The sequence below is a fragment of the Pinus tabuliformis genome, chromosome J (genome assembly GCF_031772625.1).
Source record: "Pinus tabuliformis cultivar Carrire ecotype Pingquan chromosome J, CPIR1, whole genome shotgun sequence".
NCBI classification, from domain to species: domain Eukaryota; kingdom Viridiplantae; phylum Streptophyta; class Pinopsida; order Pinales; family Pinaceae; genus Pinus; species Pinus tabuliformis.
In genome coordinates this window covers 944,726,790-944,870,968 of record NC_142295.1, presented here as the reverse complement: position 1 = coordinate 944,870,968, position 144,179 = coordinate 944,726,790, and the positions used below count along the sequence as shown (strand labels likewise).

At 40.0% G+C, this 144,179-nt stretch overlaps 1 protein-coding gene across 1 annotated transcript; it reads right to left on the bottom strand.

Annotated features, from left to right (window-relative positions):
- Positions 1 to 885: 885 nt before the first annotated feature.
- LOC149229905 (ran-binding protein 1 homolog b-like) lies at positions 886 to 8,546 on the bottom strand. The gene is made up of 4 exons (XM_089378781.1): positions 8,157 to 8,546; positions 6,883 to 7,034; positions 6,594 to 6,719; positions 886 to 1,563 (listed from the first exon to the last, which is right to left on the bottom strand). Exons 1-4 carry the CDS (start codon positions 8,330 to 8,332, stop codon positions 1,325 to 1,327), a joined length of 693 nt encoding a protein of 230 aa, XP_089234907.1. The 5' UTR covers positions 8,333 to 8,546; the 3' UTR covers positions 886 to 1,324.
- Positions 8,547 to 144,179: the final 135,633 nt, after the last annotated feature.

Here is a 144,179-nt window from a genome sequence, read left to right as displayed (position 1 = left end):
TTCAACTACAGGATAGTTTCAGGCCCTCCAACAAAACTTAATGAGGAAGATGAAAGCCTAAACAAGATGTAAGCCTCTAACTAAAGGAGGAAGGTTATCCAACAAAACCAAGGGAGGAAGATGAAAGCCTAAAAAAGCAAGAAAAATTGAGGTTCGAACTCCTCTAGGGAAGATGAAAGGTAGTTATACAATCTCGGACTCTATGCAGATGGTATGGCACTACATAGTAAGCTAGATTGTTTACTCTGAAGCTGTTAAAACCATGTATTCCATTTTTAAACATAAACAAGCAAGTATTACTTGATGATTCAGCTACTACAAATTCTTTAAAGTTATACTTGAAGATTCAGCTACTACACCATTCTTATTAAAACACTAAACTCCTGGAAATTTTCCATCCAATTAATCATAGAACAATCTTCACTACATAAAATTTATTTGACTGGACCACAACTAGGTGACCAACCACTACACATTTTCCAATAGTAAAAATATTCTTGGAATTGAAGATAAGATGCTCATACTACACAGATTTTTCCTCCATCCAAAATAGGAAATCAACGTTTTTTGCCTAAATGAGGCAAATGTCATGTACTCAATATTTGCATAACCACAGATCCATTCAGTAACACTATTCAATGGAACAATTTGCATTTAGAACTGTTTTAGGTCTAATAAAATGAAAGTTCCGATGAACCTCAGATCCATTCATTAACTATTCATTGCAACACGCTGCATTTAGTTGTGTTAGGTGTAGTAAAATCAAAGTACAATTAAAATTCCAATGAACTAGCAAAACATGCCAACATCAATACACCATCATTACAAATTCAATGGAAACAAGCTCAGAAGTTCAAAGTAACAAAAATGGTTGGGGACAAGAAGTAAACAGAATGCTCACATTTACAGTAAATATCTTAGTGTAGATATCTAGATCACATGCATACCAATGTCATTGGAAACACACCATTCTGACATGGCCAAATTTTTTTGCAAAAAATGTAGTAACCGAACAACTGCCTGTTAAGGAATAATCAAGAAGTTCTGGATAGTAATACTGAAACAACAAATAATTGGACTTACCAAAACCCCTGACACCTGACTCATAAACAATGACTATCTAACAAAACATATCCAATTCGTGTGCCAAATACACAAGGGCAAACAAACAATAAACTCAGGGGAAATGCCCTAAAAAAGCTACATAAGCCACACTATAGTTTCCGGACTATAGGTCATACACGGATGCATCTACAACAGCACATTCTTATTGGAAAAATATCTCTAAAATGAAATCTTTAGAAAATTTCAAATAGAATCACAATCAAGCTTCCGTTTTAGCTTCAGTTGAAATTGACCCTGTAGGCTTCTCTTCCTTGACTTCTGTCTTGTCGCCTTCCTTTTCCTCCACTTTGCTAACTTCCTTTGGTTCCTCTTTCTTATCACCAACCTTTAAACTTTTGATAAGTTCAGCAGCCGATTCTGCAGCTTCCTCACTCTCTTCTGTATTCTTACCTTCAGACCCAGCAATTTCTTCGAAAAGATCTCTAAACTTCTTAGCATCTGCATTCAGAAAGTACATAGATAACATCAAGTAAATCCTCTATTTAGATTTATACTGTATGATAAAGCAGCAAAAAATAAATCAGAAGAAATACCATCCACTCAATTAATAATTGTGATAAGTTCAAGTTAACCATCCCCTTATCTTTGCAAGGCATCCAAACTGTATTGTATTGAGAAAAGGTAAATTACTAACGCAGAGCATTAGATACATGCAATTTGGGCTCTGTAATATATCATCAACCCCAAACCAACGAAAACTAATAATATGGCCCTTAATGCAGTGTTTTATGATAAACATTGTGTTTAATATATAAAGCAATCCTATCATTTTGCTATCATCACAGATAAATCAAAGCCAGCCTAAGCTCAAGATTTTACTATGCTGCCCAGGGAAAAACTAATCTTGAGTCCTTACATAATATTGCAGTATTTGATGAAAACTACTTTGCTTGATATATACACAATGTGACAGCCCCTGGTTACTTTTCCAATTATTGTAAAGATTGTAAATTATTTTGATTAAAAATGGGGTGAGTCTAGGGACACTGATTTCCAGAACCAAGATGGGGAAAATTGCTAGGAATGTTTGATCTGTTTGATGGCAACCATGGAGTCTGACAGGTGCACACAAGGGACAGGTTGCATAAATATCCACTGGAAATGAGGACAAGAGCATGCTCCCTTGTAACTGCATTCAAGCAAACAAGGACAGCAGGATCAATGAAAATATGGCCATGCAGTAAGGAACCAATTTGTGACTAAGAGCATGTGGAGACTGCTGACCACCTGTGGATGATTACAAAAAGATGCTGATGATGCCAGAGATGCTAACAAGGTTGATGAGGATTTGTCGTAACCTGGCATCATAAAAGGGTTCATGTTGCATTAATGACTTTACCGACCTACTCAGAAGATGTAACATACAGCACTGACATCATAGAGGGGTTCTGGTTGCATTAATGACTTTACCAACCTACTCAGAAGATGTAACATACAGCACTGGCATCATAAAGAGAAGGCGGAGAGAAAGGTCGAGAAAGGAGTAGATAAGTGGAGAAGAATTTGGTGTCAAGAGAGGGAGGAGAGGAAAGCAGCAGAAAAAGCGAGGAGGGAGCTACGCTGTGGGGGATTTGTGCTTTGCTGGAACAATCCGTGACAAGGAAGAGTTCAAAGAATACTTTATCTATGTGTAACAGCTTTGATGCAACCATAAGAATAAGACAGTGATCACAGAGAAATCCTTGTGGAGGATACAAAGAAAACCTGACTGGAAAATCATGAAACCAAATCACACAGTAAGCCTGCATTTGTCCCAGCATCTGAAGGGAGTTTGAAGCAACAGCATAAGAGGAGCTGGGCTCAATAACTCGGAGGAAGCAGTGAGCAAGTTTTGCCTTGTTACCCCAGTGACAGAGGGTCACTGACTTCAGTGGGTAGCTGGAGGTGGAGATGACAGACCTTTGAAAGTCCCTGTGCACAAGCTGACTGTTATAAGATGGTTGGGAATCTCGAGTCCCTGTTCCAGCTAGTAATATCGGTTTCATCACTTAAGCAATCCTCCTTATGCTCTGGAATCTGGATCAGGTGTGATTGGCTACGAGAAAGACTACTGCTCAGCCCAATCTATGGTTGGGTGGTGATTCGTAGTCCCAGATTCAGTTACCTGGCCTATAATCTAAGATAAGTATATATTGTATTTGCTATGTGCCATGAATTGCATGTTTATGTCTATTAAACCAATAAACTGTTAACTGAATGCATGGTACATGATTTCTTAAATGACTGTGTTGATATTCAGCTGATAGATCTCACAGATCATTGGTGAAAGTATAAGCGGTTCAAGTTGCATTAATGACTTTGCTGACCTGCTCAGAAGATGTGATGTACAACACTCCATGTGGTTTATTATGGTTATGGTTGGTTCAATCTAAAGCAGGGTCATAGTAGCTGTTTAGAAACATAACATTTACATTGTTGATTTCGGTACAATAGCAGGGATGAATATAAGCTTATGAGCTCAAAATCCTGATACATGTGTATGTATCCATGGGTATGCCTGTGTACGTAATCTGCATATTATGCCATTTATTATATGGAATAGGCAATGAACCTACGGCATTTAAATTAGGAACCATGCATCATACTAACAATAAGGTTGTATAGTTTAAAAGGAGGACTCTCCTGACTGCATTTGGTTGGTTTATAGAAAAGATTGCTGGAATGTGTAATGTGAATGCTCTGCTAACTGTTTTTTAAGCATTTGGAAGTATTAAAACCCCCTAGGATAATTAATGTAAGACCTGTTAATTAATGTGTAAAGATGGCTATTGTCCTTGGGCTACCTTAGCTGTTCGTGTTTAGTGATCTGTGGTATTATGACTCCTCAAGTCACTATTAAACCATGAGAACCATGCCCAGGCAGACTAGTGTGACATTGTGGATGAGAACCAAAACTAGACTCCTATAACCTCCTTTTTCATCCTTTAAATTGCAGAATTAACTGACTGTTCTAGTAATCGTTCTTGAGCACCTGAAGATGTGCACCCTAAATAATAAGAATAATACCCTGTGACATATGAATAGTCCATCCTGTGCATGTAGGATATGCACATGAGGTCCAATAAAATCACTAACCAGAATACCAGGTGTTATTAAAGCCTCTACAGGTTGATATATATGAATGTTACAGTGTGCAGGAGTATGATTCAATTCCATACGAAAATATAAAACATCTGATAGGATTTCCTTATACCTCATAGGCAAACAACCATTGTCCCTTCTATAGATGAGCAGAATAAGTGCTTGGTTCTCTACACTAAATAAAGACAAAGTATAGTACTTATTGTTGACAAAATAGGATTTAAATCACTGTTCAATTGCTTGACATTCAGCTGGTCACAGAATTGTACAGTGCATAATCATAAGTGATGTTGCGAGCCTCATTGCTCAAAGTCTAAGGGTCTTGCGAGCCATAATCACAGCCATGCATGGCATATCTTGTGATTATGGCATTTTATGAGGTCAATTCTTGTGAAGACATTTCAGTTTATAATAAATTTTGAACCTCAACAGAGTTTTGGCAAGACCTGGCTGAGCTAGGACATCAACAACACAGCTGATATGAATAACATAATCTAGCCTCAAGAGGGAGCCTCTTTTGTTTCATCACTATAACAATCTATGAAGTGGTGGAAAGCATAACAACTTCCCCTTGAATATGACACCTAAACTGAGTACAAATCCTAAATGATGCAGCCCTTGGTGCATGTCTCTCAAAGTATCGATATTTCAAATGTTGAAAGCTCTTGTGCCCATTTGATATGCATTCAATTGCAGTTTCCCTGAAGAAAGAATCTTATAAAGGTGAGGCCATGGCCAATATGTTAGCCATATCCATTGGAGTTGCCATTGCTTGACAACTTTAGTGTGATCAGTCCCACCATGATTCACATGGGCTTCTACTCAACACTGGCTGTTGCTATTGTAAGAGTCTTCAAGCTCGTTGAACCCATAGTATTGACAAGTGTATTCTTTGGGTCTCTGGTTTTCAAATTCTGCCTATGTTTTCCTCTCAGTATCATTATTTCAAATGCTGAAAGCTCTAATGCCCATTGCTGTGTATTGATTGTGGTTTCCCTGAAGAAAGAAGCTTATAAAGGTGAGCCCGAGGCCAATATGTTGGCCATATCCATTGGAGTTACTATTGCAGCTTATGGGGAGGCCAAGATGAATGCATGGGAGGTGATTCTCCAGTTAAGTGCAGTTGCAAGTGAGACTACCCAATTGGTTCTCATACAAATTCCACGAACATCAAAAGGGATTAAGTTGAATCCCATCACATCTTTGTTGCTCCTTGTTGCCTTGTTTTTCTCAGCACCCCCTGGGCCTTAGTAGAATACCCATTTCTGATAATCAGGGTCTCTTCCTTTGATTTGGATTACATGACATTTCTGCTTGTGCCTTGGCTCTTAATCTTGCAGTGTTTCTTCTGATAAGAAAGACTTCAGCCTTGACTATGAATGTTGCTGGTGTTGTCAAGGACTGGCTGCTCATAACATAATCTTTGTCTGTAATAAATGAAAAGGTTACAGTCATAAACTTGAGTGGGTGTGGACTGGCTTTTCTGGCTGTCTGTTACTATGATCATTTGAAACTTCAAGCTCTCAAGTCCAATGACAACCAACCAAAGTACCTCAGCAGTGCAGCTGATGCCAATGATGAAGGAGAAGGTTTGATAATGACGAGTGGGAGATTGTCAATCAGAGATTCAGAACCAGTAGAGAAAAATCAAACTCAAGCTTCAGGATTAGGTATTTAGATCATTAATATTGTCTTGTGCTAGAGATTACTGTTCTTGTATTGGCTCCTCTATGCCCAGATCTATTTGCAGGGAACAGGCCAGTCATTCACAGTGAAGAAGATAATGACAAGATTAGTGTATAATGATGGACAGGATGGTGCCATGGTGCCAACCTAAATCTCAAGTAAGGAGACATCTGTTCATCAATTTGTCAAGAAGCATGGCCTACAATTCAACTGCTCTAAGCCTATCACTTCTTCCACCTGTCAAATAAATTGTTTCTTGTTTGTTTAGTTGACTATGTTTCTAATAAATATACTATTGTTTGATGTAAAAAGACAAAACAAAACAAAAAATATGGAAAGTTGCGACCCCCTTTTCGTCACTACAAATTGAAATCGGATTACCATAGTGACCACCTCTGCTTATTGGAATCAAAAAGGGGGTGGGTTATGCACAATCCTCCGTATCATTTGCTATTACCAGAGATAATTTAAGCCACCCTAAACTCAAGTCTTAACTATGCTGATAGGGTGTTTGGGGAGGGGGATCCCTTACCAACCCACTATAATCTGCACAAAAGCATCCTAAGAACATATGTAAAATCAACCCTTCAATGAAATGATCCAAGAATAGAGGTACTCAAACATTATTTTATCAAAGAAAAATACAAGACAGAAAGAAAAGATCAAAACAAGGATTAGAAGAGTCTAAGAACAGTGCTCACTGTCTACAGAGCCAAGACGAATGCAGAAGAGTTCTTCCTTCAGTTCCCCATCTGAGAAATCAGTTGCATGCCAGACCCAAGTTTTATCACTACCTGCGTGCTCCTGAAGTGACATTGGGGAATGAACTGCAAGGAAAAAAAAAAAGAAACAATATAATCCAGATAATAAGGATCAACACAAATTCTCGGCACAGAAAGCCTCTTAAAACTTGGACGTAAGATAAGCTATTACAATCTCAGGGGGGAAATTACACAAAACAAAAAAAAACAAACAAACAAATTTACATACTTAAATGGTTTGCACATATTTTCAATGTCTTGGATTGCCTCATGACCAACCGAACCTTTGTAGTATCCTTGTGCTTAAGAAACTTTACTGTTCCTACACCACGCTCCTTCCATTGATTCCCATCCTTGTCAAACCTGTACAGCTTGGCCTTCCTGCAGGGTCAAACATATAAAAAAGAATGGGAATATTAATAAACAATGAAACTGCATTAGGATCATTTTAAGAGCCCATGGCATCCATTAGAAATAACGTCCGCAATATCCCACCATATCAAATGCATTCAAAGGTAAATTACCAACGACCTATTAAAGCACAAGAGATATTCCTTAACATTACCGAAAAGGATCCCCCAAAAAAGTTCAATAATAACATCAAACATGTAAGAATACAAATCATCAACTATTTAATAACAAAAGAATGCTCATCCCATACATCCCCATAAAGTACAGAAATGATCAACAGCCTGTTCAAAACATCATAGAAAGTCAACGAAAACAGTTGACAGAAGACCAAAACAGACATATCCCTGAATCATACCACCTCACAACATAAAAAGACAAATCACCCTAATGCCAATAACCAAAAGACAGATTATCAAATAGGCCCAATTCAGTATTCAATGGCTAATCCAAAAACCAAAAAATACGAAACCCCGTATGCTTAACAATAACAAATGACCATCACACCCCCCACCAAACCAGAATAACAGAGAAACCATCATAGATTCTTCAAAGACATTGAAAAAACGATGGCGTATAGTTCAACAAAATATAAAAAGACTCGTCAAAATACAAAACCCCCAATGATAACAAATAAACCATCAAATGCATCCCCGAAAAAATCTTCATCGGCAGCCTATCAACATAGGAAAACAATTATTACAGACCATAATGAGATCAAAAAATGCTGATCAAAATATCAATGGGACATCAAAACAACAAGAAACTCACAAAATACACAGAAAAGCAAAACCCTAATTACCCGATAAAACAAACCATAGCCCGCTAAATGCATCTACCATAGAGTTTCTTCAGCACCCCATTGAAATGACAAATCCGATCATCATCAACAAGCGAACAAAACATCGAGAACCCGATAAAAACAGATCTTACTAAAAAGGAGAAAAATTAGAAGTAAATAACTGCCCAAATGCATCTTCCTTATAGTCAAGGACCCATTTATGTGCACAGGAAAAGGGCCACCGAAGAGGCCATGAAAACAACTTTCAACTGAGAAAACAAAATCATGAAATAGCCATGGATTAAGAAATTTACATGTCAAGAAGGACATCCTCCTCTTCTTCTCCCGTCGTGACTGCAACCTCCTCAAGCTTAACAATGGGTGCAACCTGGGCACCAGTGTCCTCTTCCTTTCCGGCATCATCCTCGTTCTCTCTCGAATCGTCATCTACTGCCCGTGTAAGAACAGGATCCTCCTGAGTTCCAGCCATCCCAATACCAGATAGTGCACAGAGGGAGGGCTCGAATGAATTCGATGGATCCAAAATATGCCAGAAACTCGCCCAATATCAGACACGAATGCGAAACCCCGAGGATTTTGGACAAAGGATTTAACTGTGCAAAAATGCTTCGAAGGCAAAGGGCAAAGAGGTCGATGGAGAGAAAACACTCTATATAAGGGTTTTTGAGGTCGATGGAGAGAAAACACTCTATATAAGGGTTTTGAAGAGGGAAGGCCGGTAGCTGTTAAAGATTGAGAGTAAAAGTAGCATCGTTAAAGATAATATAATAAATTATTACATGGATGGTTGGGGGGTTTCTGTTGGGGGGTTTCAAAGGGAGAGAAGGCTCATGGAATAACCCCTAAATCATCTCCGACATGAGAGACCTACTTCATTCATGTTGTCATGTTGGGACCAGAGGTTGCTGTGCGTTTTTTGTTTTCGCAATTTTGAACTCTTCCCTGGGTGATATATTATTGTGTTTATTGTAATAATAATGGGGATGGGGTTGAGGGGTTTGTAAATGAGATAAATATGGAAAAGTAATTAGAAATATTGGTTTTAAATTATTATAATAAGTATTGTTGTGGTTCATCCATGATAAGTTGTAGGGTAGTTGGTTTGTATGGGGTTTAGTTGTTACAAGGTCTTAAGTTCAAATGTCATGGGGAGGGGTTGAGAATGGAAGTCATCTTGGGGGCATCAAAACTATTCCAAGGGGCATCTTCCACTGAGCTTTACACAATCCTCGATGTTGAGGATGAAAATAATATGAATATGCCAAGCTCACTCTACAACCTAGTATGGTTACAGCCATGTTTGTCCATCATTCCAAGGGGCATCTTCCACTGAGCTTTATACAATCCTCGATGTTGAGGATGAAAATAATATGAATATGCCAAGCTCACTCTACAGCCTAGTATGGTTACAGCCATGTTTGTCCATCATCAAAGTTGAAATTTTGCTAGTGTCGGCCAAAATAAATTTTAAAAAATAAAAAAAAAAAAATACAAAACATTTAAATAATGTTTGCTCATAAAAAATAATTGCCAATGAAGAAATTGGATCCCTCTCCGCTCATATTATATCTATATTTAAGATGGGTCTATGCTAGTGAATAACACAAAAATCACAAAGTGAAGAAGAGTTTAATTTCAAGTCAAAGCAAAACTTTGGGACTAGCGCAATTCATCTAACTTCTATTGAAATGCGGTATTTATACGTGTAATGTGATATATGTATATATATATATAAAGTGTAATTGCTATTATGTTGTTAAATGGTTGTTTAATTAATGTTGGTTATTGGATGGAAAGATGGTTTTGTAACTCTTAATGATGTAATTGTTTATCTTGTTGGTTGTAGTGTGCCATGTTGTTGACATACAAATATTGTAATGGAGCCAAAAAAAAAATGACAGTAAAGCATAGCAGTTTATCCTCCTGAAAAAACAAAATTGTGGAGTTAAAGAACCACTTCTAGGAAATCAATTTCCATCACATGCATATGGAGCTAAATACAACTGCAGATTCTCTCTAAAAAAGAATTATTTGTATGGAGACAGGTTACATATATTATGATGAATTAGTTGGCAACCCAGTTCAAAGTTCTCATCCGATGCCCATATACTAATAAGGATCAGCTTCAAGTCAAATTTTCAATTAGTTATCAACTAGCTTACTGTCAATTTCAAGCGAGTCTACATTCAGCTTTCAGTTAGCCTCAGATACAATGTCTTTCTTTTTCTCTTGGCAAGGGCCTCTTCATGGTTGTATAATACACTTTCGGCAATTTTTGGTTACAAGCTAATGTCATTTCTAGTCATTGTCTTCATTTTTCTCATAGCAGGGCCCTCTTCATGGTTGTATAATACACTTTCTACAATTTTTGGTTGCGTGCTATTGTCATTTCTAGTCAGTCTTATAATTTGCAGAAGAAAAAAAAAATTGTAAAACCCTGGTTCTACAACAACTTCTTTTTCTCTTCTTCTGGATCGTGATGCCTTGTCTTCTGGCAACCCATTGTAATGACAGAAGTTACAATCTTTTTGTCATGGTTGGCATTCCTAAATATAAGCAGATATGGGATAAGCATGCATGCATATTAGAACTTGGTGTGCATGGATGGAATTCAATGTGCCAAATGATGTAGATGTTTCACAAGCATGAGGTGTGACATTTCAACCCTAATTATCAATAGTGATGAGAGGCCACCAAGGGAAATACCCCTTGGACCCTATGATAAGTGTTGCACATTTTGGTGTTAGGAGTGGAAGGGTAAGCTTGGTTGGAGGAGGTTGGTTATGGGATGTTTTTTGGTGCACATGAGGTTGTGCCTCAACTACCATGGCTACACTTGAATTAGTGGGTCTTTACAAAAATAAAGTGGGAGAGTTAAGTTTTGTGAACAAAAGTAGCCTATGGGTGATATTTGCATTGATCACTTGTGTTAGGAACCTTTTTAGGCAAGTTAACTAATACTTGGAAGGTGTGAACCATGTGATTGAAATAATTCAATAGTGTCCTCCTTCCTTCAAATGAAGCAACAAAGCCAAGAACGTGACTATCAAATAAATATTAGCCCCCTACTGAGCCCTTGTTGCACATTTACAAATTGCTCGGACATTGATGTCATGGTGTTTCACACTAAGTATATCTAAGATTACATGTGATAGTATATGCCTCATTTTAGTACTAACAACTTCATTAGTTTTGTTCTTATATATTACATACTTTTTTTATTTGTGGTTGTTATGTATGTGATGTTTATAATAATTACAAAACTTACTATGTGAAAGCATCCATAACATAAATTTTCATTTGGCACTAATAATATTTTCCTTACATCTAAAGCATTTATGAGACCAGGGAATGTTTGGGCATAAGAATCCATGTGATAGTACTCCTATGGTAGTATATCCATGATAAATATTTCAACATCTCGTGATTGTTTTATTTGGTACTTTGAGGTAGTCATACAGTATTTGGACGCAGTTGTTGAACATGTAAGGCAATTGAAATACTATTTATGACCACACATAAGTGGATTGAATCCACCTCATTTCTATAACACTTGCTAAATGATATATTTACTTGATAACTAAGGTGGCTTCGAGACACTTAAGTGGAGAAAAGTTGATTTCAAGTCAAAGCAAAGTTTGGGACTAACAAAGTTCATCTAGCTTCTATTAAATGCAATATTTATATAGTAATATGATAAGAATTTTTTATTGATATTTTCGATAAAGTGTAATTACAAATGTAATCACTATAGTGTTGTCAAATGTTGTTTGATTAAATGTTGGTTTCAGATGGCAATATGGTTTTGTAACTCTTAATAATGTAATTGTCCATCTTATTGGTTGGAGTGTGTCATGTTGTTGGCATATAGATATGGTAATGTCATGTTATGGTTGTCATTCTTAAATGCAAGTGCATAGAGGATAAGTATGCATGTAGATTGGAACTTGCCACACATGGATGGAATTTGGTGTGCTAAATTATGTAGATGTTTCATAAGCATAGAGTGTGACACCTCAACTCCAATTATCAATGGTGATGGGAGGCCACTGAGGGCACGACACCTTGGACACTATGACAAGTGTTTTACATTATGGTGTTAGGAGTGCAAGGGTGAGCATGCTTGGAGGAGGTTAGTGATTGAACATTTTTTTGTGCATATGAGGTTGCACACCGACTACTATGGCTACACTTGAATTAGCAGACATTTACAAAAAATAAAGTGAGGTTTTATCAGTAAAAGTAGTCCGTGGGCGATATTTGCATTGATTACTTGTGTTAGGAACATCTTTAGGCAAGTTAACCAATACTTGGAGGGCGTGAACCATGTGATTGAAACAATTCACTAGTTCCCCCCTTCCTTCAAATGAAGCAACAAAGCTAAGAACATGATTATCAAGTAAATATTAGGCCCTTGCTAAGCCTTTGTTGCAGCATTACAAGTTGCTTGGACACTGATGTCATGGTGTTTCATACCAAGTATATTTAAGATTACATGTGATAGTATATTCCTCATTTTAGTACTAACATCTACATTAGTTTTCTTCTTATGTATTGCAATATTTTTTTTGTGGTTGTTATATATGTGATATTTATAGTAGTTACAAAATTTATTGTACAAAAGCATCCATAACATAAATTTTCATTCAGCAATAATAATATTTTCCTTACATCTAAAGAATTTATGATATTAGGGAATGTTGGGCATAATATTCCATAAGAAAGCACTCACATGGTAGTATATTGAAGATAAATATTTCAAACATCTCATTATTGTTTTATTTGGTACTTTGAGGTAGTCATAACAGTATTTCGAAGTAGTGGTTGAACATGCAAGGGATTTGTAATACTATTTATGTATACATATAAGTGGATTGAAATCCACATCATTTTCTATACCACTTGTTAAATGATATATTTACTTGATATTTAAGGTGGCTATGTGACATTCAGAAATTGTGGTTAGATGTGTGAAGCATGTTTAACTCCACCTAAATACATATATGTAAACCAAAGTTCATCTTCATGTTCTCTTTAAAATCTAATAAGATTTTAATCTAAATAAACAAATACCTTGAGGTATATGGTTAAAGTTCATTATTCTATAATAAAAAAACAAAAACATGCTAAAAAAATAAAACATTAAAAAAATGTGACACACAATAAACAAATACCCATGTTTGTGTATGTAAATGAAACAAATTTGTTTTATCTAACTAAAATGTCTCTCACACACACAAGCATATAGTTGGTGAGTGTGTGTGAGTATGTGTGAATCAAACAAAATTGAATTATCTAATTAAATATAAATGTTAAATCTTTTAACATTAAAATGTTATTTTGATTAAAAGATGTTATGACTTTAGATCACTTACTCTTGATGTTAAACCAGCCTAGATCCATCTTAATCTCAGATCTATCAAGCTCCGAGAGGGATCAAATCTCTCAATGTGCAAACATTTCCTCAAGTTTTGCACTCAAGAAAGACGTTTGCACCTCGAGATATTTTATCCCTCTCGATGCTTGATAGATACGGGGTTAAGATGGATCTTGGTTGGTTATATAATATTATATAATATCTATATTCGCATATATGTGTCTCTTTCTTATTCCCTCTCTCTATCTCAACCCCAAACATACACACTCTCTCTCTCCATATTTATCTCTCTCTACCCCCTCCCCCTCCCCCCCGCTCGCCCGCCCTTATTCCTCTCCCTCTCTCTCTCCACTCTCTTCCCTCCCTCTCTCCTCTCTCCCTCACACTCTCTCCATCTCTCCCTCGTCACCCCCTCTCTCTCTCTCCACCTTTCTCCCTATATGTATTGCTTCTTCCCTCCCTCTCTCTCTCCTGCTTTCTCTCTTCCTTCCTTTCTCTGTCATTCTTTCCCACATCCCTTTGTCTCTCCCCCCATCACTCTCTATCCCTCTCTCTCCTCTAAATTTGTCACTATCTCCCTCCCTCTCTCCTTATCTCTCTCCCCTCCATCTATGTGTCTCTCTCTATCTCTCTTTCCCTTTTCTCCCTATATCTCCTCTCCTCTTCTCTCTCTCTTCCCTCCTCTCCTCTCTCCCTCACTCTCTTCCCATCCCTCCCATTGTCACTCCCTCTCTCTCCACCTCTATCTCTCTATGTCTTTATTCCTTCCTCCCTCTCTCTCCCCCTACAACTACATCTCTCTCTCTCCCTCTCTCCTTCCCTCTCTCCCCTCCTCTCTCTTTCCCTTCCTCTCTCTCCCACCTCTCTCTCTCTCTCTTCACCCTCCAACTTTGTCACTATCTCTCTCCCTCCCTCTCCCCCCCTCCCTCTCTCTCTCTTAAATTTGACCCCATTATATTGTGTTTAAGAAAGTATCTAAAAAAAACTCAATTGGTTGTAAAATATTAAACCTAGATCAATCATGTCGAAGAAAATACAATAATGAAAAACTTAAAACAATCATGCACTATCTTTCCTCTATTATTGTTAGTCAATATGCTTGCTCCCATCGCTTTCATCCTTAGTTAAGATGGATCTATGCTGATTCTTAATAATATTATTTATATTATATAAATTTCACATCTTTATATATATAATTATTCTCATTTTTAATTTGATTAAAACCTTGATTTAATTTATATGGGAATCTTTTTAGTAGGAGGATTTAGATATATCTCAAGAGTAATTATAATGTTTCTCCTTCTAGATTTAATTTAACAAATGTTATAAAATTAAATTAAAATACAATATTTATAAATATTTTGATTATGAAATAAGTTATCTTTTTTTGGCATGTGGTATTGATAAACCATGGTATTGGCGCATGGTATTGTAACAAAACCTATTTACATGTTAATAATATCCACAATAAAGTGGGGGTGAATGTCCATGGTTAAGAATTTGTGTCATATTATAAAATATTCGATTATGAAATAAGATATGGTTTTTGGGCATGTGGTATTGATAAGCCATGGTATTGTAACAAAGCCTATTCACAAGTTAATAACAAAATCAAAGTATAAAAAATTCATTTTAACTTTAACTTTTTATTATTAATCGAATCAACATTTAAATGTTTAGGACTTTATATTAACAAAATCAAAGTATAAAAAATTTAGTTTAACTTTAACTTTAACTTTTTATTATTAATTGAGTCAACTTTTAAATGTTTACGACTTTATATTACTTTTAACTTTTTGTTTATTACTTTTAATGTTTTGTTTTTTTTAATTGATCGAACATATAAATTTTAAATGTTAAATGTTAAACATTTACGCTTGACATCTACCCCATACTAGGCTATAGACCGCCTCTTAGCAATTTTGAGTGGTATTTCTATGTAGTGAAGAGATCTCATACATCAATTTGGTATCCATCTAACCTATAATCTTAAAATTGTTATTAATACTTTTATTATTTAAATGTTTGGAAATTTTCAAATAGTATAAGCTTATCTTAGCCATATTTTTGTCATGTTATGCATCCCACCAAGTATTTTGCCTTTAATTTGTTTCCACTTATTTGTTTCATATTTTTAATTTGTTTCTATTTTTAAGATGGATGTATATGAATCGATTTGATATGTCTTCTATTAATGTACATGTAAATTAAGTGTTTACAAGTCACAGTTCAAAATTTTCACTCTAGAGTACATAAAAGTCATTATTTACATCATGAAGTAGATATTTGTCTTATGTGGTATCATATTCAAATGACTTTCATTTCTCATGCCATTTCCCATGTTTAATTTAGCAATTGTTTTCATGCCATTTCCCATGTTTAATTTAGCAATTATTTTCATGCCATTTCTCATGTTTAATTTAAAAATTGTTTCAACTTAGTACTTGAAAAATTTAATGTTAGATATTACAAGTCAAGCAATGTTATGCCTAGCTTTAACATTAATAGGTCTCTTTTATCTAATAAAGAAAATAATTATTTTTTCGTTTTACAATATGTAAACAAGTTTAAACCATAATTTCAATGTTAGTGTATGTGACATATGTCATGTGCCTCCCTTGAAAAGTATTAATGCTCAACATTCAACATGGAAATTTTGACTATCCATTATTACTCAGTGATAGTCATGTTTCTCTCAAAGCTTCAACACATACATGCAAAAGAAAGAGAGACGATATGAAGATGAGAGTAAAATTGCAAGAACAAGGGAAAAGTAGAGAGGAGCACTAGAATTCTATAAGCAATCTAGGCTTTAGTACTTCACCAAACTATCAATACACATATATGATTGACAGAGCAATTATGCTTCTCTCAAAATCACCATGTATGCTTTCAAAAGAAAGATAAAATAGATGAATATAAGAGTAAAATTGTAAGAATGAGAGAAAAGAAAATATAGTCATTGAAAACCTTTTTGCAATCTGCATTTTCTTTGATTTGATATTACACCTACCACTGATTTGGATGTTGTTAAACTCCATGATATGCTTCAAGTTTTGTTGAGTTACCTCTAATAACATTATCGTTGTGTTCATTCATCATTGCCCTGCTTGTGCTTACATTTTAGATACCTTTATAATCATAATATCTATTAAAATGAAAATAATTTTAAACAACAACAAAGCCTACAACTCTGACATATCATAACTTGTAATTTTGTTGTCAAAGTGCCACAACTCATTGTAATACTTATTTTTAATGGCCTAGATATCTAAGATATTAGTGCAACTTTCATTAGAAGAAGAAAGAAATCCTACATATCATAACTTGAAATTTCATCCTCAAAGTGCCATAACTCATCATAATTATATATGTTTTCAACAAACTAGCTATCTAAGATATTGGTGTAACTTTCATTAGAAGAGGAAAGAACTCTAACACATCATAACCTATAACTTCGTCCTCGAACTGCCATAACTTTTAATTATACTTGTTTTCAACTAATTGGATATATATGATCATTGTGCCTTTCATCAAAAGAGTTTTCCTTCGGGACACAAAGATAGGTGGAACACCAAATTCATCATCAAATGCCTCCAATCAATAGCCCAAGTCGACATCAATATCCAAACTATTAGATTTATTGTTATGACATCAAATGAAGAGTCAACTATTAGCATATCCTCGTGCAAAACCATTATAATCATAATATATTAAAATGAAAATAATTGTATACAACAACGAAACCTACAACTCCAATATATCATAAATTGTAACTTTGTTTTCAATTGTAACACCCTCCTCCCACATCTACCCAAGCAACTAGCCAGCTGAGGTAAACATGCAATGAGAGACCACTATGATATTATTCGACCTCCTAAGTCACATTGAGGAAGTGGAACCAATGGAAACACACCATACAGACATTAATCATCAGCTATAGGACCCTCAGGAACCAATCCAATGCTTTAGACAACTTGCCTTGGGGTCCCACTGAACTTTTTGACAACTTAAGCCTCAATCACTCCCATGTTATAGGCATGAGGGTGACCAAAAACCCAAAGTCACTCTCACAGGCTTACCTGCCAGCGACCAAAGACCAAAATTATCAGTGCTATGCTAGCGACTCCAGGATTTGAGCCACTTTTTCAGGTCCAGAGCCTAGGTCACTGCCTAGAATTGAACCATCTCTTCAAATTAGCAAAATAACATGGAAATGACAATACTAAAGCAAATACATGTTCAAGACCTTGATTGGACCCTTACTAGCCACGATAGACATTTCGTCAAACATATTGCAAATGTGTAATCTACAAGTGTAATTAACAGTTATGAGCATAGGGGTCTCATACTTAGCTGAGAATCGCTAAGAACCATTGATGCCTCAATACATCAACTGCCATTCCATCCATTAGGTCATAGATACATTGATCATTCAATTACAATTAAAAACATGATGAAAGCCAAACATGGCTGCTGTCATAAAACACATACATAACTAGCATAATAGCAACATAAATACCATGAAAGTATAGTCATATAGACCACATATAATTGTTAACCCCTTAATTTTCTCTCTTTTTTTCCATTTTCCCCTTCCTAAATCATAACCATTTGCCGTTGTTTTACCTCTCTTATACACTCTCATCTTGCACCAGTCCAAGCACGGTGACATATTTCGTATAAACTTTATTTTTCATACTTTTAATTTAACTTAGCATCAATTAATCATTTATTACATGATTTCTTACTTTTAATCACTCTTTGTAACTTATCGATATCTCCAATGTTTATTTGGTAGTTAGAGTACTTACTGTGACCACTGATCTTAGTGTAGGATCAGATCTTTCACCGTTGCCAGCACAACAAACCCTTGCAGCAAATCCGAACCTCCTTGATCACCGCCTCGTTTTGGGCAGCTTCAACCACGACATCAAGATCGATCCAAAGGCAGCCGAGATCGAATCGCCTCATTTTGAGCAGCTCCAACCACGACAACAAGATCGATCCAAAGGAAGCCAATATCGAATCTGTGAAGAACAAAAGTTGGAGATCGGCCACGACCAGTTTTGCTAACTGTCTAATTTTAAAGGCTGAAAAGCTAAATTCTGCGTTTGGTTATGTAATCGGTTGAATGATCTATTTTGGCATTTGGCCAAAGATCTATATAATGTAGAATGTAAATAGGACTAGGGAGGAGGAGAAGTTTTTAATAGAACAGAGACACAACCAAAGAGGTGGTAACAGGTTGTTGTATTTTGTTATTGCCCGAATCTAGGCTAGACGATGTATTAATGTATGTACTTGCCTCAGTGAATTAATAAAAGGGAGCTCCGCCTCATGTTTTACAAATTGCATTTTTATATTTGCGCTGATGAATTGATTAAGGCACTGAGTAGTGTTTTTATTTAAAGGGGAAACACGCTAGTTGGCTAGGGCCCAACCAACCCAACACATTTACCCCATTTCCTGTTTTCCTGTAATTTGTGTTTACATTGTCAAGTGTGATTTAATTTTAAAGCACATGCATTCCTGTTTGAGTGAAAGCAGATCTGTTGTGTGAAGTAGATAAATTTCCTTTCCTGCACTTGATTTCATATTGGTTTTCCTATGCCTGGTCCAAGTAGGGGAAATAACCCTGCACCAATGTACGTTTGTGTGATATCTCCTTTTCTGCAATTTTGTTTGATTGGTTTTCCCCACCTGGTCCAAGCATGAGGAATGAACCTGCACCAGTGCACGTTGGTGTGATATCTCCTTTTATGCAATTCTGTTTGATTGGTTTTCCCCATTTGGTCCAAGCAGGAGAAATGAACCCGCACCAGTGCACATTGGTGTGATGCAACAAGCTTTCTTAGTCTACTTCCCACAATCTTCTTTCTTTCATTCAATGCTTATGACAGGATAAATGTATATTGATTGTTTCTTTATTCTTATACTCTGTCAAGATCAGAAACACTCACTTTTTATGTGTGCAATTTGATTTAATAGTATAATAGCACTTGCAATAATTAAGCACTCATTTTAAGAATTAAATGCTAAATGCAGGAAGCTCTGATCCGGTGCAAGAACTAGTTTCTTGCCACGGGATCTGAGTGCTTTGAACCTAGAAAAGTTCAAGCCCTTGCAGGAAGTAAAAAAGCCTTTAATAAAGACACCATTTATACCTTCTGCATAAATCTTTGTTCCTGCACTAGTGCAAGCAGAGTGCAATACTACAGGATAGATTAGTGCAAGAAGGAAATCTCTAAAGGAGCAGGTTTAAGGGCCCATCTGATGAGACTGCTAAGTGTCCATGCTAAAGAAAAACACACACTCAGTAGTTAAACAATAATTAGTTAGAGTGATTGCCCTTTATCTTTACTTCCCTCTTGCAAATGCATTCTTCCTTGTTCTAGTCTTAGATTATTTTGATGGTTCAAGTTGCCTTTTTCTCTTTTTAATTTGATTTTGCAATATTTCCTTTAAAGAAAGTAGGGATTTATATTAGAAAGATTCATACCATCTATGGCATTGCCTGTGCTTCGTCTCTAAGTTTACGGATCCCTTGGGTTGACAAATTAAGTGTGGAGGAGTTTGCTTAAGTGTAATTCCTGCACCCAACATTTTGGCGCCTTTGCCGGGGAGGCGATTTGATTTGGTAAGAATTTTTTGATTATACAATATAGGTAATTTTTCCTTTATTTTTGCAGCATTGTTTGGAAAAACTTCTTTGAAGGAATTTTACTGGTGTTAATTGATTTCTGACAGCATTTTTTATTAGAAGTTGTTTGTTATTTTTCTTTCTTTTTTGAAATGAATGCTTAGAAAAGGTAAGGGTTCGAAGCTCACTAAGGGCCGAAAGAATTCTGAAAACAATTCTCACATTGGGCCTCCTTCTGTAAGCAGGAAGCCCAATCCAATTCAAACCCATCATGCAGGAACAGTCTACCTGGATTCTGGTGACAACAGCTCAAGTGTGGTTCAGCCTATTGAGAGCGGTTCAAGTAAAAGGGAAATAATGGTAGACCATGAAGATCATGTGGAAGAGACTGGTGAAAACCAAGTAAGTGGAGAATAATCCACTTTTGTGTTTCCAATTGTGGACCCTGATACTGTGGCACAAATGAAGAATATTCGACCATCAGCTCTCCCTCATTTTCATGGTAAAGTTCATGAAGATCCCGACTCTTTTCTATTCGAGTTTGATATTCTATGTAGAATTTATGATTATTCAAATGACGCTCAGAAGTTAAGATTATTTCCTGTTACTCTCAAGGACTCAGCTCTACGCTGGTTTATGGGGTTAGGAGGAAACACTATAACCTCTTGGGAACAGATGAAGAGAGTGTTTTTGACTAAATATCAAGAATATTGCAAAACTCGGGATATGCAGGATGAGATTTTCACAATCATACAGGATGATGATGAAACTCTTGAAGATTACCTGGAAAGATTTATGTATATTTTACAAAGGTCGAAACTTAAGCTTGATCCTAGTACTATCAAAACCTTTTTCTTAAGAGGACTTACTGATAATGCTAGAAATATTTTAATTCTGTTAGGACAAGCCGATCTAGTAGAGGAACTCGAAATAGAAATAGAAAAACTGAATCTACTGATGCTATGATTATTGGACTAGAAAATAAAATGGAAAACATGAAAATTGATATAATGAATACTGTTACCAAACAGTTGGACTCTTTAAAATTTCAGCAAAAACTCATGAAGGAACAAGAGTCATTATGTATTTTTTGTTGTAAATATAGAGACAAGCATCCTCCTAAAGAGTGTCCTCTTAATTTGAAAGAAACTAATAAGTGTGCTATTTGTGCAAAAGACCATGTCACAGAAAAATGTCCCTCTATACCAGAACTTAAATCTGTGTTTACAGGGGGAGAGCCTGAAGCTGAATACTTGTATGATAAGGGAGCAAGAAGGAATTGGCCTCAGGTAGGTGCAGGTATGGCTCCTGAATTTTCTCCACACTATTTTGGTTATAATTCACATGCATATTCCTATCCTAACACTAATCAACAGTGGCGGTATGGGAATCAATATCAGCATGGACAACCTTCTCAACCATGGCAACAAGGTTGAATAGGGCCAACTCATTCTCCATATTGCTACGAGCCACCTATGCAGTCATATCCATCTACGCATACACCTTATTAAATGCCTCAACTTCCGAGTCAGTCTACTCCACCATTGCCTTTACCTCCACCTTTTTGACCTCCTCAGTTTCCTGCTCAACTTATGCCCAATCCTAACAATAATAAAGCAGTGCAAATGATCTATGTAGCAAACCCACCTTTACCATTTGAGTACCAGTCTATTCCAATTGGGGTTCATGATATTCAATTAAGATCGGGAAGGACTGTAACATCAGAAAATCATAAGCAACCTATAGTGATTGATGAAGAGAAAGGAGAAGAGGAAACTCTTAACCATTCTCCGAAAGCTGTCACTAAGCAGCCCTTACCCTTTGAATCCTTGCCATCTTCTTCCAACCAGCCTCCCTTCCCAGAGAGGCTAGTAGTGGAAAGAAGTGAGCCTATTTCGGAGACTAGCTTGGCATCAGAGCTTCGAAATCTTTTCATTAAGATAAATTTGCTTCAAGCCATCAAAGAGATCCCCATTTGTACCAAGATTATTAAGGAACTCTGTCTCAAGAAACCCGGGAGGAAGAGATTGGAACCCAAAACCATTCAACTTGTTGGTAGGGCAGCAGAGTTAATGATGGGATGTGTGTCTATGGAAAAATATACTGATCTCGGAAACCCTGTTGTCTTAGTTCAGATTGGTAATGTCCTTGTCTCTAATGTTCTTATAGACCTGGGGGCAGCCATTAATGTCATGACTAAGCAAACCATGGATCAACTTCGGTTATCTCATCTTCGCCCTACTCCCATTGTGCTTGAATTAGTAGATAGATCTAAAATTAAGCCAGAAGGAGTGTTGGATGATGTGATCATCTCATTGGATTCTTGGGAATATCCTACTGATTTCATTGTGCTTTAGCCAAAGAACCCAGTAGGAGGACATCCCTTGATCTTGGGTCGACCATGGCTTGCTACAGTCGATGCATATATTGGATGTTGTTCCGGTGATATGTATATTTCGCATGGAGATTCTAGGAAGAAAGTTACCCTATACCCCCCCTGCCAGATCCATTCAGGACTTTTGAGATACTTTATGGTTGGGTCAAAACAGTGATGAGGAGAATCAACCAATTTCCCTTGTCCATCATTATATTGGGTCCTCACAAGAAGTTGAGATTCAAGATTTTCTGAATAATCTAGACACTATGCCTAATTTTGAGCCATTGAGCCAGATTTTCAGCCTAGATTTTCAAGATAATCATGATTCTCATTCTTCTGTACCACTGCATTTGACCACTCCCTTGAGTACTCCTGAGCCTGATACTACTCTTTTTGAGATTAGCCCCAGTAAATCCTTGCATATTAGTTTAGATTTGGACTCAACTCAGCAGGAGCAGCTTGTGAATTTGTTGCAAAACCATCTTAGTGCCTTTGCCTGGGTCTATGAAGATATGAAGGGTATTCCTCCTGTAACTTGTACACATCATATTTATATTCAGGAAGAAACCCGACCTGTCCGACAACCCCAAAGGCGAATGAATCCAGCTCTAAGAGATATTGTGAAGGAAGAAGTACAGAAACTCTTGGATGTCGGTTTTATCTATCCTATTTCCGACAGGTAGTGGGTCTCTCCATTAGTGCTAGTACCTAAGAAAGATGGAAGATGGCGTATTTGTATTGATTATCGAGAATTAAAAAAAGCCACTCTCAAAGATTATTTCCCTCTCCCTTTCATTGACCAGGTGCCTGATACCCCTGCAGGAAAGAAATATTTTTCCTCTTTGGATGGCTTCAGTGGTTATAACCAAATACAGATTGCACTTGAAGATCAGGATAAAACTACTTTTACATGTCCATGGGGTACATTTGCTTATAAAGTGCTTCCCTTTAGTTTATGTGATACCCCAGCTACCTTTCAAAGGGCGGTCCTGGCCATTTTTGTTGATTTAGAATTTGTACAAATTTATATGGATGACTTTTCTGTGTTTGGTGATTCCTTTTAGGAAGCTCTCAAAAATCTGAAGAAAGTACTCCTTCATTGTCAGGAAGCCCATCTCGCCTTGAGTGACAAGAAATGTAGGTTAATGTGCAAAGCGGGAGTGGTACTTGGCCATTTGATTTCTGGTAAAGGTATCCAGGTTGATCCAACAAAGATTGAAATCATTCTGCATCTTCCTGCACCCAAAACTCAAAGGGAAGTAAGAGGTTTTTTAGGACATGTTGGTTACTATAGGAGATTCATTGAAATTTTTTCTAAGATAGCTGCTCCTCTTTTCCGAATTCTAGCTAAGGATAGTGAATCTTGGATCACAGCTTGCCAACAGTCTTTTGAAACACTAAAGGAAAAGTTAGTACATGCACCAGTTTTGAGAGGTCCTAACTGGTCCTCGCATTTTCACATTTCCTCTGATGCTTCAGATTTGGCTATTGGTGCAGCTTTAGGACAAGAGGAAAATAATCAATCCTATGTTATTTATTATATTAGTAAGAATTTGTCTTCCTCTTAATTAAATTATACAGTTACAGAGAAGGAGTTTTTAGCTGTAATTTTTGCAATTAATAAGTTCAGGCACTATATTACAGGATATGAAGTATTCGTACATACTAATCATTCTGCGACTAAATATTTGATGAACAAACCATTGACTAGTAGTAGAGTGACTAGGTGGTTACTATTGTTGCAGGAATTTAATATTACTATTGTCAGTAGACGAGGAAAATCTAATGTTGTAGCAGATTTTCTTTCTAGATTAGATAATCCCGGTGAAGCAACTCCTGTTAATGATGATTTTCTGGATGAACATCTTTTTGCTATGTCAATAGATTCTCTGTGGTTTGCTGACATTGCTAATTACTTGGTTACTGGAAGAAACCACCCCACTTGTCCGCTCGTGAAAAGCGGAATATTATTCAGAAAAGTGTTGCATACTCCTAGATTCAAGGAGATCTCTTTTACACTGGTCCAGATCTGATTATCCATAGGTGTGTAAGAGAGGAGGAAGTGTTTGACATATTGAAATCTGCTCATGATGAACCTTGTGGAGGCCACTTCGCTGATAAGCAGATTGCATATAAAATATTGCGTGTTGGTTACTTTTGGCCTTCCTTATTTAAGGATGCCAAACAGAATGTTAGGCGATGTGATCGCTGTCAACGAATGGGCCAGCCTAATCAAACCAATGAAATGCCTTTATGCCCCCAAGTTATGATTGAGCCATTTGAAAAATGGGCTATTGATTTTATAGGGCTAATAAATCCAACGACATTAAGTAAAAACATATTTTGGTTTGTACAGATTTTGTTACAAAATGGGTAGAAGCTAAAGTTGTTTCCTTTGCTACAGAAAAAGTTGTTGTTGATTTTCTTTTTACTGAAATCTTTACTAGATTTGGTGTGCCTAGAGAAATTGTTTCTAACAATGGTCCGCAGTTTATTTCTAATCCGGTACAGGGTGTGATGGAGCAGTATGAGATCCGGCACAGGAAATCCACGTCGTATCACCCGCAAGAAAATGGCCAGGTGGAATCCACAAACAAAGTGACTGAGTCCATTCTTACAAAGACAGTAAATATGCATTGGAAAGATTGGGCTGAAAGGTTACCAAAAGCTTTATGGGCATACAGAATCACTTGGAGAAATAGCACGGGACATACACCATATGAGCTGGTATATGGCAAACAGGTTCTATTACCATTTGAATTCCAGATCAAAACTTTCAAAACTGCAGTTCAGTTAGGACTAGATCTCTTTGAGGCACAACAACGTCTTCTCCAATTAAATGAGTTAGATGAATTTTGTAGGGATGTTGTTCAGCAGAACATACTAATTCAGCAGCTAGTGGGCTCCAGTATTGTAGCAATAATGCTACAACTCCTGGAGCTTCCTATCTCTAATTTTATCAACCCGGTAGTTCGTACAAACTTGGAAGCGACGGTGCTGTATGCACAAGTACTAGCTCTTGTCGCAGCTGTCACTTGGTCAGCTGGCACAAGTCCACTAGGGCTCAAGACAACTTCTATATGCTCACAGAAGAAGCTTTATGCATGATGGACGAAAGCTAACTCAAAGGAGACTAGTCTATTTGCAAAAAGAAACTGAAAGCCAACAAAGCATGAAACCCTAGTAAACCCTAATTTGACTAGCTAGACCCTAACTATGCAAAACTGTGAATGAAACTACTACCAAGAATGCCATTACTTGCAGTGAACTGAAATACATGCATCTAAGCTACTTGCATCTGAAAAGACATGTTTTTGTATTTTTTCATTAAGTGGTTGGATTTATTGTGATGATGCTTTTGATTAGGGTTTGGTTGTGCAGGAGCGGTTGGAATGGAAGGAAAGCATGGGCAAGGTCAGGATGGTTAGGGGAGGTTCCAGAGGGTCTCTAGCATCAGTCCATAGAAGTCTACCACTTTCGGATGCTCAGCAACCGAGTTTGCAGGCTTCTACAGGAAGTCTGCAGGGGATCTTACAGGAAACTCAGAGATTTCTACAGGAAGTCTGTGCAATTCTACAGGATGTTGGCCGTGGAAGGTTTTGGGAGATGGTGAATTGTTGGAGTGGAAGGATGGGTGAGATGGAGATGGAGCTGGTGATGGCTCAGGAGCAGAGAAATCAGATGGAGGAAGAGTGCATGCAGTGGGTTGATGGTTGGAAGGATGGGATCAACGAAAGTGCAAGTAAATGGAGCTAAGTGATTAATGGATGAGTTGGAGGGTAGATGAGTTGGACAGAGGCTGAGCAGGTGAATTGAGGAGAGATCAAGAAGAAGAAGAAGGAAGTGGAATGGTGTGGAGCAGCGTAAATGAAACAAATGACTTATGCACCAAAAACGAGAAATTCATTAACCTAGGATAACTGTGCCATGAAACCTATGAACAGCAATGGAAAACCAAGAAATGAAACTCGTGCATGGACGTGAAATGTAGAAGTATGGTTCAATGTCAAAAGTGCATGGATGGATCTTCAACGAAAATGTCTATGTTGCAGCTTGCATGGAAGTGAGAAGAACTGCGTTTCTTTTTGGTGGTTGGTTATGGACTGCACCCCAATCCCTAACAGAGATGGCAGTGAGCCTTAACAACCTTTTGCTGGAGCTCCAATAATTTATAACTATCCTCCTATCGAATCTAAGCAACTGAAAGCAAATCACCACAAACTAGTCCTATCTCAACTCATGAAAAAGACTAAATTAACAGACTGTAAATTCAAATTGCATGTCAAAGTAAAACTCAAAGTGCTGGAACGAAATGCAAATAACATTACAACACCGAGGAGATCTATTGCTCTCAGGTTGGGCCCTAACCTGAGAGCTATAGCTCCCTTAGAAACTCAGAATGAGATCAAAATCTGCCTGCCTTTATTCATAAACGAAAGTCTGATGACATGCCAAAATGGCTTACAAAAGGAACAAACACCGAGCTGTAGCTCGTACTTCCAAATTACAAGAGCAATACAAAAGTTCAAAAAGCCCCTATCCAAGGCTACGGCCTCAGTATTTATGCAAAATGATCATCCAACAGGTGTCCTTGATTTGTGGAGCTCGGCTGTCCAACTGAAGTTTAAACTGCTGATCCTGTAGGACAGTCATAACTGCTGTTCCTGTAGAACAGTTATAACTGTTGTTCCTGTAGAACAGTTGGCTGCTTCTAAGCTCGGTGGGGAGATGGATTGGAGCTCGGAGCTATGGTGGGAATCACGAGGAAGGTCCCCAAGACCGTGGACATCCTCTCCTAAAAACCAGCAGTGCCACCTCATTGTCTCCTTGTCTCCTTTCTCGTGGTCTTTTCTCCCTTTTAATGCCAAAAACCTGAAAGCATCATGCATTAGTCACGTAGATAGAATGCCTACCCTTCTTCCTACAAACAACACGAATAAACCAAGAAATGAATGCATAAGCAATAAAAAATGAATGGTTTGAGCAGAGCGAGTAGGCCAAATGAGCCCAAATTGTACCAAAAATTGGGGCTCATCATCACCCCCCAGCTAAACTATTTGCTCATCCTTGAGCAACTTAGTCCAAATCCTCATCCTTCATTGCTTTCACTGCTTCCCTTGCATCCCAAGGCTCTGTGGTAGTGTCTTCTCTGTGGATATGAAACCCTGCTTTCCTGTTCACCTCTTCCCATTGTTGACTGTCATCTTCCTCTGTATTGCCTTCAGTCAGTCCTAGCAGTAGTGGTGGGCTGAGTTTAAGGCCAATCCAGCTGGCCTGGAGGCTTTGCATGGATTTCTTGTAAAGTTCAACCCTTGCCAAAGCTTCCCTCATCCGAATGGGGGTATGGTACTCTCTGATTTTCAAGCTGTGTGCCATGGTATTCCATCTGCGTGCACATGCTTGGGCAGCACTTTCTCCCAACAACCTTTCCATGTCTTCAAAGTGGGCTATGGCTTGGGCCTGTTGGTCCATAAATCTCAAGGAAGCTGTGGGATCTGTAGCCAACTGTTGGTGGGCTGAGATGAGTGCCACCGGGTCCTCTAGTTCTGGTCGAATGAACAGTGCTTCACTCACTTCTCGGTTCATGACCGATTTTGCTTCAGCTGCTCTCTGATCCTCATGGTTTAACCATGAGGCGAACGCCATCAATTGCATATCACCCAAGGCAACATTGGGATCCCAGGAGACTTCATTAGGCAAAGCCAAATTGTGGAGGTAAAACTCTGCTAATTTGGCTTTGTCCTCAGACGAACTAGTACTGCACAATTCAGAAAATTGTTGTGGGTTTTGGATATGTGAAATACCTCTTTGTGCCAAGGTGTTTATTTGGAACTGCAGCCATTGATCTTTTAAGAACAATCCATAGGATTTTGCAAGTGTTCTGCACTGAATTGCCTCCATGGCCCAACTGGCCATGCAGGCCAATTGTGCTTCCTTTTGTGGCAGCTGTTCTCTTAGGGCTTGCACTTCAATTTTTGTTTGCTGTTCTGCTTCCTGTAGAAGTGTCATTGGTCCTTCAAGGCTGGTGGTCAGCTCCTTTTTGCCTTGTTGTTCATTTGTGATGTCCTTGGAGGATGTTCCTGCCCCTGCCTTTAGTTCCTGTAGCTGCAATCTCAGTTTCTGATTTTCTTCCTGTAGAAGCACACGTTGGCAATTAGCCACATGTTTAGCCATGGTGAATTCACTCCTGACCTCCTTGAGTTGCTCTTGTAAAGGGCCTATGTCCGCCACACCCTTTGATTTGGCGATCTGCATCCATGTGTGGGAACAGACTCTTTCTTTCTCTAGTTCAAAAAATAGAGGCACAGTAAATTTCTGCGGTATGATTTTGCCCGCTTCTAAAAAGGCGTAGTATGAATTCAGATTAGGTGAAGGGCTAGGTTCTGGTATATGTTCTCTTTCTATCTCTTCAGGCGGTTCTACCTCACCCTCCCTTGGTGGTGATGAGGGTCCTTCCCCTTCCTTCTTTTCCGTTTCCTGTAGCCGGGCCAGAGTATCCTGTAGAACATTTTCAGCTTCCTGTAGCCGCGTTTGTTCAGTCAACAAGTCTAACCTTTCTTGCCACGTATTTTTCTTTGGACTCCCCTTCTCGTAGGTGACTGTGATCCTGGAGGGTGACTTTTCTTTGGGAGAAGCAGGTGTATCTTCGATGACGATCGGGCTGCTGGATTGGGCCTGTGGCTTGCCCGTCTTTATCCTAACACTTCTTCGAGCCTTAAAGTATAGAGGGGTCTCCCTCTTCCTCTTCCCTTTTGGCTTAGGTGGCGTGCTGAGGCCAGCTAATACAGCTGCTGCCTCCCGTGCCAGAATATCCACCTTCCTCTCCTTGGGTTTCACCTTTTCGGGGCTTCCTGTAGAAGCCTGTTTCCGCAATTTCGGGCTTCCTGTAGTAGCCCTTGTCTCTGTCTTCGGGCTTCCTGTAGAAGCCTGTTTTTGCAATTTCGGGCTTCCTGTAGAAGCCTTTGTCTCCGTTTTTGGGCTTCCTGTAGAAGCCTGTTTCCCAACGATTTTCGGGCTTCCTGTAGAAGCCTTGGTCTTTGCTTTTAGGCTTCCTGTAGAAGCCTGCTTCTCAACGATCTTCGGGCTTCCTGTAGAAGCCTTTGTTTTTGTTTTCGGGCTTCCTGTAGAAGCCTGTTTCTCACTGATCTTCGGGCTTCCTGTAGAAGCCTGTTTCTGCTTTCCTGTAGACACAGGTGTCTCCACCTCTGCTTGCTTGCCTGCCTGCGTTTTGCTTTTTGCTTTGGTTGCAGGTGCTGTTGAGGTACTTGGGCTGACGTGGACCACCTCAGCTTTGTCCATTCTGCTCTTCATCCTCTTTTCCCTTGCTGACAGGATAGGTGTGCCACCTTTTTCTTTTTCTTCCTTTTCCTCATGCTTCTTCCTTTGTTCTTTCTTCTGTACTGTTGTCGGAGTCTCTTGGCCTTCTTCTCTCTATCCCTCAGCCACTGCTTCTTGTTCCTCACTGCTGGAGGAACCCGTTTCTTTGATCAACATCTTAATGTCCCCATCTTTTGTCAAATTCCGGAAGGATTCCCATGAGAGGGGGACCTTATATGAGTGCAATGCATCTTCCACAAGAAGCTTGATCAACCCATGGTGGGCTATCTGATCTGGTATTCCCTCTTTCAGCTTTGTAGCACACTCCATTAGAGACTGCAGGAGGTAATAAGGGATGCTCAGTTTTTGTTCTACAGGAAGGTCAATTCGGTGCCTCAACTCAGTGAGCAGCCGAAAGTGATATGCATACACGATGCTGAAACGACCTTCACAAGTAATATATTTCATGATTTGCAAACTGACTTCATTCCAAGGTGGCAACAGGCTCGTTCTTCGCACCCCATTTTTGTCCTCCGAGAATTCTTCCTCAGGTGGAAAGAATTCTTTCTTTGCCTGCTGACTCAGCTTTCTCTCCTCTTTATCCCACGGCAGACCCATAGGAAGTTCTGTGATCCGACTGATATGTTCCGGGGTGAGCTTGAGGCTTAGACCTCTGAAGTTCACTGTGGCCAGTGTCTGAGATTTAGGCTTCAGAGCCTGCAAGAATTCTTCGGCCACTTCATCATCGTAGCCCTGCAGCTTATCACAAAAAGGCATCCATTGTGCTCTGGTGAAGAGCTCTACCACTGCCGGGTTTTCCCTTAATTTGGTTGAATCAGTGGGTTCCCGTCTTATAAACCCACCCGGCATGATGAACACGGTCGTTTTAATTAAAGGTGGCAAATGCAAAAGAGATTTGGTCTATTAAGGCAGAGCATGCATATAATCCACAAAATTCAACACAGTCTACCTAAACTGACATCCTGTAGAACGACAGCATAGGCACAGCAAACAACAATTCCACCAATATCTTTATAACCAGACTGTGGACGATGGTCTTGCCACTCTTACTAATCCAGTTGCATGAAGAGTTCAGGGTTACCTCTTTAATTGGCCACCTTTTTTTCGTGAGGCACCCGCGTCCCTATAGAAGACTGCGTTCCTGTAGAACTGCGTTCCTGTAGACTGCGTTCCTGTAGAACTGCGTTCCTGTAGAACTGCGTTCCTGTAGAAGCAGTGCGCAATTCTCGGGGAGGACTGTAGTTGGCCCGCGCTCGAGGTGTGCTTTACCGGCGTTCTGGTAGCCAACAGCTCGGCGTATCAAAGTGCAGAGGAGATCAGAATAGCCACCCGAGTTTGAAGTGTTGGATGATAAATGCATGCGCATGATCTAGCCGATTAGATTTTGAATCGGCGCAATCCGTGGCGCGGGGGATGAGCTGTCCCCGCCGGACCGTTGGGCGACGTCATCCATCATCCGCCTGCGTATTCACTTGCTGCCGCATCCATTCCCACAGATTTGCCGCCGCCTTTTCCTGTTAAACTCATGCTTCTGACGAGAGTGTTCTCACGTGCGTGCCGTTCATTCTCTTTGTCGTGGCCGCCACCCAAACATCCAATTACACTTTAACTAGCCGACGTGGCCAGTCGACGGGCCATACGGCCGCTCAACCATTCAATTTTACGCTATGCAAACAATTTCAAAGTAAAATTCATGCGATTTGATGGAAGGAAGGGTTGAGACACTTACCTGCGTGGCTGCACACGATTTTTCTAGTTCTTGGACGATGGTGAGTGGATCTACCTGCTGCATGCGACTTACACAGACCCGGAGGCTCGTGGTTACAGGCTACCAACGATGGAGTGGATGTTTTGCTTGCATGTGCCCGCGTTTCATTTCAGATGGCGGTGCTGTGAATGGTATCCACTCGAGCAGGTTGAACTGTTACAGGATTCCCGCGAGGTGTCTCGTAACAGTCCTTTCTCCTTGGGTGCATGCTGCACGACGGAGGTTCTGGCCTTTCAATCACGTTCCCGGAGCTCTTTGATGCCTACGGTATGAGATCCCAGCATTTGTTTAACTTTGAAAATGGCTTTCCCGCGAGAACTCATTGATCTTCTTTGTTGGTGCAGGGACTTGGTCGCATGTCGACAAGGATGGTGGAGCAAGGTGACAGCAATGTGCAAGGGTGCCAACAGAGGCTTGCATGCATCCAAACCAATCCATAGTCGCTAAATCTCCTTTTAAGATGAATTCTGGCCGTCCAAAACTCCTATAGGAAGTTTCCTGTAGAACACAGAGCTTCCTGTAGAAATTTCGGCCTTCCTGTAGAAAGTCTGTACTTTCCTGTAGAAAATCCGCGCCTTCCTGTAGAAAGACTGCATCTTCCTGTAGAAAGACAGCATCTTCCTGTAGAAGATTCAAACCATGATAAAATTGCACATACCTTGAAAAAACATGGGTACCCTTGGAGGAGGTGCTGGTGAGGTTCCTTGACAGCATGATAAGGACCCTTGGCTTTGAGTTAGAGGGCTTCCTCTCCTCCATAGAACATCTGCAACCTGCATGCAATTTTACCATATTTTGCTTATTGTTTTTTTTTTTTTTTTAAAGATAACAGGGGCGCCTCAAAGAGGTTTTCACCCGTGCCATCTGCCCTGAGCGCCTCAGAGAGGTTTTCACTCAAGGATCTTTTTCACCTTTTCTCTTTTTTTTTTGAAAGACAATAGGGGCGCCTCAATGAGGTTTTCACCCCTACTACTTGCCTTTGGCGCCTCAGAGAGGTTTTCACCCAAAGATCTTTATTTATTTTTCTTTCTTTTTTTCTCTTTTTTTTTCTTTTTCTCTTTTTATTTTTATTTTTTTTCTTCAGGGTATGCCAGAGGCAGAGGTAGAACCCTTCTCTATGACCAATACAGATTTCTCTATAGTTTTGATGAACTCTTGTCTTGAGAGAGGTCTCCTGTAGATCTTCAATCGATGCCCATTGACAAGCATGGGAATGGCTTCCTCATCAATGGTTCGAATGAGGACAGATCCATTGTCATGGCATTTCTCCACTGCATATGGTCCTAGCCATCTGGTTCTCAACTTCCCCTTGAAATCTTTGTATCTGGAGTCATACAACAAAGCCCAATCTCCCGGCTGAAATTGCTTGTCATGGAGATGTTGGTCATGCCACACCTTTCTCTGAAGTTGAACCACTTCTGAGTGAAGGAGGGCCTGCATTCGGTGCTCATCCAAGCCATTCAGCTGCAGTAGCCTTTCTTGTTGTGCATGGCTGAGATCTAGATCCAGCTGAGCTGCCATCCTCAATGTATTGTACTCAAACTCAATGGACAGCAAAGCTTTCTTCCCATAGACCAGCTCATACGGTGTGAAGCCGGTGGTGGTCTTCCAAGTGGTGTTGTAAGCCCATGTGGCTTCAACCAGGCGATCTGCCCAGTCCTTTCTGCTGCTGCTCACCACCTTAGTCAAGATCCCTTCTAATGCTCTATTGGTGACTTCCACCTGCCCATTTGCTTGAGGGTGATAAGGGGTGGAAGTCCTATGCTTGATCTTGTGATGAGCTAGGAGATCTTCAACCAGGTTGGAGGTGAACTGGCTCCCTTGATCGGTGACCAGCTCTCTTGGATAGCCAAACTTATAGAAGATGTTCTCTCTTAGGAACTCGGCCACCTTTTCTTCTGTTGCTGCTTTGATTGCTTTGGTCTCTGCCCACTTTGTCAAATAGTCAGTACACACAATGATGTAAGTCCTTTGCCTCGAAGAGGGGTTGATTGGGCCCACAAAGTCCATGCCCCACTTCTCAAATGGCTCAAGAGTCACTTGAGGTTGGAGAGGCATCTCATCCCTTTGGGTCGGTTTCCCCATTCTTTGGCATTGGTCACACTGACTGACATATCTTCTGACATCTTGATGAAGTGTGGGCCAATAATAGCCTGCCTGCAGGATTTTGAAGGCAGTTCTCTTTGCTGCAAAATGTCCTCCACAAGGCCCATCATGACAAGTGAGGAGGATATCAAAGACTTCCTCCTCCCTTACACAACGCCTTAAGATCTAATCGGGGCCAAGCTTGAACAGATTGCCCCCGATCCAAGTAAATGAGGCACTTTTTCTGATGATTCTGCTCTTCTCTCTGGAAGATAGGTGTGGAGGGAACTGTGCTGAAACAAGATAGTTTGCTATATCAGCAAACCATGGAGAGAGTACTGAAATAGCAAACAGATGTTCATCGGGCATCTGGTCATCCACGGTTCCATCCTCATCTGCAGACAAATCCAATCTAGATAAAAAGTCAGCAACAACATTTTCTCTACCTGGTTTGTCAACAATGGTCAAATCAAACTGCTGCAATAAAAGTAACCATCTAATAATACGAGCATTCACATCTGGTTTATTCATTAAATATCTAATAGCAGCATGGTCAGTATGTACAAAGGTCTGGTAACCAGTAATATAATGTCGGAACTTGTTCAGTGCATGGACCACAGCCAAGAATTCTTTCTCGGTTACAGTGTAATTCAGCTCAGCTTTGGACAAGTTTTTGCTAACAAAGTAAATGGCATATGGCAGTTTCTGCTCAACTTGTCCTAAAGCTGCACCTATGGCTTTGTTCGAGGCATCAGTGTGGATGTGGAAAGGTAGGACCCAGTTTGGACCTCTCAGGATTGGGGCTGACACCAACTTGTCCTTTAACTCATTTAAAGCCCTCTGACAATCGTCAGTCCAATTAAACTCCACATCTTTTGCCAACAGGCCAAACAATGGCGAGGCTAGCTTGCTGAAATCTTTAATGAATCTCCGGTAGTATCCTGCTAATCCCAAGAAACTTCGGACATCCCTTACCTTTTGAGGAGGTGGAACCCTCTTGATGAGAGCAATTTTGTTAGGATCCACCTGCAATCCTTGGCAAGAAATGGTATGGCCTAGCACGGTCCCTTCAGTCATTAGGAATTCACATTTTTCAGGACTAAGGGACAAGTTCATCTCGGTGCATTTGGTTAGGACTTTTCCCGGGTTGGTCAATGCTTCCTGGAAGTTGGCCCCATAAGGAGTAAAGTCATCCATATAGATTTCTACTGCATCATGGACCAGCTCCGAGAAGATGCTCAAGACAGCTCTCTGAAAGGTAGCAGGAGCATTGCATAGCCCAAAGGGAAGGACTCGATAGGCAAAGGTACCCCAAGGACAAGTGAAGGTGGTCTTATCTTGGTCTTCCGGGCTGATTTGGATTTGGTTGTACCCGCTAAACCCATCCAGGAAAGAGAAGAACTTCTTTCCTGCCAGTCCATCCAACACTTGATCTATGAAAGGTAGAGGGAAATGGTCCTTCTTGGTAGCTTTGTTCAGTTCTCGGTAGTCCACACAGATTCTCCATTTCCCATTTTTCTTGGGAACCAACACTAGAGGGGACACCCATTCACTATCTGAGATGGGGTAGATGAATCCGGCATCCAACAGTTTTTGCAATTCTTCCTTGACAATGTCCTTAAGGGCTGGATTCATTCTCCTCTGAGGTTGCCTAACCGGTTTACAGTCCTCTTTGATGTATATATGATGGGTACAGACCGAAGGATGGACTCCTTTCATTTCCTTATAGCTCCAAGCAAAAGCATCTAAGTGATTGGCCAACAGACTACACAGCTCCTTTTCCTGGGAAGGAGATAGGGAGGAGCTGATCTTCAATGCTTTCTCAGGGCCGAACTCCACATTCTTGACTCTGGGAGTAACAGGGTTGGTTGTACAAAGATCCACTAAGGTGCTAGCTTGGGCATCCTCCACCAATTTCTCTAAGGGTAATGCACTGGAAGGTGGATTCTGGATCAAAGTCTCGATCAAGTCATCCTCGGTTGGGGGGTCTCTTCTAGTGGTATCTAAGGTGCACAGAGGTGCTGAGTACACCTCGTCTTCCTCTCCTTCTTCCAACCAGAGTGGTAAGTCATTCTCTAAGGAGGGTTGGGCAGGAGGGTATAGGACTAGCTGCTTGGACATGGGACCATTCTTGATGGTCATGTTTCCTGCACGACAACTTATGTAAGCATCTGCAGTAGCTAACCAAGGCCTTCCCAAAATGAGAGGATATCCAGTAAGCTTGGCCTTTGGTTGCAGAACCAGGAAGTCTGCAGGGTATTCCCAAGAGTCAATAGAGACCAAGACATCCTCCACAATCCCTTCGGGAGTCACGGTGGAGCGATCTGCTAATTGCAGTACTGTCGAGGTCTTCCTCAAGGAACCTTGAAGATTAAGCTTAAGCATGGTATCCCTGGTCATCACATTAATGGCAGCCCCTAGATCAATCAAGGTGTGAGGTATAATGGTGCCATTGATGTGAACATCTACTACAGGACTTCCAGGATCTAGGTACTTTGGGCAGATGACTTGTCCTAACATAAGGTCAGACAGTTGTCCTATGACATTGATAGTTGAGGCATCTTTCTTCCGTCTGCCTGGGTGTTTGAAACACTTCTCCTTAACCAGCTTGTTGTATATTGGCACATCCTTGATGGCTTGGAGAAGTGGTATTTTTACACACAACTGCTTGAGCTCACCCAGAAGCTCATCCTCCTCTGGGTTGGGTTGTGTGGTGGCTGTTAGTCTCTCAGGAAAGGGTGGAATAGCCTTTGGTTCACTTTCCTGTTTATCTTCCTCATCCTCTGGGGGAGGAGGTTGGCGATCTGGTAGAGTCTTTCCAGATCGAAGATTGATCTCCTGGATCTCCACAGCATAGGTAGGGCATGAGGTTTCCCCAGTGTATACCTGCTGGGCCTGTCTATTGTTGGGGTTCAGGTTCGGTTGAGCAGGCATTTGAGGTTGCCTTGGAGGAGCAGGAGGTAATGGCTGAGGTTGAACTGGTGGTGGAGGCAAGATGGCAGGAGGAGTGTTGTATTGGGGCCTCCACCCCGACTGAGGTGCATTCCATTGAGGCTGTGGCTGGGCATGTGAGTGATATGAATGAGAAGTAGGTTGAGTGGGGTACTGAGGTGGATAAGACCATGGAGGAGGCATGGACCATGAAGGATGAGCAGAGGGACCCCAGGAAGGCATAGGAGTCGATTGGTTGGGGCTGTAATAAGCTTGAGATGCCCCTTGCATCCCCTGCTGATAAGGTCTAGATCCCTGTGGCCTCCTTTGGTTGAGGTAATAGAGAGGCTCTGTGGGAGCTTCTGTCCCTTGGTACATGGCTTTAAACCCAGGTAAGGTTGGACACTGATTTGTGGGATGGTCCTCCTCACAAACGAAACACACTTCAACCGAATGCAATGGGCATTCGTTCTTAGGGTGCCTCCTTGTGCACCTAGGGTAGAAGACAGCCAAGGCTCTCTCAGCCTCTTCTTTCTTTTGCTGAATCCTGAATGTGTCAAGCTGCATGGCAATGGTTTGTCTCACCTCACTCTTAAGATCTTCTAATTGATTTGCAAGCTCATGTTTGGAGAAAGGGACACTAGTTGAGAGGTGGTTTCCTCTACCTCGTTTCCGAGCTGCCCTGGAGTGGTTTCTAAACACAGTCTTGATGTCCTCATAAGGCAGTTGGTAAATGTCCCCCCCAGCTAACATGTGAAGGGTATCTAAGAGGTCTTCAGGGACTCCTCGGAGCAGGACCAACTTGAGGGATTCAGGGTCAAGTGTGCACCTGGCCCGCTTATAGCTTAGTTGGAACCTCTCCTCATAATCCTCTAAGGACTCACCATTTCCCATGGACATCCGAAAGATTTCCCCCTTTGTTTCCTTGGACCTACAGTAATCCGGTACTTGGTGTTGAAAGCTTGCTGCATCTGAGCCCAAGTGGTGATACTATTCCCAGGTAAGCCCATGAACCAGCGTAGTGCTGCATCCTTAAGAGTGGAAGGGAAAAGTTTCAGCTTTTGCTCATCTTCAGTATAGTCATAGGTTCTACAAAGGACAACAAACTCAAACAGGAAGGTATCCGGATCTTCAGTGGTCAGCCCATGGAAGTGAGGTAAGGCGGAGGGGCTAATGTTCTTCATTTTCATCTCTCCATTGGTCTCTCGGATGGGAAAGGCACCTTCTATTCTCTCATCTTCTCTTCTATTGTCAGCCATAGCTTCAGATGGAGTGGTCTCTAACTCTTCTTCTACTATAGGGTCTTTGGATATCTCAGGATGTTCACCTATAGGTTCCTCTGGGTCACTGTCACCAAAGAAGAGAGAAGGGTGACTCAGTGATGTGGTGGGGGTGTTTGGTAGGAATTTGCCTGATCTATCTCGGTTCCTACGAAGCATGAAATGGAAAAGACTTTCTTTTTCTTTTGATTGCTTTTGCTTTGCTTTTTGGTACCTGCAAAACTGAGATAGATTGATCTACAACTAACTATGAAAGATGCAGAATTACACTGAAAGCAGGAAAGAACTAATCTACTTTGCTCAAAGGAAATTGCAAGAATGGAAATGCTAGTCTACGCTTGCAGAAAGGAAATGCTAATCTATGAAAGCAGGAAATGTCTATGCTACTTTTGCAGAATGGAAATGAAGTAAACTACTTAGCAGAAGGCAAGAGTAAGAAAGTAGAAGAAAAGCAACAATTACTAATACTCTGACGCTTCCACGGCAACGGCGCCAAAAAGGATGGTGGGCTACAGTATTGTAGCAATAATGCTACAACTCCTGGAGCTTCCTATCTCTAATTTTATCAACCCGGTAGTTCGTACAAACTTGGAAGCGACGGTGCTGTATGCACAAGTACTAGCTCTTGTCGCAGCTGTCACTTGGTCAGTTGGCACAAGTCCGCTAGGGCTCAAGCCAACTTCTATATGCTCACAGAAGAAGCTTTATGCATGATGGACGAAAGCTAACTCAAAGGAGACTAGTCTATTTGCAAAAAGAAACTGAAAGCCAACAAAGCATGAAACCCTAGTAAACCCTAATTTGACTAGCTAGACCCTAACTATGCAAAACTGTGAATGAAACTACTACCAAGAATGCCATTACTTGCAGTGAACTAAAATACATGCATCTAAGCTACTTGCATCTGAAAAGACATGTTTTTGTATTTTTTCATTAAGTGGTTGGATTTATTGTGATGATGCTTTTGATTAGGGTTTGGTTGTGCAGGAGCGGTTGGAATGGAAGGAAAGCATGGGCAAGGTCAGGATGGCTAGGGGAGGTTCCAGAGGGTCTCTAGCATCAGTCCATAGAAGTCTACCACTTTCGGATGCTCAGCAACCGAGTTTGCAGGCTTCTACAGGAAGTCTGCAGGGGATCCTACAGGAAACTCAGAGATTTCTACAGGGAGTCTGTGCAATTCTACAGGATGTTGGCCGTGGAAGGTTTTGGGAGATGGTGAAGTGTTGGAGTGGAAGGATGGGTGAGATGGAGATGGAGCTGGTGATGGCTCAGGAGCAGAGAAATCAGATGGAGGAAGAGTGCATGCAGTGGGTTGATGGTTGGAAGGATGGGATCAACGAAAGTGCAAGTAAATGGAGCTAAGTGATTAATGGATGAGTTGGAGGGTAGATGAGTTGGACAGAGGCTGAGCAGGTGGATTGAGGAGAGATCAAGAAGAAGAAGAAGGAAGTGGAATGGTGTGGAGCAGCGTAAATGAAACAAATGACTTATGCACCAAAAACGAGAAATTCATTAACCTATGATAACTGTGCCATGAAACCTATGAACAGCAATGGAAAACCAAGAAATGAAACTCGTGCATGGAAGTGAAATGTAGAAGTATGGTTCAATGTCAAAAGTGCATGGATGGATCTTCAACGAAAATGTCTATGTTGCAGCTTGCATGGAAGTGAGAAGAACTGCGTTTCTTTTTGGTGGTTGGTTATGGACTGCACCCCAATCCCTAACAGAGATGGCAGTGAGCCTTAACAACCTTTTGCTGGAGCTCCAATAATTTATAACTATCCTCCTATCGAATCTAAGCAACTGAAAGCAAATCACCACAAACTAGTCCTATCTCAACTCATGAAAAAGACTAAATTAACAACTGTAAATTCAAATTGCATGTCAAAGTAAAACTCAAAGTGCTGGAACGAAATGCAAATAACATTACAACACCGAGAGATCTATTGCTCTCAGGTTGGGCCCTAACCTGAGAGCTATAGCTCCCTTAGAAACTCAGAATGAGATCAAAATCTGCCTGCCTTTATTCATAAACGAAAGTCTGATGACATGCCAAAATGGCTTACAAAAGGAACAAACACCGAGCTGTAGCTCGTACTTCCAAATTACCAGAGCAATACAAAAGTTCAAAAAGCCCCTATCCAAGGCTACGACCTCAGTATTTATGCAAAATGATCATCCAACAGGTGTCCTTGATTTGTGGAGCTCGGCTGTCCAACTGAAGTTTAAACTGCTGATCCTGTAGGACAGTCATAACTGCTGTTCCTGTAGAACAGTTATAACTGCTGTTCCTGTAGAACAGTTGGCTGCTTCTAAGCTCGGTGGGGAGATGGATTGGAGCTCGGAGCTATGGTGGGAATCACGAGGAAGGTCCCCAAGACTGTGGACATCCTCTCCTAAAAACCAGCAGTGCCACCTCATTGTCTCCTTGTCTCCTTTCTCGTGGTCTTTTCTCCCTTTTAATGCCAAAAACCTGAAAGCATCATGCATTAGTCACGTAGATAGAATGCCTACCCTTCTTCCTACAAACAACACGAATAAACCAAGAAATGAATGCATAAGCAATAAAAAATGAATGGTTTGAGCAGAGCGAGTAGGCCAAATGAGCCCAAATTGTACCAAAAATTGGGGCTCATCAGCAGCAACGCAAAAGGTGGCATGACAAGTCTATTCAGAAAAAGCAATTCCAACCAGGTGATTGGGTGCTCCTTTATGATTCTAGATTTAAAATTTTTAAAGGGATATTCCATACACATTGGATGGGACCTTATGAAGTGATCCGAATATTCGAGAATGGAGCAGTAGAAGTTAAAACTATTGATGGACAAAATTTAGTATTCTTGGTAAATGGACACAAATTAAAGAAGTATTTTTAGCCACTTGCCAGGAAAGATTTTACACAGCAAGTCCAACAACAATTCGGGACGATAGTGGTGAATGGTAATACCAACCTTTTGAAAACATGAATTCTTCTTCTTCTTAAAAAAAAATACATTTTTTTTTAAAGTAAAGAAAAAAAACATGTTACTGTAATTATGAAAATCAGTTCGTTGACATGATTGCAGAAGAATCAACCTGAAAACCAACTTGCTAGCAGGAAGATCAAAAATTTCTAATAAAATAAAATGTTGCTTGATCTTTAGATATGCTAGCGACCACCAAATAAAAGCAGGTTCAGCAGAACCAACCTTTATGCAATTGAGGTAATTAGCATGGATATTTTTATTCAAGTAACTCTTAATTTTCGCTGCAGTTATTTTTTCTTACACCAGTGCAGGCTGACTTTCCAGAATTTTTTTTCCTTTCTTCATATTCCACTTTCATAATATTCCATCAGTTTTCTTCTTCAATCCTAGAATGATTAACCTTCCCATATTCTTCTAAATTTACCCTGTCCGTTTCGTAAAAAGACCCACTTCACCCTTGAATTTTTTTCCCTATCCCACTTTTGTTTATCCCCTCTTGTGGTACTATTCCTGGAATCCCTGTAATAGAATTCCTTCCCATTCTGAAATTTCCCTTTTCCCACTTCTTTGTTCCCTCATGAATTCATTGCAGGATCTCACGCACAAAGAGCAAAAGGATATGTTCTGAAGCATCAAGAAAGGGCGAAGCAAATTTCTAGTATAAATTGAGGAAGCCATGTTGGAAGTCCAGCTATATTTTACTTAAATTCTTTGTTCATTCTTTTTTTTCCAGATATTATGCTTGTACTAGTGCAAGCATGTCGTCCTATATAATAATGCAAGTAGAATGGTACTAGAAGAATAGCATAGTTAAGCGGTGCAAGCATGCACCCTGTCAGAAACATAGTACAATTTTTTCTTTCCATAGCATGCGTCATAGGAAAGTGGTCATCATGAAAGTTTATAAGAAGTCCTTTCTCTTAGTCGATGAGTACTTGTGCTATCATATTAACTAGGAGAAAATGATTTAAAGTACAAGGTGTTTTTAAGTTAAGAATCATGATCATTTTGTAATGAATGCTAAGTTTTTTTTTTTTTTGAATTATGAAGGAGTGCGGAAGTGTTTAATCGTTGCTTGGATATAATTGCCCCTTTTTGCCATAATCCTAGATGTCCTTCACTCATAATGATTACCTCACCTAACCGTTAAAATGCCGCCGCAAGTACCAATCCGACATGATCTCAAAGATGTTGCGCATCCACGACTATTTCAGTGGAATGAATGGGTGATAATATGGAAGGGATGGTGGATGGTTGGATCCCTATCTATAAGAACCAATTTTCCCGGTGTTGCATGTAAATTCTCCACTGTACATAATCGTTAAGCAGCGATGTCGCCTGTTTGAAGCGAACCCTCGTCTCTCAGTAGGGTAGAACAGACTGCTGAGTATCACAATAGTCTCGCACTATTGTGAGACTCAGGCTTTCTTCAGTTCTTGCAAAATTTTGACGGGCATAACAGTGAAGTGCCCTTACAGTTTGCTAGAAGTTTAAAAAATGGCCGAGTAAAAATTGGGCCTCTAAAATTTGAGGTTACAGAAGAGTTTGTAGAAGAAGTGACAGGCTTGGAAAATACTAGTGAGCAGTGGTTTAAAAATCAGACACTAGAAAGGAAACGATGGCAGCGTTTTGTCGTCGATAAGAAGATGAAGGTAGATTGGAAGGAAGGAGTTCCGCGCAGTGCCCTGTTGGGACAGTGGCAGGACCTCCTTTTCATCCTATAGAAATTCATAACCTATGAGGGAAGGTACTCCCGCAATTTTGTGTACCATTTTAGGATGTTGCAGCATTTCGAAGCCGCCCGGCACATCTGGTGGAGGATGAATTTCCCCTATTTTTTTCTTAAGAGCTTGGGAAAAATGGCCAAGGGTGAGTAGGACGGAAGGGTAGACCAGGTAGACAAGAAATTATATCACCACGGCCTGATAAAGATTTTGGTCCAGAAACAATTAGAAGTTAAAGGCATGACCTTAGAGGCGTTGTTAAAACAGTTACATAAAAAGCCAGCTACTGGAAAGGAGACAGAGGACCCCGTCAGCGCAAGCAAGGGTCTGAGTAAGAATGTAAAGGGAAGTCCTTCATGCACCAGTGCAAAAAGGAAACGACCTGAAAGAAAAGGCCCCATCTCCAAAGAAGAAGATAGCTAGTGCACTTGTTGAAGAGACTCCTTCTACGCCACTAGTACAGGCACAGACCCCCGAAGAAGACAACCAGTCAATCCTTGTGGACGCAGCAAAATTTGCAGAGGTCGAAGATGACACTCTGTTGGCAGATTTCATTAAAAAGCCCCGGAAAAAGAATAAAGAATCTGGTGCAAGCAAAGAACCATAGTCCCCAACAGGACATTGAATCCCCTTCTGCACCTGTGCAAGAAGAAGAACCAGAAGAAGAAGAATTTCCTAATATAACCATGAGGGATATTGAGGTTCCTGAGGAAGACACAACCCCTGTTGAGACAAAATAAGAAGAAGATTTGGTACCTCCTTCTGCTCGGATAGTTGAACTAGAGCTTCAAGTGCAAAAATTAGAACAACTCATAGCTAAATCACAGGACGATAAAGAACAGAGTAAAGAAGAATTAATTGCGGAGATCTAGAAAAGAAAAGAAAAGTTAGAGTTTGGAAGTACCGACCTGCGCAATGTTTCAAGCGAATTAAAAAGGTGACAAAGAAACTAAAGAACATCAGAAAGAAGAAGTCTGAAACATTGTAGACAGATGTCAGTATGCCAGAGCAGGATTGATCTGGAATGCTCAAAGTTTTGAAGGTTTTTTGCAAAGGTAAAGAGTTGTGTGAGGACACACAACAACTTAGGGATGGGAGGATGTTAGCCCCCTAATTTGCTCTCTTTTTGCCATTTTCCCCTTCCTAAATCATAACCATTTACTGTTGTTTTACCTCTCTTATACACCCTCATCTTGCACCAGTCCAAGCATGGTGACATATTTCGTATATTTATTTTTCATACTTTAATTTAACTTAGCACTAATTAATCATTTATTACATGATTCTTACTTTTAATCGCTCTTTGTAACTTATCAATATCTCCAATATTTATTTGGTAGTTAGAGTACTTACCGTGACCGCTGATCCTAGTGCAGGATCAGATCTTGCACCGTTGCCAACACAACAAATCCTTGCAACAGATCCGAACCTCCTTGATCACCGCCTCATTTTGAGCTGCTTCAACCACGACAGTGAGATCGATCCAAAGGTAGCCGAGATCGAATCGCCTCGTTTTGAGCAGCTTCAACCATGATAGCAAGATCGATCCAAAGGCAGCTGAGATCGAATCTATGAAGAACGAAAACTAGATATTGGCCACGACCAATTTTGCTAACTGTTTAATTTTAAAGGTCAAAAAGCTAAATTCTGCGTTTGGTTATGTAATCGGTTGAATGATCTATTTTGGCCTTTGGCCAAAGATTTATATAATGTAGAATGTAAATAGGATTAGGGAGGAGGAGAAGTTTTTGATAGAACAGAGACACAGCTAGAGAGGCGGTAACAGGTTGCTGTATTTTGTTATCGCTCGAATCTGGGCTAGACGATATATTAACTTATGTACTTGCCTCAGTGAAATAATAAAAGGGAGCTCCACCTCATGTTTTACAAATTGCACTTTTGTATTTGAGTTGATGAATTGATTAAGGTATTGAGAAACATTTTTATTTAAAGGGGAAACGCGCTGGTTGGCTAGGGCCCAGCCAACCCAACACGTTTACCCCATTTCCTGTTTTCCTGTAATTTGTGTTTCCATTGTCAAGTGTGATTTAATTTTAAAGCACATGCATTCTTGTCTGAGTGAAAGCAGATCTGTTGTGTGAAGTAGATAAATTTCCTTTCCTGCACTTGATTTTAGATTGGTTTTCCTCCGCCTGGTCCAAGCAGGAGAAATAATTGTGCACCAGTGCACGTTGGTGTGATATCTCCTTTTCTGCAATTCTGTTTGATTGGTTTTCCCTACCTGTTCCAAGCAGGAGAAATGAACCTGCACCAGTGCATGTTGGTGTGATATCTCCTTTTCTGCAATTCTGTTTGATTGGTTTTCCCCTTCTGGTCCAAGCAGGAGAAATGAACCTGCACTAGTGCACGTTGGTGTGATGCAGCAAGTCTTCTTAGTCTCTTCCCGTAATTTTCTTTCTTTCATTCAATGCTTATGACAAGATAAATGTATATTGATTGTTTCTTTATTCCTGTACTCTGTCAAGATCAGAAACACTCACTTTTTATGTGTGCAATTTGATTTAAGAGTATAATAGCACTTGCAATAATTAAGCACTCATTTTAAGAATTAAATGCTAAATGCAGGAAGCTCTGATCCGGTGCAAGAACTAGTTTCTTGCCACGGGATTTGAGTGCTTTGAACCTGGAAAAGTTCAAGCCCTTGTAGGAAGTAAAAAAGCCTTTAGTAAAGACACCATTTATATCTTCTGCATAAATCTCTGTTCTGCACTAGTGCAAGTAGACTGCGATAGTACAAGACGAATTAGTGCAAGAAGGAAATCTCTAAAGGAGCAGGTTTAAGGGCCCATCTGATGATACTGCTAAGTGTCTCTACTAAAGAAAACACACACTCAGTAGTTAAACAATAATTAGTTAGAGTGATTTCCCTTTATCTTTAATTCCCTCTTTCAAATGCATTCTTCCTTGTTCCGGTCTTAGATTATTTTGATGGTTCAAGTTGCCTTTTTCTCTTTTTAATTTGATTATGCAATCTTTCCTTTAAAGAAAATATGGGTTTATATTAGAAAGATTCATACCATCTATGGCATTACCTGTGCTTCGTCTCTAAGTTTACGGATCCCCCGGGTTGACAAATTAGGTGTTGAGGAGTTTGCTTAAGTGTAATTCCTGCACCCAACAATAATCCATCAAAATGCTCATATAAATACAGGGAGAAATAACCTTTCATTAATGATGAAAAATTCAAACCTGGGATGGGACTTCCATGTTCCACCTGGCTGTAGAATGGTTGAGCCAAATCTCTCTTCAGCCATTCACCCTCGTGCCATATTCCAAGCATGAATGTGGGATCTCATAGAACACATCAATCAAAACTCATCTAGGGCTTCTAGAGGCCATCCACCTCAACCCATCAAATAGTGATTCCACCTCACAGTCGAACATCACAAAACCATCACCAGATTGGTCTCCATCCAAGCCTTCTAGGGCTTCGAGAGCATTTGTTCCAACCTAGGCTTCTAGGACTAGTAACTCAACCCACAACTGTCGTCGTGCTCCCAGAGCGTTTGTCGAACTAGGGATTCTAGAAACTAATAACTCAACCCAAGCTAAGGAAACATAAGAACCAACAAAAAACAAAGCAAGGAAATAAACCCACAATCTCCATGGCTATCTAGGAAATGGCTAGGCTAGGAGATCCACTGTCAATCCAGGAAATCCTCCATGCCAATGACAGATCACAACCAAGAAACCACATGCATGTGCCATGCATGCCAAAACTAGTGAAGGAAACATACATGAAACTTAGTACCTGCAAGAAAATCGATGTAGTTGTTGATCCCGATGCCTTCTTGCGCTTTCTTGCTCTTCCTTTGCCTTCTTTCTCAAAAAATCCAAGTACGCCACACCCACCAAGAGTGCTCCAAGAAAACTCAAGTCTCTAAGAGTATGTGAGAGAGAGAGAGAATAATGAGAGAGCTCCAAAACTGAACTGACAAAAGGTTACCAACTGATCGTTATAAGCCTTTTTATGAATGAGGCCTCTATTTTCTTCATTTTCCATTATTTCCCTTCAATTTCATCCTCACATGCAACCTGTGACCTTTCACCTCCTTTTTCTCCTAATTTCCATTATCTTCATAAATAAATGTGCCAAAAATGTCATTTTGCCTTTCCAAAGACTTAACCATTGCCTTTTCCAATTTCCTTAGCTATAAACAAACACAAGTGATCCCCGTCACTAGCATTTTCCCAACATTCAGTTTGGAATAAGTGTCTCGTCAACCGCAATTATTATTTTTCTTTTATTTACTTTTATTACATGGAATTTTCACCAGGGTTGTTACATCAATGTGCCCCAACTCATCACAATACTTATTTTTAATGGACTAGATATCTAAGATTTTAGTGCAACTTCCATCACAAGAGGAAATAAATCCTACATATCATAACATGAAATTCCATCCTCTAAGTGTCATAATCATCATAATTACACCGAATGTGTTTCCTCTATTGGGTTGGGTTGGGCAAACATTGTTCGTCCTATCCAATCTCAAAACGTTATTTTTGTCTTCCTTCTTCAAATAAAAATTTGACACGTGTATGTATGACAGATTGAACGACATAACCAACCTTTGTTCTCACCTATGATGTACGCATGCATATGCGATTGAACTGCACAACCACCCTTTGTACTCGCTTACAATGTACACTTGCACGTCTTGCGCATTCATGTCCAGATGACTTGTGATCATGAAGTGAAAGAGCAAGGAATCACTTTATTAGGCGCCAAATTCAGATGGTGGCCATGACGACCTCACCTTACTTGTCAATGGGCATGGTAGAACTAGATCGCCATGTGTCCACCCAATTCTACACCTTCAATAGGGAGTGTCACCATCTGATGGTGTAGTGCCTCCTGCAGTCACGTTATTCCAAGCTCGATGAGATCCATGGCATTGTTAGTGTTCGTCTTCTAGCGAGGCATGTGGAAGGACAACAACAAGGATACCACATACCCGATGGGGTGGAAACACATCTAGGACAAGCTCAACAATCACGAAAACAAGATCCTTTGCTTCAAGAGAAACCTCCATCATTGCATCCCCCACATCAACTGGTGACAGGAAATTTTCCTATGAGGATGGGGGGAAGGTAGTCTTTAAGCTCTATGTTTTGCAATTTGGGAATGAACTAGGTTTTCATGAAGGAAGTGCCACGATCATACATAGGTTCGTCGGGCCCATTTGCGGTTACTCAGAGGTTGAGGATTGTTGAAGAGGCATCAAGTTCTGATGAAATGATTGTTGATAAATAGCATTGGGATCAAATTTTTTTGACAGATCTGGGAGGATTGAATGAATGAGGTGATATCCCCACAACAAGAACAAGGAAGCGATTAAGATGATTCAAGAGCACAAAAACACTTCAGTCAACAGTTGATAATATATATCATCAGTTGTAGACCGAATAGGAAACCTACCAAAAAAATAAAATGCCAAGGGATTATAACAATAACAATTCTCATAAATGGCCTATTTCCATCAAAGAGGCTTATGCTCAATTCGATGAGAATTTTTCACTTGTTTATGAAGAAACTAAGCTCTGTAGGACATCACATACTGATATCAGAGATGGTGATGCAATAGTTAATGATGGCCATCTTGTTGTCATGCATGTGGATGGCTATTATCAAGACAATATTGTTGTTGTCTTGCATGTGTATGATTGAATGAACGAGGTGATATCCCCACAGCAAGAACAAGGAAGCGACTACGATGATTTAAGAGGACAACAACACTTTTCAGACAACAATGGATAATATATATCGTCAGTTGCAGACCGACTAGGACACCTACCCAAAAAATAAATTCCAAGGGATTATAACAATAAAAATTCTCATAAATGGCCTCTTTCTGTCAAATACGCTTATGCTCAATTTTATGAGAAAAAATCACTTGTTTGTGAAGACACTAAGATCTATAGGACATCATATACTTATATCAGAGATGGTGATTCAATAGTTAATGATGACCATCTTGTTGTCTTGCATGTGGATGGATATTATCAAGACAATATTAAGTGGTATGAAGGTATGTCATGTGGTTTGGACCCAAGTGTAGATTGTGGTGACAACTTGGCTCAAGCTACTCAGATAGGTTTTAGACATGCCATTGCTTAAAGGTGTGGAATGTGAACATCATTGCTTGAGTTCTTCTTTGTGATTATCCAAAAATTTCAATCATTTATTTAGCAACAATCTATTTATACAAGTGATCCATTTGGTTTACCCCTTGCTTTTGAAAAAAAAAAACACCTACCAATAGAGCATGGAGAATAACCTTAGTTGGTCAATTGCATGTTGCAACAAGCAATTCATATGGTGCAATTGAATCAAAGGATGAGATAAAGGGATATTTCACAATGCAACTTAGTATGAGAATCATATAGAGTCTAAAGCTTTAAATTTTCCTCTTTCCCATGTGGTTTCTTACAATAAGAGATAAGCCCTTGTGACGTACTTTCCATTCAATCCCATTGGAATCCGCATTTTTGGATGGTAGTTGGACCATGGCTTGATGACTACATTATTATTGTGAAGTTATCCCTGATAACTTGGGTTTTGGGAAAAACTATCTACTATTCAGGGATGATATTGAGATGGTTACACACCATTGTGTGTGCTATTTTCATGATAAGTAATTAATAGTCTATTTGAAAAGTATTAACAACATTTTTGTTGTCGAGTACGAGATGTCATTGGGAATCAAATCTTGAAGATAACCACATTATTCATGACGAAATAAAAGTAATCTCAGACATCCTTGGAATTAATGTAATCAAAATCCTTCAAAACAACGTTCAGGTCCTTCATGTCAAGAGCATCTACCTGAATTGACATGGCTTCTGCTGCAACAATCCTTTCATCGAGAAGAGAAGCATTGGACATGGGCAAGCCAGTGAGATAGGTAATCATTTGTTAGAAGCTCAAGAGTGGCTCCAATCTCCCCTGGGAAATCTCTACCTAGTCAATCTTTTGTCTAGCTCTTTGGAGTTGTCCTTTGAATTGCATTGACCCAATTGGTAAAAGCAACAGTGTGAAACCTGATCCATTTTGTCTTCACAATTTGCCCGATCTTCCCAAATATTCTATTCCTTCGGTTTATCTTTGCACCTTTAGGGGCAATTTCTAGTCATATGTGTTTTCAACAAACTAGTTATCTAAGATATTGGTGTAGCTTTCATCAAAAGAGGAAAGAACTCTTAACACATCATAACCTATAACTTAGTCCTCAAAGTGCCATAACTTCTCATCATACTTGTTTTCAAATAATTGGTTATCTATGATTAGTGTGGCATTCATCAAAAGAGTTTTCCTTTGGGACCCAAGATAGGTGGAACACCAGCTTCATCATCAAATGTCTCCAATTAATATCCCAAGTCAACATCAATATCAAAAATATTAGATTCATCGTTATGGCATCAAATGAAGATTCAAATATTAGAAAATCCTTATGCACAACATTCATATTTGTTGTATTATGTATCATAAAATGTCTCCAATTAATAGCCTAAGTCAACATCAATATCCAAACTATTACATTTATTGTTATGGCATCAAATGAAGATTCAAGTATTAGAAAATCCTCATTCTAAACATTCTTATTTGCTTTATTGTGGCTACACAAGTGTTGAATACCAATCCCCTCTAATAGGCTTACAATGACTCCATTAAAAATCTCTTTTGATCCCTCAATATCTTTTTTTCATGTCCCCATCCATGGGTTACACATCATGGACCATAAGTGTAAGTGATTTTTAAATCACAATATAGATTTGAAGCCCTTAATAACCCAACACCATTTGAATGCATGCATTTATGCAACTAAATAATTCAATGGAATAATCAAGCACAACTCACATAACAATGGAAATTGTTGCTCATTTTATTCATAAACAAAGATATACAATTTAAATGAGGGATTTAAAAATAAAGGCATAACACTGAACTTTTAATTAAAGGAAGCACAATAAATTGACTGCGTACAAGAAATTTTCCACTCAACCATAGGAAATATATTTCCTTTCTCTATTCAAAAATACATCAAGAGTATTCTTCCATTCCAATTCTCTTTAATATACACAAGAGGAATCCACTTTATTAAATTCCTTATATGGATAACTTGGTAAATCATTGCCTTTCCTTAGCACTAATACATTTAATTAGTAACAATATACAAGAAAAAGGAAGATCCCCTCCATGTTCCTCTACAATCAACCATCTCTCATTTCAGGTCCACTAATTACTCCTCCCAACCTCATATCTCCATACCTATTCATGGTAGTTATTCCTCACCAACTACCACATGCGTTCAATGTTTGGCTTATAAGCCAAGGGTGGGGGGTTAACTTTAATTAAGGCATATGAAGAACATACAACAGTTCTTAATATGACACTTGGAAATAGAGGATTTATTTCCCTTGGGTGCCCTTTCCTCTTCCCTTCATTTGGATTCATATCTCTTATACTCATCTCTGTTAATTTTTGCAACTAGTGTTAAATTCCACATTGGACAACTCAGATGACCAAGATGATGCCTACATTAAATTCCTCTTCTCGAGAGGACTGAAATCAACCTAAAGATCACCTAATTTTGTTAAACAAAAGTTAAGTTTTGAATTATTTTATTCATGCGTACATTATGGAATGGGTTGGCCCTAACCACATGAGTAACTGCTTGGGTCAATCTTAACCCCAAGTTAACCCTAAGAAAAACCTATAAAAGAAAGCGACCTCAAGTTCATTTCAACACATCATCATCATCTTTCTATTATTCTATTTTGTCTTGGCTCACACAGGTATGTCGGAAGGATTTCAGACAAGATTTGAAATTACAGGCGAAAGGTTCACTCTCGGTTAGAGTTTTATGGATCTTGGCCACTGGCACAGAACATAAGTTTTTTGTCCTCGATTGCAGGCACAGAGTAGACAAGAGAGCGACTCTACCTCTCTGGTCACTCGGAGATAGTTCAACGAGAGAGACTCTGGGTTCAGAGGTAGATCGGAAGGTTCCAGTCCCTAGTCGCTCGCACATCTCGTCAAAGGTGCGACTTTGGGTCTTTACAGTTCAGTGACAGAGTCGCATGCATAAATACCTCTAGGGAGTGACTCTGCAATCACAGTCGCTTGCATATTATATTCGTGAGAGTGACCCAGAAGTTTTAGTCGCTTGTAGACAATGTTCATGAGGGTGACCCAGTTCGGATCTAGGGTTTTGACATCTTGGCTTCAGTCAACTTCAGTGATCTGGTAAATCTGGGTTTCTCTGTTGTTATAAAATATTTGTAGATCTGATTTATTATTATCCGCTGCAAATTACGTGTATTGGGCTCATTGTACTCTTTGCTGAAATCTTTTTATGGCGATCTACTAAAGAAGAAGATTTGAAAGGGTTTCCCCCTAGTGAGGTTTTTCCCTAGTGTTGGACCAATATGTTGTCTCTTATGGTTATGCGTTTGTCTTCTTTGTCACTGCATAGATTGTTCTTTCTTCAATTACATTTATGATTGATTATATTGCTAATAATTGGATGCATTGTTAATGAAAAGATATATTGGGATAAAGTAACATATACAACATAGAACAATCAGAAAATTTAAAAATCTCTACATGATGTGTATCTTTATATTCATTCTCAATAACAATACCTATATAGCTTAAGCGTACCATGGAAATTCTGCCACATGGTCATAGAAACTATACTTACCACAATTACATGCTTGGCCATTTACTACTTGGACCTTGGCATTCAACTTCACACCAAGAATCCATAAAAGCATGTTTACACTATTTACATACATGGTCATTTATTTAAGCTCACATGGCTCAGCTATTGTCTTTATAACCCTTATTTATAATTTTTACATAATATGATTCAATACATCCAAAAGGTCAAGATATAGCTATTACATTTCCCTCCACTTTGGAATAGCATTAGCTTTAATGCAACTCTAGATGCAACCAAAAATAAGTATGCCCCTTTCATGGCATCATCTAGCTCCCATGTAGCCTCATCAAGACCAACATCATTTCATTACACATTTACTTATTTGATGGTTTGGCTCTTGTAACACCCTCCTCCCATGCTTACCCAAGTTCATCGGCTCAACGGGGTAAATATGTAATGAATAGTTACTATGATATGACTCATCCTCCTAAGTACAGCTAAGGAAGTGCAATCGACGGACTAAAATGATACTGACCTTCCTCAGGAGCTACAAGACCCCCAAGAGCCAAACAACCACTTTAGGTTCCCAAACCTTCAATTAACTTGTTTTTTCACTAATGTAGGCTGCCACTTGCATGCATAACAAGGCAAGCCAGTGACTGTAAGCTTCCAGTCGCATGCATAACCCTGCCTCTCAGCAACTCTAGTCTAATTTACTCAGTTCTATGCATGCGACCTCGAGATCCGAGTCACTTTTTTAGGGCTAGGATCTTGACCTCTACCCGGAACTTGATAGAACTTTCAAATGATGAATGCCACAAGAAAAAAGCATTAATACAAAACTTAGACAAGAACCTGACCTAACAATGCTTGACCATGACAAATATTTCATCAAATACGTTGTGAACATGTAATCTAGAGGTTATAAATGCATATCTGAACATAGGGGTCTCATACTTATCTGAAAATCATCAAGAAGGTCTGATGTCCTCTCACAATAGCTACACAAAACATATATTAGGTGATCCATTCATAATCCATTCATTTACAATTCAAAACATAATGAGAGCCATAACTAAAGTCTGTCATAAAACCTTGCTTATAACCAACATATAACCAGAATAATAACAGTGATAAAACAACCATCAAAACCACATAATGACAAGCACATTTAATCATGAAATACAAGAGGAAAGGAGCTCTTACTAACATATGCAAAAGCCAACCAAGTCAAGGACTTCCACGTACCACTAGACCATAGATTGGGCTTAACCAAAATCTCTCTTTCAACAAATCATTCCTGTGCCATATTCCAAGCATGAATGTGGGATATTATGGAATAAACCAACCAAAACCAAACCAGGGCTTCTAGAGGCCAAACCATCTCAACCCTCGACCAGTGATTCCACCTCACAGTTAGACATCACTGACCATCACCATATCAGTCTCTACCTAAGTTGTCCAAGGCTCCAGATCATTTGTTCCAACCCCACTCCAAGACTAGTAACTCAACCCACAACTGTCACAGGGCTCCAAAGTGTTTGTCCAACCAAGGCTCCAGAACGTTTGTCCAACCAAGGCTTCCAGGACTAGTAACTCAAGCCAAGCTATTCTATGGCTTCTAGAGCATTTGTCTAACCAAGGCTCCAGGAACTAGTAACTCAACCCACAACCATCAGGAACAAGAGCACCAATTATAAAACAAATGGGAAACCCACAACACCATGGCTATCTAGGAAATGGCAAGGCTAGTCAAAACCATTTTCAATCCACGCAATCCTCCATGCCAATGACAAATCATAACCAAAGAACTACATGCATGTACCATGCATGCCAAAACTAGTAAGGAAATCATTTAGGCAACTCAGTACCTACAACACAATCCAGATGTAGTCGTTGATCCCACTATCCCCTTTCGCTTTCCTGCTTTTCCTTTGACTTATTTTCCAAATCTAATGAAACTAGAGTGCTCCAAGCATGCTCCAACAATGCTCCCAGATTTCTCTAAGTGTGCAACAGTACGAGAGAGAGAGAATAGAATGAGATTGACAAAGACTGAACTGACAAAAGTTGTGAATTGATCCTCAGAATCCTTTTTATCATTGAGGCTTCTATTTTCGTCATTTTCCTCTATTTTTCCTCACATGAAATTATGTGACCTTTCACCTTCCTTTTCTCCTATTTTCCATTGTTTTCATAAATAAATGCCAATTAATGCCACTTTGCCTTTTCCAATTTCCATAGCCATTTATTAATCATAAGTGATCTCCATCACTATGACTTTTCCCAACATTCAACTTGGAATACGTATCCCATGACCTTGGTCTTATTTTGTCTTTATTAGCTTTATTACATGGAATTTTAACTAGGGTTGTTACGGAACCCTCCCCCTTGGGGGAACACCATCCTCAGTGCTCAATGACACTTATAAACCAACAAAACATATGTTGCCTATGGACCTTTATAACATAGATTGATACAACATTTACATCATATCCATCTATTGAAGACATAACCAAAATATCATGAATACCATACCACTTATTGGAGCTTTATAACACAACTCGATACAGTATTTACAACATACATATGCATATATAAACATAATCAAAACACAACATCAAGAACATATACCAAAAGACATTTTCTCAACCAACGAATAGAGAAGGATACATAGCTTGCATCTAATCATCCATCTTCCATGTAGTTTCCTCAAGCCTAGAGTGCTTCTACTACACTTTAACTTGCTTGATTGTTGGATTCTAGAGCATGAGCCTCTTTTGCTGCAAAATGCATTGAGGTTCCGACTGTAATTTTCCTTTTGGTTCCACCTGCAATACAGGCCACTCAATCACATGATCAACATCTTTCACATACTTTTTAAGCAATGACACATGGAAAACAACATGGAATTTCACTGTCAGAGGCAATGTGAGTCGGTAGGGTACTAGTCCAATCCTCTCAAGAATCTTGAAAGGCCCACAATATTGAGGTACCAACTTGGCACACGATCAAATCCTCAAGGAACCCTTATTGGGCTTTATGTGTAAGTACACTTGTTCCCCAACCTAAAAATCCTTAAACACCCTATGTTGATATGCATAGATATTTTTCCTGTCGCATGCCACCTTTAAATTCTTCTTGATTACCTACATTTCATGTTCCATCTTTGCCAACATGTTTGGTCTAGTCAATACCTTATTAACTGGATCACTCCAACTATTAGGAGTATTACAATTCCACCCATAAAGTGCCTCAAATGGACTCAACTTCAAATATTCTTCATACCCATTGTTATATGTAAACTCCACTAGTGGAAGATACCCTTCCCACTTTCTTTTATGATGCATGACGTGCATCCTCAACATGTCCTCCAAAATCTTGTTGACCCTCTTTGTCTGTCCATCTGTCTATGGATGATAAGTTGTAAGGAAGGCCAAATTTGTCCCCAAACCTGCAAATAACTCTTTCCAGAACCTAGAAGTGAACTTGGAGTCTTTGTCTGACACGATATTTCTCGGAACACCATGCAACCTCACTATATCTCTGATGAAGACATGTGTTACATCACTCGTTGATTTCATAGACTTTACTGGAATGAAGTGCACTAATTTTTTCAATATGTCAACCACAACCATAATAGAATCATGCTGCTGAGGATGTCCTCAGCGAACCTATAATGAAGTCCATGGAAATGACCTCCCATTTCCACTTTGGAATCGAAATCAAATGATGTAATTCACCTGGATGCTTACACTCTGATTTTACGTATTGACAATCCAAACATCTAGCCACAAACTCTACCACATATTTCTTCATATTCGGTCAATATTGGAACTTATTCATCGTCATAATTGTATTTTGATATCTTGGATGACCTAAATACGGCTTAGCATGAAATTCCCTCAAGATAAGATTCTTGAGATCACTATTGTATGACACATAGATCTTGTCCCTAAATCTCACCAAACCATCTATCGTAAGATGATAGTCCATACCCTGTTCACTTGTACCCTGCTGTTGGTTCTTATCATCTTGTTGTCCTTCCTGTAAAATCTGATCCTATAAATATGTCCCATATGAGTTCATACTGCTATTGGAATTACATGTACTCTCCTGCTAAGAGAATCTGCAACCATGTTCTCTATATCCTTAATGTACCTGATTTTGAAGTCAATCCCACTTATCATAGCAACCATCTAGCTTGCATGACATTAGATTTAGTTGATCAAACAAGTATCTCATCCCACTGTGATCACTCATTAGAATGAATCTCATGCAAAGAAGATAATGTTTCCAAATCTTCAATGCGTGGATGATCACTACCAACTCAAGATAATGTGTCACATAGTTCTGCTCGTGCTCATTCAGTTTCCTTGACTCATAGCATACTACCTATCCTTCTTGCATTAAAACTCCACCAAGTCCTCTCTTGCAAACGTTTTTACATGCCACAAACTCTTTATCTAGATCAACAATCTTTAGAACTGAAGCATTTGTAAGCAATTGTTTCAACTGTTCAAAAATTCCTACACATTTCTTTGTCCATTCAATTTTCTTTCCTTTCCTCTAAAATGATGTAATGGAATAGGCAATCTATGAGAAGTTCCTCATGAACCTCATGTAATGACTTGCTAACCCCATGAATGATCTGAACTCATCCACATTCCTAAGAGCTTCGCATTCCATGACATCTTTGATATTTTCAAGATCCACTGCTATGCCTTCCTTGGAAACAACATGCCCCAAGTAATGTACCTTTGTTTAAAAGAAACTGCATTTTCTATGCTTGGCATACAATTTATGCTTTCTTAGCACTCTCAATACCGTTGCTAAGTGTTCGGCACGCTCTTCCCCATTCTTAGAACATATCAATATATCATCAATGAATACAATGACAAACTTGTCCAGATGAGGACGTAATACACTATTCATCAAGCATATAAAAGTAGTTGGAGCATTAGTCAAACCAAACAAAACTACAATAAACTCATAATTCCCATACCTGGTCCGGAAATCAGTCTTGTAGATGTCCTCTTCTTTGATGCATACCTGATGATATCCGAATCTCAAGTCAATCTTCAAGAACATCGTTACTCCCTTCAACTGGTCAAACAAATCATCGATCCTCAGAAAAGGATACCTCTTCTTGATCATTACCTTGTTCAACTTCCTGTAATCAATGCATAACCTTCGAGTACCATCCTTATTCTTCATAAACAACATTGTTTCACCCTAAGGCGACACACTTGGCCTTATGTATCCCTTGTCAAGCATTTCCTTCAACTTCAACTTCAACTTCAATTCCACTAACTCTGGAGTGTTCATCCTGTAAGGTTCCTTTGATGTAGGTGTTGCTCCTAGTACCAACTCAATAGAAAATTCCACTTACCTGTGAGGTGGTAACTCTAAAACCTCTGATGCGAATACATCCTGAAACTGTTGTAAAACTGGGTACCTCTTTAAGACTTCCGCGTCCTCAACAACCTTACCTTTGTCACTGGAGATATGAACTTCAAATAACACACATCCTTTCCTGCGATCGTGCTTTGCCTACATAGTTGTAACCATTTTGACTGATGTTGCCTTCTTCTTACCCTGCAAGATTCTCTGTTCTCCATTGTCATCCAAGCATCCAATAGCCTTTTCATAACAATCCACCTTATTCCTGTGAAGATATAACCAATCCATACCCAACAACATACTGTATGATCCCAATAGAAGCATATTCAAATGTGTTGATGTAGGCATACCATTCAACTCAAATTCTTAAGCTTTTACTCAATGATTAACCATCTTCTTAGTACCTATAGTCAACTGCACTAACCAAGACTCTGCATGCACTTATTTATTCATACCACACTTATCCACCAAGTCAAGGTTAACTAACTATAATTGGATTAAATTTCAATCAAAATAGAAACAACTTGGTCACAAAGCTTACCGTCCATCTTGATAATAGATGCCTGGCGATCTGCCTGCCTATTACCCAATGCTGCATATTTCCAAGGAAGACTTTGTCCAACATCCCCAACTATTTGTGCCTCCTGAGCACTATAGCTCTATGGTCTTCCACCTTGATGTTGTGGACAATCTATCCTACAATGATCATTTCCACAAGTCCAACACTGTAAAAGGTTCCTTCCATCACTCTTGTTTTTCTCCTCAGACTGAAATCCTTGTCCTCTATCAGATCCATTGAACTTCTTGTGCGGTGTTGCATTCTCCTTTTCATTTGTATTATGTAGTTTTCCAACCTTCTTAATCTAGTTTCCCTTATTCTTATCATTACCTTTCCAATCCTGTGTAATCTCAGACTTGCTTTTCGATTGCTCATAATAATGCTTCATCTTTCTGATGGATTCCTCCAACAATTTAGGCTCATCAAACTCAATCATGTCTTTGAACGCTACCAGCAACCCACTGATGAATCTCTAAATCTTCGCTTTCTCCTCCTTAATATAAGTCACATACCTCAACAACTCCAATAATATGCTAGTATACTCCTCATTAGTCATAGATCCCATATTCAACTCATAGAATCCCTTCGCCCTGTCATCATATTATCTCTCAGATAGATACTTCTTCCTAAAAAGTCTTTCAAACTCCCTCCAATTCAACTCCTCTTCCTTAATGCCTCTGACATTATTCATGTCTTCCTACCAAATGTCTGCTTTACCTTTAAGACTGAAGGTAGTTATCCTGACTTTCATTTTCTATGAGTAATCACCCAATTTGAAGAATTTATTCATCCCAAGCAACCAGGCTTCTGCATCCTGTGACTTCTTCATTTCTCCACCAAATGTAGGTGGCTTTGCTTTCTTGAACTCTTCTGGCAAATATTTCTTCTCACTCCTCCTATATGGGTGGTGACAGTGATGACCATATTGTATCTTTGAACTAAAACTAGGATAGAACCCATGATCACTGCCCCTCTAGTCAGGTGTATCCATAAATCTTCCATCTCTTACTGTATCCTCTCCACCCAACCTGTGTCATGATCAATACCTGTTGCCATATGCACCATTTGCCATCTCCTCCTATCCATGACTGATCTTAAGTGGCCCCTATCTCTGCAAATTTGATAGACTCTGAAGAATGACTACATTAATGTTTGCTTGTTTCTCTTGTGACTGAATGATCCTATCATTATCCACTTTGCAGCTCCTTATTTCTGCCTTCAAACTTCTCAATGTATCTGTTATTTGAGGGGAGTACTCATCACCATGATGCTCATCTGAGCTATAGGGAGAATAACACGAACTATAGTCCACCATTTTGCTTGTCATCTTTGATTTTATTCCTACACACATACTATGTCAGATAAACCAAACATAAACATAATCAAACGTACCTTAGTGAAGTTCATAGGAAGCTATCTCATCTGCAAAATCAATCCATATTAGTACAATACATGTATATATACACAACCATATCAATATACCAACATCATGCATGAAAACACCAACTACACACCATGACCATATGCATGATAATCATAACCATAACAATACATGGATAACAAACACATAGACACTGACATGCATAACAAACACATAGACACTTACATGCATAACAAACACATATACAACCAACATATATGCATGAAAAACACATCCCAACAACAACATCATTAAATTCCACATGATGACACAACTGCAACAATGACCATCACCATGCATAGATAATAAGCACATATACAACCTACATGCATGCATGACAAACACATTCTGCCCATCCAGTCCAAGTGTTGAACCCGAGAGCTCTGATACCACTATTAACACCCTCCTCCCACAATTACCCAAGTTCACCCGTGCACCAGGGTAAATATGTGACAAAGAGTTACTATGATATGACTCAAACTCCTAAGTATAGTTAAGGAAGTGGAATCAACAAACTAAAACCATACTGACCTTCCTTGGGAGCTATAGGACCCCCAGGAGTCAAAAAACCACTCTGGGTGCCCAAACCCTGAGTTAAATTGCTTTTTCATTGACCTAGGCTACCAATCACATGCATAAAAAGGGAAGCTAGTGACTGTAATCCTCCAATCATATGGATAACCCTATGTCTAAGTGATTATAGTCTAATTTACTCAGTTTTGTGCCTGCGACCCCAAGATCTAAGCCACTTTTTCAAGGCTAAGATCCAGACCTCTGCCCAGAACTTGATAGAACTTTCCAGAATGTTGAATGACACAAGGACAAAGCCATTAATTCAAAAACTTAGACAAGAACCCGACATAACAAGGTCTGACCATGACAAACATTTCATCAAACACATTGTGAACATGTAATCTACAGCTTATAAATGCATATCTAAACATAGGGGTCTCATACTTATCTTAAATTCATCAAGAATGTTTGATGCCCTCTCACAATAGTTTCAATAACATCTATTAGGTCATGCATTCATAATCCATTCATTTACCATTCAAAACATAATGAGATCCATAACTAGAGTTTGTCATGAAACATGCTTATAACCAACATATAACCAGAATAACAATAGTGATAGAACATCCATAAAAACCACACAATAACAAGTACATTTAATAATAAAATACAAAAGGAAACGAGATCTTATTAACATATGCAAAATCCAACCAAGGCAGGGACTTCCACGTGACACCCGACAATAGATTGGGCTGAACCAAAATCTCTTTCAACCAATCACCCATGTGCCATATTCCAAGCATGAATGTGGGATCTCATGGAATAAACCAACCAAAACCAAACCAAGGCCTCTAGAGGCCAAACCACCTCAACTCCAACGAGTGATTCCACCTCACGACCGGACATCACTAACCATCACCATATTGGTCTCTACCGAAGCTGTCCAGGGCTCTAGAGCGTTTGTTCCAGCTCGACTCTAGGACTAGTAGCTCAACCCATTGCTACCGTAGGGCTCCAGAGCATTTGTCGAACCAATGCTCCAAGACTAGTAACTCAAGCCACCAAGGTCTCTAGAGTATTTGTCCAACCAAGGCTTCTAAGACTAGTAACTCAACCCAAGATTTTCCAAGGCTTCAAGAGCGTTTTTCCAACCAAGGCTCCAAGAAATAGTAACTCAACCTACAACCATCAGGAACATGAGCACCAGTCAGAAACCAAATGGGAAACCCACAACACCATGGCTATCCAGGAAATGGAAAAGCTAGGCAAAACCATTGTCAATCCAGGAAATCCTCCATGCCAATGACATATCATAACCAAAGAACCACATGTGTGTACAATGCATGCCAAAACTAATAAGGAAATCATACATGCAACTCGGTACCTGCAAGGCAATCCAACTGTAGCCGTTGATCCTATCCCCTTGCACTTTCCTACTTTTCCTTTGTCTTCTTTTCCAAATCCAATGAAACTAGTGTGGTCCAACCATGTTCCAACAATGCTCCAAGATTGCTCTAAGTGTGAAAGAATATGAGAGAGAGACAATAGAATGAGAGTACCAAAGACTAAACTGAGAAAAGTTTTGAATCGATCCTCATAATCCTTTTTATCATTAAGACCTCTATTTTCTTCATTTTCTGTATTTTTCCTTCAATTTTCCTCTCATGCAATTATGTGACCTTTCACCTTCCTTTTCTCCTATTTTCTATTATTTTTATAAATAAATGCCAATTAATGCCACTTTTCCTTTGCCAATTTCCATAGCCACCTATTAATCACAAGTGATCCCCATCAGTATGGTTTTGCCCAACATTCAACTTGGAATACATGTCCCATGACCTTGGTCTTATTTTGCCTTTATTAACTTTTTTTTTTTTGGATTTTTAACCAGGGTTGTTACAGTTCTAGAGTAGTGTTACTTTCTTGTTAAGGATGCATAGTAGCTCTTTTTAGAACTCTCCCTCTAGTTTCACCTGGACCAAAATCTAATAAAACACATAGATAGGACCATGTACATATTGTTAAAGCAAGGCAACATGGAAACCATTTTGAACAATAATGTTGGTAAGAAATCTAGGTCTATATGTTATTGGCCCTATCCTATTAAGGATTTCAAGTGGCTTAATATATTTAGGAGCTAGCTTGGCACAACTTCCAAGCTTTAATAATTCTTCCTCGAATTCATTATGATAAATACATGATCCAAAATGTTGACACTCACTACTACAATATGAGGCTATGATGTCACTTTAGCCCTCAAATCCTTGGTTGAGGCTTTTTTTATTAGCATGTGTCATCCTTTCACATTGAGATTTTATGTCACATTTCTCAAACCCTTAGTTAAGTTTTTTATTATTGGCATACATCAAGATTATGTATTATATTTACATCATACATATGACACTCAAAATTCTAAAAAATGTTGTTACTTTGTTTTGTAGCATCTTGGCATCGTATTGCATCAAACATGCATAGTTTTTGCATCTTCTAGTGTCATCTATATGTCACTTATATCATGAGCGCGTCATTTGTGCTCACTCATACCACACATGCATCACTTGCATCTTGTGTGCATCATGTTGCATCGATATACCATTATGATCTTTAGAAATATGTAAGGTAATATTCACACAAATTCAATGTCATTCTTCAGAGGAATTACATTTGATCATTGACAAGAGTGTAGTCTAAAATCCTAATGTAAAGAACCATAAGCTTACTATGAGGAAAAACAACTACCATTGAAATTGTTGCTAGGTACCCAAGGTTATGTTATATGATATAGTCTAGTTACATATTAAAGGATTTTTCCCTATAAAAATAGATAAGGAATATATAAGAATGAAGAGTGTGCACGTTGGGTTTATGTTCCAACCATCTTGTCATTTCAACCATTTTGTCTTTTATCTTTTCTGTTTCTCCATGTGGACAACAGAAAATTGCACATGTAAGAATTAATTATTTAACCAATAAAGTCCATAGCATCAACATCTAAAGCAATGATGTGCAATCTAATGGATTTGTTGTGATTCATATATATCTAACCATTAACATGAATGTCAATCATCTATGTATTGTCTTAAATAAACATTTTATTTTTAGTCCCCTGCTAGCACTGTGGTTATTATAGTTAATGAATAGAGGAATCAAATATACAAATTAAGGCAAGCTATATAAAGTTTCTTAAAAAAATTGATTTACCTAAATTACATAAGTTATGGAATGTAGAAGTCAAGTCAAGAAAGTTTTTCTTTTTTCTTGCAACTTGTAAAGCATAAATCATGTTGGAAATGGTTATTGGATTGACTATGTGTTGATTGAGTTGATTTTAAGTTTTCTTCATAGACATATAGTGTTATATTAATGTTTGATAAGGTACATTCTTCTAGGGAATTCCAACCAATTATTAACAGTAGTATACTTTGTAGAACCTAATGTGAAGAATCAGAAAGCAATTGTGAAGAAAAACAACCACCATTTAGATGCTACTACGTACCTAGTGTTGTGATGTACCACTTCTCTGATAGTCATACTAAAGAAATCGTCCATGTATGTAGAGAAGGAACATATGAGAGTAAAGAGGGTGCATGTCTTGGTTTGTGTTATGGCCATCTTATCTTTTACTTTTTTCTAACTCTCCGTATGGACAACCAAATTTCATGCATGTAAGAATTAATTAATTAACTAATAAAGATCATAACATTGACATTTGAAGCATTCATCTAATGCATTCATTGTGATTTGTAGATATCAAACCATTCACATGTTTTTTTTTTTTTTTTATCACCAACGTACTATCTTAAATAGCTAGTGTAACTTTAGTCCCCTACTAGCACTATAGTTATTATAATTAATGAACAGATGGATTGAATGTAAGGATTAGGGTGAGCTCTACAATTTCTTTTCTCTTGGTTAACCAGGATTAAGGGAGTTGTGGGATCTAGAATCCAAGATAAGAAAGGTTTTATTTTGCTTGTACAGTCTACATTACATAGTAGAAATCATGTTGATGATAGATTTTGCATCATGTTGTGTCATTATTGTGTTGCTCATGCATCTCTTGGATTGATTTTGCATGTTGTTGCATTGAATTAACATATTTTTCACACATATAATGTTGTTTTGGTGTCATGACTGGGTTTTGATAATTTTTTTACATTCTATGAAATTATTGTCATATATGTACACAATTTTGATGCCACTTTTCCAAAAAGATCCAATTGATCATTGACAATAGTCCAATCTACAAAGCCTAATATAAGAATCACAAGGTAACAATGAAGGGAATGATAGAACCTTATGTAAAGAATCATAAGTTAACTATGAAGGGGTTGGGAGAGGAGAGAAAACAAATACACTAGGTACGGAAATATTTAGACATATATGTGATGGGAAGATTCACACTCCAAAATTCTAATCCATCCCTCTATCCTCACTCACATTCATAGGAATACCCATCCCATGGCATGTATCTTCTTCATCTAGGAAATGATATAGTTTTGTATGTATCTAGTGTATGTGTACATCATGTCAAAGTTCTACGATGGTCTTGTTTCATTTTTTTGACCCCCTCCTAGTCACTAGGTTTATAGTGTACTTTTAAGGTTCAAGCTAGCATGCTAATGTACCATAAATAATAATACCATATCTTGTATGATTTCATATAATGAAAGTGCATCACACTCAACATACCAAGTACATTGAAAGGATGATAATAGATGCATTTTTACGAAAATACTGTATTTATCCTATTTTCAATCATTCTCAAATCTTGATTTTTTTTTTTTTTTTTTTTAACTTTTTTTTTAAGAAGCTTTTTGAACACTCATTTTTAGGTAACTAGTCATTTTAAATCAAAGTAACAAGTTCTCATAGTGGTGAGAATTACATCAAATGCATTCAACTCATGAACTGATATTATGGATAAGAAAACATGTTTTTCTTAAGTGTAGATGAAGCACTACCTATTTTACTAGTTACTTCCTAAGTGATGTTTCATGAATGTCTCAAATCATCAATGTGATATTTGGATGTTGTTCATTGGAGCCTTAAGAAAATATCCAAGATTTAGGTACTATTGTCGTATTTGTACACACACACACATATTGCCAATACTGGGCTAGGAGGCTTGGCATGGGCAAATGCAAGTCTGGTTATGGGCATGTAGAGATGGTGAAGGATTCTCAACATGATGGTTGTGTATGATTTTGAATGGATTAGAGTATCACAACAAAATAAACAAACATGTATTAGATTAATTTGTTTTAATTGTATTGCTATATCAAAGAAGCATGGAGGTATTTTGAAAGAATTTAATGCTAACATTGAGGGTTTTAAAACTAAATTGGTTGAAAAGGGTATCTATTTCTGATGTTTTACCTTATTGTAGTTATTGCCATTATTAAAAGCCATTATAGAAAATTGCTTGAAACAATGCATGCAAATTTTTTTGAGTATACAAATGTTCATAATTTAAGATTTTTTTCATGTTGTAAACAATTATTACTATAATGTGAAACCATACTCCACTCTTGTCTACAACCCTAGAAATCTTAGTTGCCTACCTTTTACACTCTAGCCATGGCCAGCCGGGGGGGTCTCCTCCCCCTCCACCAGATGATGTGGCTGCCTTTCAGGCTTTGCTTTCATCTCTTCTCATGAAACAACGATCCAAGGAAAATAATTCCAAGTTCATGAAAAGGGTGGAGGAAATTTTGTTAGTAGTGATGCCTTCTGTCTTCTATCACTCCATGCTAGCTTTCTCAAACAAATCCTTAGTGGAAAAATTCATAGGGATGTGGCCTTCACTAAAATCCATGGAGACCTGAGATGAGAAAAAATGGGAATCTAAGATGAAAGGAAATTTTGGAGTATATGCAGTTGGAAATGGCTTCTTCGTCTTCCTTTTCAAGCTCAAGGAAGACAAAGAGGTTATTTTCAAAAATGGCCCATATTTGTTCGGGAATAGGGGGGATGTATTTAAACATATGGTCCTTAGATTTTGGTTTGGTGGAAGACATCCCAAATGTTGTTCCAGTGTGGGTAAAGTTATCTTGACTCCCACTCTCATGTTGGAGCGATGACTACCTTAGAGCCATTGGGAATGGAAAAGCTAAATACATTGATAGAGTTGAGCCCAAGGGAGGTCAATCTGCATGCACAAAAAATTGTGTTGAGGTGAATTTGGAGAAGGGGATACCTGTAGAGATTTTTTCTCGCAATGGGAGGTTGGAAGCATTGTCAAACCTTGGATTATGAACAACTTAACTTTAAGTGATGGCTTTATTACAAATATAGGCACTTCTCTCGAGATTTCAAGAGTGCTTAAGAAAACATAAGTGAGGCTCCTAGAGGCACCCAAACAGAGTAATGGAAGACTCATAAAAAAGGAGGAAACAAGAGAAATATTGCAACTAACAAGAATGATCAACAAAGTAATAACACCCTGTCCACTCCTGTAAATCCTTTCGATATTTTGCAGTCTCTGAAGGCAACACAATTTGATGAGCTGACTTAAGTTTCTTAGCCATCACATTCATTGGGAAAGAAGGAATTTGTTCCTTTGGAGGAAGGGGAAATCAATGAACCCTTGAAGGATGTCACTCCAGGAGAAATCACATCCTCATCAACTCTAAAACCCCCTTTGGATGAAGGTGGTCCTATTCTCTATCAGCTGGCTTAGTCGAAGTCTTCTCTTAGAAGAGCAGGTGCTTACCAGGTAGGAGACTGAAAGCACTATCAAGAAAAAGGGAAGACATTCCAAAAAAGAAATTAGGGAAAATGAAGTCGAGCAAAACAAAAAATTGGGAAAACAACCACAAATCTCTAGCCTACTAAATTATTTAGGAAACAAGGGCACACCAGGGATAATGAAAGGATGTTCTAAAGCTCACTTGCCACCAAAGAAACAATGAAGTTTCTCTCATGGAATATAATGGGTTTGGGGGGACCCTCAAAATCCCTCTCAGTTAAGGATTTAGTCAAAGCGAAGAAGCCTTCCATTCTTTTTCTCCAGGAAACCAAGTTAGAAGAAGAAGAATGAATGAATGCAAACATTTTTTTTGGAAAAAAGGTGATGGAGTTGGGAAAATCTCTCGGGGAGTATCTAGAGATTTGGGCATTTTTTGGAAAAAATAGCAATTCTCTTTAATTGAATGTGTAAAAAATACGAACTGGATTTCTCTTATTTTAGAAATGAATGATACCAGAGAAGAGTTAAGGAAATGAATGTCTACGCTCCATATACATACGAGGAAAGGTAGAACCTTGGGACAAGCTTATATCACTAAAGAATGACCAATGGAATCAGAGTTCCATCGTCAAAGGTGACTTTAATACTAATCTATTTGCATAAGACACCAGGGGTGGAAATGCAATGAAAGGTCCATTTAGAGAACAGATGGAAGACCTCATAGTAGAATGGGATATGATAGATGTCAAGCCAAGGAAAGGGAAGTATACATGATCGAATAGGATAAGTGGTTTCGGTCATAGAGCTGATTGTCTTGACCGATTTCTAATACACAACTCATGAATCCTCAAAGGTTTGGATCCCTTTTCATCTATTTTGGTTATGACTGAGTCAGGCAATCGACCAATCTCATTGGTAATGTAAGAAATGGAGGATTTGGGACCTATCCCTTTTCACTTTAACCCCGAATAGTTGAAAGAGGAAGGCATCTTAGACACTATAACTCATGCTTGGAACACTTCAGTTCGAGGGTCTTTAGCATTTGTTTTGGAGTCAAAGATAAAGTTTGTTAAGCAAGCATTCAAAAATTGGGTAAAGGAAGTATATGTCCCGCTAGGCAAAAGGAAGAATGATTTGCTTAATTAATTGGACCAAAATTTATCCAACATGGAAAATAATGAAGTGGAGGACTAACATCTAGAGAAGGATAAGAGTTTAAACAAGAGGACCTTTCAAGAAAATCGGAAGGAGGAAGAGTTATGGAGGCTTAAGTCCAAAAGCATATGGTTAAAGACAAGGGATCAAAATACATCTTTCTTTCACAAGTAGATAGAAGAAAGGGAAATAAGTAACAGGGTGAGGGATATCACTCCAAAGTGTAAGGTGACAATAACATCATTCTCATAAATAAAAATTGAAGCCTTCGAGCATTTCTAGTCCTTGTATTCAGTAGTTGGAGAATTGGACCTTAGTAAGGCTGAGGAGTTTTTGTCCCCGTTCCTTCCAGAGCTTTAAGATGAGGAAAACCAATATCTCATGCAGGAAGTCACAAAATAAGAATTGATTGAAGCAGCCTAGCCTATGGAACTTGGCAAGGCTCCAGGCCCTGATGGATTTACTATAAGCTTCTATCGAGCACTTTGGTGGTTGATTAAAAAATATTTGATTAGAATGCACAAATGGTCAAAGTTCAAGGGTAAAGTTGGAGGGGGGATTAATTTAGCTTTTCTCACTCTAATTACCAAAGAGTCTAATGCTACAAACTTCACTAGATTCTGCCCCATCTCACTATGTAATGCCTCATATAAGATATTAAAAAAATTATAGCAGGTTGATTAAAGAAACTGATGTCAAGGTTGATCTAAAAAAATCAGGGCGATTTTCTTTATCATAGGCATATTCTGGATAATATCATATTAGTGCAGGAATTAATTCCTTCAAGCAAAGAAAGGGGTGAACTGAGATTTGTATTAAAGTTGGACATGGAAAATGCTTTCGACCGTGTAAGTCATTATTTCCTTTTTTTTGATAATGGATAAGTTCAGTTTCAACAAAGAATTTATTCTACGGGTAAATGCTTGTATTGGATCCCCTTGGATTCCCCCTTGATCAATGGTAGATCAACTCCCTTCTTTAGAGCTTCTAAAGGTCCATGTCAAGGTTGCCCACTCTCTCCTTTATTGTATATCTTAGTGGCATAGAGCTTAAGAAAAAATCTAAAAAAAAGCTAGAGTTAATGGATTATTGTTAGGTCTTAACATCACTAGAAATGTCAAAGACATCAACCACTCCCAATTTTTTGATTATACAATTCTTTTGGGTGGTGCTTCAAAAATCACAGCAAAAATATTCAAATGGATCCTTGATGTTTACTTAGAGCTTTTAGGAGGATTGGTAAACAAAAGGAAGAGTCATCTCTATGGCTGGAATTGCTCTAATTTAACGTTGCAGGAGATTGCATTAACTCTAGACTTCCCAGTTGAAATTGGGTGGAAATATTTCAAATATTTGAAGTCATAATTTCTTTAGGTTTTCCTTTCAAGGAAGATTGGTATGACATAATAAAAAAAATTAAAGAAGAAAATAGGAAGTTCGGGTGCTTTCTGGCTGAATATAGTCGGGAAAACAATATCAATAAAGTCAATCTTCTCAACTCTGCCACTTTTTTTGTGCTCCAGGCTTCTAACTCTGAAAATAATTCTCAACCAAACAAGTATCATGATCAAAAAATTCTTATGGCAGAGGGGTAAAAATAACGATAGGAAGTTTCACTTGGTTAACTGGAATATATTTCGACTTCCTAAAGATTACAGGGGATTGGAGATCAAAGATCTAGTGTTTATGAACTTGGGTTTGGGGGCTAAAATCGTCTAGAAATTGAGATATGATTCCAAGGGATGGTGGAAAGAGGCTTTTCTAAACTAATATTTTCAGAAGTCTTGAATTCTAAGAGCTGAAAAAATCCTAGTGGTCGGGAAGTGGCTCCAATATTTGGATGTTATGCAAGGCAACAACTCCCTTAATTATTGATAATTTGGGCTGGCATGCAGTGAATGGAACAAGCATTAACATTTGGAAAGATAATTTCCTTCCAGATAGTTTGAGAAATAACCAAAGCAAGCTCAAAGATCTTATAGTCTTGATGAAAGAAAATGGAATTGTTATATTGAAAGATATATCTAACTGGGATGACTTAGGAATGTGATAAGGATGGGAATGTTGTAGTCTTCCTCCACATTTGCAACACCAATGGGATGTATTGGTCCCCTCCTTGAAATGCTTATACCCAATAGAAGGTGGTTCTTTGGACTATTGAACTTGGTGCCCAGGTAAAGAATATCATTAATCAACCAAAGAATGATATAGGCTTTTGATGTGCAAGCTCTCACACCCTTATGCCTCAAAGACTTGGAAATAAGTATGGAATAGAGATTCCATCCTAAAGGTCAATTCCTTTTATTGGATGTTGATACATGAGAAAGTTTGCACTGCGGAAAATCTCAAACACAAAACATTCATGGCACCTCAAGGTGCGTATTATGTAAATGTGAAGAAGAAACAATTTATCATCTATTCCATGTTCACTCTTTCTCATTATCTGTATGGCAACTGGACTATGAAAAGGTACTTTCGATATCTTCCATTCCTTCAAGATGGCAGGAAATGTTTGAAACCTGGATCAACATTTTCCCAAATGATAGATTCAATCCTCCATTGTTGGGCATGTCTGGGCATCTCTTCCAAAAAAAAATTGTTGGACAATATGGTTAGAAAGAGGTCTCTGAGTCTATTTCGGAGAGAGGTCTTAAGGCTTCTGATATCTATGATTTATCTGATTTGGAAAATAGTTGGATAAACATCTTTGTCTCACTAGTTCATGTTGTGAGCTTCAGTGGTCAGCGAATGTAATGAAAGTTCAATGTTTAAGACTAGTAAATGATGATTTCTAATCTTAGAAAGGTAGTCCGTCTTTATCCATGCTATTTTTTGATGGTGTCTCGAAGGAAACCTAGGGGTGGAAGGAGCGGGAGGGGTGATCTAATACCCTAAATAACATGAAGAGATTAGATTCACTTGGGGCTTAGGTAAAACATCAAACAATAAAGACGAATTTATAACAGTGTGGAAAGGACTTGATATTGCTAAAAACAAGGGAATAAGAAAGATTAAAATTCTAGGGGATTTGATGATTGTTATTAGAATGATCACTAAGGAAATTTGTCTTGTGACTCTTCATTTCCTCCCCTAGTGAGAAGATTTGCGTTGTAGTTGATTTTTTTTGAAGAAGTCTCTTTGTTCCATATTCTTAGGAAACTAAATGGAGATGCCGACAAAATGGCAAATCTCGAGGTGGAACTTGAAAGTAGAATCCTTGGAATTAATGAGGATGGAAAGGGATTTCCCCCATGCCATAACTGGGCCACGAATTAACATGGATAAATGGGCCAATATGGCTGAAAACCTAATGATAAAATGATTTAAGTCATTTAAAATTCACATTCACAAAGGATATCTCATGTTAATTAAGGAGTTTCCACTTGGAGGTGCTTGTAAAACTGGATGAGTACATGGTAATCTGTCGTACCCAGTGCTTTGTTCCAACGTTAACACTAAGAGAATGGACAAATGGATGGCCTCAAATCTCAGTGATGATGAAGTCTACCTACGCTCATTAATGTTACAGAGCCGAACACATCTCCTTTCTTTGTCATTCTTAAATTCGTTGGAGGGAATGTTGGTCCAGTGCCTCATGAAGATTAAGTTTGTAACAAAATCATGGATTGGTAGAGATATTGTATTAATGGAGATATGTACATTTATTCTCTGGATAAAAGATGGAATATTGGTTATTTAAGCAAGAATCCTTTGGAATATGGTCACCTCCTTCTCATTTATACTGGTGTGCTCATCGCATTTGTTCGAACCTGGAATATTTGGCCATGGTGTTAGAAGACAGTCATATCCTAGAGTCTGAGCTGGTGAGTTGGAAGAAAACTATGGATTTATTGTTAAAATTGTTGATAGCAAGGGTGGAGATTCTCTCCAGAAGATTGGATCTCAAGGAAAGTGAAAGAGAAGCGAGAGCCAGCTTGGTAGAGGCAAAATTCGAAGGGCTAGAAGCAAGAGTTGAAAGAAAATTTACAAAGCTGGAGGGAAAGCTAATTTCTAGCAACATAGAGGTCACAAAATTCGGTCTTTTTGCATACGTCCAGGAGCTCATGTTTGGCGAGGCAGGTATGGTGCTAAGGAGCAACGAGATCAAGCTGTTGGGGCTATATCAAGTGCTGGAACAAGCAAAGGAAAAGAGGTGATTCAAGATGGACCAAATGAAGTTGAGCCTTCAAAGCCGATTTAAATTTCTGATTTTCTATGCATTGCAAATTAGTTTTGTTTTTGGGTTAGTTTTTCAGGATCTATGAAAGGTTTCCGTAGTCGATATGACCTGTAAATATATAAAAATAGAAAATATGCCTAGAAATAACAAGATCAAAATATAGAAATGCTTCTCTTTATTAATCAAAACCCTTGAGGTAGGGTAACACCATACACTCACTCCTTAAGGAAGGATAACACTCCACAAGCCATATGCGTTCCAATACAATAATCCTTGACATCTCTCAATGGGGAGTCTCTAGCCTCTATATAGGCTTCATACATACAATACCATGGGTCATTACCATGGGTCTCTCAATATCATATATCTAATACAATGGGCCTATCACATTATTCCTAACTACTTGTGGTCCTTTACATGATGCGGGTTAACCACTTTATTTATTAACTATGGCCTATCACATTATTACATTATTCCTTGGGTACCTCCCTTTGTACCCCATAATATCCCCCATAGGTATACTACATTCTACCCCCCTTAAACATGTTTCATCCCCAAAACATAAGAAGAACACAAATAATAAGATATACTCAAAAGAGTAGTCCACTGGTACCATGCACGTGCATCTAGCCATGCCAAAGATAGGTGATTACTCGATCTAGTGGGTGCCTCACTTGCTTGAGATGGGAGTTGATCCTAACGGTTTGTCTGTGTTGATGTGATGTGGGTGGATCATTGCACCTCTCTATTTGTCGTGCAGGGGTTGTTGATCTTTTTGCTAATTCATTGCCATCTTGTTGGTTGTTTTCTCGCTGGGTGATGTGGGTGCTGATATGCTAAAGTTTTAACCAATGGTGTATCTTTCTTTAATTCACCACCTAGTGGAGCATGATTGGTATCTGGTACATGTTGTCGTGCATGCAGTTGTTACTTATCTTCCAGTATTAATTCAACCACAGACTCCTCAATTGATGTATTAGTACCTGCAACATTTTCTACTTCAGCCTCCTTGGACTCTACCTGTTTATTAATGGAAATATCCTGTAATGTAATTTTCTTCTTTTTATACCAGAGCTTCAGGAATTTCTTTTGCACATTAATATTGATAATACCAACAGATTCCATCCAAGGGTATCCCAAAACAACATCCACATTAGCCATATCTGAAGCATAAAAATCAGAATGAAATACATACTTATCCATATAAATCTTCAAATTTTTATAAACTTGCACCTCCTCATTATTAACCAGTGTGTGCTCCTTTTGTTTGGATGGGACTTGCAATATTTTAGCGAAATGAACATTAATAAAATTATATTTGCAACCAGGATTGATAGACACAATGATCTTCTCCTTATGAATACATCCATGAACATATAATAAGGAGATATCATTAGAAAATAACTCCTCATGTGTCCCATTTTCCTGCTTTCTATCATAAGACCATTTGTCCAAAAGGACTTTTTCAAATTCTTGATTAAGAAAGCTGAGCAATTTCTTGTTGTCAAGTGAGTTTCCACCATTTGGCTGCCTCATCTTTAAAATGAAGTCATGACATCCCTTTCCAAAGGTTCAAATATATTGACTTAAGATATTTTATGAATTCTTCAATAGTAGGACCATTATCTTTTCTTGTAAAAAACATCTCATTAGAAGCCATGAAGTAGAATGAGGGTTTTGAAAAAAATTACCTACATTATGCGACAAATTTAGAAGGGCCACAACTCGGTCAATATGGTTCAAAAACCTTATGATAGCCGGTTTTCTAAAATGGAACGGGCATTCTGTATCTTCTTGAGTGATATAAATCTCGAACTGGGCACTCTAGAATTACATATTCGCATTGCAACTGTCCCGCAGTCACAAAAATTTATGAAAAAGAACTGATTTTAAATCAACGATATCTCCCTCATCCGGACTTTGATTCGACTGATTTTTTTTTTCAAATTGCGTAATTTTTCCAAGAGGATCTTCGATATGCAATTATTTTTCCAAAATTCCCCACAAAAACTGTAAAAATTTACAAGAGATCTGTCGTCCACAAATTGTCATCATAATTTTTTTTGCAACACAACTGGTTTTAAATCAGCGATATCTCCCTCATCCGGACTCCGATTCGACTAATTGTTTTTTGAATTTGGGTATTTTTCCACCAATAATCCATATATGCTTTTTTTTGTTGTTCCAAATTTAGCACCAAAAGTTTTAGATCTGATCTGCAAACTCATCGCTCCAAAAAATTCCTACAAAAAAAAAAATCTCCCCGCTTTGCCCAAGAAAGTGCTCTAATACCACTTGTAGTAGATCTGACCTGTAAATATATAAAAATATAAAATATGCCTAGAAATAATAAGCTTTAAATATAGAAATTATTCTCTTTATTAATCAAAACTCTTGAGGTAGGGTAACACCATACAATCACTCCTTAAAGAAGGAGAACACACCACAAGCCATATGCTTGCCAATACAAATCCTTGACATCTCTCAATGGGAAGTCTCTAGCCTCTATATAGGCTTCATACATACAATACCATTGGTCTCTCAATACCATATATATAATATAATGGGCTTATCACATTATTCCTAACTACTTGTGGTCCCTTACATGATGCGGGTTAACCACTTTATTTATTAACTATGGCCCGTCACATTATTACATTATTCCCTTGGGTACCTCCCTCTGTACCCCATAATAGCCCCCCTAGGTATACCACAATTTCAATGTAGAATTATAGAACATAGGACCCATAGAGGCAAAAAGACCCTGTTATGGATTTATTGGAATACTGAAGCAACATAGATAACATAAGCAAGTTTTGTAGTAATATATGTAAATGGTTTAGACCATGCAATCCAACTTATATAATAGAAATCTAATTGTTCTATTTAAAAAAAAAAAAAAAAAAAAAAACAACAACAACAACAACAACAATTACTACTCTAACATGAGATAGTTAATATTTTAATTAATCAATTTTTGAAGGCAATGGGAGATAGGGATATATTACTTTCCCTTCATTTCAAGTTTCATTTCTTACCAATCAACCTCATGATTTTTGTTTTTCCATTTGATGTTGAGAAATTCACATCATTTCTTAATGCAATAGATAAACGAGTGATTAATGCTCAAGAAACCGTCCCACTAGTCAAACAAATATTTCCATGATTTGGGAATACATTTTCACCAAAATTTCCATGAACATAAGTAGTGCATTTAGTTGGTGGGCTAATAATCTACATGTTGTTATCATCATACATAAGATTATTTGATACAATTGGCAACAATCACTTGAATATAGTCAAGAGGGGGCATTATTAAGAGGGTTTAAGCATCACAATTATATCTCATTTTGAGTTAAGTTTCAAAAATATAATTGGATTACTGACTAATAATGTATTTCAAAACAATAAGCCCACTTACTTTAATAAGATACAAAATGGAGTTTTACATTGGGGTTGAGAATCTCCACCATAGTCAAAAGAATAAAGATGGTCAGAAAAGTATATGTCATCATTATTAGTTCACTTAGATTTAGCCAAAGACGGTTACAATGTTTCAGGTTTTTGATTAGTTAGGTCTCACTCACCAAGTTTAAGTTAGTATGGATAATTCATTTTAGAGCAATGATATTCCTTTGCCCACAATCATCCTCAAGACATGATCATGATAGACATTAAGGCCATAGTGCCCAACAAGATCTTGTTCGCACATAACCATATTCAATTCAACCTTGTTAGGATCTGTTAAACACAACAATGGCGAAGACAAGAGTATGGAGGATAACCGTGAGTGTCATTCTATAAACAATATTCACATATAAACACAATTCCTTGTGACCCTTGGTCTTCATATACCAAGTGGTCTTTTGGACTCCCGTGACTATTCACATTCTACACCAACCCTTAGCAGATTAAGTGTCCAACATCCCCCCCCCCCCTTAATCCAAAGGGTTATATACAAGTCCAAGAAGAGAGCTCTAATACAAAAACACAAAAATGGATGACAAAAATAAGATGAATGTGCTCTCTGAAATGATGACATAAAGTGGGAGAACTCGAGGTCTCAACCAACAGTGGTTTAAGGATGACCACCTGTTGGTATCATCCCAAGACCCCTTTTTCCTCCTAAAAACATGTCATTTACCCATTCCTTTTCATCATATATTCCTTAGAATCCTTGAAAATTAATTATTAATAGTCTTATAGTAATTAAAATGCATTGGAATTGATCTAGGGATTTTATGTTGAAGAATTAGAAGTTTTTGGTGAAATGGTTACAGGAAGTTCCAACATCCTGTAATGAGCTCATTGTTTGACATGTGTCACAGCAACTGGACTAGAGCGAAAGGCATGGATGAAAAATAGAATGTCCAAGGATGGACAAACACCTATCTTACAGCCGGATCGACTCTCCTACATGCGCGGTCAACCCAGGTCAAAGCATGGCACACTGGCGACAAAGGCAGAAACAACAGCTCATCCTATCTTGATTTAGTTTTTGTTCTTTTTGATCAGTTAGGATAGAAACATTTTGAAAAGCTTGATGTAATAAAAGCGGCAACAGCCAAAGTCCGAATGTACATTCATTAATGACATGGTTATGTAAATACAGTCAGGAGTAATGGATGGAGGTTAATCGTTGTATCGTTCCAAAGACTCTGTTTTTGAAACTTAATACTAAGAACCAGTTACAGTTCCGATTTGTGTTTTCGTGCATTGATTTGATCTTCAGTCGATTATAGTCCAGTGTACCTCTGGAGTACGGACGGGCCCTGCACTCAACCGGTATACTGTTCCTTCATTTTATTTGCACTTAGGTTATCGTGTGGTTTACACAGTAGTCACGCTTGGTTTGATTTCGATTTCAATAGATATTAAAGGGGTTTGCACAGCAGTTACAGTTACTTGGGTTTCTATTTCCATAGTTTTTGATTTCCATTGAGTGTATATGGTTTGCGCTTATGGTTGGTTTGCGTTTATGGTAATGCTGGATAGTCATCACTGAGATCTGGAAGGGCGTCCTGTAAGGGATTCGATCCCTGTGTGTCTTTTCAAATCACTGTCATAAACTCTGTTTTCATTTCACAATTCATTTACGATCTCTGTATATTTTGATATTGTATAAATGTTAGCGAATGTTGGGTGTTTACTGAACAAGGGTTTTATGTGTGATATCTTTGTAAGGAGATTAAGATCATTGTTGCAGTGATACACAATGTTTAGTTTCAGTGTGTGATTTGGTAAATGCATTTAATGATAGCATTGTAATCAGGTATAGTAGCAGAGTGACCTGAGTGTTTGGATGATAGGTGACATATTCCAGTCTTCCGTAAAGAAGCCCTGTGACCTACACCATAACCACTTAGCCAACAATCCTTTATGTCTATATATTTTAGACACATGCCTCTAAGCTTACGCATCCTGGTCGATATTAAATTTAGTCTAGCCTAGTACCCTAGCTAGAACACTACACCACCAACACTGGAACACTTAATGCAATTCCTGGAACTCTTCCAAATCTGGCATGAAGCTGAAGTCTTCTACTAGAGGACGTGTCGCTCATGCTTTGGAGAGGGAGACCTTCAACCTGGAATAAGGGAGGTCTATAGCCCGTGGTGGTTTAAGGATGACCACTAACTCTAGAATGATTAATGCAATTCTTGGAACTCTTCAAAAACTGGCAAGAAGCTAAAGTATTCTACTAGAGGAAGTGTCCCCAATTCTTTGAAGAGGGAGAAGCTCAACCTAAAAAGTGAGGTTTTAACCCCGCATAGATGGTTTAAGGTTGACCGCCAACCAAAGGCATGCTCAGGCGCATCTTTGTCTCAAGCTACAACTCTGAATTAGGCAATAGGTTCAGGTTGTGGCTCAGGCTCGCTTGATGTGGCTTTGAAGCTTGTATATGACCATCACGTCCCCCCCCCTGTAACAAGGTGAGAAGATGGAGAAAATGCAACTGCAAGACTTTTCAATACTGTAGAACAAGTTCTAACATATGATTGAAATATATTCTTGGTTGTTGAAGCCCATTTCCAAGAAGCGATCCAACCTACCTATGGTTTCCAGTCCATGGTTTTGGACGCGATGGTTTTCGGTCCATGGTATTGGATGCTTCAGCATGTATAAATATGTATTGTAACATTGAAAGGAATAAAATGAAAAATCAAGCTGGTAGTCCTGGTTTTGGGATCCAGGGGGAAATCTCTGTGTATATGTGTTTTATGTGTTATGCTCTCACATTGTTTGTTTTCTGTGTTCAAGAATTCCCATGCAGGTAATTTCTGTACGGGGTTAAAACCTACATTTACACCTCAACCACTTCCCCAATATATGTTCCAGTTGTGCATGAATAGATTCTCTTGCATCTTGAGAATTTAATAAAATTCGTGGACGCTCATTATAGTCCTAGGACTACTTCTTAGTTGACAACCTTCTGCTACAGTATTCAGCTCCATAAATGAAGGTCTGCCAATGAGATGGAAATTTTCCTTCCAATAAATCACCCAAAAATTTGTCCCTTGAAGCCAGCGACTCGGCCTTCCAAAGGCAATTCGGCCCTTTGGTATATGATGCAATAAACTGATGAAAATATATCAGATGGCTTCCACTAGGAATAGAACACCTGCAATGAGCTCCCACTAATAATAAGATTGAATTGGCTAACTATATCTGACTTCAAACCCAACTCTCTGGTGTAGGTAGGAATCTTCAAATATGGAACTATGAATCTATAATAAACTACCTCCTTAATTCAGAGCTTAATCTCCCTATTGCCAAATTACTATTTGGCCTCCTTGTGAATATGGTGCATCGAACTAGAAGATATGCCCTCCTTCCAAAGTTTGGCTCCTTTTCACAAACATTTTGAGTGCAAACTTAGAGAAATTCACTTTAATAGACAACATAGGAGTTTTTTCAAACAATTGGCATGCAAATAGTGAAGAGGAATATTTGAGGCAAAGATTGAAGGAAAATATCAAATTTCCAATGTCACTGTAAGGGTACACTTGGTAATTTGATCCAATGAACAAAGATAGAATTTATTGATCTGGAGGTGTTATTGAAACCAAATCGGCTCTCTAAACAAACTGTTATAGGAATCAAACCAACTCGTCTTTTCCAAGAATAAGCCTCTACAAGCATAATAAATTATGATCTAAAGTAGCACAGTGAGATAAGATGCTACAAGAATGAGACCCACTAAACTTCTGCAAAATTAAGCTACTACAGGTATAAGAAAATTGGTTCTAAGAGGAACTTCATATTTGGAGCACAAACAACCAATGAATCCTTTGAATTTGGTCTCCTCTTGATCAATAAACAAATACTCTTCGGCTCCCTTTAATGATTCAATCATTTTCTTATAGACAGAGATAGGAAATAGATGAATACTTTGATCCCTTTTAGAAATTACGAGTTTGCTACAACCACAATAATATGACCCACTGAGATTTTAATTCTGGAATAAATGATCTCAAGCATTCAACCTTCCTCTATTATGCAACGAATCAACCTCATAAACGCACTGTTGATGCACAAATGACTCAACATCTCTTTTTGTACATGGTTCGGTCTCTTTTGATGGAATTCCTGGACATTAAGTGGGAGTATGGTATCATTCATTCAATGTTGTATTCACACCACACACTGCTACTCACAGAGCTTCAACATAAGACTTGACTTCATACATTTGTCAAGACTAATGCTACAATGCCAGGTTTCAAGGCACATTTCAAGACACAAATAATCTTAATGAACAAGAGATATGACCACACACAACTTCAACGCATTTACTATGCAACCCATGCACCAATTCAACGCCAATATAGTTCCAATACATCACATAAAAGAATCAAGGTGCAATACAAAGAAACCGATTGATTTGGCTTTGCATATATATATGGCCAGTCTCCAATACAACGTTAATCTCCAATGTATACCAATTTTGGATCATATTGTAGAAATTTTGAATAATAAACACATATTCAACAGAGATTATCCTGATTATACACTATTACGGAAAACATGCATAATACATAACCTCCTCTACGTTGATCATCAATTTACAGAAGCAGAAACAATAACATGCGCACATAGAAGCATCAATCACACATATTAACACAATATTTTCCCGGGGAAAGCATCTCTCTAAAAACCCCAACTATTTGTATATTATATTGATTGAGAACATGTAACAAACATAGTACAATACTCCTCACAAGTACTCAGTACTATCTCCACCTGTTACACACAATACAGCTTAGATCTGATCTCCAAATCTCCCCCGCTGCTTTGCCTGCCTCCACTGCACAATCCTGCAAGAGAATGAATGAGAATGGCTGATCCAAACTCGTTTTTACCTTGTGACAGTCAACCACACTGTAAATCACGTGAGCACAAGCTATATTTCACTTGGTATTGGCCCCATACTACGCAATCCTCATTGGCATTACTCAATCCATGCATGTGCACAATCTCATGCACAACTGATAGCAATCTCAACCTCTAACACCTGTCTCCACTGAACTGTACATGCACTGAGTTAACTGATGTATTCTTCAGTTGCATTATGAGTTATTAATTAGTGAATTAATTAATAACTAATTCACACAACTCATCACTTAGTCTATTGATCAGTTAGACTAAATACAACTAGTTCAACTAAGTAAAACTGAACACAACTCCATTAACTGCTCATCCAACTCCACAGAACTCAACCACATGAGTTCTAACTGATGTCCTGCATGCAATAGCTCAACTGACCCACAAAGAAGGCATATTTCCTTCTGACAGCTGCATGTTCCACATCTGTAGCTCAAACTGAAGTGCTCCAAGAGAATAAGATAAAGTTTATAGTCTAAATATTATTATGAGACAATAATATTTGACTTTTATATTTTTGACTAGCAGACTAAAAATAGACTCTGATCACTCCTGCTATGATCACTCCTGTTGTGATCCAAAAATAGACTTTGCGCCATAATTTTCCTACGGGCCCACTTAGTGAATGCGACTCCTTTCCACTAAGCTCCATCATCTTGTTGCATTCTCAACAAGCATTTCTTGTAGCACACTTTTCAACACTCCCTCTCAACAAGAAAGGCTTCCTCTCAAACCCGATCCTGTAACTCTGGAATTTTTTGCATGCAAAAAATCTTCCTGGTCCACTTTGCTCCAACAACACTTGGAACAAAAACACTCCCAACTGACCACTCTGTTGGGCTAGGAACATACTTTGATGCTGAAGCTCTACCTGCTGCTGACAAGTGCTGCCTCTCTGACATCTGCGCTACTGCGACATCTCCATGCATCTTGCACCATTGCACACCTCTCTATGCCACCTAGCACTGTGAAAAACACTTGTGCCTCTCGCATTGTTGCAGCCTGCATGCGCTGTCTTCGGATTCCCTGCACTGTTGCTCTCTCTACCGCTCCATCCGCATCTGTCTCTACCCAATCAGTCAGTTCCTGCTACTCCACATCAGGGCTCCCGTAGCAAGGTCTCATCCAAGAGGTTGGGTACCTCAAGGATCCTGCCCCTCCTCCTTGGGACGATCAATCCACATCACCCCACCTCCTACCTAGAGGTATGGCTGCATGCGATCCCTCTGCCCACCTGGCTCAAAGTTTCCCCCTACTAGAGGTCTTTGCATGAGTAGATGTCTCTACTCGATCTCCACTCATCTTCCCTTGTTATGGCTACTCCACAACCTCCTGAAGTTGCTGCACCAATCGTGGCTCCTCCACAATCGTCTGACACTTCTTCTGGATCTGCATGTTGAGAGGTAATATACGCTCCCTCTCAACCACCAAGTCTCCATCAGTTGCCTCGCTGCTCAAGGCTTTGCATGCATCTTGAACCTCAAGAGCATATAGGTTCTTGACCCGTGAACCAATCTGCTTCACCTGTCTAGTGATGATGTGTCTAAGGAAAACCTTTCCCTTACTGAAGACTACATCATAGCCTTTGTCTTCAAGCATCGCGATCGACACCAAGTTTCTCTTCAGTCCTGGTACATACTTGACATCGGTCAAGGTAAGGCGAGCTCCATGCTCCATCTGAAAAATAACCGTGCCTACACCTGAGACACTATACTTCTCATCATTACCCATTGTTATGAGTATCTGGAGATCTTTCTCCTCCAAAATACTGAACAAACTTTTGTCACCGGTCATGTGGAAAGAAGCTCCACTGTCAAGAAACCAACCACTTCCCACCATGGATGAAACCATGCATGTGAAGAGTGTGAAATCCAACTCAAACTGCGAAGCAAGTGCCTCACCTTCAGATCCTTCCCCGGATCCCTTTTTGGACTTCTTCTTTGGGTAATTAGTAGCATAATGGCCCAACTCATGACAACGAAAGCATCTCACCTTCGACTTGTCAACCTTCTTCCCATCATTGGAAGAATTGGATTCGGAAAGAGAAACTTTCCCCTTCCCCTTCTTCGCCTTACTCGCTAAGGCACAGTTCTCCTCATCAAGCATAGATGAAGAACTGTCTCTGGTGCATCATCTAATCTCCTCTTGCACAAGATCCGACCAATGTCTCTCCCATCCTGGCAATTTCTCCCTTCCATTCACCGAGTCCTAGTAGCTATGCCAACTCTTAGGAAGGCCAAGGAGTGCTAGACTCACCATATCCTCATCCTCAATAGTTACCCCCACACTTACCTGCTCATCCCGGCATTGGGTGAACTTCGTGAGATACCTGGGCATACTGTCTCCATTCTCACACTTAATGTTTCTGAGTTTATCCTTGAGCGCCATTCCACCAGCTCAAAACTCAACTGCTTCTGATCTAAAATTCGTGAGAACAAAGTATTTCTTGTACAGAGATCGACTGTATGGGCATTCACCGGGTATCTCACCTTCCAAAGGAAGGATGAATCCAGAAGCTACCTAGCCCGATTACAGACTCTCCCCGAAGAAATAAAATGTAATCACTTTCTGAATAATAGATCTGATGATCAATCCTCGCTTTGATATCCTGTAGAACTTTTCCTACAAATCAACCAGCTCCGATACCATGTAGAAATTTTGAATAGTAAACACACATTCAACAGAGATTATCCTGATTATACACTATTGCGGAAAACATGCATAATACATAACCTCCTCTACATTGATCATCAATTTACATAAGTAGAAACAATAACATGCGCACATAGAAGCATCAATCACACATATCAACACAGTATTTTCCCGGGGAAAGCATCTCGCTAAAAACCCCAACTATTTGTATATTATATTGATTGAGAACATGTAACAAAAATAGTACAATACTCCTCACAAGTACTCAGTACTATCTCCACCTGTTACACACAATACAGCTTAGATCTGATCTCTAAATCTCCCCTGCTGCTTTGCCTACCTCCACTGCACAATCGTGCAAGAGAATGAATGAGAATGGCTGATCCAAACTCGGTTTTACCTTGTGAAAGTCACCCACACTGTAAATCATGTGAGCACAAGCTATATTTCACTTGGTATTGGCCCCATACTACGCAATCCTCATTGGCATTACTCAATCCATGCATGTGCACAATCTCATGCACAACTGATAGCAATCTCAACCTCTAACACCTATCTCCACTGAACTGTACATGCATTGAGTTAACTGATGTATTCTTCAGTTGCATTATGAGTTATTAATTAGCGAATTGATTAATAACTAATTCACACAACTGATCACTTAGTCTATTGATCAATTAGACTAAATACAACTAGTTCAACTAAGTCAAACTGAACACAACTCCATTAACTGCTCATCCAACTCCATAAAACTCAACCACATGAGTTCTAACTGATGTCTTGCATGAAATAGCTCAACTGACCCACAAAGAAAGCGTATTTCCTTCTGACAGCTGCATGTGCCACATCTGTAGCTCAAACTGAAGTGCTCCAAGAGAATAAGATAAAGTTTATAGTCTAAATATTATTATGAGACAATAACATTTGACTTTTCTATTTTTGACTAGCAATCTAAAAATAGACTCTGATCACTCCTGCTGTGATCACTCCTGCTATGATCACTCCTGCTGTAATAACTCCTGCTGTGATCACTCCTGCTATGATCCAAAAATAGACTTTGCGCCATAATTTGCCTGCGGGCCCACTTAGTGAAGGCGACTCCTTTCCACTAAGCTCCATCATCTTGTTGCATTCTCAACAAGCATTTCTTGTTGCACACTTTTCAACACGTATCATATAAATTGAACGATCTCAACGCACATGCAATCATTACATGGTCTTCAAAATAGAGCTCGGCACGCAGAACAACACTTAAATACCAAGACTACCTTATAAAAGAAAATACAACAGGGAACCTTATAATGGAAGCAATGAAGCTTTAAACATATTCAAAGCAACAAATAAAAGGTGAGGATGCAGTTAAAGTCACACAAAAAATACCCAGTTCATAGAGTGAAGCACCTTTACCAATTACTTGTGTTTCTGCTGATCAAAAAGTGCTTTAGAAGTAGCTCACTCGCATTCCACTCACATAATGCACCTAGATAACTCGCATTCCATTCAAACATGTGTAAAGAGTGGAGAAGAAACATTAGTCTACCAATGTGTTACCACTGGCTAAGGAAATTGAAGTGGAACATACAAGGACTTGTCTCTCTTATTATGGTAACTGCATCCCTGTCAGGCGTTTTTGTCAGGCTAATACAGAGTTGGTAAGGAAAATCGTTTTTCAAAGAAACGGTCATAGGCAATAGTTCTGATGAGAAAAACAAGGTATGGTAGCAAGGCAGAACTGACACGTAGGGAAAGACCACAAAACAAGTGCCTCACACTTGATCAGGGCAGGAATATGCCTGCAACTCTGATACCATGTTAAACACAACCATGGTGAAGACAAGAGTATGAAGGGTAATTGTGAGTGCCATTCTATTAACAATATTCACGTATAAATACAATTCCTTGTGATCCTTGGTCTTCATATACCAATTGGTCTTTTGGACTATGGTGATTGTTCACATTCCACACTAACCCTTAGCGGATTAGGTGTCTAACAAGATTGTTTCAATTTCCACTATTTTGGCCTTAGAAGAGGCCATCCCCAACTATGATCCCATATTAGAAAAGTACAAGTCCAAGCTAATTAGATTAGATTTAATTTCAATGTTGACCCCTTTCACTGGTCACTAGGTGGAATCCATACGAGTTAGATCTTGCATAAAATATCATGTGTTTGTTGAATACTTAGAAAATGAAATGGCTACACCTTATATTTATTAGAACAAGCTTTCCAACAAGCCCTCATTTCCCGAATCCCAAGTTTGTATACCTAGTATACAAAGGATGCAAGTTGAGTGTATCATAAGGGGTTATATTAATAGTTGTTACTTCATTGATTAAATTCTATCACACATCATTCATTCAAGTGTGTTTCTAATCCATTGGAATAGGAGGCTTTGAAAAACCATAACTTCTCTATTGACCCTAGATTTCTGCTTCCCACACCCTTCCATGGCAAGTCCTGTGGGGGCTCCTCCTCCTCCGCTAGACGTTGTTGTGGCCTTTCAGGTGGTGAGCACCAGTATTGTAGCAATAATGCTACAACTCCTGGGGCTTCCTACTTTACTTTTATCAACCCGGTAGTTAGTAACAAACTTGGAAGCGACGTTGCTGTATGCACAAGTACTAGTTCTTACTGTAGGCTATCACTTGGTTAGCTGGGGCAAGATCACTAGGAGCTCACGCCAACTTCTATGAATTGCAGAAGAAGCTTTATATGTGATGGAAGAAAGGAAAGCTTACTTTATAGAGGCTATTCTACTTGCAGAAAGAGAAAGAAGACTGAAATGTGAAGTAAACCTAGCAAACCCTAATTTACCGACTAACCCTACTTTTGCAAAAAGAGAGGTGAAAATATAGGAAAGGAGTGCCATTACCTACTGAGGAAGTAAATTACACCTATTCAAGCTATTTCTAGAAGGAAATAAGGAAAAAACATCTTTTTGGGATTTTTATGTATTTTATGTGCAATTGTCGTGCATGTAACTTTTTATTTGTGGATGTGGCAGTGATTAGGTAACGATGGAGGGAGACCTTGGGGTTTGCAGAGGTGTAGGAAGGTGTGGAGGGGTCCTAGGAGGCCTCTGGCAACCTTCTGGAGGCTTTCCCTGCAATCGGACTTCAAAAAGTCACTTATAGGAAATTCTACAGGAGGCTGCAGGGATCTACAGGAGGATGCCGAGGGCTGTTTTAGAGGTTTTAAGGGTGGAATAATGGTGGGAAAGGGTAGCTAAAGACTAGAGGGATGTGTTAAGGTTTATGAGGTTCATCAAGGAGGATTTGGGAAGAAAATGATGGTTGGATTTGTTCAAGAGTTGAGAGGAAAGTTTAAGGGAAAAGTACAGAAAATTAGGGCAGATTTGCGAAGAGCTGTGAATGACCTGTGAAACATGTAGCAAAAGAGATGGTGATGGCTACTTTAGACTTATTATGATCAAAGATGTACTGCAAGAGAGCTGCAAATCAAATCCTGAAACTGAGCGAGAAAAGAACTAGCTGCACCAAAAAAAGGAGAACTATATCTCATGTTAACCTAAATTTTGATCTAGGAAAATAAAATGCTGAAAATGCTTAATGGAAAGGAAAGCATGGAAAGAGATTTATTGCAGAAACAGAAATGAGCATGGCAAAATGGATTTGAAGCAAAGCATTAACCTCTAAATCAAATTGTAACACTAGAAATTGCAAGGAGGAAGCAAAATTGTGTTTTTATGGCAACTAGAGTATCTTGACCTCAGCCCGTGGTCCCAAAGGGAGGAAAGAAGGTCAAGGCTCATTTGATGGCCTTTTGGTATCTTTCTCCTATCACTATTTAACCTACTCCAACAAATTGAAATGGAAACAGCTATGTAAATCACCAAAAAGCAACCTATTTTACTAAGGAAGAAATCTATTTAACATCAACTAATTCATGAACTACAACAAGACATATAAATACAAAACAAGAGGTGCTGGGCAGCTTGGGTTGGGCCCTAACCCAAGAGGTTCAGCCCTCTGAAATAACTTAGTGCTGGCTTAGAAAATATTTCATCTCCATTATGAAAATAATAGTCACATTGCATAAAACTGTTCACAAAAGTAAGCTTGAAATGAGCTGAGCAAAAGCCGCAACAAAAGTGTGAAAATTTGACTAACATCCAACATCCTTATGAGGCCCTAAGCCTCTCTATTTATACCACTGGAGCTCCAAACAACTCTCCTAAAATCAAGGAGGCTTGGCTCCCAAGACTTGAGATAGAAAACAAATATTCTTCACTTGCTCGACTGCCCCTTTGATGCATTGATGTGGTTGCTTGTGCTCCGAGCGTTCTGAAGGAGGATTCGAAGTAGGGAGTCATAAATGAGGGGGACACCCTCCTACAAATCCTCTCCCTTGTTTTCCTCGAATATTGGCTGCCAAATGCTCATTAAACCTTTGACTTTGTCTCAAAATTGACCAAAAATCTGCATAATGCACACATTAGACTTCATGGCATAATGACTAACCCAACTCACTCTATTAGCATAAATATAATAAAAAACATGCAATAAACTAATGAGAATGGTGGATTAAGCTGAGTTAGGAAGAAAAATGAGCCCATATAATTACCCATTTATGGGGCTCATCATCATCACCCCCCTACTGAATGTGTTGCTCATCCTCTGAGCAACTAGTCCATCTCCTCATCTTTGATGGCCCTGATGGTCTCCTTGACATCCCATGCTTCTAACATGAGATCCTCCTCCTTATCATGGAATCCAGCCTTTCTGTCCACCTCCTCCCACTGTTGTCTTTCTTCTTCCTCTTTTGTGCCCTCTAGCAGTACTAGTAGCAGCGTGGGACTCAATTTAAGGCCAATCCAATTGACCTTCAACTTTGCATAGAGTGCTTGTATAGTGGCATCCTCCTCAGTGCTTCTTTCATCCTGTTTGGGGAGTGATACTCCCTAATCTGTAGGCTGTGTGTGTCCACATTCTCATACAGGCATGAATGCAGTCATCTCCAAGTAATCTTTCCATGTCCTCAAAATGTGCAATAGCCTGGTCCTGATCAGTGATGTACTTAGGGGCACTTTGAGGAACATTTGCAAGTACCTAGTGTGTGCTAATGAGAGCCATAGGGTTTGATGGCTTTGATCTAATAATCAGGGGCTCATTTTGTTCTTTTTCAATCAAATTCTTGATTTATGTTACCCTTTTCTCCTCATGACTCATCCATGATGCCATGACCATTAGCTACAAGTCCCCTAGCCTAGCATTGGGGTCCCATAGGTTCATATTAGTGAAGGCCAAGTTATGCAAATAAAACTTTGCTATCTTTGCCTTGTCTTCTGCTGAACTTTGGTCACATAGGTCTGTAAACTGTTTATGATCCTGAAAAGGCATGGTGCCTCTCTGTGCCAAGGTCTTGATCTGAAACTATAGCCACTGGTCTTTGAGGTATACTCCATATGATTTTGTTGGTTGCCTGCATTGTAGTGCCTCCATAGACCAGCTGGCCATGCATGCCAATTGTGTGTCCCTTTCTTGTAGCTGTTTTCTTAACATTTCATTTTCTTCTTCCAAGAGATCTTCTGATTGCTTATGTATGTCTTACAATGCTTAATTCCTTATCCATTTCTCTAAGCTTGCTCTCCATGTGGCCAATGTCTTCTACCCCTTTGGACTTAGCAATTTGCATCCATCTATGGCTCCTTACTCTTTCTTTCTCCAGCTCAAAGAAAAGTGGGACTGCAAACTTTCGTGGGATGATTTCCCCCCCTCAAGGAGATTGTAATAAGAGCCCAAACTAGGCTTGGGGTCAGGTTCTTGAATCTCTGTTGTTTCATCCTTCCCCTTGGTCTACTCTTCTGCCCTTTTCTCAAGTTTCTTAGTCTCCTGTAGCTTTGTTAGGGTCTCCTATAGGACTGTTTTTTAGTCCTGTAGTTTTATTCTTTCCTTCCAAGTGGAAGATCTAGGACTTCATCTCTCATAAGTAATGGGGGTTTTGGATGGAGATTCTTCCCTTTTGATAGTAGGGGAATATTCAATTATGATAGGCTCTTTTGAGGATGGCTGTGGCTTCCCTATTTTTATTCTTGTGCTTTTTCGAGCCTTGAAATACATTGATGGTGGCCTTTTCTTCTTTTGTTTGGGTTTAACTAGGGTGTTGAGGGAAGCAATAATAGCTGCTGCTTCCCTTTCTAGTGTCTCAAGAGACACTTCCGTCTTCTTTTCCCCCTTTTCCTCTTTTTTTGTCTTCTTTGCCTCTGTTAGCTTTGTTTCCTCTAGCTCTGTTGTGGTTTCCTTCTCATCTTGTTTAGTTTTTGCCTTCTCTGGTTTAGTCTTTTTCTTTTCTGTTTTAGTCTTTTTCCCTTCTGTCCTAGGTTCCTTCTTCTTTGCTTTGGTATTTTTCTTCTCTGTTTTAGGTTCTTCCTTCTCATCTTCTGTTTTTGTTTCCTCCTCATCTTCCCCTTTTTGTTCTTCCCCCTCACTTTTAGAAGGACTGAGGTAATATGTGAGGGCTTTTATATCATCTTCTCTTGTCATATTTCTAAAGATCTCCCAGGCTATGGGATTGTGAAGGTGTGGAGGGTTTCTTCCACCAACAGTTTAATTAGTCCATGGCGAGCCAATTGATTTGGACCTCCTGTAGAAATGGATGGAGGTTCTCTTGTAGAACCTGTTACTGCTCCTGTAGAACCCGATAAGAGGAGGAGTTCTGAAAACGACAGAGAGCGATGGTTTCGAGGCTATGGAGGTGGTATGGAGCTTGCTACAGTCGAGGGGACGATGTAAAGTGGAAACAAAGGTGGTGAATGAGTTCAAGAGAGAGTACTTATGCTTACTGGAGATATTTCCGGCGACGATATGAGGTGGCAAAAAGGGTACGTTGCCATTATTCACACCGTTGGTCCCCACTGCTGTGTCATCATGAGTCCTCATGCCTTCTACCCATGATCACTTCCCATCATTTGCGTTGGAGTTTAAACATCCACCACTACTTGTCTTTTGGATTTTCCGTGAGTTGACTAGACACATGTGTGGTGGGATCTCCAGATGAGCGTAGTCGAATTGGATGAGGGTGGCCAGTTAACTGGCCACCTTTCTAGTTTAATCCCAACCACTTTATTCGTTCATGCAGTTTTCAAATTATACAGATGCAATAGAGGAGAGGGTTAGACACTTACCTGCAAGTCGAATGCTCATGCTACAGTGCTGCTAGGTTCTGTTGCTGCTGCATGCTTAGATTCTAGTGTTGCATGCCTGTATCCCTTCTGCTATATGCTTTTTGATTCTTGATATGTGCTCATTTGTCTTGTACAGGTATCCTTTAGTTGAATATTGCTTCGGACATCCTTTGCATTCTTGTGGTTGCACCTATTTTGCTACTGGAGCTTGATTTTAAGGGGATCAACTGCTACAGGAAATCCTACAGGAGCTCCTGTAGCTGCTTCTCCCTCTAAAATTTTTAGCTGATGCTTGTGTTGGGAGCTGTGAGGATGCTACTAAGGATTCTGATGGCAATGGAGAGGGATTTGGTAAGCTACAGGTGAGTTGTGGAGGTGCTGTTCTTTTTATTTCCTTAATTTTTTTTTTTTTTAAACCGGTTTCTATGTTTTTTCTGCAGGAAGGAAAGAAATCAATGGAAATGAGGTGGTGCAGGTGTGGGATGGAGGGTTAGGATGGTGGATAGCTGTAGGATGGCCTACAGGCCCTCCAGGAAAATCCCCAGCTCCTCAAACTGTTTTTAAAAGCTATTTCGGGCTCTCTGTGATTTCTACAGGAGCCTCCTATAGAACACACAGGGTCTCCTGTAGGATGCATAGTCTTCAGAAAAACACAGAGAGGTGGAGAAAAAAATCAGAAATGATGGAGAAGAGTATAGAGGATGTGTAATAGGCTTTGTGGCATGTCCCCTTGCTTCCTGTGGTCCATATGTAACCTGCAATGCATTCTAAAAGTCAATTTCCTCTTCCTTTTTTTCTCTGTATTTTTTTTTTTGAAAAGGCAACTAGGGCGCCTCCAGGAGGTTTTCACCCTACTTGCCTACCCTGGGTGCCTCCAAGGGAGGTTTTCACCCAGGGATCTTATTCTCTCTCTTTTTTTGTTTTTGTCATCACTAGGCCGCCTCAAAAGAGGTTTTCAACCCAATGATGGGACTCAAGCGCCTCATAGAGGTTTTCACTTGAGTCCTTATTGTCTTTTTTTTTTTTTAGTCAGTAGGTGGAGTGGAGGCCGAGACTTGCTCCACTACCAACACTATCTTATTCAGATCTTCAATGAACTCTTGCTTGGAGAGGGGCTTCTTGTAAATTTTCAACCTATGCCCATTGACAAGCATGGGGATGGCTTCCTCATCAATGGTTTTGATCATAACTAAACCATTGTCATTGCATTTTTCTACAGGGTAGGGTCCCAACCATCCCTTCCTCAGCTTGCCTTTGAAATCTTTATACCTTGAGTCATAGAGCAATGCCCAATCTCCTTCTTGGAATTGCTTCTCCTTGATATTTTTGTCGTGCCATATCTTCCTTTGAAGCTGGACTACCTCTATGTGGAGAAGGCCTTGCAATCTTTGTTCATCCAATCCATTGAGCTGGAGTAACCTTTCCCTTTGTGCATGGCTGAGGTCTAGGTCCAGCTGAGCTGCCATCCTTAGTGTATTGTATTCAAATTCTATTGACAGCAAAGCCTTCTTCCCATAGACTAGTTCATAGGGTGTGAACCCAGTGGTGGTCTTCCATGTGGTGTTGTAGGCCCAGGTGGCCTCAACCAATCGATCTGCCCAATCTTTTCTGTTGCTACTCACTACCTTGGTCAGAATTCCTTCCAAAGCTCTGTTAGTGACTTCCACATGTCCATTGGCTTGTGGATGGTAAGGGGTGGAAGTCCTGTGCTTGATTTTATGATGTGTGAGCAGGTCTTCAATCAAATTGGAATTGAACTGACTGCCTTGATCTGTAACCAGTTCCCTTGGATACTTGAACTTATAGAAGATGTTCTCTCTTAAAACTCAGCTACTTTTTCTTCTATTGTTGCCTTGATTTCCTTTGTCTCTGCCCATTTTGTCAGATAATCGGTGCACATAATGATGTATTGTTTCTATTTTGAAGGAGGGTTGATAGGACCCACAAAGTCCATGCCCCACTTCTCAAATGGCTCAAACGTCACTTGAGGTTGCATGGGAATTTCATCCTATGGAGTAGGTTTCCCCATCCTTTGGCACCGATCACATTGGCTAATATATCTCTTCACATATTGATGAAGAGTGGGCCAATAGTAACCTGCTTGCAGAATTTTGAAGGCAGTCCTCTTTGCTGCAAAATGGCCTCCACAAGGCCCGTCATGACAGGTCAAGAGAATGTCAAAAACCTCCTCCTCCTTGACACATCTTCTCAAGATCTGATTTGGGCCAAGTTTGAAGATCTTGCTCCCAATCCAGGTGAAAGGGGCGCTTTTCCACATGATCTTGCTCTTCTCTTTTGAGGACAAGTGTGGTGGGAACTGTGCTGAAACCAAGTAATTTTGCTATATCAGCAAACCATGGAGAGAGTACTGAGATAGCAAATAGGTGTTCATCTGGCATTTGATCATCCACCATTCCTTCCTCACCTGCAAGCAGATTTACTCTAGACAAAAAGTCAGCAACAAAATTTTCCTTACCAGGCTTATCAACAATGGTTAAATCAAACTGCTGCAATAAAAGCAACCATCTAATAATGTGAGCATTTACATCTGGTTTATTCATTAAATACCTAATTGCAGCATGATCGATGTGTACAAAGGTTTGATAGCCTGTGATGTAATGTCTAAACTTATTTAAGGAATGCACTATAGCTAGGAGTTCCTTCTCGGTTACTGTGTAGTTTAACTCTGCCTTTGACAAATTTTTACTTATAAAGTATATGGCATAAGGTAAATTTTCATCAACTTGCCCTAAGGCTGCTCCTATTACTTTGTTCGAGGCATCTGTGTGAATGTGGAAAGGTAGGGCCCAGTTTGGGCCTCTCAAAATTGGGATAGTCACAAGTTTACTTTTCAAGGTATCTAGGGCTTCTTGACAGTTGTCAGTCCATATGAACTCGACATCTTTTCCCAAAAGACCAAACAACGGAGAGGCTAACTTACTGAAATCTTTAATGAATCTTCTGTAATATCCCACTAAGCCTAGGAAACTTTGGACATCTCTCACCTTTTGAGGAGGTGGGACCCTTTGGATAATGGCAATTTTGTTGGGGTCCACCTTGTTGTGGGGAAAAATGCCTATGCAGGACGATCCTATCCACCTAAGGTGTGACAGTGCCTTAGCAACAAACAGAGACAACTATTCTAGTATTCTTCCTTTATGAATTAAGAATAAAGAGAGATGGATGGACTAACCGGTGTCTTCCGTTTGTCCCTCGATCCTGTTTCTCTTCTCTTTGGGAGTTCCCAACTACTTGTCTTCTCGCTCGCCCAGCTTCAAGAGGTTTCTGCAAGATCACAAGAAGAGAACACTACACAAAGACATAGATTCATATTCATAACTAGTTCAGGATTAGAAATAAACTAAACATACTAATGCAATCATACATCAAAGATACACCAGTATATAGGAGAAACCAAGATAGCTTTATTGATGAATAACAAGGTTCAGGAAGAGATACAACCCAGAGGGCTCCAATCCAGCATCTCCTTCCCAGCAAATGAAATTCCTATCTTCACCTTCCCTCAAAGCATTAAGCACCCAAAGATTCCAATCTCAAACCAACAGCAATTCTTTGCAATAACAAAATTCCAGCCCCTAGATCTCATGGAGGAGAGATCCATATATAGATGTTTGGAGAGAGGATGAGTCAGCTTGAGATCTGACTAGTGTCCTCTCCCTCTGTCAGTTCTTGCTTCCACTTGGAGGTTCTTGCTTCCACTTGGAGATTTAGAACCTCTTACTCATCACTAGTCGAATTCACTGAGGCAAGTGTCATTGAGGAAGATTCTGGAAGCTTCCAGGGTCTTGACACCTTGTTGAATGAACTTGCCATTTGTCAATTCTCGCTCAGCGCACCCTGGTAGTGCTTCTACCTACGTTGCAGTGCAGGTAGCCAGTGCAGACTTTGCATTTCAGCGCAGACAGCTAGTGGAGCCTCTGAATTGATCCTGAATTGACTCGTTTTTGAGCAGTTTCTGGTGGAGAACTTCTGTGAATTGCTGTGGTTTGTTAGCCTTGTTCCTCTAGGGGTAGGAACAACATGTTTAGGGACTTTGGATCCCTTGGATTATGGACATTTCATGCTCAATGCTGTAAGGCACAAAAATATCTATAACAGTTGCCCCCTAAAGTATGAGGTCGTTTATCGGGTGAAATGCTTTATCAGGAGGATCCGAAGTTCATTCATTGCTGGGAGGAGACCTGTAATACAATACAATACAATACATTATTTTTCATACTGCTTTCATGATCTAGCTGAGGCGGGCATTCCCATGCTTAGCTTTATAAATTCATTTTTCTGTACATAGAACAGACAATCGTCTGATGGTAGACTGATAATTTTGATGAAATTATCATCCTTTGGGTAGGATGATTATCTGCTGCAATGATGTAAATGTCAATGTCTTTATCTTTCCTGAATATATATCGCAGCCCGGATGGATGAAACTAGATCCGGGGTCTTCAAACTCGTTCGATCTTCACTCTAAGTACAAGTTGATCCATGTGAGAAATGTTCTGAAGTCGAACATGGAAAGACATCGCTTGATTACCGGTCAATGAGGTAAACCGTTAACAAGCGCGAGAGGAATCACCGATAATGATAATGACCCTCAAGGTACTGCAGTACAATTCACGTGGTGTGAATAAAGGACTTGGCGTCGAACACCACGCAAAATCTTTCGGTCGAAGGTCATTGATGTATACCTGTCGCCGGAAGTGAGAAACTTGCCATTGAGGCATGCAAGCTTCAAAGTACTGAAGGGGTTGTTCCTAGATCAAATTCTTGGATAATGAGCTGATGTCGACAAGAAGCGATCCGTCAAAGGAGGGCCTTAATGAATCCCACATCAATGACACGGAACGGAGCTAATGATTTTGATGGAGGTGAAAACGATCTGATGACATATGATTCAGGGTGGCGGTCATGAAAGGATGAAGGATAATGTACGACAGTGGATGGGACACGGTTGACTTCTCTGAACGACTTCTCTTGAACATAGGGCGACACTTATGCGATGGATCGGTAGCATTACCCCAAATATGGATGGTATGGCGAGACCATGGTGATGTGACCGGTGAATGAAACAACCCAACCCGACTGTGGTGCGGAGGAAAAAGTGTCATGTTCAAGAGCGACTTGCTACCATCAAAGTTTTCTTGAGTTTCTCCCAATTTTTCCCCAGTCATTGCTGACCAGTACCTCTTTATTTTTGTCAAGCTTGAGGAGGATAACATATGCTTGTTCTATAACTTGCCCTTCGGGCAAGCCCATCGCTATGTTTTAACGAGCCTAGCGATAGTGAAACTCGTTCTCGTCTAAAGACAAGTTTGTCGCTATTTAATGATTTTAACGAGTCTAGCGACAAAGATAACTCGGTCCTTTTCATTTTTAGAGAGTCTGAAAAGGTACGTAAAGTCAACTCCGAAAGTCCTTTTTCGTCATCTAATCCCTTAAGTCCGAAAAAGTATAAAACAATACAGAAGGGATGAGTTTTCGATAGTTTTAACGAGCCGAACAAAACAAGCGCTCGATCTTTTTGTGCAATAATCCCTCAGGTCCAAAAAGATTAAAATCTAGAGGAGGGATAGCTCTTCCGGTCGCTTTAACGAGCTGGAAGGCCAAAACTCGGCAATCTTTTCATATTTTACGAGTCAGATGAAAAGAGCTTAAAGAAGACTCGTCTTTTGAGGAACGAGTGATGAAATGGGTTAGCAGCTGATTCCAGGTAAGGCTTGGAATTTTCCAATCACGGCAGTGTCACAAGGATGGCTAGGTGAAATCACTCTTCGCAACTGTTCCTCAAAATGGGTAAACAATCAAATGGAGGTGAATGATCGGCCAATGGAAAAGTGGAGGTGACGGTGCAAACACGACCAAGGCTTTAATGGCTGATGATATTACATTCACTGTGGTTATTTACCGGGTAGTTCATTTTTTAACGAGCTTAAACGCGGATTGAAACACTTGCTCGATCTTATGTTTATTTTTTAACGAGCATGAACTATGCGCTAAAACTGCTCGGATCTTGCGTTTATTTTTTAACGAGCATGAACTGTGTGCTAAAACTGCTCGATTACCCAGTCATATGATAAGAATGTCTCATTAAGATTCTATTTTTTATGGAGCTTCATCTTACAAAGCTTTGCTCCGGATCCTTTCTTTATGCAAGTTTGGAAACGACTAATCCTACGAGTTTAAAGGGTTAGACCTACAGGTTTAAAGGGAGGACCTAAAAATTTAAAAAATAAATAGCCGCCCCTTGCTTGCACTCTGAAAGGTTTGCATGCCCCCAGGCATAAAACAGAGTTTCAAGGTTACCTCTACTTCATCTTCCGCCAAAACAATTGTTTTACCGAGAGAGGCCTACCTCTTTCAGGTCACCCAAAGATTGTTCTGTTAATCTTTCAAACGAACACTTCTTCGGCGATGTCTACCGAGATAAACAAAGGTGAGTGACGACGCCCGCCCTCTCACATAACTTTGACAAAAGAATCTTATTCCAGAACAACCCCTCTTCCAACCACGGACGGGGTACGGACTAGTCATATTCTCCCGCGGAAACCTACCTTATACCCAAATTTTTCCTGCCGAAGCAGACCAGGATGCATGCCCCCTGGGTTCCAGTCATATCCTCCCAGATTACTCGCGCTCATCAGGAGGACGGACCATGGGTTGAGACATTTCTTACGTGAAGAGACCATTTAGGGATGGTATATGACTATTTGCGATGCGTGATCCGAGAAATGAAAGCTGGTCCACGAGCTTGACCACTCTTCCTTCGTGCGGAAAACACATTACTCTAAAGAGTGAGGAGACGATGGCTCCCATGAAATATATATAGTATCGTCCAAGGAGTAGGTTATAATCCAAGGGTCCTTGAACGACCAGCACGTTCATTTGAACGGTCTTCCCTTTCAATGTTATGGGCACATTGGGGAGGATCCCTAAAGGTCGACTGGTTCCTTTATCGAAGCCTGTCAGATTTCTCATTTTAGGCAAAAGCGCTGGCGAACCAAGTGCTTTCCAAGAAATAGAGGAAAGGATACTCACAGATGCCCCCTCATCAATGATGGTGCCAGCCATTACCATTCTGTATATTTGAACGATAATCCTGAATGGTATGCTTGCTGGCAACCGGGGTCTGCCTAGTTGGTTCCAGTCGAACGAGACAACTAGGTTGCTTGGTGGTGGGACCAAATAGACGGCCGGGTATGACTCTGACGAAGTTCCTTCCTGCGATAAAGGAATGGGCAAATTGCCCCCTTGTTCGTCAGAGTCTGTGTTGATGAAGAGAATTTGGACGGTGTCGTCTTTATTCTCTTCTGTGATGGTATCATTCGAAGATAGAGCCTCTGAAGGCAAAACCGGGTCAACTGCCGCCTCAACCTTTTGACTTTCGTCAGGTATGGATTCAGACGGTTCATCCTCAATGATAGGTGCTTCGGCTGACCACCTGAGCGGGCCAGCCGGGTTCTCAACTGGTGAAGGACTTGGCAGGAGTTTTTGATATCCAGGAGGAAGTTGCACTCGTAAAATCGGGCGATCTTCCAAAACTCTTTTAGCCTCGTCTAAGAAGGGACAACGGTGAATGGCATGGTCGCCTTCACACAGTTTGCAGGGAAATATAGCTTTCCCTCTCTGTCCTGTGACGTCACTTTCACTAGTTGACAGTGAGCTGTCAACATGGATATCAGAGGTTGACGCCACCGAATTGTGCAAACGGGGAGACCAGTCCCGTAGTATCCGAGGGATGCAGGGACAATCTCTATGGAAGTGGTCTCCCTTGCATATGACACATGGCAATTTAGGCCTAGTCAGTGCTGTGTGTGGATTTTTGTCAGACGCCACTTGTTTGCCCCCAGTCGCTTTTGACTCCTTCTTCTTCTTCTCTTTCTTCTTCTTTTCCTTCTTCTCCTTAGGAACTTGGTTTTTTGTTTTACCAATTCCGTCAAGCGAAGAGGAAGGAGGAGAGGGAGAATTAGATTAAGTAGAAGGCTGGTGGGTAACTCTGGTCTGGTCTAACTGTTGATTCGACTGTTCAGGAATAGTGGTGTTCTGAACGACATTGGTTGAGAAGAGCCAGACCGGCAAGCCAATTGTCAGTCCTGGAAGCGACAATGTGGCCATATGAGGCGCACCAACATCTCCCTAAGAGGAGAAGGGACTAGGATTTCCACCAAGGGGAATTCCTTGGTTAGTGTGCTCCATTTTCTCAACCTAAAACTCAACGCAGGAAGAAGGGATGATTGTTCCGTTTAAAATAAATTTTAACGACGCTTTAGACACAACTTGCTTTTTCAATTTTAAAAAGTCGAGAAAAAGCAAAAGATGACTCTAGTCTCCTTCGATGTTTTAACGAGCCCGAAGTGACAAATGCTCGGATGGACTTTTTCTGTTATAGAGTCTGAAAAAGGCCAAAAGGAACTGCTCTGGAGTTCTAGGTAGAGGGTGTGCCAAACTTTTCGCAAAACCGCAGAATACTTTTTAGGGTACGGGCGGTCGATCTTCCTGAATGCTGTGTTCAGTGCATTGCGATCAGTAGGGCGGCCGACACGACTTCCTAAGGATAAAGGTTTTATGCCTATAGGGGTCTCCCAATATATACACGACGGTACGTGGGAGCACAATCCATACTGGCGCTATCGTCCCTCAGGAGGAATCACCCACCATCAACGAGATCGACAGTCACCAGGCTTTACGACGCCGGAACACGTCTCTAGCCTAGACCTCTATGTTGTGCGTTAAGTTACAAAGCGTTGTTAAGTTCATTCAATTTATTTTAGGTTGATCTTTTTAGAAGTTTGCCTTTTGAGGTTCACCACGAGATGTATGATACAATTCCTAAATGCAGTCTAAAGATGATAAGCAAGCTTTATCTCTCTTTCAACAATGAAAATCCTAGCTATAAAGGGAAAAGAAAGACACCATCTTTTCTCAAAGAGCAATCAACACACTCTAATGCACTTTTCCTAAATCAAACGCGCAAACTATCAAGATGCAAATGCACAATGCAGGTGTTTGTTTTTCCGCTTTCTTAATATTGATGCCTAAAAAGAAAGCTTTTTGTACAACTTTGAGTTTGCTTTTAAATGACAAATACAAACAAGTTTACTTTTTCGAAACTAGAAAGGGTAGAAGAGAATACAACACTTTACGACTTTCGAAATGAACACTTGTTTCGACACTTAAAAGAGACAAACTCAAACCAAAAGCAAAAGTAAATGTATAATCAACTGTAAACAGCCAATGAACTCTCTCCTAAGATCACAATCAACAGATCTGAATCAAGGGCTACAGGATGACTATTTCACTCTTGCAAAGGAAAACTGTAAATGACGCCACAAACACATAAAAACACACACAGTATTTTTGTACAAAAGGAGGCGGAATTTAAGCAGAGAAAAGGAGTTATCGGACAGGTACCTATGCTGGTTACAAGCTGCAAAAATCAGAGATCAAAACAAGGCAAAACAGAGCAGAGAACCCAGCTGCACAAGGCCTAACTGGATCAGCGCACCCTCAACACAGAGGTTTTGACATTCAGCGCAGGTAGCCTTCACGGGACCTGCGTTGAAATGCAGAACCTCTTCACAGGGTCTGCGCTGAAGGAGAAACGAGAGTTTCTCACTGGGTTCTGGGTCACAGTTTGCTGATTAATCTACGGTTTCAGGCCAAATAAAAGCAACAAGCAAGGTACAATCAAAGGGATGCTTTGAGGAAGGGCTAAGATCTATCACAAAGGATCATCAAATCATTTGTGAGTCCATTGTTCAGATCATAGACAAATCCAGTGATTGGATCAAAGCAGCAGCTGTCTACTTTGCATCTGAGAATAGTAGATGCAGTTCGATTGTTGCTGTTGAGTCTATGAAATAAACAATGATAGAGACACAAATAAAATGACTAAACAGATCTCCCCAGCAGAGTCGCCAATTTGTTGTGGGGAAAAATGCCTATGCAGGACGATCCTATCCACCTAAGGTGTGACAGTGCCTTAGCAACAAACAGAGACAGCTATTCTAGTATTCTTCCTTTATGAATTAAGAATAAAGAGAGATGGATGGACTAACCGGTGTCTTCCGTTTGTCCCTCGATCCTGTTTCTCTTCTCTTTGGGAGTTCCTAGCTACTTGTCTTCTCGCTCGCCCAGCTTCAAGAGGTTTCTGCAAGATCACAAGAAGAGAACACTACACAAAGACATAGATTCATATTCATAACTAGTTCAGGATTAGAAATAAACTAAACATACTAATGTAATCATACATCAAAGATACACTAGTATATAGGAGAAACCAAGATAGCTTTATTGATGAATAACAAGGTTCAGGAAGAGATACAACCCAGAGGGCTCCAATCCAGCATCTCCTTCCCAGCAAATGAAATTCCTATCTTCACCTTCCCTCAAAGCATTAAGCACCCAATGATTCCAATCTCAAACCAACAACAATTCTTTGCAATAACAAAATTCCAGCCCCTAGATCTCATGGAGGAGAGATCCATATATAGATGTTTGGAGAGAGGATGAGTCAGCTTGAGATCTGACTAGTGTCCTCTCCCTCTGTCAGTTCTTGCTTCCACTTGGAGGTTCTTGCTTCCACTTGGAGATTTAGAACCTCTTACTCATCACTAGTCGAATTCACTGAGGCAAGTGTCATTGAGGAAGATTCTGGAAGCTTCCAGGGTCTTGACACCTTGTTGAATGAACTTGCCATTTGTCAATTCTCGCTCAGCGCACCCTGGTAGTGCTTCTACCTGCGTTGCAGTGTAGGTAGCCAGTGCAGACTTTGCATTTCAGCGCAGATAGCTAGTGGAGCCTCTGAATTGATCCTGAATTGACTCGTTTTTGAGCAGTTTCTGGTGGAGAACTTCTGTGAATTGCTGTGGTTTGTTAGCCTTGTTCCTCTAGGGGTAGGAACAACATGTTTAGGGACTTTGGATCCCTTGGATTATGGACATTTCATGCTCAATGCTGTAAGGCACAAAAATGTCTATAACAGTTGCCCCCTAAAGTATGAGGCCGTTTATCGGGTGAAATGCTTTATCAGGAGGATCCAAAGTTCATTCATTGCTGGGAGGAGACCTGTAATACAATACAATACAATACATTATTTTTCATACTGCTTTCATGATCTAGCTGAGGCGGGCATTCCCATGCTCAGCTTTATAAATTCATTTTTCTGTACATAGAACAGACAATCGTCTGATGGTAGACTGATAATTTTGATGAAATTATCATCCTTTGGGTAGGATGATTATCTACTGCAATGATGTAAATGTCAATGTCTTTATCTTTCCTGAATATATATCGCAGCCCGGATGGATGAAACTAGATCCGGGGTCTTCAAACTCGTTCGATCTTCACTCTAAGTACAAGTTGATCCATGTGAGAAATGTTCTGAAGTCGAACATGGAAAGACATCGCTTGATTACCGGTCAATGAGGTAAACCGTTAACAAGCGCGAGAGGAATCACCGATAATGATAATGACCCTCAAGGTACTGCAGTACAATTCACGTGGTGTGAATAAAGGACTTGGCGTCGAACACCACGCAAAATCTTTCGGTCGAAGGTCATTGATGTATACCTGTCGCCGGAAGTGAGAAACTTGCCATTGAGGCATGCAAGCTTCAAAGTACTGAAGGGGTTGTTCCTAGATCAACTTCTTGGATAATGAGCTGATGTCGACAAGAAGCGATCCGTCAAAGGAGGGCCTTAATGAATCCCACATCAATGACACGGAACGGAGCTAATGATTTTGATGGAGGTGAAAACGATCTGATGACATATGATTCAGGGTGGCGGTCATGAAAGGATGAAGGATAATGTACGGCAGTGGATGGGACACGGTTGACTTCTCTGAACGACTTCTCTTGAACATAGGGCGACACTTATGCAATGGATCGGTAGCATTACCCCAAATATGGATGGTATGGCGAGACCATGGTGATGTGACCGGTGAATGAAACAACCCAACCCGACTGTGGTGCGGAGGAAAAAGTGTCATGTTCAAGAGCGACTTGCTACCATCAAAGTTTTCTTGAGTTTCTCCCAATTTTTCCCCAGTCATTGCTGACCAGTACCTCTTTATTTTTGTCAAGCTTGAGGAGGATAACATATGCTTGTTCTATAACTTGCCCTTTGGGCAAGCCCATCGCTATGTTTTAACGAGCCTAGCGATAGTGAAACTCGTTCTCGTCTAAAGACAAGTTTGTCGCTATTTAATGATTTTAACGAGTCTAGCGACAAAGATAACTCGGTCCTTTTCATTTTTAGAGAGTCTGAAAAGGTACGTAAAGTCAACTCCGAAAGTCCTTTTTCGTCATCTAATCCCTTAAGTCCGAAAAAGTATAAAACAATACAGAAGGGATGAGTTTTCGATAGTTTTAACGAGCCGAACAAAACAAGCGCTCGATCTTTTTGTGCAATAATCCCTCAGGTCCAAAAAGATTAAAATCTAGAGGAGGGATAGCTCTTCCGGTCGCTTTAACGAGCTGGAAGGCCAAAACTCGGCAATCTTTTCATATTTTACGAGTCAGATGAAAAGAGCTTAAAGAAGGCTCGTCTTTTGAGGAACGAGTGATGAAACGGGTTAGCAGCTGATTCCAGGTAAGGCTTGGAATTTTCCAATCACGGCAGTGTCACAAGGATGGCTAAGTGAAATCACTCTTCGCAGCTGTTCCTCAAAATGGGTAAACAATCAAATGTAGGTGAATGATCGGCCAATGGAAAAGTGGAGGTCACGGTGCAAACACGACCAAGGCTTTAATGGCTGATGATAATACATTCACTGTGGTTATTTACCGGGTAGTTCATTTTTTAACGAGCTTAAACGCAGATTGAAACACTTGCTCGATCTTATGTTTATTTTTTAACGAGCATGAACTATGCGCTAAAACTGCTCGGATCTTGCGTTTATTTTTTAATGAGCATGAACTGTGTGCTAAAACTGCTCGATTACCCAGTCATATGATAAGAATGTCTCATTAAGATTCTATTTTTTATGGAGCTTCATCTTACAAAGCTTTGCTCCGGATCCTTTCTTTATGCAAGTTTGGAAACGACTAATCCTACGAGTTTAAAGGGTTAGACCTACAGGTTTAAAGGGAGGACCTAAAAATTTAAAAAATAAATAGCCGCCCCTTTCTTTCACTCCAAAAGGTTTGCATGCCCCCAGGCATAAAACAGAGTTTCAAGGTTACCTCTACTTCATCTTCCGCCAAAACAATTGTTTTACCGAGAGAGGCCTACCTCTTTCAGGTCGCCCAAAGATTGTTTTGTTAATCTTTCAAACGAACACTTCTTCGGCGATGTCTACCGAGATAAACAAAGGTGAGTGACGACGCCCGCCCTCTCACATAACTTTGACAAAAGAATCTTATTCCAGAACAACCCCTCTTCCAACCACGGACGGGGTACGGACTAGTCATATTCTCCCGCGGAAACCTACCTTATACCCAAAGTTTTCCTGCCGAAGCAGACCAGGATGCATGCCCCCTGGGTTCCAGTCATATCCTCCCAGATTACTCGCGCTCATCAGGAGGACGGACCGTGGGTTGAGACATTTCTTGCGTGAAGAGACCATTTAGGGACGGTATATGACTATTTGTGATGCGTGATCCGGGAAATGAAAGCTGGTCCACGAGCTTGACCACTCTTCCTTCGTGCGGAAAACACATTACTCTAAAGAGTGAGGAGACGATGGCTCCCATGCAATATATATAGTCTCGTCCAAGGAGTAGGTTATAATCCAAGGGTCCTTGAGTGACCATCACGTTCATTTGAGCGATCTTCCCTTTCAATGTGATAGGCACATTGGGGAGGATCCCTAAAGGTCGACTGGTTCCTTTATCAAAGCCTGTCAGATTTCTCATTTCAGGAAAAAGCGCTGGCAAACCAAGCACTTTCCAAGCAGTAGAGGAAAGGATACTCACAGATGCCCCCTCATCAATGATGGTGCCAGCCATGACCATTCTGTATATTTGGATGATAATTCTGAATGGTATGCTTGCTGGCAAACGGGGTCTGCCTAGTTGGTTCCAGTCGAAGGAGACAACTAGGTTGCTTAGTGGCGGGACCGAGTAGACGGCCGGGTATCGCTCTGACGAACTTCCTTCCTGCGATAAAGGAATGAGGGGATTGCCCCCATGCTCGTCGGAGTCTGTGTTGATGAAGAGAATTTGGATGGTGTCATCCTTGTTCTCTTCAGTGACTGTATCATTCGAAGATAAAACCTCTGAAGGCAAGACCGGGTCAACTGCCGCCTCGACCTTTTGACTTTCGTTGGGTATGGATTCAGCTGGTTCACCTTCAATGACCGGTGCTTCAGCTCACCACTTGAGCGGGCCAGCTGGATTTTCAACTAACGAAGGACTCGGCAAGAGTTTTTTATATTCAGGAGGAAGTCGTAACGGTGAAACCGGACGATCATCCAAAACTCTTTTCGCTTCGTCTAAGAAGGGACAACGGTGGATGGCGTGGCTGCCTTCGCATAGTCTAAAGGGAGATCTAGCTCTCCCTTTTAGTACAGGGACTTCACTTTCGCTAGTTGACGGTGTGCATTCAACATGGCTATCAGAGGTTGATGCCACCGGATTGTGCAAACGGGGAGACCAGTCCCTCAGTATCTGAGGGATGCAGGGACAATCTCTGTGAAAGTGGTATCCCTTGCATATGACACATGGTGATTTAGGTCTAGTCAGTGCTGTGTGTGGATTTTTGTTAGACGACACTTGTTTGCCCCCAGTCGCTTTTGGCTCCTTCTTCTTCTTCTCTTTCTTCTTCTTTTCCTTCTTCTCCTTAGGAACTTGGTTTTTTGTTTTACCAGTTCCGTCAAGCGAAGAGGAAGGAGGAGAGGAAGAATTAGAGGAAGTAGAAGGCTGGTGGGTAACTCTGGACTGGTCTAACTGTTGATTCGACTGTTCAGGAATAGTAGTGTTCTGAACGACATTGGTTGAGAAGAGCCAGACCGGCAAGCCAATTGTCAGTCCTGGAAGCGACAATGTGGCCATATGGGGCGCACCAACATCTCCCCAAGAGGACAAGGGACTAGGATTTCCACCAAGGGGAATTCCTTGGTTGGTAGGCTCCATTATCTCAACCTAAAGATCAACGCAGGAAAAAGGGTATGAATATTCCATTTAAAATAAATTTTAACGACGCTTGGACACAACTTGCTTTTTCAATTTTAAAGAGTCGAGAAAAAGCAAAAGATGACTCTAGTCTCCTTCGATGTTTTAACGAGCCCGAAGTGACAAATGCTCGGATGGACTTTTTCCGTTATAAAGTCTGAAAAAGGCCAAAAGGAACTGCTCTGGAGTTCTAGGTAGAGGGTGTGCCAAACTTTTCGTAAAACCACAGAATACTTTTTAAGGTACGGGCGGTCAATCTTCCCGAATGCTGTGTTCAGTGCATTGCGATCAGTAGGGCGGCCGACACGACTTCCTAAGGATAAATGTTTTATGCCTATAGGGGTCTCCCAATATATACTCGACGGTACGTGGGAGCACAATCCGTACTGGCGCTTATCGTCTCTCAGGAGGAATCACCCAACCATCAGCGAGATCAACAGTCACCAGGTTTTACGACGCCGGAACACGTCTCTAGCCTAGACCTCTATGTTGTGCGTTAAGTTACAAAGCGTTGTTAAGTTCATTCAATTTATTTTAGGTTGATCTTTCTTAGAAGTTTGCCTTTTTGGATCACCACGAGATGTATGATACAATTCCTAAATGCAGTCTAAAGATGATAAGCAAGCTTTTATATCTTTTCAACAATGAAAATCCTAGCTACAAGGGGAAAAGAAAGACACAATCTTTTCTCAAAGAGCATAGAGCACACTGTAAATGCACTTTTCCTAAATCAACATACAAACTGTCAAAATGCAAATGCACATATGCATGTATTTGTTTTCGCTTTCTTAATATTGATGCCTAAAAAGAAAGCTGTTGTACAAATTTGAATTCGATTTCAAGTGAAAACATAAACAAGTTTCTTTTTGAAAACAAAAAGACGATTACGACACTTTATGATTTTGAAGTAAACACTTGTTTCGACACTAGAAATGCATAAATTCAAACCAAAAGACAAAAGTAAAAGCGTAATCAACTGTGAACAACAAACAAACTCACTCCTAAGATCAAAATGACACTTACGACAGGTCTAGATCTGAGGGCGACAGTATGACTAGTTTACTTTTGTAATGGGAAACCGCAAATGATGTAACAAATACAAAAAGAACAAATACAGTTTCTTTATACAACTGAGGTGGAATTGAGGCAAAGAAAAGGGGTTTCAAATAGGTACACTGACTGATAACAGGCTGCAAAAAAGAGAGATAAAACTGAGCAAAAGGAAGCAGGGAACCACAGCTGCACAAGGCAAGGGCTGATCAGCGCACCCTCAGCACAGAGAAACTGAAGTTCAACGCAGGTATCCTTCACGGGACCTGCGTTGAAATGCAGAACCTCTTCACAGAGTATGCGCTGAAGCAGAAACGAGAATTGTTTCTGGGTTCTGGGTCACGGTTTGCAGTTTAATCTATAGTTTTTGGCCGGATAAAAGCTATCAATTAGGTACAATTAGAGGGATGATTTAAAGGAGGACTAAGATCTATCACAAAGGGCTGTTAGAGCACTTGTGGATCAGCTGTTCAGATCATAAAAAGGCCCAGCGAATGGACTAGAGTAGCAGATCTCTACTTTGCATTTGAAAATGGCAAATGCATTTTGATTCGGCACTCCTGAGTTTATGAGAAGAACAACAATAGAAACACAAATAAACTAACAAGATACGTTCCCCAGCGGAGTCGCCAATTTGTTGTTGGGAAAAGTATCCATTCGGAAAGCCCCTATCCCACTCTAAGGTGTGATAGTGCCTTAGCAACAAACAAGGAAAACTAATTGAGTATTTCTTCTTTATGAAATGTAAATGAGGAGAAAGGATGTAACTAACCTGTGTCTTCTGCTAGTTTGTTGATCCAATCACTCCTCTCCTCAGTGGCTCTCAGCTCCTTGCTCCTTCACCGGCCCAGCTTCACCGAATTCCTACAAGATCACAAGAGAGAGAAACTACACGAAGATATAGATATACATTCATAAAAAGCTCAAGATCAGATTAAGCTAAACATGTAAGCATAACAAAACATCATTGGTACACAACATGTAGGAGAAACTCAAATAGTTTATTGATAGAATAAGAAAGTCCAAGAGGAGATACAACCAAGTGAGTTCCGATCCAGCATCTACCTCCCAGCAAAGGAATCCCTTCCTCTCCTCCAACAAAGCATAAATCACCCAATGTACTAATCTCAATCTCAAACCAACAACAATTCTCTGCAAAGTACAAAATTCCAGCCTCTGGATCTCTGGGATGAGGGATCCATATATAGATGTAAGCAGAGAGGATGAGTCAGCTTATGTTTTGACTTGTGGCATCTCTTTGTCAGTTCTTGCTTCCACTTGGAGGTTGAGAGCCTCTTACTCATCACTAGTCGAATTCATTGAGGCAAGTGTCATTGGAGAAGATTCTGGAAGCTTCCATGGTCTTTCCACCTCGTTGAATGAGCTTGCCATTTGTCATTTCCCGCTCAGCGCACCCTGGTAGTGCATCCAAGTGTGTTGCAACGCACCTAGCCAGTGCATTTGGGTGCTTTGCAACGCAGGCAGCTAGTAGAGCATCTGAATTGATCCTGAATTGACTGTTTGTGAGTGGTTTTTGGTGGAGAACTTCTGGGAGAAGCTGTCATTGGTTGACCTTGTTCCTTTAGGAGCTGTAACAACATCTTTAGGGACTTTGGATCCCTTGGATTATGGACATTTCATTCTTATAGCTGTAAGGCACAAAAATGTCTATAACAAATCCTTGTTGAGATATTGCATGACCTAGCATGGTCCCTTCAGTTATCAAGAATTCACATTTTTCCAGACTGAGGGACAGGTTCATTTCAATACACTTGTCCAAAACTTTTTCCAGGTTAGATAAAGCTTCTTGGAAGTTAGAACCATAAGGAGTAAAATCATCCATATATATTTTCACTGCATCATGAACCAGTTCAGAAAATATATTAAATACTGCTCTCTGGAAAGTGGCGGGAGCATTGCACAACCCAAAAGGAAGGACCTGATATCCAAAGGTACCCCAAGGACAAGTGAAGGTGGTCTTATCTTGGTCTTCCGGGTTGATATGAATATGATTGTACCCACTAAACCCATCCAGGAAGCAGAAAAACTTTTTCCCCGCCAGACCATCTAACACTTGATCTATGAAAGGCAAAGGAAAATGGTCCTTTTTAGTGGCCTTGTTCAGTTCCTGATAATCGACACAGATTCTCCACTTACCATTTTTCTTTGGCACTAGCACCAAAGGAGAGACCCATTCACTGTTGGAGATGGGGTAGATGAATCCTGCATCCAGTAACTTTTGCAATTCTTCCTTGACAATGTCCTTAAGGGCTGGATTCATCCTCCTTTGAGGCTGCCTGACTGGTTTGCAATCTTCGTTAATGTAAATGTGATGAGTACAAACTGAAGGGTGCACTCCTTCATCTCCTTATAACTCCAAGCGAAGGCATCTAAACGTTTTCTCAATAAGCTACACAGTTCCTTCTCCTGGGAGGTGGAAAGGGATGAGTTGATTTTCAAGGTTCTTTCTGGGCTAAACTCTATATTCTTAACACAGAGAGAGGTCGGCTCGGCCACACAGAGATCAGCTAGGGGGTTGTCTTGGGTTTCTTTCACTAGATCTTCTAATGGCAACATACTTGGGGGTGGATTCTGAATCAAATTTCCAATGATATCATCCTCATTTTGCGGTTTCCCCCCCATGACAGTTTCTACTGCACACAGTGGTGCAAAATAGACTTCATCCTCATCCTCCTCCTCCAACCAGAGAGGTAGATCATGTTCTAGCAGGGGTTGGGTAGGAGGGTATAGGATTAGTTGTTTGGACATATGCCCGTTCTTGATTGTCATGTTCCCAGCTCGACAGCTGATGTAGGCATCTGCAGTAGCCAACCAGGGTCTTCCCAGGATGAGAGGATACCCAGTGAGCTTTGCTTTTGGCTGGAGAACTAAGAAATCAGCAGGGTACTCCCAAGAATCAATGGAGACCATCACATCCTCCACAATCCCCTCAGGGGTCACGGTGGAGTGGTCTGCTAGCTGCAGTACTGTCGTGGTCTTTCTCAAGGAGCCCTAGAGTTTGAGCTTGAGCATGGTGTCCTTGGTCATCACATTAATGGAAGCTCCCAGATCAATCAAGGTATGTGGGATCATGGTGCCATTGATGTGGAAATCAACTGCTGGGCTTCCAAGGTCTAAATATTTCAGATAGATTACCTGCCCCAGCATCAAGTCGGACAGTTGTCCTATGACATTGATGGTTGGGGCATCTCTCTTGCACCTGCCTGGATGCCTGAAGCACTTCTCTTTGATCATCTTATTGTATATGGGCACATCCTTTATGGGTTGGAGAAGTGGTATCTTTACACATAATTGTTTCAATTCTCCCAGAAGTTCAGTTTCTTCTAGGGTGGGTTGTGTTGTTTCGGATAGTCTCTTAGGAAAGGGTGGATTTGCTTTTGGTTCACTTTCCCCTTTATCTTCCACAACCTCCTGAGGGGGAGGATGGCTATCTGGGAGGACCTTCCCAAATCATAGGTTAATCTCCTAGATCTCCACAGCATAGGTTGGGCATGATGGTTCCCCACTGTATACTTGCCGAGCCTGTCCGTTGTTCGGGTTCGGGTTCGGTTGAGCAGGCACTTGGGGTTTCCTTGGTGGAGAAAGAGGCAATGGTTGCGGTTGAGCAGGTGGTGGAGGAAAAAGAGTGGGAGGAGAGTTGTACTGGGGCCTCCACCCCTGATGAGATGCATTCCACTGAGGTTGTGGCTGAGTATAGGAGTGGAATGAATGAGCGGCTGGTTGGGCATGATATTGAGATGGGTATGACCAAGGAGGAGGTGTGGACCAGGAAGGATGAGCAGGGGGACCCCAAGAAGGTATGGAAGTGGCTTGATTGGGGTTGTAGTATGCCTGAGATGTCCCTTGCATTCCCTGCTGGTATGGTCTAGGTCCATGCGGTCTCCTTTGGTTCATGAAATAGAGTGGTTTAGTGGCTCCTTCGGCCCCTTGGTTTACAACTTAAGTCCGGGCAAGGAAGGGAACTTATCTGTAGAATTATCTTCTTCAAAAACTGAACAAACCTCTATAGAGTTCAATGGACATTCGTTCCTAGGATGCCTTCTGGTGCACCTAGGACAAAAAATGGCCAAAGCCCTCTCTGCTTCCTCTTGTTTCCTTTTGATATGCAAGGTATCCATTTGCATGGCAAGAGTCTGCAGCATCTCACTCTTGAAGTCTTCCATCATGTTTCCAATTTCACCTTTAAGGGATGAACTGGATGAGGAGGTACTGGCTGTGGGTTGACTCCCCCTACCTCTCTTTCTGGCTGCCCTAGAATGGTTTCTAAAAACAGTCTTTATGTCTTCATAAGGTAGTTGGTAGATGTCTCCCCCAGCTAGTAAATGGAGGGTGTCTAGAAGGTCTTCTAGAATTCCCCTGAGCAGGACCAACTTCAGAGATTCGGGGTCAAGTGTGCACCTGGCCCTTTTATAACTGAGCTGGAACCTCTCTTCATAATCTTCCAAGGATTCATCACTTCCCATGGTCATTCAGAAGATTTCTTCCTTGGTATCTTTTGACCTACAGTAGTCTCGATATTTGTTATTAAAGGCTTACTGCATCTGAGCCCAAGTTTTGATGCTATTACTAGGTAACCCCATGAACCAGCACAATGCTGCATCCTTGAGGGTAGAAAGAAATAGTTTCAACTTCTGCTCATCTTCTGCATAGTCATAGGTTCGACAGATAACAACAAACTCAAACAGGAAGGTGTCAGGATTTTCTGTAGTCAATCCATGGAAGTGAGGTAGGGTTGAAGGGTTCATGTTCTTCGTTTTAGTGTCCCCATTGGTCTCTCGGATGGGAAATGTACCCTCTACTCTTTCTCCATTCCCCCTAGCATTTATGTTTCCAGCCATTGTCTCAAGAGGGATGTTTTCTTCCTCTTCTTCTCCTATAGGTTCTTCAAATATCTCTGGTTTTTCACCTAAAGGTTCTTCTGGATCACTGCCACCGAAGAAGAGAGAAGGGTGGCTTTGTGATGTGGTGGGGCTGTTGGGTAGGAATTTCCCTGAATTATCTCTATTCCTATGAGGCATGAAAGGAAATATCTTTTTGGGTGATTTTTGTTTTGTTTTGTTTTTTCTGCTTGTACCTGAAAAACTGAAATTGATTAAACAAACAAATTGCAACTACTAAAATGAACTTGCTGAAAGGAAATTGCATAATTGAAAGGGATAATCTACTTTTGCTAAAATGGACATTGCAGAATTGAAATGAAAGCAAGGAAATGAAAAAATTGAAAGAAACAACTACTATACTTTTGATGAAATGAACTAATTAGTAGAATGTTGCAATAGAAAATAGAAGAAAAGCAGTAATAAAAAAATACTCTGACGCTTCCCCGACAACGATGCCAAAAAGTGGTGAGCACCAGTATTGCAGTAATAATGCTGCAACTCCTGGGGCTTCCTACTTTACTTTTATCAACACGGTAGTTCGTAATAAACTTGGAAGCGATGGTGCTGTATGCACAAGTACTAGTTCTTACTGCAGGCTGTCACTTGGTCAGCTGGTTCAAGATCACTAGGAGCTCAAGACAACTCCTATCAATTCCAGAAGAAGCTTTATATGTGATGGAAGAAAGGAAAGCTTACTCTACAGATTCTACTTGCAGAAAGAGAAAGAAGACTGAAATGTGAAGTAAACCTAGCAAACCCTAATTTATCGACTAACCCTACTTTGCAAAAAGAGAGGTGAAAATCTAGGAAAGGAGTGCCATTACCTACTGAGGAAGTAAACTACACCTATTCAAGCTATTTCTAGAAGGAAATAAGAAAAAAACATATTTTTTGGATTTTTATGTATTTTATGTGAAATTGTTGTGCATGTAACTTTTTATTTGTGGATGTGGCAGCGATTAGGTGACGATGGAGGGCGACTTTGGGATTTTCAAAGGTGTGGAGGGGTCCTAGGAGGCCTCTGGCAACCTTCTGGAGGCTTTCCCTACAATTGGACTTCAAAAATTCACTTACAGGAAATTCTACAGGAGGCTGCAGGGTATCTATAGGAGGATATACAGGAGGATCTACAGGAGGATTCTGAGGGTTGTTTTAGAGGTTTTAAAGGTTGAAAAATGGTGGGAAATGGTAGATGAATACTAGAGGGATGTGTTAAGGTGTCTGAGGTTCATCAAGGAGGATTTGGAAAGAAAATGATGGTTGGATTTGTTCAAGAGTCGAGAGGAAAGTTGTTAAAATTGGTAACTAGGGCCAAACTTCATGTGGGTCATCTTATTCATGGCTAATAATATTTTTATTAGATTCCTCTCGTCGAGAGGTGTAGTATTGATATAAATATCATCCGACTCCGATAAGTATTCATGGAGATATGAATTTATTTTGATTATGGATTATTATCAAGCCAACCTACAAGTCATGTAGGCTCAAAAACCCAACAATCGCATCTATTCAAACACCAACGTTGTGTATAAATACAGGAGGAATTTTCCTCAATTGGACTCACTCATCTCATCACATCTCTCTCTCTTTCTCTACTGCACAGAAAAGGGTCTCTTCTCTACTGCGCAGAAAAGGGTCTCTCCCTCACACATGTGAAGCCGGAAGCTACTGAAATTGAAGCTACAACTGCAGAAGTAAAGATTGACCTGCGTGGAATAGAAGATATCCTCATCTGAACTACACTATAGGTTCATTTTAACCTCCTCTAAAAGCCGCAGCTTTTGGTGGTGGAATCAAGTCAATTCGACGGACGGTTTGCAAGATATCGACTGCCCCAGTTTGAAGCCAGAAGCTACTGAAACTGAAGCTGCAATTGCAGAAGTAAAGATTGACATACATGGACTAGAAGATCTCCTCATCTAAACTATGTTGTAGGTTCATCTGAACCTCCTCTGAAACCTGTAACTTTTGGTGGTGGAATCAAGTCAATCCAACGAATGGTTTGCAAGATATCGACTGCCGTAGTTTGAAGACGGAAGCTGCCGAAACTGAAGCTGCAACTGTAGAAGAAAAGATTAACCTGTGTGGACTAGAATATCTCCTCATCTGAACTACGTTGTAGGTTCATCTGAACCTGCTCTGGAAGCTGCAACTTTTGGTGGTGGAATCAAGCCGATCCGACGGTCGGTTTGTGAGATATCGTTTGCCCTAGTTTGATGATGAAGCCGCTAATGCTGATGTTGTTTATCTAGGGTTTGCTACTGCTGATATAAATCATATTTATTGTACTATTTCTCTCTGGTAAATTATTGAAGATAAAAGAAGATTTGATCAAAGGGTTTCCCCACACATTGTGGGGTTTGTGCCTGGCTAGCGGCCACATTTTGTGTCTCTTGTCTTGGCTTGTTTTCTGTCGATCATTTAATGTTCTATCTGCACTTTAATTTATGTACATGTGATTGCTAATCTGTGGAATATAATAAGAAAAAGAAGTAAGTTGTTATAAGCATAGAACATACCATAAATGTGAAATTGTCGTGCATGTAACTTTTTTATTTGTGGATGTGGCAGCGATTAGGTGACGATGGAGGGCGACTTTGGGATTTGCAGAGGTGTAGGAAGGTGTGGAGGGGTCCTAGGAGGCCTCTGGAAACCTTATGGGGGCTTTCCTTGCAATTGGACTTCAAAAAGTCACTTATAGGAAATTCTACAGGAGGCTGCAGGGGATCTACAGGAGGATCTATAGGAGGATCTACAGGAGGATGCTGAGGGTTGTTTTAGAGGTTTTAAAGGTTGAAAAATGGTGGGAAAGGGTAGTTGAATACTAGAGGGATGTGTTAAGGTGTCTGAGGTTCATAAAGGAGGATTTGGAAAGAAAATTATGGTTGGATTTGTTCAAGAGTCGAGAGGAAAGTTTATGGGAAAAGTGAAAAAAATTAGGGCAGATTTGCGAAGAGCTATGAATGACCTGTGAAACATGTAGCAAAAGAGAGATGGCTACTTTATTGACTTATTATGAGCAGAGATGTACTGCAAGAGAGTTGCAAATCAGATCCTGAAACTTAACGAGAAAAGAACTAGTTGCACCAAAAAAAGGGAACTATATCTCATGTTAACCTAAATTTTGATCTAGGAAAATAAAATGCTAAACAGTGCTATATGGAAAGGAAAGCATGGAAAGAGATTTATTGTAGAAACAAAAATGAGCATGGAAAAATGGATCTGAAGCAAATCATTAACCTCTAAATCAAATTGTAACACTAGAAATTGCATGGAGGAAGCAAAACTATGTTTTTATAGCAGCTAGAGTGTCTTGATCTCAGCTCATGGTCCCAAAGGGAGAAAAGGAGGTCAAGGCTCTATTGATGGCCTTTTGGTATCTTTCTCCTATCACTATTTAACCTACTCCAGCAAACTGAAATGGAAACAATTATGTAAATCACCAAAAAGCAACCTATTTTAGTAAGGAAGAAATCTATCTAACAACAACTAATTCATGAACTGCAACAAGACATATAAATACAAAGCAAGAGGTGCTGGGAATCTTGGGTTGGGCCCTAACCCAAGAGCTTCAGCCCTCTAAAAGAACTCAGTCCTGGCTCAGAAATATTTCATCTCCATTATGAAAATAATAGTCACATTGCATAAAACTGTTCACAAAAGTAAGCTCGAAATGAGTTGAGCAAAAGCTGCAACAAAAGTGCAAAAATTTGACTAAAATCCAACAACCTAATGAGGCCCTAAGCCTTTCTATTTATACCATTGGAGGTCCCAACAGCTCTCCTAAAATCAAGGAGGCTTGGCTCCCAAGACTTGAGATAGACAACAATTATTCTTCACTTGCTCAGCTGGCCCTTTGATGCATTGATGTGGCTGCTTGTGCTCCGAGCTTTCTGAAGGAGGATTCGAAGTAGGGAGTCATAAATGAGGGGACACCCTCCTACAAATCCTCTCCCATGTTTTCCTCTAATATTGGCTGCCAAATGCTCATTAAACCTTTGACTTTGTCTCAAAATTGACCAAAAATCTGCATAAAACACACATTAGATTTCATGGCATCATGACTAACCCAACTCACTCTATTAGCATAAATGTAATAAAAAAATGCAATAAACTAATGAGAATGGTGGATTAAACTAAGTTAGGAGGCAAAATGAGCCCATATAATTACCCATTTATGGGGCTCATCATCAGGCTCTTATTGCATCACTCCCTAAGAAACAAAAGACTAGGCATTCAAGCTCTAATTTTGTCAAAAAGTTCGAAGCTATCCCTTTCGTATAACCCCCATCCAACTGTTTTCATTCCACCCTCGTGTTTTTAGACCGCACATTGATTGGAAAATTCACCAACATGTGGTCGTCTCCCAAAAATGTAGAATAATGGATTGAGAAAAAATGGAAAGAAAAAATTAAAGGAGGTCTAGGTATTTACACTTGTGACAATGTATATTTTTAATTCTTATTTGAACCAAAGGAGGATAAGGAAGTCATATTCTGGAACAACCCTTACTTTTTTGGGGCCATGGGAATGTCCTTGAATAGATGGTCCGTTTATTTTGATCCCGTTAGAGACATTCCAAATGTTGTTTTACTCTAGGTGAAGCTTCCTCGACTCCCTTTGTCCTTCTGGTTAGGATAATCAGAAATGGATCGAGAAAATATATAGATAAAGCAGAACCCAAAGGAGGGCAGTTTTCATGCGCCAGGATATATGTGGAGGTCGATCTGGATAAAGGACTTCCTACATAAATTTTCCTCCTAATGGGGGATTGGAAGCATTGTCAAGTTTTGGATTACGAGCAACTCCCTTGCAAGTACCGAGTATGTCATGAATATGGGCACTTTGCAAGGGATTTTATGAAATCTTAGTCCAATAAGGGGGGAAGAAGTGTTGCGCCCCCAAGAGGATCAATGATAGACTCAAATGAAGGAGGGAAATAGACGAAATCAAGCCACAAATAAAACAAATGACCCACGAAGAAATACTATTTCCACTTCCTCTTCCAAACCTTTTGCGGCTCTACAGTCTCCGGAGGTGAAACAATCAGATGATTCAGAGGATTCTCATACATTGGTCAATGGGGAGGGAAATGAAATTGAAATACAAGAATGAGGAAAGATTTTGGAATCGCTAAAAGTGGGTGACGAGAATGAAGAAGTCCATGATGTGGAAGGGTCCTCTGCAAACCCTAATCCCAAGGTGCCATGTCCTCCTACTTCTAATGAAGTTAAAGATAGACCTGTTTTATGCCTAATTCGTTCGATGGAATCCTCTCCAAAAGGGCCGATTAAGCCTCTTGGCGGTTCCAGGAAGATAATCACTAGTAACATGTCTCAATTCCCTAGTGGGTAGGATGAAGCAAGTAGAAAAGAGACTAAAAGAACTTCTAAGAAGAGGGGTAGAAATTCCAAAAAGGAGATTATAGAAATGAGGTAGAGTTGAATAAAAAATTAGGTAGCTAGCCCCAAATCTTCGATATACCAAATGCTTTAAGGACTAAAGGGTCGACATGACAAGTGAAAGTACATCATAAATCTCAATCTCCTCCAAATAAATGATGAAGTTATTATTTTGGAACATAAGGGGTATGGGCAACTTGAAAAAATCCCTTTCTATTAAAGATTTGATAAAAGTAGAAAAGCCCTCAATCTTGTTTTTGCAAGAAACAAAACTAGAGGAAATCAAGCTCATGATCACAACCAATTTTTTTTGGAAGGATAATGGCGACATTGCTTAGAGTTCCAAGGGAGCCTCTAGAGGTCTCAACTTTTGTTGGGATAATTTAGCATTTATAGTTGTCGACTTTAAAAAATCCTCACATTAGATCGCAGTCACGTTGGAGAAAAATGACACCAAGGAGAGGTTCAAGGTTTTGAATGTGTACACTCCCGCAAATATAGTGAGAAAGTAATTTTTTGGGATAATCTGATTTCACTCAAAGAACATCACTAGAATCAAGATTCTATAGTAGGAGGAAACTTCAATACAACTCTTTTTGCAGGTGAGAAAAGGGGAGACTCTTTGGTCAGAGACCCTTTTAGAGAAAAATGGAAGATTTAATTGTAGGTTGGGATCTGCTAGATAGTAATCCCTCTAGAGGAAAGTTCACTTAGTCAAATAGAAGGTGTTTGACTGCTCCTACCGCAACTCATCTCAATCATTTTCTCATTCATAGTTCTTGGCTTCTCAAAGGGTTGGATGCCTCCTCCTTTATCTTGGAACTAGGTGAGTCTAATCATCGCCCCAATATGTTAGATCCTAGGGAAAAAGAGGACCTGGGTCCCAACCCTTTCAGATTTAATCCAGGATGGATAAAAGAGGAAGGGGTATCTGATATTATAAAACAAGCTTGGCACACTTAAATCCTAAGCTCCCTATCCTTTGTGTGGGAATCTAAATTGAAAGTAGTTAATTAGGTGGTTCGCTCATGGGCAAAGGAATCCTATGTCCCACCTGAAAAAATAAATCGAACATAGCTAAACAACTAGAGATGCATATGGTAATTAGGAGAACAATGAATTAGAGGATTAGCATGTGAAGAAAGAAAATTAAATAAGCTCTCAATATTTTCAGGAAATTACAAAGGAAGAGGAATTTTGGAGTCTTAGATCCAAGAGAATTTGGCTAACGTTAGTTGGCAAGAACACATCCTTTTTCAATAAGAAATCAAAGGCTAGGGAGCTAAGGAAAAAAGTAAGAGAAACCCCTCCTGAAGGTAATGATAAAATTACTTCCTTTTCAGAAATTAAACGTGAAGCCTTTTCCCATTTTTAATCTCTATATGCTTCATCAAGTGATATGGATCTTTCCAAGGCTAAAAATTTCCTGTCTTCCTAAGATCTTGGAGCTTGAAAATTAGTAGATAACAAAGGAAATTGAGGAAAAAGAGGTAGTGGGGGCGATATGGTCAATGGATCCTGATAAGGCTCTTGGTCGGATGGATTTGCAATCAACATTTACAAAGCTTTTTGGCTTGAGATAAAAAAAAAATATCTAATTGGAATGTTAAACTAGTCTAAAAGAAAATGTAAGGTTGGGGGGAGCACAAAATCCTCCTTTATTTCTCTTATTCCAAAAGAAACCAATCCGGTGAATTTTTCTGTCTTTCAGCCCATATCATTATGCAATGCTTCATACAAAATTTTATCCAAGATCATTGCAAGCATGTTAAAGAAAATCTTGTCAAGGGTAATCTTTGAAAACCAAGGAGGATTTATTCAACAAAGGCATATTTTGGACAACATCATTATCTATAGCGAGCATTCGGCTGATTTAAGGCATGGCAGGACCAAGTCCTCAACCCTGGCTGAGCATGCGGGGAAGACTATGCATCATGTTTGTATAGAAGATGCTCAAGTCATTGCCAAAGTTGCGCAGTTTCACCATCGCAAATTTAGAGAGGCCCTGGAGATTGAGAAAAGGCCGAACAATCTTAATAGGGATGATGGCTGGAAGATTAGCAGTTGCTGGGTCCCAGCCTTGTCTTCCTAGCCTCCTCCTTCCCCTTTGTTAAGTCTTAGGGTTTCTGTCTTCCCTCTCCTCAAGTTCTGGTTTTGGCGGGTTTGTCTTATTATTATGGAGTGCATAGGGTATTAATATGTTATTAAGTAATTTCGGGCTAATTATTGTATTAACCTTATTCCAGGGGGTATTTTAGAATTAGATTAGATTTTTTACATTGATTTTACCTTTAACTGATTTCCTTATATCGAATTAATAAAGACCCCCCTTTTTTAAACCTTATAAGTAATAAGATAATTAACTAATAACATAGTTAATTTTAATAAAATTTAGTAAATAATTATTGATTAATTAATGAATATAAATTATTAAATTAATCTAGTTTTACCAAATGACCCTTAGGTTTAAATGATAAACAAGAATTATTAGAAATATATGATATACCAATAACATTGAGATAATGGATATACTATTATTAATAAACATGTACTTTAATTATGGTATTTACCTAATGTAACTATATTCTAGGAATATTAATGATTTAACTAGAATACTATTTATTGTTTTTTAATAATATTAGAACTATAAATTATTAAGAAAATATAGATTATTGTATAGAACTTATTATTTTAATTTCGAATGGGCCTTTACATTTAAATATTAAATTAAAATGATTTATTGGATTTAAACTATTACCTATTGTAACTAAATTCTAAGAACAATAGTAATTTAATACTATTTAATTGTATTTAAATAATTTGGGAATAATAATAAATATAGGTTTTATGAAGATATAATTGATTAATGACCATTATATTTAGTTTACCATTATTAATTTACCATAATTTATTAATGACCATTATATCTAGTTTACCATTGGATCCCTAGATATAAACAATTATTATTAAATAAATACACAGATGGTAATTTAATACTATTTATTTGTAATTTAGGAATAATAATAAATATAGGTTTTTAATAAATATGTAGATTTAATGACCATTATATTTAAAACAATAAATTTATTGTATTATTCAATTAACTATTAATAATATGTCTCTATTAATAATAAAATTATTAGTTTGACTTTGATCATCAGGTCAAAATTAGCCGTTGCTATATAGCCGTTGGAGTCTCTGCACACTCTATTTAATCAAGCTAAGCCAGATTAGTTCTTCAACTTGTCCTGACGATGAACCACACTGGTTGGTTCGAAACGCGTCGACAAAAGATTGATTATGTGATTTTGCCGAAGATTACTAAACAATGTTATGGATCACAGAAGTCTAAATTCCTTAATAACATCATTATCGTTCAAGAAGCCATTCACACAAGCAAGGAGAGGGGCAAGTCTAGTTTTTCTAGAAATCTAGATATGGAAAATGTCTTTGATCGAGTGTGTCACTCCTTTCTCTTTCTTATTCTTGAGAATATTGGTTTTGTTGTCAATTTATTTCTTTGATTAGAGCATGCACTGGGTCTCTTTGGATTGCCCCTTTAATCAATGGTGGGTCTATTATTGCCCGAAATGTCAAGGAAATAAATCACTCTTAGTTTGCATACAACACAATTATCCTTGGAGGGGTTTCTAAGATTATTGGTAATAGATTCAAAGCAATTTTAGATCATTACCTCAATCTCTCTAGAGGCATGGTGAGTAAAAGAAAAAGTCTTCTCTACGAGTGGAATTGTCTAGACTCAACTCTACAAGAGATTCCTTCGACACTAGACTTTTCGTTTGGAAGTCCTTCAAATATTTGGGCATCATAGTTTCTCTCAAGACATCTTTCAAGGAGGATTGAGAGGAAATAATTCAAAAATTCAGAAATAAGATTCAATGTTAGAGAGAAATAGGGTTAAATCTAGCTGGAATAATCGTTTCAATTAAATATGTGCTATATGCTCTCCCAATTTATCTATGTTTGTGTCTTTTAGCACCAAAGAGTATCCTCTCCAAAATTGGTGTTGGGTTGTGTTATATTCTTTCCACGACTAGCCCACGTAGTTAACCAGGGGTTAGAGGGGGGGAGGTCACAGGGGGTTTGAGGGGTTTGGTTTTGGACCCTATGTTAGGTTGGGCGGACCCACCTATGGTTTTGTGCATGATTTTCGCACATGGTATTGGACGCGATGGTTTTCAGTCCATGGTATTGGATGCTTCGACATGTGTAAATATGTATTGTAACATTGAAAGGAACATAATGAAAAATCAAGATGGTAGTCCCAGTTTTGGGATCTAGGGGAAAATCTTTGTGTATATGTGTTATGCTCTCGCATTGTTTATTTTCTGTGTTTTAGAATTCGTATGCAGGTAATTTATGTACAGTGTTAAAACCCACATTTGGTATCAGAGCTATTTTGGCTTCAAGGGGATGCCTTTGTTGCTGAGGGGTTTCACTCGAGCCTGTGGTAGACCCTGTTTAGTGGGAGATCTGCAAGATCGATTCTGGTGGTGAAAGAAGATGGCGAGCAGTGGAAAGATAGAAATCAAGAAATTTAATGGTCAGAGTTTTGAGTTGTGGAAACTCAAGATGGAGGATCTATTGGTGGATAAAGATCAGTGGATCGCGGTAGATCCACGTACTAAACCAACGGGAGTGTCCGATGAAGAATGGAAGAAGTTGGATCAGAAGGCAAAGAGCACAATACGATTGTGTGTCTCAGATTCAGTATTGTTGAATGTATCAGGGGAAGCTACGACGAAGGCTTTGTGGGACAAGTTAGGGACTTTGTACCAATCTAAGTCTCTGGTGAATAAAATGTTCTTGCGGAAAAAGCTGTATAACCCAAGGATGAAAGATGGAGACTCAGTGACAGAGCATATGAATGCATTTAATACTGTGGTAAGTTAGTTAGCATTTGTTGATATTAAAATTTCAGATGAAGATAAGTGCATCAGTTTGTTGTGTTCTCTACCAGATTCATGGGATAGTTTGGTTATTGCAATAGGTAGCAATGAAATTGCCTTACATTTGGATGAAATAGTCTCATCCTTGTTGACGGAGGAGATGAGATGGAAAAATATGGAGAGCCAGAATGGTGATGCCTTGTCTATACGAGGATGGTCCCAGAACAGAAACAAAAATAAGTCATCGAGTGGGAGATCTAAATCTAGAGGGAGATCTAAATCTACAGGAAAACCTGTAAAGGTGGTGTGCTGGTAATGCGGAAAGGAAGGACACTACAAAAGGGACTGTGAATCTAAATCTCCTGATAAAGGAAAGGGATCTATGGAGGTTCTATCACTGGGTAAGTCTGTGTACTATGCATCATTTATAGATGACTTCTCAAGGAATACATGGATATATTTCCTTAAGAAGAAATCTGAAGCCTTTGATAGGTTTAAAGAATTTAAGGCTCTTGTGGAAAATCAAACAAAGAAGAAGATAAAGGTGCTGAGGACAGATAATGGTGGAGAGTTTTGTAGCAAGGATTTTGAAGAATTCTGTAAGAAGTGTGGTATAACACGATATAAGACTACTCCATATACACCTCAGCAAAATGGAGTTGCAGAAAGAATGAATAAGACATTGATGGAAAGGGCAAGAAGCATGCTCAGTGGTGCCGTGTTAGGATATGAATTATGGGTAGAGGCGGTGGATACTACATTTTACCTAGTCAACAGGTCACCTTCATCAGCATTGGAGGATAAGAATCCACAAGAGGTATGGACTGGTAAGAAACCCTCTCTTTCACATCTTAGGATATTTGGATGTGATGCATATGTACATGTTCCAAAGGAGAAATGAACCAAGTTGGATAGTAAATCTGAAATGTGCATCTTTATTGGGTATAAGGATGGTTTAAAGGGTTATAAGCTTTGGAACCCAGTAACAAGGAAGGTTGTGTACAACCGAGGTGTGGTGTTCAGAAAGGTGAAAGATGTTATTAAACATGAAGTCCAACCAAAGGAACCTGAGAAGATAGAGTTTGAGCTAAAGGAGGAAGAATCAGACTCTACAACAGAGGAGGAATCAGAAGATGAAGAGCCACAAACTCTTGTTGTGAGAAGATCAGTTCGAGAAAGAAGGTAGCCAGAAAGGTATAGTCCATTTGTTTTCTGTTCAAATTTTGCTTTGTCTATTACTGATGATGATCCCATAATTGTGAAGGAAGCAGTGGATTCGGAGGATGGAAAACTCTGGAAAGAGGCCATGATTGATGAAATGGCATCTTTGCACAAAAATGAGCCTTGGGATCTGGTGGAGTTTCCGGTTGGAAGGAAACCCTTTGGCAGCAAATGGGTGTTCAAGAAGAAGACAAATGCAGAAGGAAAAATGGAGAAATAAAAAGCTCAGTTAGTAGCAAAAGGTTATTCCCAGGTGCCGGGAATTGATTTTGGTGATATTTTTTCTCCTGTTGACAAGGTAACTTCTATTAGATTACTTTTATCTATTGTTGCTGCTTTTGATTTTGAGGTAGAACAGATGGATGTGAAGACAACATTTCTTCACGGGGATCTAGAAGAGGAAAGCTACATGAAGCAACTTGAAGGCTTTGCGGTGAAGGGTAAGAAAGAACTAGTATGCAAGTTAAAGAAGTCTCTGTATGGGTTAAAACGGTCACCAAGGATGTGGTATCAGAAATTTGATACATTCATACGGCGACTTGGATTCACCAGAAGCAAAGCAGATCATTGTGTGTAATTTAAATTAATTGGTGACCGTGTTATTTATTTGGTCTTGTATGTGGATGATATGTTGCTGGTTGAAAATGACAAAGAAATTATCCAGGATTTGAAGACCCAATTGTCCTCCAAATTCGACATGAAAGATCTTGGTGTTGCAAATAATATTTTGGGCATGGAAATTAGAAGAGATCGGGCAAAGAGGAAGCTTTGGTTAAACCAGAGGAAGTATGTCGAGACAATATTGCAAAGGTTTAATATGCAGGATAGTAAACCGGTGAAGGTTCCTATTCTTGTAGGTGTGAGGTTATCTGCTAAACAGTGTCCCAAGACACAAGAAGAGGAAGAGGACATGTCTCGTGTTCCATATGCAAGTGCATGCAGTAGCCTGATGTATGCAATGGTCTGTACTAGACCAGAAATTGCACATGTAGTGGGAGTATTGAGCAGGTTTATGTCAAAACCAGGGAAGGAGCACTAGACAACAGTGAAGCGGGTTTTCAGGTATTTGTGTGGCACTAGTGATTATGGTTTGTGCTACCAAGGAAGATCAGGATTGGACAGAATGTTGCATATTCGTGGCTTTGTTGATGCAGACTGGGCTGGAGATCTGGATCAGAGAAGATCTACAAGTGGGTATGTGTTTAACCTATTTGGAGGTGTAGTCAGTTGGATGAGTAAGAAACAATCTGTAGTGGCACTATCAACTACAGAGGCATAATACATGGCGACCACTCATGCAAGCAAGGAAGCAGTTTGGTTGCAGAGATTGTGTTCAAGTATGGGGTTAGTACAAGAAGCTATAAGGATAGACTGTGATAGCCAAAGTGCAATTTTCTTGGCAAAGAACCCTGCATATCATTCAAAGACAAAGCACATTGATGTTCAGTATCACTTTGTGTGGGATATGATAGAAGACAAAAAGGTGTTGCTGGTAAAGGTGGACACTTTGAAGAATACTGCAGATGCATTGACAAATCTGTGAGCTCTAAGAAGTTCTCTTGGTGTAGAGAAACAATGGGCATTGCAGGGCTGGACAAATAGCTAAGCTCTCTTGTGGCCCCCTGTGGAAAGAAAACAACAAGTGGGAGAATGTTGGGTTGTGTTATATTCTTTCCACGACTAGCCCACGTAGTTAACCATGGGTTAGAGGAGGGGAGGTCATAGGGGGTTTGCGGGGTACCCGTAACCCCACTTTATGGGGTCTGGGGTAGCACCCCGGAAAATTTTGGTTTTGGACCCTATGTTAGGTTGGGCGGACCCACCTATGGTTTTGTGCATGATTTTCGCACAAGGTATTGGACGTGATGGTTTTCAGTCCATGGTATTGGATGCTTCGGCATGTATAAATATGTATTGTAACATTGAAAGGAACATAATGAAAAATCAAGCTGGTAGTCCCAGTTTTGGGATCCAAGGGAAAATCTCTGTGTATATGTGTTATGCTTTGGCATTGTTTATTTTCAATGTTTTAGAATTCGTATGCATGTAATTTCTGTACGGGGTTAAAACCTACAATTCAAACAATACTCAGGAATTTTCCATGGTAGGGGGGTAAAAGTAATGATAGGAAGTTTGATTTGTTAAATTGGAGCATTGTCCACCTTCCAAAAGAGTATATGAACCTCACTTTGCGTGATTTTGGAAGATAATATGTAACTCCAAAGAGTGGAGGAAAGTAGCCTTTTTAAAGAAAAACTTTCACAAATCCATATTGCTTAGAGCTGAAAAATGTTCAGTGGACTAGAAGGGGATCAAAATTTGGAAGTTGTGCATGGTTGTGGTTCCTATATAATAGAAAATTTGGGATGGTGTTCAGGAAATTGGGTAAGAATTAATCTTTGGAAGGACAATATACCTTCGGTTGTTTTAAGCTTTAAGAATAATGGAGTTAACATCTTAATGGAATGGATGAGAAGCAAAGATATCAAAAGACTGAGAGTCATCTCATCTTGGGACGATTCAAGCACATGGATTAGTTGGTTTGCCTAGACCTCCTGACCCATCTGAGCCCTCATTGGGTTTCTCTACTCTCATCCTTGATAGTACTCCTATAAATCGGGCTTTCATGAATTCATGTTCTTGGTAGCTAATCAAGTGTCTTCATTACTCTGTTAAAGAAGCTTATAAATTGTTGTTGAGGAAGCTTCCACATCCAATCCCAATGAAAATATGGAAAAGGATTTGGCATGAGGATGCTCTTCCTAATCTCAACTCTTTTTGTTGGACATTGATCCATGGGAATATGTTAGAAAATCGGAATGAGAGAAAGATTCTCTTATGTTGATAATTACTTGTGATATTCTTGTAGTATTACTAGCTTTCTTTATGTCATTCTTTTATCTTCTTCTTATCAAGAAATCATCAAATCAAAACTTGAAGATCAACGACACCAGATGTAGGCACTCAACCAGGGATAAAACCCCTCTCTAGGGGAAAACTCAGTCAAACTCTTCTACTAATCAAATTGAGATAGACCAACACCTTAGACCAGACCAAAAGACCTTCCTCCTCCAACAAGTTAGCCTTCCAAGATGATTATGCAAAATTTAGTAGTCCCCTCTTGTGTAGAAACTTTACCTAAGCAACAGTCCAAAATTTTAGCCCAACTACTTCAAATTTCGGCCCAACTACTCCATAATTTCAACCCTTCTACTACAAAATTTTGACCTAGCTACTCCAGAATTTTGGCCCAATTACTCTAGAATTTCATCCCTCCTTCAACTTCAACTCCTTCACACATGTGAGACAAAGAGAGAGAAAATTTTGACTTCTTTTTTCTCTATAAATACTTCCTTCTCCTTCGCTAGGTTTTCCTCCTTCTTCCTTGAATTTCACACCCTTTTACTGCTTTCAACTATTGTAGATCGAACTTGAGTGTCTCTCCAAATGAATCGGTCTCCTTCTATTTATACTACTTTTATAAGCTTGAATTCCCTTGATGATGCCGACTTGGTGGAGGAGGCCCAGAAGACCTAATTTACATAAAAATAATTTTCTATCTTGACACATGAAGCCCATTAAGGGTATTTTACATGATGACAAGGACAAGGACTCTTGACATAAACCCTAGAAGCCTCCAATGGAGCCTTTGACCTATTAACCATTGACCCAACCATGAAACCCATGCTTGAATAAGTCAATTTCTTTTACAATACAAATTTATTTTTCTTTATTTTTACAAATACATTACATCATGACTCAAGTGCAATTATAAGACGACACTAGTTACATTTTTCAATGCTCCCTCTTAACTAGGGAGGTATTCATAATTACATATATATAGAGATACATGGAATATATCAAAAATATATGCTCTATGAAGAGTCACAACATATGCGGTGCTATAGTTTAGATACCTGACTATGGTACTCTAATCGAGTGGGACTAAGGTGTACTCAAGCTTTAACCACTTTAGGTACTATCATGATTTTAAGCTCTAACACCAACCCATGGATCTAGGTGCACATCTAAGGTTGGAACTCCATGAACAACACCACCCTCCCTACTTCGGGATCTAGACATCAACACATATACCGACCAAACGTCCTCCCAAACATCTTGTTGCCATAAGATGCTTCATCTCTCCTTATCAACTAAATTAGATACATATCCACCACTCCAAGCATGCTTCAAACGTTCAATATTTTTACGTGGAGATCCTGCACAGTCATTGTTGGTTAAGTTTTTCATTGATGTCAATATGGCATTGTTGAAGATGCACTAAAAACTTGACCAAACCTCTCATTACAAACCTTCCCCTAATGAAACCCTATGAAATCCTAAATGAGCACATCCTAAAAATCTCTAATGATTGAAAACATTCCTGATTATAAAGCCCTACCCTTGCCCTAATTGTTAACAATAATTTAATATATATTAAATGCATTAATATCCCTAAAACTCTGCATATTCTTGGCTTCCAATATGTTTTGAAACAATATTAAAAATTCCTTACTAACAACAGTAAAATGACTTTCATTAATGGTAGACAAACATGGCATACATGTTCCAAATGCCATGCATAAGGTATAAGTGCAGCATGATGTAATACATGGCAGATGTGACACAATACTCGCATGTCAGACATGGATGGAATATGGGATACAACACTCCATGGCATACAAAACTTTTTTTTTGCATGGTGTTTTATATGGCACATCTTTCACATGGTAGACAGATGTATGATACATCACATGGCAGACCAATAAAATTTTGTTAAATAATATCTCCCCACTAAATGCTGATCACAATTCATTTAAATTTAAAAATGAAAATAGACTCTTCTAAGGCATGATAGTTCATATTAGATAAAATCAAGTAAAAATTAATCCACTTCATGTCAGCTAACAAAAAAAGGGGACATGATAGTCCAAATTTATCTCGGCTGCTATTTTTTTTAGTCGTGTTGGCTCCTTCACCGAACATACATGTCCCTTCATTTTAAGTCAAAATGTGTATAAATATGAGTTCGATCTCCTCATTTCATCCATCCAATTCGGTGAATATTTCAGATTAAGAGGACAAAAGCAAGATAGGAGGTCGATGAGGATGTTGAGCCTATTGTTTGGGAAAATTTCTATTGGGTTATCCTCATCTCGGATCGCAGACCCACCTGTGGTGAATTAAACCAGTGAACAGAAACAAGAACAGTTTTAGAGGGCTTAGACCTACAGTCCTATAGGAGATCAGACTTTGAACTAGTGAACAATCACTTGGAGGCTCGATAGAAGGTTTAGAACAATGAAACGGTCATTTTGAAGTTGCTCGAACTTGTGTGAGGGGTCAGTGTTCTGACCTATGGCTATAGAACTTCAAGAACAATGGTATAATATACCTTAAGACGTTGTCTTATAGTCATCTATGGAGAAAGGAGCTTGGACCTTCAAAATATAGTCAAGAACTCATTTGTGAAGCCCAGACCTAAGATTGAAGAATCATCCTCCTGTAGCTTAGCCTATGGAGAATCAAAGTGGAAGGTTTGGAGACTTAGATTTAGAGTTCAGTGCTTACCTCAGACAACTACACCACAATTGGCTTGGATTTGTTCGAGGACAGACCTTAGGCTCGGACCTGAGCACACCTGTGACAGCCATAACTTTGGATCAAGCTCAATGTTGTAGACTTCGGATCACAAAATTGTTGGGGAGGCTTGGAATTAAGGTTCAGCCTTGTTGAAAAGTTCGAACAGATATCTTGCTGAAGGCTTGAATTTTGAAGGACAGTGAGAGTAGTTTATGGACAGTAAATTTGTGGTGACATTTAACCTTCAAACTTGTGACAAATCTCTTGTGGAAGGATGTACTCTCAAACCTTAGACAAGTCACCTTTCAAGCTCAGAATTAGAACAGTAAGAGGCTGAAACCTAGCTCAGATATTTGAATTCACCTTGAAGGTTTAGTTTTAAGGTCTCAGTGTAGTGATAAACTTAAGAACTGACCAGTGAAAAGAACATTCACCTAGATACCTTGGACCTGTGGTGTATGGATAATCTCAAGCTCGAAATTTCCGAACTGAAGTATCTCAGTGCTTGGAACAAGTGGATGGAAATTTCTAAGAACCGGAGGTGGCATTATTTTAGACATATCTCACATTAAAGTGACATGTGAGGGGTTGGGCACGTGAGCAGTCACCTGTTGAAGGTTTGATTGAATATTTATGTAAAATATTAAAGCCATCATGAGGTAATCTTAGATATTTTTGTTTGGGTAATATGAATAGTTGTGGAGACACCTTCATGATAAGAAAAAAAATTCATTGATGAGCTAAGTGCCTTGGAGATTGTTTGAGGGTAGTGTTGAAGGTGAAGATATTGTCAGGGCGTGTTGTAGAAGATTTTGGGAACTGTGAAGAATCGTTAAACTTATCTTGACGAATTGAAGTTGTGGGTTGGAGTCCTAGAGGATAGGAGTCCTCAAGAAGACCAGGTGGGATCCTATACCAGTGATAGGGTTGGAGCCCTAGAGGTTGGTGCCTCATAGAGACAAGGTTGGAGCCTTGGGAAGATAGGGTTGGATCCCTAGAGGTTGGAGCCTCACAAAGTCCAAGTCTATGCTTGGCAAAGTACATGTTGGAGCCTGGTGGATTGGAGATTTGGTGTCTTCATCGAGTGTTGGATCCCTACACTATATTGTGACTGATTTATTGTAAAGAAGAGGATTGGAGTCCTCGTTATTATAATTAATAAAATCATTTATTCTATCATCATTCATTTTGTGTTCTAATTATAAGTGATCTTAACTGGAAAAAATAACAATTGAAAAGAAACACTGTTCACCCCCCCCCTCTATATTTCAACCAACTGGTATTAGAGCCAGTTCCTTCACTCAAAGCTTAATGGCTTCAAGGTAGATCCTTAGAACATAAATGGAAAAGTCAAGGAAGAAGACGTGCAAATCTATCGAATATTTCACCTCCTCAGTGGATAATCAAATTGGGAAAGCTCCATTGTTCAATGGAAAATTTAATATATGGAAGGCAAGACTGAAGATTTTTTAAATGGCTCAATATTTTGAAGTTTCATAATAAGTGATTACTGAAATCATGATGGAAGAAGAATCCAAGGAATATAATTCAAGAGCGATAAAGGAAATCTTAAGTTGGCTACCAGATCTTGTAAATACCAAAGTGGAAAAATGTTATTTAGCAAAAGATATGTGGGAAAAACTTCAAAATATTCACTCAAAAGGAGCATTGACCATGACCTCTAGTCAAGAATATGATGGAAAGAAATAAGGAAATTTAGAACCAATAAAGGAAGCTGAAAACAAGAGTGAATACATCAAGACCAAGCAGGACCTAGAAGATGAAGAAAATCAAGATCTCAAGGAAAAACTTGTAGCTGCCCTAGAAGAGATAAGCATATTGAATAGGGAAAATGAGGAGCTCAAGAATCAAGCACAAGATGGTCACCATGACCTTGATAAGATGTTGGCTTGAAAGAGTCATCAGGAAAAAGACCTTGGGTTTAGGCATAGGAGGCCAACAGTGGTCTGCTGTAGTCTAGGACAACACCGACATTTTCACCTCACCCTAAAGGGCAAGGAGTCCCACTCGAGGTGCGCCGCGACCAAAAGGGAGAAGGGTTCAGCATAGGGTCGAGGGAATATGAACCGGGCACATGCGATCATACACATACACATACATATCCATGATACATGAAATAGAGATAAAAATATCCTTAAATCATACACATAGATCCATTATAAAGAACACATCACTAACAACATCCTTCCATAAATCTATGAATTACCATCTACGTGCAACAGATAGACTATTTAAAATTTTAATGGATGCACTAAACACGTTGCTCAAAATGTTAAACGTCACAACAACCATAAGCTCTGTCTTATATTAACTTAACATAACAGAATACATCATAATCTGGCATTCACCATAAGCATTACAAAAAATAACCGACTCAGTCGCTCAGGTTAGATTAGTTCTGCAACCAAGTCCCTCAGATCCCAGCACTCCCTCATTCGGCCTCTGCTACTGTGCATCTCTTCTGCAACCGACTCCTCTTTCCTCTGGTGGGTCCAACAACAACTGTCTTCCTCTCTGGTCTTCCCCTTCTATGTCCTTCTTGGCTTCCTGGACTGCCAGTTCTTCCCAAGGCATGTTGTGGGGCTTAAAGCTCATGTTTTGAGCAAGTCTTGTTGTAAAAGCTCCGCGAATTGCGGGCGTGGGGCGCGAAAGTATGATAGAGTCACAGGGTTTTCCACCCTAGTTTTGTAATGTAATGTCGGTTGGATAGACATATATAGAGTGAGGCTCTAAGTGTAGAAAAGGGAAATAACGAATAGAATAGAAGCATGAGAAGTCTAAGTGATTGAGTCGAAGTGTAAAGTGTGTCTGTGGGTCATAGAGTAGGAGAAGGCTTTGCAGCTGAGTGCGTAGAGGCCTAGTAGTCCGCAGTTGAGTGCATAGACCCCTGCAGCTGAGTGCGTAGGGTAGGTCGAGTTTGTAACCATTGGAGAATCAATAAAGAGAAGTTTTGCTATAATTTTGTGTATATTTTCCTGATTTAATGCATGATTGGATATAATTTGCAAGTATATTGTTTATTTACTGCGTGAACCTGTATCAATGTTTTGTATTGTTAAGTATAACTTAAGACATTTAAGTATGTGAAGGAGCTTAACTAATACTGGAAGATAAATAAGATCTCAGGTAATAGTGCAGAACACGACACAATGCTTGGTTAGGGTTGCGCGAAGTCATGGTATCAGGCCGCAAGGAACAGAAGGTGCACAAAGCCACCTATGCGAAGGAACAAATAAAGGACCAGTCTAAACTCATCAAACATCTCCAGGGTGTGGAAAACTAGTTCTAGCACCCTCCCATACTAGTTCGAGTGAGACCTCTGTTTGCACTCCGCGGATTGTTGTCGAAAGGGAAAGTAGTACCAGGATTTGTTTGGCTAATTAACTCCGAACCTGGATCAGGCCCCAATAAGCCAACAAATGGTTCTGTTGCTGGGATTGAGATCTGCATAGAGATGTCCGATGTCGTATCACTAGAATCCGACAAAGAAAGGAATTGAAGAGTGGTTGGACAGAAAGATTCACAAGTTCGCGGCATAGGAAAACAGGAATCTGTGACTATCAAAGGAAAAGTGGTTAGATTGCTACTTGTATATAGAGATCCATGAAATTTTCTTTGCATCCTTCCCTATTGAGTTGTACGAATGGATCGCGAAGCTAGCAGATAGCCAAGGAAGGTGTAAACTCGAAAAACCTATTGTGTGGACTCCAAAATTGGTGCGTAGACTGGAAGCATCGGAAGATAAGATCGCGCGCACTGTCGATCACTAGCTCAATCGAATCATAGAAGGATTCATCACCGAATTTGTGGTAGATACTTCAGTTAGATATAGCGAGGCACAATGATGCTTCCTCAAGGGACTGCGAGGTAAGTACGTGAAATATTTGAACACTTGGATTAAAATGCTACTGTGTGAAAAGCGGGTTATGCGAATAAATTGATGTTTGGGGCTACTCAAAGTGGAAGAATCTACAAAAACCAAGGTAGCACAGAACTAGAGACTAACCCCTTGATTTCCCCTCTGTGAGAAGGTGAAGAAGAACTCATGAAGGTCTCGCCAAGAAGTACAATCATTTTGATAAGGCAGAGAATTCCGTGCATACCAGCCCCACCCATGCCACCACCAGTTTCACCGTCTTCACCCCCAACTTTTCCCATACCACCTCCGCCACCACCGTGAAGAAGTATGGCTAGCGCGATAAAGCTACCAGTGTTCAAAGGAGTAGGGAATGAAGATCCAGACCAATTTTGGTTCGTGGTAAAAGCTGTATGGGAAGCACAGGGTGTCACGGACGGCAATATAAAGAAGGCAACGTCGGTCAGTGCTCTGCAAGATCGTGCATTGAACTGGTACATTAAGCATTCCAATGACAATTCGAATGCAGGGATAACAGATATCCAAGCTATGCTAAACAAGGAATTTAGCAGACCAAAATTGGAGGCACAATCGATCATTGGATTCAAGGAAATCACAATGCTACCAGGCAAAATCCTGTGGGAGTTGGATCAAAGACTGAAGTGCACAATTTGCGAAGCGAACATGACCTTAATAGATGGGCAACACTGTGAATGGTTTGTAGCCTCGTTAACACCGCATCTACGTAACACGCTATCGCAACAAAGGTTAACCACTCAGGCTGAGGCTTTGGAGGTCGTGATGAGATTGCATGAGACTCTGATACTAGATCCTAACTTGGGAGTCCAGCAGATTCATGCGTAGTTGAAAAACTTGTGCCTTGAGATGTAGAGTTTGAAAGAAGACAGGACGTTCATCCAGAAGTGCGCGACGAGGTATGGTGTGTAAAGTGCAAGGGCCAGAGGCATGACAAGGACCACTGCCCTGTGTTCACAAATTACCTCGTGGGAGGAGGACCAATGCCATTAAGACCAGAGGCATAAGTAGGACCAAGCGCGACACCTACATTATGGTGCACGATTTGTCAGATAGGAGGAAAGCATGCTACAGATAACTTCCATATATTACAGAAGTATACATAGAATTCCCAACAGTTGTTCTATAATTTCTGCATGTCAGTAGGCCATGATGAGTGCACCTGTAGAAGTTATGAGCTGATGATGGATTGGTCTCCTACCTACAGAATTCAAGCCGAAACACAGGCCCTTGAGCAAAATGCAGGAATGGCGTGCACTGGATTTCAGGGGTGCAGACGAGGCCGAGGTGGAATGGGACTAGGAAGAAGTTGCGGACAACTGATATGTTACAATTGTGGAGGGCTAGGGCATTATGCCCGCGATTGTACAAATCCAACGAGACCATCATGCTTATATTGTACGCAGTTTGATCATGAGACAGAGGACTGTCCCACACTGATAACGAGGTTGCGCGATAAAGGAGCACTCCAGCCTCCCTCGACTCAAAACCTGCAAATGATGAGGTCCGAGCTGCAGGAGGCAGACCCTAATGTAAATATTGTGCTCCGGAGTGGTATTACGATAGGGGATGACAAAGGCAAGCAACTTAAAGAAAGTACCTAGGTTCGCAAGGCTCCAACGAAGGAAATAGAATTTGATTTGGAGTGTGCTAAGGAGACCTTCATGGAATCTAAGAGGAGCTTCGATGATGCCTCCACTTCAGGGAGTAAATAAAGACTAGAGCTAGAAATGGACCCATTGATGCTCACTATGTTCTCATAGACATGCATGAAGTTGCTGCGTGACAATAAGGATGTAAAGGGGCTGCAAGAACTCATAACTAGATGTGCTGGGACCACGCCAGGAGAACTGCGTGTAGTCTGGAAGCTCGGGAAGCACATGACGCGAACAGAAAGGGAGATGAGATTGACTACACAGATTGGGGAATACGAGATGGATCAAGTGATTCTGGATCTAGGATCAGACGCGAACATCCTGCCAAAACAGACATGGGAGCGCATGGGCAGGCCTACGTTGCAATGGTCTCCTATCCAACTGCGAATGGCGAACCAACAAAGGATCATACCTATGGGGAGATTGCAGGGAATCACAATAGATATCAAAGGAGCTAGTGCGCTAGCAGATTTCAAAGTGATAGAGATTGTTGATAACAACAATCCCTACTTCGCGCTATTAGGAATAGATTGGGCCAGTGACATGAATGGAGTAATAAATCTAAAGAAGCGCAAGATGATCTTTGAGAAAAAGTCACTGTGCGTAGTGGTACCTTTAGACCCTGAAAAAGGATCATGCTACACAGAGCCAGTGCGCGACTACGACAACAATGATGAATTGGATTGTATCTACAAAATAACCGTGTGGGAGTAGGACTAGGTAAATCCAACTACGGATGGCCCAATCTCGTGGGAGTACGAAAGATCCTACACATCAGATTCTGATGAGGAGATAGAGCGATGGCAGAATCGGTTACACGAGGTAACCATGCTCAACTGTAACATGATGACAAGGTCGCTGCACGGCATAGCAACAGAGGTAAGAGATCTACCTATGTACAACGGGTTAGGTGAGGTGTATGATTTCCTGAACAAATTTGAAAGGGAAGTACTAGAATATCAGCGTTTCGATGCTCTGAAATGGGTACTGTGAGCTACGCTCGCAAGATGGTGGGGTACGCACCAACAAAGTTTTGAGGAGTGGCACGAATGCAGAAGGATGATGCACATGCGGTTTGGGAAGCCTAAGATGCGATTGAAAGACAAGTATGACGAACGAGATGATCCACGTGCACACCTCGTAAAATGGACAAAGGTCTATGGGGAAGAGCCACATCCTGAGTGGCTACACCTATTCTGTCATACCCTGGATATTATACCCATGAATTGGTATATAGAGACGAAGCTCTTCCATGGCACGAACAAATGGAATATCATGCGCGGAGGATTCCTGTTAGCCTTCACGTTTGAGGATCGTTGGTGGGATACTATTGATGATGCGCTACAAGTAGTAAAAGCTGCTATGTTTAAAATACCCAAGGAACCAATGGAAGTGTTTCAGCCTGAATGAGTGACCCAACTGAGCTGCGCGCTGGAGTGTTACAACATTAACATTGAAGAAGACGACAAAAATCCGCAAAAAGTTAGCATTCCAGAAATTGAAGCCTATCGCGAGGTTCAAGGACCATTGATTGAAGACCCTGACATTACCATGTTGGTAAAAACAAAGCAGGTAAACATTGGTACGGAGGCCGAACCAAAGTATGCAATGCTCGACAACTACTGGGATGATGCCACAGTGGATAAGGTCACTGAGTTACTTCATAAGTACCACGACTTATTCCCGACCAAGATTATGGAATTAAAGGGGATCGTTGGTGATTTAGGGATGATGAAGATCACCCTAAAACCCAACGTGAAACTGGTTAAGCAGAGGCCTTACTACTTGAATCCGAAGTACAAGGAAAAGGTCCACATAGAATTAGACAAAATGCTCGCAGTCAGAATTATTGAGCCGGTGGAAGAATCCTACTGGGTAAGCCCTATGGTAGTGTAGGAGAAGAAGCAGAAGGACGAGATAATAATATGCGTGGACCTCAGGAAATTGAATGATGCATGTGTGCACAACCCATTCCCGACCCCGTTCACAGATGAAGTATTGGAACATGTTGGCGGTAAGAAGCATATTCATTCACTGATTGGTTCTTAGGGTACCACCAGATCAAAATCGCGCCAGAAGACAGGAGCAAGACCACCTTCGCGACCGAGTGGGGTTGCTTTCAATACACCGTCATGCTGTTTGGGTTAAAGAATGCGCCAGCCATCTTTTTGCGCATAGTTGTTGCCGCATTCAAAGAATATATCCACAAGTTCCTAGAGGTATATCTGGATGATTGGACTGTATTTGGATTGGTTAAGCACCACGTAGCAAACTTACGCTTGATGCTAGATACTTGCCAATGACACCAAATCATGCCGAACCTTAAAAATTGGATGTTCCTCGTTCCCTTTGGGAACCTATTGGGACACGAGGTCTACAAACAGGGACTCATGGTAGACCTCGCGAAGATTGCAGTGTTAAATAGTTGCGCGCTACCTTGGGACATACGGGGTACTACAGGAAGTTCATCAAAAGCTATGCCCAGATCACCATGCTAATGGAGAAACTGTTGAAAAAGGATGTCACGTTCTGCTGGAGTGATGAATGCATGAAGAGCCTGGAGCTACTAAAAGAGAAATTTGCCTCCGCCCCAATCCTGGTCTTCTCAAAATAGGATGTGGAGTTTCATGTCCATGTTGATGCATCATGCATAGTGCCGGGAGTGGTGCTAATGCAAGAGGGTGGAGATGGCTTCGATCAACCTATCACATTTGCAAGTCACAAATTTTCCAAAGCAAAAAAGAATTATTCCACATCTAAACACGAGGGGTTGGCTATGGTGTACATGCTCCAAAAATATCGACACTATTTGCTAGGAGGACATTTCAAGATGTATACAGACCATTTGACACTAAAATACTTGGTCAATAAGCTTGTGTTGGGGGGAGGCGCATATGTCGGTGGCTCTTCTTGTTCCATGAATATGACTTTGAGGTCGTGGTAAAGCCTGGATGCCTGAATGCAGGTCTAGATCACTTATCGCATATTGAGACGGGTGAGGAATCTACTAGTTTGGAGGAAGGATTATCTGACGCACAACTCTTTACTGTGCACGTAGTGGACGGACACTTTGAAGATATCATCCACTTTCTGACAACAGGAACTACGTCGAAGGAATACTTTGTCCAGCAAAATAAGGAACTGGTGGTAAGCGCGACTGACTTTTCTGTCATCGCACAACACTTGTACAAAATGGGGATTGATGAGATACTACGAAGGTACGTACCCGAATTTGAACGAAGTCAGAACCTTGCGGAAGTGCATGGTGGCGCTACAGGAGGACACTATGCAGGACGAGCGACCGCACAAAATATTCTCCACACAGGTTTGTGATGGCCAACCCTTCACCAGGATTCAAAAGCACATTGTAAGGAAGAGCTGCCTTTGAATCCAAAAATGACACTACAACCCTTCGAAAAAAGGGAAATCGACTTTGTAGGACCTATCAAACCTTAGGGAAAAATGGGCATGCAATACATTATCACCGCGACAGAGTACCTGACGTGTTGGGCAGAAATGTAGCTGGTCAAAGACTGCATGACTGCCACGACTGCGAAGTTTTTGTTTGAACACGTGTTGACTTGATTTGGCTGTCCAAAAATCTTAATGAGTGATCGTGGTACACATTTCCTGAATGAAACCATCAGCGTGCTAACAAAAGAGTTCTAGGTGTATCATCAGAAAATCACACCGTATCACCCACAAGCCAATGGGACAGTAGAAGCATTCAACAAAATACTGGAGACTATGCTCACCAAAGTATGCAACGTGCAGCGGAGAAATTGGGACCTGCGTGTACTTGCAGTACTATGGGCTTATAGGACAACATGCAAGAAACTGATGGGACAGACACCTTTCCAGTTAGTTTATGGTGTGGAAGCTGTCATGCCAATGGAGTATATTGTCCCTAGTCTGTGCATAGCAACGCTCACAGGTATGACGGACTGCAAAGCCTTGGAAGAAAGACTTGCACAGTTGGAAGAACTTGAGGAGGAACGGTTCCTGGCTAGCTTTCATCAACAGGTGCAAAAGCAACATGAGAAGGCCTAACACGATCGCCATATTAAGTTGCAGACCTTCAAGGTAAATGATTTAGTGTTGCTGTATGACAGTAAGTTTGATAAATTCTCGGGAAAGTTCAGAATGCATTGGCTGGGACCATACATTGTTAAGGAGGTCACAAATGGAGGCACGATACAGCTAGTCAAACTAAATGGAGAGCCTTTCCTAAGCAAAGTGAATAGTGACTTCTTAAGACCCTACATGGGTGGCCCGACTATCTGACTAACCGACAAAAGCACAGTCTTCGTGCTCCAAGGATCTAGACAAAGGCGTAGGACTATAAACAAATGCAAGGGATACCGACATAGATGTAGAGAAGTAGCTCTGACACAGAGGTCTTAGAATAACGTATGCAATAGATCCAACAAGCAGTAGCTCAGTGTGCTGCTGACCTTGCTGCAGTTCGAGAACAGTTGGAGGGACTCCACGCAAAGATCTTCGTGCCAACAAAGTGACTCGAGGGCGAGTCACAATGTTTGTGTTGGGGCCCTGTTGGGCATGGAATCCCCCCAATGCATGTTGTGGGGCTTAAAGCCCATGTTTTGAGCAAGTCTTGTTGTAAAAGCTCTGCGAATTGCAGACACGGGCCGCAAAAGTATGATAGAGTCAGAGTGTTGTCTGCCCTAGTTTTGTAATGTAATGTCGGCTGGATAGACCTACCCATGGTCAACGGACCATGGAATTGTATAAATAGAGCGAGGCTCTAAGTGTAGAAAAGGGAAATAACGAATATAATAGAAGCATGAGAAGTCTAAGTGATTGAGTCGAAGTGTGAAGTGTGTCTATGGGTAGTAGAGTAGGAGAAGGCTCTGTAGCTGAGTGCGTAGAGGCCTAGTAGTCCATAGCTAAGTGCGTGGATCCCTGCAGCTAGGTGCGTAGAGGCCTAGTAGTCCGCAGTTAAGTGCGCGAACCCCTGCAACTGAGTGTGCAGGGTGGGTTGAGTCTGTAACTATTGGAGAATCAATAAAGAGAAGTTTTGCTATAATTTTGTGTATCTTTTCCTGGTTTAATGCATGATTGGATATGATTTTCAAGTATATTGTTTGTTTATTGCGCGAACCTGTATGAATGTTTTGTATTGTTAAGTATAACTTAAGACATTTAAGTATGCAAAGGGGCTTAACTAATATTGCAAGATAAATAAGGTCTCGGGTAATATAGCGTAGAATGCGGCACAACCCCTGGTTAGGGCTACACGAAGGCAGGGTATCAGGCTGCAAGGAATGGAAGGTGCGCAAAGCCACCTGCATGAAGGAACAAACAAAGGACCAGTCAAAACTCATCAGACATCTCAAGGATGCCGAAACCTGGTTCTAGCACTCTCCCATACTACTTCGGGTGAGACCCCAGTCTGCGCTCGGCGGACTGTTTCCGAAAGGGCCAGTAGTACCAGGATTTGTTTGGTTAATTAACTTCGAACCTGGGTCAGGCCCCAATAATCCAACAACAAAAGATATGTGGGACAAACTTCAAAATATTCACTCAAAAGGAGCATTGACCATGACCTCTAGTCAAGAATATGATGTAAAGAAATAAGGAAATATAGAACCAATAAAGGAAGCTGAAAACAAGAGTGAAGACATCAAGACCAAGTAGGACCTAGAAGATGAAGAAAATTAAGATCTCAAGGCAAAACTTGTAGCTTTCCTATAAGAGATAAGCAGATTGAATAGGGAAAATGAAGAGCTCAAGAATCAAGCACAAGATGGTGACCATGACCTTGATAAGATGTTGGCTCGAAAGATTCATCAGGGAAAAGACCCTGGGTTCAGGAACAGGGGGCCAACAGTGGTCCGCTATAGTCTAGGACAACACGAACATTTTCACCTCACCTTGAAGGGCAAGGAGTCTCACCTGAGGCGTGCCGTGACCAAAAGGGAGAAGGTTTTAGCATAGGGTCGAGGGAATATCAACCGGGCACAGGTGATCATACACATACATATCCATGATATGTGAAACATAGATAACAATATACTTAAATCATATGCATAAATCCATTATAAAGAACACAGAACCAACAACATCCTTGCATCAATTTATGAATTACCATCTACATGCAACAGATAGACTATTTAAATTTTAATGGACCCACTAAACATGATGCTTAATATGTTAAAAGTCACAACAACCATCAACTCAGTGTTCTATTCACTTAACATAAAAAAATACATCATAATCTAGTGTTCGCCATAAGCATTACATAAAATACCTGGCTCAGTCGCTCGGGTTAGATCAGTTCTGCAACCAAGTCCCTCGGATCCCAACACTCTCTCATTCAGCCTCTGCTACTATGCATTTATTTTGCAACCGACTCCTTCTTCCTCTAGTGGGTTCAACAACAACCGTCTTCCTCTCTGGTCTTCCCCTTTTATGTCCTTCCCAGTTGCCTGCATTTCCAGTTCTCGCTCGGCTGTTTTCTCTCTTGGCTGCTTCTGTGCCTTCCCGTCTCATCGGCTGCCTTTGCCTTCCGCTGCCACCTTTCCGCCATTCCTCCACAACTATTCGTTCTGCCACCCAACCGTTGTTGCCATCTGTCTCTTTCCCGCCCTTCAGTCAGTCAAAACTGGTCAAAATCATTCAAAATTAAATGAAGGCCCCAATAGGCCTTGACCACAATTTCTTGACTCGTCCCCGAGTCAAGTCATTTCGACCTCTAGTGGTCCTGCTGTTACTTCCATGTGCTCTACAGGTGGTGACTGCATTACTACTGGCGTTGTCTCTATTGTCTGTTGTGCCAACACTTATGCTACTTCGATCCTTGCTTGCGGAGTAGGTGCCTCTTCTGTCTCAGTCCTGGCTTGCAGCATGGAATTTTTTCCTGTGGCCCTTTCTTTCCCTTGTGGCTCCTCCGTTCCAAATGAAGGCTCCAAATCTAGGACTGAGGTTGTTGTTTGCTGCCTGAACTCACTATATCTTTAAATGGCTAGGTCCCAGTTGGCAAGGAATGCATCAGCGCCTTGAGTGAACGCCTCAGTCGATTGCGATGTTAGGTTTGTTTGCCGCTGTCTCTGCAGGTCATCCCATTGCTGGCCCCTAGAGTTGCATGCCTCTTTCAGGAGTAGAACTTGCATATGAACCGGGGGCCACAAGTCTCAGATTATCCATTTCGTCCTTGATGACTCCTCCTCAATGCTGTTAACTTGGGCCTGGAGGATGTCGATTTTCTCATTGATTTTCTGCAGCTGAGTATGGTTTGTACAATCCCTTGTGCTAGCAAAAAGTGACTGAATCTGTCTCTAAGCGGGTAAACCTGGTGGTTATTTAGTAATAAACTGTCTGACTAGTCATGGACCTTGCCCATTAGGGCGTATCCGTCGGTGAGGGCTTCGGCCAAGGCTTTCTTCTTCATTTCCAGTTTCCTGACCTTTCCTTCAACCGTTCGTGTGTAGATTTCCACGAGATTTGGTAGTGCGAACCTTACCATCTCTAGCTTTCGCCTCATCTCAACATTGGTGGTTGCTAGGAGAGTTCATGCCGTCTGTATGTGATTGCAGCAGTCGATCAACGTGCATGCGGCCATGTCCGCCGGTGCTTTAGTGTTGGCCTCGGTGACGGTTGTCCATATTAATTGAAACCGTTGTGTAATCTGATCCACATGGGCTTGCAATCCTGTGTTTTCTTCCTGTAGGCGATATTGCTCCTCCGTCACTATGTGCAACTGCTTTCTCTGCTGCTCATGTTCTTTAGCTAGGTATTTGTGTAGGCTCTCGGCCTTGTGAGCTGCTTGTTGAATAAAAGAAAATAATTGGGCCGATGACCAGTGGAGTGTATCAGCCTGCATTGTGCTTGGTACCAGGAATCACTGTTGTAGGGGTAGGCCGCTTCAATGGACTTATCTGAATGGGAGGCGGGTGAGTGTTCTTGCTAGGATGGTGGAGTGAACTGTGGTGTGGCTAGAGTGTTGCTAGGGTTTAGAGGGACTGCAACCCAAGCATTGGTAATGTACTATATGCTAGTGGCATTCCCATGGTCTAGGTGGTGCCCTCTGTCCGACCAACTGATTGGACTTCTACTTCTGCAGTAGTCCTTCAGTGGTCGAACAAGAGGATCTCGGACAGGGTCGCAGAAGTGGAAGTGGTTTGTGGGGATGACTCCCGTGACGGCTATGTTGTGGTGGATGTAGTGGTAGGGATCTCCTCGACTATGGTGGTTGTGGGAATTGGCTGCTCGACATCAATAGTGAGGATGATGACTGGAGCTGGTGGGTTAATTTTCGGCTTTTTAGTAGGTGACATTTTGACCTGTGGGGTTCAAATGACTCATTTTTCTGCGGTTTGGGGATCGTCATTCGGGAGGGAGCCTGAGTTATGCCTGAGGGAAGCGCCATAGCGAGTGGTGGAGTTATAATGGGGGAAAGCATGGTGGAACCTTGAAGGTGCTTAGGATAGTCACTCTCACCTAGCTCGAAGCTGGCGATCGTCCTTATTAATTCAAACATTTTCTCTTCCATTTGGAGCAGCATCAGCTAGAGTACTTCATTGGCAACCCACTTTTGATTTCTTTCTGCCCCATCTCCCTCTCGGTCTCGTGGCATCAGGGCTTTGAAAAGGTACTTGGGTTTACCTTCCCTTACCTTCTAGGCCACTCCTGGTGAGGACTCCACTTCTCTGTGTAATGCTTCCTCTGTCAGGCTAAACCTCTGCGGCCTCAATTTGAATGTGCTTGGGTTGACACACCACGGTCTTAGGTAAGTGTGCACGTGGGAGGTGCCAAACCAGAGCTTGCCTAAGAATTCATCCAAGAGAGCCTTGGGTATCCTTTCAGTGGACTAAATGATGTCCACCATCTACTCATACCAGCTCTTGAAAGCTCTCTCGTTGATCTCCTTTGTGTTGGGATCCCCCGATGCCTTCCACAGTTCATACCTGAGCGTAATTGGCTGGTCTTCAGTAATGGTTGCCATTTTCCTTTCTGGTGGTGGCCTCCATTTCCAAATTGCTAGTGCCATTACCAATTACCTGAACATAAAGCTAGTGCTCCTCCCGTAGAATCTTCACAAGCCTTGAATAGTTCATTGAGCACGAAGGCTGACTAGTTGAGTACTTCTCCTTGGAAGCAGTGTTCCGCAATTGAAATGATGTCCAAGGTGCACTCGTTCCTCATGAAATGCATCATTGTTTTGCTTGTGATAAGATAACAAGGAAACTTGATATTATCCTTGTTGATTTTGTCCAGCTTCGCGCCCCTCCCTCCTCGCTCCATCCCGTATCTGGCGTAGATGTTGTCCTCCATCTGCTTCTTTCCCCACTTGACCCTGGCCTGGAAAGCTGTGCTAACTACATTCCAAATCTCTTCCAAGCTAGTGAGTCGATTTATATCCTCGACATGAATGGGGTATTTCTTGTCCAACCATAGCGACCCACCATGCATCCTGCTTTCTAGTAATTTTGTGCACTGCATGGCGGCAAATTGGGTGCTGCATATGGGAAAACTTTGCAAGTGGAATAGCGTGGACCTCTGTATCCCCCTAAACTCATCTCTGATTCTGGAGGCCCTGGTGCCATCCTCCCTTTGAAATTCTTCCGCATACACCTCCCTCTTCATGGCTGGAAACTGGAATCCATCTGTGAAGTCATTGTCGATCAGATTCGACCTGTCATACTTCCCATATAGATCATCCACTGCTTCAATTCGTGCATCAAGAGCATTTTGTGGGACTGATATTATTCCTTTCACCATTGCTTCTCTTCTGCGGTAAACTATCTGTACTGGAGGTTTCTTGCTTCTCTTCTTCTGCCCCTGTTCTTTAGAGTGATCCTGGAATTCTTCTGTGATTTGAAATTCTAGCGTTCCTTGCATCCTCCTACGGTTTATGTAGCCAACTCTAACACGACGTCCCCTGACTGACGAGGCTTTAATCAACTAATTACTCCAGCGACCTTTCTATGTATTTTAGCTATATCTTGCCGTCATCGTCTGACTTGTATGTGACAACGATGACATGGTCTGGAAAGTATAGAGTGGGCTGCATGGCATCTTTATTTTTTTGTGATGGGTTTATTTATTAACTAATTCTATGCTTAACGAGAAATATTTTGCAACCCTATCTTGAGAGTTGCCTTATTGGTTACTTAATTGGGAAATAACTACTGGTATGGTGGATGGGACGGGTACTTCTACGGCCATCAATTCTGGAAAAGGTGCGGAACTATGTGTATTCTGCTGACAAGGATGACATGTGTGGCTACTGTATCTACTAACTGGGCCT

What these genes read in the sequence shown, in the direction of transcription:
- LOC149229905 (XM_089378781.1), bottom strand. Translation starts at nt 8,332, where the DNA reads ATGGCTGGAACTCAGGAGGATCCTGTTCTTACACGGGCAGTAGATGAC. An exon ending in GAGGATGTCCTTCTTGACAT is followed by an intron (nt 7,035 to 8,156) that starts GTAAATTTCTTA and finishes TTGACCCTGCAG; the next exon opens with GAAGGCCAAGCTGTACAGGT. An exon ending in TCGTCTTGGCTCTGTAGACA is followed by an intron (nt 1,564 to 6,593) that starts GTGAGCACTGTT and finishes TTCTGAATGCAG; the next exon opens with ATGCTAAGAAGTTTAGAGAT.